This window comes from Siphateles boraxobius, unplaced genomic scaffold (assembly GCF_051911475.1).
Source record: "Siphateles boraxobius isolate OS27281-9 unplaced genomic scaffold, OSU_SipBor_1 29, whole genome shotgun sequence".
NCBI lineage: Eukaryota > Metazoa > Chordata > Actinopteri > Cypriniformes > Leuciscidae > Siphateles > Siphateles boraxobius.
Window position 1 is genome coordinate 7797147 of NW_027508908.1, and position 136754 is coordinate 7933900.

Sequence of the window (136754 nt, forward strand, 5' to 3'; positions counted from 1 at the left end):
ATAAACACTATGTGTATATGTTTATAGTTCATAAACACTTTGCACTAAAATCACAAGTATGATCTCATTTAAAAGCTGACACCTGGCAGTTTGTTGTAAATGTAGAATTAATTATTGTCATAATGAAAAAATAGTTATTAATAGCTACAAAGTTTTGTAAAGTTATTAGAAATTTATTTTTCATGAAACATCTTCAAAGTTTCTGAGAATACAATAGTGGTCAAATACTGGAACTTGAGTGTTATATCTTTTTTAATGATGTATAGTTTGTCAAGGTAATAACATTAAATCTAATAGTAACTTTAAACAAACAAAAAAAAAACGCTTCAGTGCGCCGGCGCACTGGCAACGGTTAACAGGTTTTAAGATGCTAAAGTCGCAGTTACAAAACACGTGACTGTCCCCTACCCTGCTCCTCTTCAGAAAAGTAAATTCGCTGTACCATTGATCGCGGTATTTACATGAGGGTTTTGGTTTTGTGGCAGGAGTGCCTTCCATCTCTGTCGTAGCGTCCATCGTCCCTCTCCGATTTTTTTTTCTCCCCCCCCCCGCGTTGTCACTCATCATCTGACCTCACACACTAACCTCGTGACAACTGCCACCTACAGTACCCACATTACCTGTAGTAGGCTACTGCAGGAGGCAGTTATCGCGTGGCTAGGGACAGAGCTCAGATTGGAAATGTTTTTTTTTTTTTTTTTTTTAATCCGCCCGGGCCATTATTATTTTTTAATAGCGCAGGTTAAAATACGGGAGATTTACGGGAAAATACTAATACGGGAGGACGGCGGGAAAGAAGGTTTAAATACGGGACTTTCCCGGCCAAAACGGGATACTTGACAGGTATGTATCGGGGCTATATCTGCGTGGTTTATCGAGACCTGTCTATGTCTGGCCTATCGTGGCTATATCTGTGCGGTCTATCAAGACCTATCTATGTCTGGCCTATAGTGGCTGTATCTGCGGTCTATCGAGACCTGTCTATGTCTGGCCTATCGTGGCCATATTTGTGTGGTCTATCGAGACCTGTCTATGTCTGGCCTATCGTGGCTATATTTGTGTGGTCTATCGAGACCTGTCTATGTCTGGCTATCGTGGCTGTATCCGTATGGTCTATCGAGACCTGTCTATGCCTGTGGTCTATCGAGACCCGTCTATGTCTGGCTATCATGGCTGTATCTGGTTTATCGAGACCCGTCTATTTCTGGCCTATCGGTGCGTATCTGTGGTCTATCGAGACTTGTGTATGTCTGGCTATCATGGCTGTATCTGCGTGGTCTATCGAGACCTGTCTATGTCTGGCTTATCGTGGTTATATCCGTTTGGTCTATTGAGGCCGGCTATACACAGCTTCGTCCTGTATATGATATAATGTAAATTAAAAAAAATTAAAAACTTTCAAGCATAGGTACATGACTAATGTCATCATGCTAATTATGGTATCTCCCTTTTCTTACTTTCGTAACCTCAGGGTTCACGATCGGTGGGTATACTTTCGTTCATCAATTTTGGGGGAAGGCTGGCTCCGTCCCGATGGATCTACAATCCACCTACTTTTGGGGGTCGGCTGCGCCCCTGCCTTCATCTTCAGGCGGGAGATGCTGATCTGCTACCCTCAGATTTTGATCCTTGGATGGGGCCTACGCCAAAGAACTTTGCAAATAATTGCTTGCTGGGCTGCCAATAACTGAATGCTTTGTTACATAATTTTATTTCCCGAGTCTTTCTGGTAGAAATGAAAGCTTTAGCATAAGTTCTGCCAGGAAGACTTAATTACTGCGTCACTCGTCACCTTCAAGTTTATCCAATCACGTCCTTATTCTTATCGTATAAAAGATCTGTACATATACATGTTTGAGTACGCAGATGCCGACGCGACAACAACCTCCTCCCTCCCCACCACCACCAGGATTGTCCCGTCTATACTTCCCTGGGGGGTCGGCTGCGCCCCTGCCTTCGTCTTCAGGCAGGAGATGCTGATCCGCTACCCTCGGATTTCGATCCTTGGATGGGGCCTACGCCAAAGAACTTTGCAAATAATTGCTTGCTGGGCTGCAAATAAATGAATGCTTCGTTACATAATTTTATCTCCCGAGTCTTTCTGGTAAAACTAGGGCACTTTCAACAGGATTCTCAGTGGGTCATTCACTGGGAGGGGAGAACCTGTTTAATGTTGTAATCGGAGCGGAAGAGCGGTGTTTTGTCCCACGACTACAGCGTCTCACGGTCACCCAGTTTCCCTACTGCACGGGCTCTATAGGCGGAACCGAACAATGTACAGAGTTCACTAAGCTAGTCGCATCCAAAGCAGTTTAAAGCCCTTGCACTCTTCCTATCCTCGATTAATGTTTGGATGCGTGTCTCTAGTTCTGAAATCTTCTCCGTCAGCCTGACTGTCTCCCTGCATTTATCACATGCAAATCCTTCAATGCTGACAGAGAATGCTATACTATACATGTGACACAAAGTGCAAGTGACAATAACAGGAGAAGACATTACTCACCATGTTTGTTGACTGATTCTACTTACCTTAGTTGCTTGTACCCGTAAAAGGCACGAGCGCGCCAGAGAAAAAAAGACGCAAAGCACGGATGGCAGGTTAACAGGCTAGCGAAGATACTAGCGTGTTGTGCTAGTGATAATGATTTAGATAAAACCTAGCGATGTCAGATTAATGTGAGACAATATCTAATATATGTTAACGAATAAGTTAAATTTAGCAAATAAGAACAGCAAGGAATGATAGTAAATAGAGATTCAAGCAGAAAACTATACGGAGCTTACAGACGTAGACCAGCAGCAAGGAGCAATCATTTATTATTAACAATACGCAGATTAAGAATGAAGGGGAATCTGCACACCAAATTGCACTTTTAAAGAAACAATAGGTTTCTTGGGTAACATTATTTGTGTCGTCCTGTCTTTCAGCCACGAGAAATTTAGTCATATGATCCATGACTTATGGTTAAACAGGTCTTTGGAATAAGTGAACAACTTTTGAACACATCACATATTATGCGTCATCTATATTATACCTTAAGTGTATAATTTTTCCTCTTTTTACTTTTTAAAAATATTTAGGTTTAGGTTTGCCATCTGTGACATGACTATTGAGAATGTGCCATTCAGAATGACTATACCATTCAGAATTTCCTTTTCCTCCTTAATTTCTCCACTGTACTTCCTCAATTTATTTCTATTTGTAATTTTTCCACAATATTTAGGCATTTTTTAGAGAACAGACAATCATGTTTATCCCACCCCGTGACACAACATTGTATGAATCAAATTATATTAACAGATCATAGATCCATCATTCAAAAGAGTAATTTTTAATTTGCTTAAGCAGTGACTCATTTTCAGATTGTCAGTCATCAGGTAAAATTGAGTTGCTTTAAGTCTCTTAGTGGGACTGGGATGCAGCCTTGACTTGGCTTATCATTTATGAATGTTTCACTACCTTATTTAACTGAAACCTAAATGTAGGTCTTTCTTAGTCGCATTTATTGTGAGTCCTGTAAAACAGATATGTGATCGCCCTCATTCACTGCAGAGCTGAGGAGCTGGAACTACCCATGGTTGAATTTTTTCCTGGGGGAACACATCATAGTGACCTACTTTCTATATGTAACAGTGTGGTAAGCAAGCATCAAGCAATGCAGAATCAACTAGACCAGTGTTTCTCAACTGGTTTGACCATGGGACCCATTTTCCCTACAAAATTTCACACACACACACACACACACACACACACACACACACACACACACACACACACACACACACACACACACACACACACAAAACGACAATTTGAAATATTTTGATGGTGCAAGTGGTAAGTGGTTACCTCTCAGTTTTGAGAGGTATCTTTGGCTACCTTGTTTGAGGTGTGAGCGCCTAAACTTCAGAACAGTTCCGAAGCTACAAGTCATTGGAGTCTCATGTGCAGTTCACAAATGGATGGGTTCAGGAGCTGCAGATCATAAAGCTAACTAAGCTAGTTGTGATGCTAGGTCTAACGTGACTTTGCTTACAGATTGGCGTGAAATCGTGCTCTCACAACAACCACGCTGTTATCTTAAAAAGGCCAAAATCACGCTAAGGTTGCCTTCAAGTAAGCAAAACGATGCTTTTAAAACATCTGTTTCACTGGAAGGGCAAGGGGGTAGCAACAGGACAACAGTAATGTTACAGAGACTGACAGGTCCGATGGAAGGGCTAACGTTAATGTTATGAGAGTATTAAAATACGGGATGCATTTTACCTTTGTCCGGATTACTGTGTTCCCACTGTTTGCCGGCTTTATGATCTGCAGCTGCAACCCATCCATTTGTGAACTGCACATGAGACTCCAATGACTTGTAGCTTCGGAACTGTTCTGAAGTATAGGCGCCACCACAAACAAGGTAGCCGAAGATGTCTGTTATGCAAAACTGCCGCAGCAAGTCGCGTCGGTGCTCCACTCTTTGTTGGAAATTTCATATGGATCCAAACCGTTAATAGTACCGATTTTGTCCACATACCGGTCCCTGGCTTCCCTATTTAACGTATCCCGGTAAATTCCACATCCTTTTAGGGATTTTCTTTCTCCTAACTCTGCTTCTTCTCATTCAACTTGCTGTATGTTTACATTCGTGAGGCCATCAACATGGCCGCCACGTCCCGGAATGCAACGCGGCACCCAAGCCCTATTATGCTATTTTAAAGTTTTCTAATGTTGTTTTGGAGTCTCCTACAACAGATTTATATGCATCAAAGGTCAAAAAACGGTTTAATTTTCTCATAATATACATTTGCACATCACCTTATTTTCAATGATTCTCAAACGACTCGTCAGATGAATCAATCTCTCTAAATCCCTTCTTTCCGCGAGCTACTCTGCTCTGATTGGGCAGACAACTCAGTCAGTTGTGATTGGGCACCGTGTGCAGCGCGCGTCAAAAACAAAAAGGACAATTGCCATAACAACGTCAGCTCTGCGTGTCTTGGTCCTGAGGCTTCCTACACCGTAAACTCATGATGTGTAAACTAGTAAACACAGTAACGAACAATGACATCGATTTTACCATATACCATATCCGAGCGCAAATCCAAAGAGGAAACATTGGAAGAACTAATGCAACCCGAACCTCCATCGCAAGGACGGCTCGAGCAGGACGTTTCTCGGTGATGCGCTACTCAGTTTGAGTTAGCCTACATTATGCAACTGTAATTCCTTACCATCAACATTAACAAGGGCATGTACATCAATAAACCGATTATTTTACTTGTACATATTTACCGAGTATTTTTTTTAAGTTATTGCAGTGAACATGTGGAAACTGTATCAATAACAGTGCACATTAGCCGAGCTCTAGCGTGAATGACTGATGTAAAAAAAGTTGGTAAAACAAATCGTACTCGGTTACCTAACATAACCTCGGTTCTCTCTAGAAGAGGGGACGAGTATTGCGTAATTATAGCTTATGCTACGGGAGAGATTCATCTTTTCGAGATATTGAAGCCAAAATATTATCCTTAATTTTTGTATCCATTGTCAACGCAGTGCAGCAGCTAGCAGACCTTGAGCAGGCTGTCTAGCGTGCTCATAGGCTGCCCTGCGGGAACTGCAGCAGCCTATCACTTAACCCGACGTGACGTCACGTCCAGTGAAGGCCTTCACAGCGTCAAAGCCCGCCAATATGGGCGTGGCTTAGCGTATATAAGCAGGGTTCGTAGGCTGATTCTCTGGTTTTCATCGACTGAAGCGAAAAACGCTCGTGGCGCAAGCACGGCAGGTTACGCAATACTCGTTCCCTCTTCTAGAGAGAACTGAGCTTACGTTAGGTAACTGAGTATGTTCTCTTATGAGAGGTTCTCTCGTATTGCATAAGTATAGCTTACGCTACGGGAACCCCTTGTCAACGGCGTGCGCGCCAGCATCCACTTATGAGTCCCAGAATTTCGGGGATCCCAGATCAGCGGGAATAAGCGCATGTATATAAGCACTCACACGGAATACAGAGCGGCGACGCCGGTCAATGTATAAGCATATAGCACATAACCTGATACAGTGCAGTTCAACTAGGGATGGCGAAAACTAAAAAATTTCTTGACCGACCACCGAGCCTCATTAGCCGGTTGAAACCGGTTAACCGATTAGTTTAAAATATGCCACGCTATTTGAAATAACAGCCATTTCGAGCCGCGCCTGCAATTTCGCAACTCTGTCGCATCTCTCTCTGCCTCCCGCTCACACACACACACACACACACACACACACACACACACACACACACACACACACACACACACACTGCCCCGGCGCCGCGCTTCCACTCACGTCACTTTTTTAAAATCCCCTACAGCGCGAAACATGAGTCCCGCAAACGCGGGGCCGAGGAGCTTGTATGTAATCGGAGGACAAATGGCTCCTTAGTTTCGAAATGGTTTGGGTACAAGGTGATCACGTTGAAAATAAAGGCGTTGGTCTAGCGTTAGAAGCTCATTTGAAACATTGCAGCGTCTCATTTAAGAAAATGACAGCTCCGAAGAGACTCCGATTAGTTTGAGGTAACGTTAGTGCTAACAATAATAAAGAAAGATGATGATCAACATCACCTTATCTGTTACCACTGAAATGTAGATGTAATGTATTTCTACAGTATTACTACTGTATTTAAGCACTGTATCACACAAGTTGCAACTTACTGTGTCATTTTTTTTGGTGCAATGGTCCCACACACTAACGTTACGTTTCTTTGCACGCTTCATCCTGTCGTCTGCCCTGGCTCTAACCTCCAGTGTTTTAGCCTGTAGCCTTTACTTTTCGCAAACCTTGTGAGCGCGCGAACCCAAACGCTGTGACCTAGCGCCAAATGTTTTTATTGGTTTATTAAGTACAAACAGGTGAGTGTGAGGGATTTGTTCACTTAACACAAAAATATCTTAGAATAAGATGGCTAACTGTAGTAGCGTTTAGTCCACTGTCTATAATAGCCTAATTTAGAGATCACTTTTTTTTTAACCGACTACCGACAACTTTGATCGGTTAACGTTGAGACGGTCAACCATCGGTCAAACGGTCATCGGTTAGCATCCCTAAGTTCAACCAGAAGATCTAGTCATATGAGAGTAGTTTGCGCATGATAGTATCTGGGCAGAACTGACCTCTCACTAAACTGACAGTAGTTTCGCCTGTAGGGGGGGAACTTCCAGATTATAGAATCTGACAAAGGTGGAAGGGGAAGCCCAGCCCGCCGCCACACATATGTCATGAATGGAAATTCCACTGGACCATGCCCACAAAGAGGCCACGTCTCTGGTGGAATGAGTCCTGACGCCCAGGGGGCATTGCAGACCTTTTGCTGTATAGGCAGCTGCAATCGCGTCTATTATCCATCTGGATAGACTCTGTTTCGAGGCGGCGAGACCCTTGGTGCGCCCACCAAACGAAACAAAAGCTACTCAGAACGCCTGAAAGGGGCGGAGCGCGTAATGTAAGCTCTCAGCGCCCTGACCGGGCAGAGGAGATTAACATCACTCTCACTATCGGACGCTGGCAGAGCCGATAGCGAAATGACCTGTGCACTGCACTGAGTGCCAATCACTTTAGCAACATAGCCATGTCTAGGTTTGAGGATGACTTTTGAGTCATTCGGGCCAAACTCAAGACAGGCTAACAGACAGCGCGTCTACACGTTTGACTGACGACAGAGCGATCAGAAAAACGGTTTAAGTGATAAGTACTTTAGATCCGCAAAGTCTAAAGGTTCAAAGGGGTATGCCTTCAGGGCCTCGAGGACCAAAGAAAGATCCCACATGGGAAAGTCATCCTCAAACCTAGACATGGCTATGTTCCTAAAGTGATTGGCACTCCGTTCAGAGCACAGGTCATTTCGCTATCGGCTCTCCCAGCGTCCGATAGTGAGAGTGATGTTAATCTCCTCTGCCCGGTCAGGGCGCTGAGAGCTTACATTACGTGCTCCGCCCCTTTCTGGCGTTCTGTCTGTGACAGCCGCGTCAGCTCCGGGAACCAAGTCTGGTTCTCCAAACGCGGGGCTATGAGGAGCACTGATTGGCGCGTTTCCCTGATTCTCTTGATTACCTGTGGTAACAGAGAGACCGGAGGGAATGCATATAGTGGGCGGCTGGGCAAGGTTTGGGCCAGCGTGTCCTGGTTCTTTGAAAAGAACTTTGGGCAGTGAGCGTTGTCTTGTGACGCAAATAGGTCGACTTCCGCTTTGCCAAAAAGGCGCCATAGCAACTGGACTGTTTGGGGGTGCAGGGACCATTCCCCAGGGGGAACATTGTCCCTGGACAGTCTGTCTGGGCCGTCGTTCAGGCGGCCTGGCACGAGCGCAGATGCTGCTGAGACCAAACGAGGAGGCGTTCTGGCAGATTGCAGAGGTTTCTGGATCTGACATCGCCCTGACGGTTCACATAGGACACTACAGACATGTTGTCGTTGACATGTTGACATGGTTGGTCGATGAAAACTTCCGGTGGAGAGAACGGTGGCATGTTTGGTTGCCGCTTCTTCACTCGGTACTTTTAATTGTTTTTACGTGTTTTATATTATTTTTTTATTATATGTTTTTGTTGGATTCCTTGTTACTTGGTCGTGCTTCTACATTTCTGACTGGGATCGGAAAACACTCTTTGCTGTGCCTGTGAAACCTACGTGTGTGTAACCTATCGGTGTGCCTGGATTTTTCACTCCTTTGTGCTCTCCGTGATTCTGTATAACAGTGCGTCAGAAGTTCTGTTTTACTACAACGCTTTGGATTCTACCATGGACATTTTGGATTGGATCAAACCGTGTCCTGTGTAGCAGTGTCTGATCTTTGGTTCATCACAACATTTTGATCTCAATTGGACTATGTGGATTTGTTTACTATTTACTGTCATTTGTATCTTAACATTGACTGGGCTCCGTCGAGTGTGGATCCTCGAACACCTGGATCCCATAGGGGATCGCAGCGGAATTTTAACATCACAGGGACTGATATTAAGGTCTTATGTTCCCGTCCCACATGTATTGACATTAATCAAAACATCTCTCGTGGTGTTTGCCCTGCGAACTTATGCTATCCACAAGTGTCTACTATATACTGTGACAAAGTACGCCCTGATTTCATCAGGTTCGCGCACCTTAATGTACGCTCATTAAACAAAAAGACTGATTTACTTTATGACATCATCCTTGACAAAAAACTAGATGTCTTCTGTATTTCAGAAACTTGGCATTAACAGAATGACTTTTTAAATCTCAATCTGTGTACTCCACCGGGATTTAGATATCTTGACAAACCCAGAGCAACTGGTAAAGGGGGTGGCCTTGCTCTTGTGTATAGTACCGATGTCTCTGTTACTGAAATTGCTGTTCCTCCTGTCTTATCATTTGAGAGTATTGTTTTTAAAGTTAGTGGTGTTTCTCCTGTTTTGATCTTGTTTATCTATCGGCCACCGAAACCTAACCCTCTGTTCTTTGAAGAACTATCTTAAAAATATTGATCTTAATCAGTTTTCATGTATGATCAATGAGAGTCCTGCAGGTAATACTGTTGATCACTATAATTTAATTTTATCATCAATTCTGGATGTGCTGGCCCCCAGGAAGGAACGTGTGGTTTCATTTTCAAAATCATCACCCTGGTTTACTATTGAGCTCAGGGCTCTTAAAGCAAAGAACAGGCAGTTGGAACGACAATATAAAAAATCAGGGCTCACTGTTCATAAACTTATGTATGATGAGCATTTGGTTCGGTATAGCGATGCCCTCAAAATAGCAAGAACTGAATACTACTCTCAAATCATTAATGACGGTACTGCAAAACCAAACAAGATGTTTAGAGTAATCAACAAACTCCTTAAACCTACCAATCCACTTATTTGTTCCACTGTGCAGCAGTGCAATAAGTTTCTGATTTTCTTTACTGATAAAATTGAGAATATTTATCAGTCTATTACTTCTGTCTCTTTGTGTGCACCTCCTGAGATTCAGCCTGTAAATTGTCCACTTACCCGGTTTACTAGTTTTCAAACGGTCACCATTGATTACATTTCCAAATTAATTATGACGATGAGTTCCTCTACCTGTACTCTGGATCCTATTCCAACTCATGTTCTCAAGGAGTGTCTGTCATCTATCAGTCCTCTCATTTTGAACATTGTTAATGCTTCTCTTACTACTGGACTTGTTCCCCAAGCCCTTAAGGTTGCTTCCATCACACCCGTTCTTAAAAAGCCTGGGTGTGATGTGTCTGATCTGTCTAATTACAGGCCAATATCTAATCTTCCTTTTTTGGCGAAGGTTTTGGAACGTGTTGTTATGTCACAACTACATTCTCACTTGTCCATGAATGAGCTTTTAGAACCTTTTCAATCTGGTTTTCGATCAGGACATAGTACTGAGACTGCCTTGGTCCGAGTTATGAATGATCTCCTCGTCTCTGCTGACTCTGGTGCTCTTACTATCTTGGTGCTGTTAGATTTGAGTGCAGCTTTTGATACGCTGTGTCACTCTATATTGATTGAGAGACTCGAGACTTGGCTTGGTATTTCCGGTACAGTGTTGGAGTGGTTTAAATCTTACCTCACTGATCGTACCCAGTTCGTCACGTTAGAAAATAATAAATCTAACGTTGGACAGGTATGTCATGGTGTCCCTCAGGGGTCTGTCCTTGGCCCAATACTTTTTAATATTTACATGCTTCCTTTGGGGCAGATTATTAGAAAGCATGGTTTGGGGTTCCACTTCTATGCTGATGATACTCAGATTTATATTAGCACAAAAAACTAATATCATAGGTACATCAGCAACGCTTTCTGACTGTCTGCACGAAATTAAATTATGGATGTACCACAATTTTCTTAAATTAAATGGTACTAAGTCAGAGGTTCTTTTAGTTGGTACCCCTGCAGCTACCTGTAATGGTAAAAAATTTAATTTAGACATTGAAAACAATGTACTGTCTCCATTACCTCAAGTTCGCAACCTTGGTGTAATTTTTGATTCTCACTTAACACTTGAAGCACATATCAAGAGCATTTCAAAATCTGCATTCTTCCATTTGAGGAATATTGCCAGGATCAGGCCTTTTCTTTCATTACCTGATGCTGAGAGGCTTGTCCATGCACTTATGACCTCTAGGCTTGATTATTGTAATGCCCTTTATCTTGGCCTACCTGCAAAGTCCATTAAGCGACTGCAACACATACAGAACTCAGCTGCACGTGTTCTTACACATACTCCTTTTCGTCAGCATATCTCTGGTGTGCTTAGGAACCTGCATTGGCTTCCGGTACATGCCCGTATTGATTTTAAAACTCTTATTTTAACATATAAAGCTGTACATGGAACTGCACCATCATATATATGTGATTTGATTACGCCATATATGCCCTCTCGATCTTTGCGCTCCGCCCATTCTTTTCTACTGAAACAGCCTTCTTGCAGACTGAAAACGATGGGTGAAAGAGCTTTCTCTGTGGCAGCCCCCAGGTTGTGGAATGCACTTCCTTTAACGATTAGGAATGCTACAACATTAACGAGTTTTAAGAAACTGTTAAAAACCCATCTTTTTTAAGAAGGTGTTTGTGTCTTAATTGGTGTATGTTAATTTATCTTAATTTTTAATGCATTTACTTTTGTACTGTACTTGTAGCGCTTTGGGTACAAGAAAAGCGCAATATAAATACAATTTATTATTATTATTATTATTGTCCGAGTGGACTAGAACATGGTGGTCCCGTATAAACGGGAGGAAACGCATTCTCGACCGCTATCATTTCCAGACAGTTTATATGGAGGAGTTCTCCCCGGTCTGACCATAGGCCAGAGACTGGTCTGCCTTCGAAGAGCGCGCCCCAACCCGAGTTGGATGCGTCTGTCGAGATGACCTTCCGGTATGAGACAGTCCCCATACTCACTCCCCACTGGTACCAGTCGGCCGCTAACCAGGGCTGCAGAGCTGTAATGCAGCTCTGAGTCACTCTGATCAGGGCGCAGCCTGACTTCCAGGCTCGGTGAGACACACGAGCGGCCAGCCAGCGTTGTAGCGGGCGCATGCGTAGCAAACCCAGCTGAAGTACCGCAGAGGCTGAAGCCATGTAGCCCAGCATCCTCTGGAATGTCTTCAGAATCAGAATCAGAATCAGAATCAGAAAGAGCTTTATTGCCAAGTGTGCTTGCACACACAAGGAATTTGTTTTGGTACTGAGGCTTCCAGTGGACATATACAAATACAACATGAAACATAATACTACAAATTATAAGAATAAAAAATAAAAATATAAATATATGAGAATAAAACTATCACAGTTGGGTTTAGTCAGAATAGACATTTTCAGATTTACAGATTATGAACCTATTTACAGTGTTTTGAATATTATAAATAAATAAATCTACATATAAGTATCACCTGAGTTGTGGGATATTGCACTAAACAGTGGGAGTATTGCACTTACAGGCATATGCCTTGGGAGGAGTGTTAACTGTTCAGGAGGGAAATGGCCTGTGGGAAGAAACTGTTCCTGTGCCGAGATGTTCTTGTGGCCAGTGATCTGAGTCGCCGTCTTGACGGTAACAGTTCAAACAGGAGGTGTCCAGGGTGAGTGGAGTCTGTGATGATTTTACCTGCTCTCTTCCTCACTCTGGAAGAGTACAGGTCCTGGAGGTTTGGCAGGGGGGCACCAATAATCCTCTCCGCAGTCCGGACTGTCCGTTGTAGTCTCCTGATGTCTGATTTGGTAGCTGAACCAAACCAGACAGTGATGGAAGCGCACAAGACAGACTCAATGACGGCTGAGTAGAACTGAATCAGCAGATCCTGTGGCAGGTTGAACTTCCTCAGCTGGCGAAGGAAGTACAGTCTCTGCTGGGCCTTTTTCACAGTGGAGTCAATGTGATTGTCCCACTTCAGGTCCTGAGAGATGATAGTGCCCAGGAACCTGAATGACTCCACTGCTTCCACAGTGCTGTTCATGATGGTGAGTGGGAGGAGTGCTGAGCTGTTCCTCCTGAAGTCCACGATCATCTCCACTGTTTTGAGCGTGTTCAGCTCAAGGTTGTTATAACTGCACCAGGCAGCCAGCTGTTCAACCTCCAGTCTGTAAGCAGACTCGTCACCGTTTCGGATGAGACCGATGACAGTGGTGTCGTCTGCAAATTTCAGGAGCTTGACAGTGGGGTCTTTAGAAGTGCAGTCATTAGTGTACAGGGAGAAGAGCAGTGGGGAGAGAACGCACCCTTGGGGAGCACCAGTGCTGATTGTGAGTGTCTTGGATGTGTGTTTCCCCAGTCTCACTCGCTGCTGCCGGTCCGTCAGGAAGCTGGTGATCCACTGACAGATCGAGGATGGTATGGAGAGCTGGGTCAGTTTGGCTGTGAGAAGACCAGGCATGATGGTATTGAAGGCCGAACTGAAGTCCACAAAGAGGATCCTTGCATAAGTCCCTGGTCTGTCGAGATGTTGCAGGATACAATGCAGTCCCATGTTGACTGCATCATCCACAGACCTGTTTGCTCTGTAAGCAAACTGAAAGGGATCCAGCAGGGGTCCAGTGAGGTCCTTCAGGTGGGCCAGCACCAGTCTTTCAAACGACTTCATGACCACAGACGTGAGAGCGACAGGTCTGTAGTCATTAAGTCCAGTGATTTTGGGTTTTTTGGGGACAGGAATGATAGTGGAGCGTTTGAAGCAGCAGGGAACTTCACACTGCTCCAATGATCTGTTGAAGATCTGCGTGAAGACCGGGGCCAGTTGGTCAGCGCAGGCTTTTAAACAAGCAGATGAGATGCCGTCTGGGCCTGAGGCTTTCCTAGTCTTCTGTTTTTTGAAGACTCGGCTCACGTCCTCCACACAGACCTTAAGCTCAGGTTGGATGGCAGGAGGGGGGAGTGATAATTGGAGAACAGGAGGTGATGCTGAATGTGTGAAGTGCAGATCAGACCGGGTGTGTGGTGTGAATGAGGGCTTTTCAAACCGGCAGTAAAATGAATTTAAATCGTCAGCCAGGTGTTGATTGTCCACAGATCGAGGGGATGGTGACTTGTAGTTGGTAATGTTCCTCAGGCCATTCCAGACTGATGATGGGTCGTTGGATGAAAACTGGTTTTTCAGTTTATCAGAGTAGTTCCTTTTAGCAACTCTGATCTCCTTTGTCAATCTGTTTCTGGCCTGGTTATACAAGATTTTATCCCCACTTCTGTAAGCATCCTCTTTGGCATGACGAAGGTGTTTGAGTTTCCCAGTAAACCATGGTTTATCATTAGTGAATGATAAGAATGTCCTGGTAGGAATGCATGTATCCTCACAGAAACTTATATATGATGTTACAGTATCTGTGAGCTCATCCAGATCATTGGTAGCAGCTTCAAAAACAGTCCAATCAGTGCAATCAAAGCAGGCCTGTAGATTCTGCTCTGCTTCATTAGTCCATCTTTTCACAGTCCTTATTCCAGGTTTAGCTGATTTCAGTTTCTGCCTGTAGGTCGGTATGAGATGAACCAAACAGTGATCAGAGAGCCCCAAAGCTGCCCGTGGGACGGAGTGATATGCATTTCTTATTGTGGTGTAACAGTGGTCCAGTATATTACTGTCTCTGGTGGGACATGTAACGTGCTGTCTGTATTTTGGTAGTTCACGGGAAAGATTTGCTTTGTTAAAATCCCCAAGAATGATTAAAAGAGAGTCTGGGTACCTTTGTTCCGTTTCAGATATTTGTTCAGCCAGCTGTTGTAGCGCCGCGCTCGCGCACGCGTCTGGAGGGATGTAAACATTCACGAGAATGAAAGAGGAAAATTCCCGAGGCGAGTAGAAGGGTTTACAGTTTATGAAATGTGCCTCTAAATTAGGAGAGCACATCTTCTTCAGTGTTGTTACATCTGAACACCAACTTTCGTTAATGTAGAAACACAATCCACCACCTCTCGTTTTCCCCGTTAGCTCCGCGATGCGATCCGCTCGGAACAGCTGGAAGCCCGGCAGATGTATTGCGTTGTCCGGTATGGCTTCACTCAGCCAGGTTTCAGTGAAACACAAAGCAGCAGAGTTTAAAAAATCCTTGTTAGTGTGGGTGAGGAGAAGTAGTTCATCCGTTTTGTTAGGAAGGGATCGGAGATTCGCGAGATGAATGCTGGGGAGTGCAGTGCGCAGGCCGCGCTCGCGGAGTTTAACCAGCGCGCCGGCTCGCTTCCCGCGTTTGCGTCTGAACGCGCGTTTGAACAACAACGCTGCCCCTCCGACGAGAATGTCCAGCAAAACGTCCGAATAATCAAAAACTGTAGAAAAGGTTTCTGGTGTGTGTTTCCTAATGTCCAGTAGTTCGTCTTTGGTGAAACTGATAGGAAAAGAATGACTAAACGCAGAACAAACGAACAAAAACAACACAATAGCTGGAGAGCTCCACACCGAGGCAGCCATCCGCGGCGCCATCTTGGATGTTTCGTGCTGTGCTGTGCGGTGCTGTTCTTCTGGAAAGACGCGGCCAGTCGCTGTGTTGACAAGCGGGCCATCATAGCCACGGAGTCCAGTTCTATTCCTAAAAAGGAAATTGACTGACTGGTCACTAATAAACTCTTGGTCCAGTTGACCGTGAGACCCAGGCTGTCCAGGTGACTGAGGAGCACAGCTCTGTGAGGCAGTATTTCTGTCTCTGATTGTGCTAGAACCAGCCAATCGTCCAGATAGTTCAGAATTCGCATGCCCTGATTTCTCAAGGGGGCGAGTGCCGCGTCCATGCACTTCGTGAATGAACAGGGTGCTAAGGACAGACAGAACGGCAGGACGGTGTATTGATAAACCTGACGTCGAAGGCAAATCTCAAGAATGGCCTGTGACGGGGTATTATCTGAATCTGAAAATAGGCATCATTTAGATCGAGAGATATAAACCAGTCTCCTGGGCGAACGTGTGCGAGGAGTCGTCTGGTTGTAATCATTTTGAACGGTCTTATCATAAGAGCTTTGTTCAAATGTCTCAGATCTAGTATGGGTGTGAGACCCTCGTCCTTCTTGGGCACGAGAAAATAACGGCTGTAAAAGCCTGACTCGCTCAGAGAAGGCGGTACCGGTTCTATGGCCCTTTTGCACAGCAGCTTTGCTATTTCTGAGCGAAGTAGATGTGCTACTTCTGCATTCACTGTCGTCGTGGTCCGTGCACGAAAGCGAGGGGGGCGGCGAGCGAACTGTAACGAACTTAATCACTTTGTGATGCGCGAGCGGCGCCATGGGCAGCGTGTATGTTAGTAAGCGTGGGCGCTCGTGAGCGGGCACGGGACTTACATTCATAACTTGACCGATATGAGGCTGCACTTGTGACGCGCGTTTAACGCCGTGGGCGAAGTGGATGCAGTAAGCGTGAGCGCTTGCAAGCGGGCACGAGACTTACGTTCATATTCTGACTCATATAAGGCTGCACTTCGTGGTGCATGCGCGGCGCTGTTTGCGAAGTGCTTGTTAGTAAGCGTGAGCGCTTGCGAGCGGGGCACGAGACTTACATCCAAAACTTGATTGATATGAGTCTGCACTTTGTGATGCGCGTGACTTGGCCGTGTAATAGAGCGGGCAGATAGTAGATGTGGGCACGGACACTTGGGCACATCTCCTGCAGTTAACACTCGACCGGCATTTGCCAGCTCTATAAGAGTGGGCTCTCTGGATGACACGGGAAGTGCGTAGTTTGTGTGTAGGGGTGAGCACTGTAGCGTGGGCACTTTTTCTACACTTAAAACACCACCGGCGTGAGCCGGATAACCATACATTATGCTCTTCCTGAGATTTCTCTGGTTCGCCATAAAAACGGTGGTTGTGTGCAGGCGAGCGGGTTGTGTTACCGACTCGTTGGCTGCTAAATGACTCACTGCAGTAGCCAGAATTTTAAAGACCGTGTGATAGAGCGCCGGAAATACGGCAGCTCGCTGATGATAGCCGTAGCTGCGAGAGCCGGGATCGAACACGGGTCTCTGGCGCGAAGCTGTGGGTTTCGCCACTGAGCCACAGGGGGGATATGACATCATCTTCAGTTAGCGCGAGCAGATAAAGAGAGCGTCATCACAGTTTCTGTGCGTCGGCGTCTGTTTGCAGGCGTGCGTGTTATACAACAGGCTCATGCTGCAATATTGACATTACCAGCCGCTCGAATTAAGAGAAGCTGAGAAATGTTAGAGAAATGGGGGATAGTCCGGTCTCGGCGGGACTAACACATTCTTTCCTCATTTCGCCGGTGACGCATGTGGGATGGGGTAGCTTTCTTGTAACATAAAGGGCAGCCTCGACAACCTTTATGAAGATGCGAGGAGACAGGGCTAGCCTGAAAGAGAGAACCGCGTACTGATATGCCTGCCCCTCGAAAGCAAACCGTAGGAACGGTCTGTGTCGAGGAAGAATGGAGACATGAAAGTAGGCGTCCTTCAGGTCGATCGCTGCAAACCGATCCTGGGGCCGTACGCATTCGAAAATGCGTTTGGCAGTGAGCATCTTGAACGGCATCCTGTGAAGGGAGCGGTTCAGCACGCGCAAGTCCAGGATTAGCCGTAACCCACCAGTTTTCTTGGGGACAATGAAATAGGGGCTGTAGAAGCCGGACCTCATTTCGGCTGGAGGGACAGTCTCGATTGCACCCTTCGCCAGCAGGGTGGCAATCTCTGCCTTCATGATGGGGGCATTACCACCGACCAAGTGGAGCGGACTCCCCTGAAGCGGGGAGGAGACCGTGCGAACTGATTCGCATAGCCGAGCCTGACTGTCCGCGCGACCCAGCGTGACAGACGGGGAAGCTCTAACCAGGCTCCCAGGAACTGAACCAGCTGGGTCATGCGAACCACAGACGTCCCCCCGGGGGGGCAGCGAATCGGAGTAACTGGCCCAGACGTGGACGGCATAGCGGCCCGGTGTGGGGGCACAGTTAGCAACCGCGCCCTGGCAGAGGGGGCCAGGGAAGGACCAGGCTGGTCGTCCCGCGGTGATCTGCTCTGCCAGGGGTCTGGCGACAGAGGGGGACAAGGGCGAAGCGGTCCGTGGACAGCACGCCGTGTAGAGAGAGGAGAGGGCTGTGGCGCCTTCTTGCGGGTTCCTCCCCAACCGGGCCTGGGTGGAGGCTGCTGCGTGGTCCGGGCAGGAGGGGTGGGAGCCGCAGGAGGGCGCCCTCAGCGGGAAACAGGCTTAGGCATCTGCCTGGCCGAGCGGGTGGAGGCAGTAGCGGGCCGGCAGGGCAGAATGTGTTTGATTGCCTCAGCCGGCCTGGGACAGGGGGGCGTTGAGGAGACGGGTCCGCTCTGTGTCCCGCATGTCAGCCAGGTTCACCCAGAGATGTCTCTCCTGGACCACGGCTGTAGACATCACCAAACCCAGGCAGTGCGCGGTAACCTTCGTCGCCCGGAGAGCAAGGTCGGTCGCGGCGCGCAGCTCATCGAAGAGCCCTGGGTTTGTCCTGCCCTCGTACATGTCTCTGAGCATCTGGGCCTGGTAGACCTGCAGAGTGGCCATAGCATGCAGTGAGGCAGCCGCCTGTCCCGCCGCTCTGTAAGACTTCGCCACAAGGGTGGACGAAAATCTACAGGCCTTGGATGGGTGCTTAGGCTCGCCCAGAGAAGAAGCACTCTGAGGACACAGTTGCATCGCAACAGAGCGTTCAACCGGGGGAAGCCCAGTGTACCCACGGGCAGCTGCCCCATCAAGGGGAGGAAAGGCGGATGAAACCAGCTAGCGGTCCTGAGAAAACAGGGGGGTCTTCCAGGACTTCGAGATCTCCTCATGCACATCCGGGAAGAAAGGTATTGGGGTTTGCCGTGGACGAGTATCGGCCGCCTTACCCAAAAACCAGTCGTCCAGCCGCGACCGCTCGAGACAAGGTGGAGGCCTCCACTCGAGTCCGATGCTCGCGGCTGCCCGGGGTAAGCATGGCCGCCATCTCCGGATCGGACTCGGGCACAGCCGTATGCACACCGGAAGGTGGCAGCTGTGACGAGTCATCACTTCCAGGAGAATCAAACCCACCTAGTGATGCTGCAACAGACATGGCATCATCCTCTGTAGCTTCAGTTGAAACACACGGGCCACCAGAAGGTAGACCCGTGGGAATCAGCTGTTCACTAGCGGGCACCGTCATTGAAGAGGGTACTAACCAGAAGTACACGGGCGAGGCATCTTTAAAAAGAGCGTGTTAGCTCTTTTTGTGAGAGAAAATTCAAGTTTTGAAGCACCCCAGGAGACACGCATTGTCTGACAAACTACTGCAGAGATAAGCAGGAAGCATGCCCTCGCCGGAGATCACCGTCACACCAACACTCGAGGTACTCGTTTGTAAAGCTGACAATTCAGAGGGAGCTTGTGGAGAGAAGAATAAACTTGGCTCCGAAGCGAAAACATATCTGCATGTTGCTGGCGTCCTCCTTTTATACCCACGAGGTGGGGTGGAGTTACGTCATGCAAATTCCGCAGACCCATGGCATTTCCTTGCCATTGGCTCATTTTGTAATACTCGAAGCTGATAGGCTTTCTAAGCGAAACCCCATTCGTCGTCATCCGACGGAACTCGGAGTGACAATGATAGGGAACTGCCTCTACTATAACTCTAAACACTAGTGATTATTAATAGTCTGCTGAGGTCAAGAACATAGCCTGACAGTAGAAAAAAGGTGAATCAAACATATTTTACCAAAGAACACAGCTGAATTTTGTCTATTCACATCAGTTAATCTATTTCACACTGTTAGGCAAAAAAAGGCCACAGAAATGACTCAGCAAGGAAAAAAGGGCAGCGTATAGTAACATTGCAAAGCACTGATGCGATTCTAAAATAACAAAAGTGGCATCAGGTTTGATGTCTAAGTCATTGGAAATTACTTTACACAAACTGTAAAAGTAAAGGGTGGAGCTTTAGTAGACTTCCAACAAAAACGCTTTAAGATCCGGTATCATCAAAACAGCCAGCTGAATAGATGTGGTTTGACAGTCTAATTATTGGCTGTTGCAATGGTTTCATTTAGATTCAATATTCTTTGAGTTTTTATTAAGTCAATGACTGCCATCTTGCACCAATAAATAACATAATTATGGACATCTTAATTTTCAAGGCACATGAAGTTGCTGAGGTTTAATTTATATAATATTATTGTATCTTGCTTTGCTGACATTCAAAATGTGTATCAATTTCACTTATGTTTTAGTTTAGCTTGTATTTACAACATTTCAAAAATTTGTTATGACATGGTAGAGTATCTGTAATGTTCAGGGAATCCACAGAAGACGAAGATCAAGGAAATAAGGTTTATTTTACTAGAATGGCGGAGACGAACCTTCGGGCGTCTGTGGCGGAGACGACCCTTCGGGCGTCCTTGGTGGTGAAGACCCTTCGGGAGGCCGTGGCGGAGAGGATCCCTCGGGCGGCCGTGGCGGAGAGGACCCTTCGGGCGGCCGTGGCGCAGAGGACCCCTCTGCCGGCCGTGGCGGAGAGGATTTTTCAGGTGGCTTGGCGGTCTTGACACGTCAGGGGTGACGTGAAGAAACACAGGCTCGGCGGGACTGACATGAAGAAGCTCAGGCTCTGTGTCAAAGTCTATGAGATTCACTTTCTCTGAACCTTGGAAGAGGAGATGAACAAAGGACTCTGGTGGGATGATCTCGGCGGGACGAGATTCATGCAGGACGGTCTCGGCAGAACGAGACTGAGGCAGGACGCCCTCGGCGGGACGACGAAACTCATGCACACAATGCACTCGTGCACCGGTCTCGGCGGGACGAGACTCAGGACGGTTGGTCTCAGCGGGATAAGACTCAGGGCCTGGGATGAAGACAGGAGGCATGGCGAAGGAGATGGCTGGAGATGGTGGTTGAGTGGTGTTGTCATCAGCCTCACCCACGGTGAAAGGGGAGGCACTCAACCACAGCACATGATCCAGGTACTGAGCAAACGTGCCTGGGATTGCCGCCACTGGAGCTTGCTGGTACAGATGGTCATCCAGTCCATCCCAAAATACCGTTTTTAGGACTTCACCTGTCCAGCTTACCCCATTAGATGCTTCCAGGAATCTGGCAGAATATTCCCCGATCGGGCGGCTTTCCTGGAAGTAGTTGACCAGTAGAGAGATGGGGTTTGTAGGGGTGAGTAGAATGCCCATGCTATATTTTCCAGTCACTTTTATGGTCGGTTATTCTGTAAGTTCAGGGAATCCACAGAAGACAAAGATCAAGGAAATAAGGTTTATTTTACTAGAACAGAAAAAGCCAATAACACGAAACAGTGTGCACAATACACAAACAATAACCTAACTGACGCCGAACATAGAACAGAGAGGAACTTAAATGCACAGACTGATGAACACAGATTAACAGAACCCAGGTGACACAGATGATAAGTGGTTGGAGGTGTCGGTGATGGGGAATGGGGTACAGGTGTGTACTGAGGAGGATGTTGGGAGTTGTAGTGCAGACAGGGATAAATGCTAGACAGTGATGATGGCAGTGATAATGACAAAGACCAAGACAACTAGGTGGTGAATGTGACAGTATCAGGGTTCATGTTTTTTTTTAGGTTTGTGAGAAAATGATCCAAATAAAAAAAATCTGTCATGGTGTGCCTGTGTATTGTTTGGTAGATAAAGATGAAGGTGTGTCTGTGTGTACGTCCATGTTTGTCAGTGCGACAGAGATGTTGTTGTGATAAGAATTTGTGCTTGTTTGTGTGCGTTTTTAAAATTCCACACCCAAGAGGAAAACAATTCAATACAATTGGATTGTGAAAGAGGTTTGTGTGATTGATATACTGCTTATTTGTGTGCATGAGCACAAGTTCTGAAGAGAGAAGAAATAAAAAAAAAAATTAAAGTTGTTTTAATTGTAATAAATAAGATTTATTCTTGAGTTTGCGCTATTATTGTCGAGTATACTCGGACTTAAAAGTCACCCTCATTTATATAGCACTTTTAACGATATAGATTGTTTCAAAGCAGCTTTACAGTGATAAAAGGAAATTAAAGTAACAGAGATTGTTTTGGCTTTACAGCAGCTGTAGAATTAAGTTATTTGCTAGCTAAAGTTAGTTACAATTGATTCACTTCCGTCACAACTATCATTAGTTGTTGACTTAGGGTCCGCTAACACAACACCGTTCTAACAGAATACCCTTAATGCGATCCGGCCGCTCATTTGCACAAAACAGTGCCTGGTGGCTCCAGAACACAAACCATGAAATAGGTTCCAAGGTACAAGCGTTGAAAATTTTATAATACAGAATTTTTTATTGCTTCCGCATAGCCACGTGAACCGGAATTATCCCGACAACATTTTATCTGTACAGAGGTAAAGGGAAGGGAAAGAGGGCTTCACAGTGGAGAGACTAATTGACACTTCAGGAATGCGTTGTCGCCGTGTCCAGGTGCAGGTCCTTCATCAGATCCTGGATCCTGCGATTTGCAGTAAACCTTGGGATAAACAGAGAGACTAATATTAGCATAGACGCCATCCTTCTTATGATGTAACAAGTACATCAGGATTTATGGGAAGTGTTCCCGGTTCCGGCTGACCTAATCTATGGAGCCTAACATTGAATTATAGAAGTCTATAATGTGTTATGAGTATGCTGGTTCAAAGATATGTGTTTTTAGTCTAGATTTGAACTGTCAGACTGTGTCTGCTTCCCGGACCATGTTAGGAAGTTTGTTCCAAAGTTTTGATGCTAGAGAGGAAAAGGATCAACCGCCAGCAATCGATTTTGATATTCTAGGAATTATCAACTGGCCAGAATTTTGAGGTCGCAATAGACGTGAAGGACTATAATGCGTTAAGAGCTCGCTCAAGTACAGGGAAGCTAAACCATTTAGTGCTCTGTAAGTAATCAGCAATATTTTAAAATGTATACAATGTTAAATAGGGAGCCAATGCAGTGTTTACAGAACCGGGCTAATATGTTTATATTTCCTGGTTCTGGTAAGAACTCTAGCGGCTGCATTTTGGACCAGATGTAGTTTATGTATTAAACGTGCAGGGCAACCACCCAGTAGAGCATTACAATAATCTAGCCTTGATGTCATGAACGCATGAACCAATTGTTCTGCATTTTTCATTGAGAGCATATGATGTAATTTAGATATATTTTTAAGATGAAAAAATCCAGTTTTACAGATACTAGACACGTGACTTTCAAATGAAAGATTGGTATCACAGAGCAGCCATCAAGTGTTAGACAGTATTCTAGGTTATTACATGAGGACGTTTTTAGTCCAATAATTAGAATCTCTGTTTTTTTCAAAATTAAGTAGTAGGAAATTACTAGTTATCCAGTTTTTTTATATCAGCTATGCATTCCATTAATTTTGTGGATTGGTAAGTTTCGTCAGGGCATGAAGAAATATAGAGCTGAGGCAACACCGTACCATACAGTTGGGTTTCTGAAAATTGACTTCTTATGACCTATACATTTTCCTACATTTGTAATGCATCATTTTCAGCAGATGTCATTCTCATCTCTTCTTGTTACCATGAAAGGCAGAAACTGCCATATACTAATCTAATAGATGAGAGGAAGCTGAAAAGAGATGTTCATCGGGGATTCTTTACATTTACATTACATTTATGCATTTAGCAGATGCATTTATCCAACAGTTTCTCCTTCAACATGCTCTTCTTGTTGTCAAAAAAATTACTACACATGCTGTACTACACAAGATCTGTAAATTTGATGAAGTTTTCCCAGCTCAGTAAGTCTTGATTTTTGTTAGACTTTTCAAATATGACTCCAACAGCTCCACCTTTGTCTAATGCTCTTTGGGTCTGAAGCCAAACTGCTTGAGGTGTTATCTAAAAGAATGGGTGCTAGGTAAGTTGTTCTGTCACATGCCTTTTAATGAACTTTGGCCGTGCGGTTGTATAGTTTCAGGCCTGTAATTGTGCAGCTCTAATGCATTCCATGCTTTATATATACTGTATATAGGCATTATCATGGCTGTTTGCCTTTTGGAAATCCCTAAATTGATAGATCTATTAATTATATTAATGGTATTCTTTGTGCAATCTCGTCTTTAAAAAGTTTTTGGATTGTTTGCAGTATTTTCTATCCAAAATATCCAAGAAGCGTTAAATTGAACTTCTTTTCATTAATCAACTGCTTGTGAATAGATCCAGCCTCTTTGATTAATCTTTGCCTCAACCAATTGTGACACTTTATACATTATTACATAGTTTAGAGTAATTTGCATCACTAGATAGTCTATTACTGTCAGTCGCTGAACATTTCTACTTAAAACAGTAGTCTACTACAGTGGCGTGCACAGACCTCCTCAGGGGCAGGTGCGGAAGAACCAAAAAGGGCAAAAAAAAAAAGAAAAAGGAAGAGTTCCATTTTTTTCCTTTTCTTTTTATCCTTTATTTCCTTGGCATTCTAAAGATGTTGATACAATTAGAATGCATAACACATAAAACGAAAATAGGGAAATATTATTTACTTTACCAAACAAAACAGTGAGAGTCAAGAAGGTAATTATGAGGAATTCATGTTTAGTTTTGTTGATGTTGTAAATTTTATGTAGGCTATGTATTATAGCCTCCTCTCCGATTTCCCCTCTTCCCCTGTGCTGCCTTCACGTGCTAACGGAAATGTCCTACTTTCCTGCTTCCCCCAAGTCGTGATTACGACATAGCATTCAAATTTTGGGCGTTCAAGTCCTATTTTTTAATTAGGAAATTAGTATTTACGATAATTCAGATAGCACGCGAAGCTATCATTAGCCTACATCTACTTACATCTTTACAAGAACACTCGTTGCGTTGTGACAGTGACAGTAAGACCCGCCTTCTTTGATTTGATTGGCCATCTCGGTCATTTTGACATTAATGAGCGCTGTTAGTATCAGCCTAAAAATGTAACTTCTAAAACTTTTTGGCATTCTAACAACAAACAGCTTGACTCATTCTATAGCCTAGAATAAGTAATAAGATAAGACAAATAAAATGAGAAAAAAATGAACTATAATATGTTTTTTTATTCCCCTTTGTAGTTCACTTCAAATGTTCACAAAATGTAGCCTAACTTAAAATACTGTTCATTCATAGTAGCATTAAATGGTCTTCTTTGCCAGTAAATACAGGCTATCTCAAGTTGTCTGGGTCTCGACTCTCGACGTCATAAAGAAATGTTTTTAATGTAGGCCAATTGCTGCACTTGCTACACCCTTTATTGTGGAATAATATCGAAAATGTGATGCTTTAGTATTGCGCACTGCAGATTCTTCACCTAAATGCACCTGTTACATTGCCACACCTTAGACGTCACAACACACCTTTGAAATACTCTGTCCCAATTTTTTTCTTGTCAGTTTTTAAACTTTGAACTGAAACGCATCGCATAGAACATCGCAAGGACTATCAACAGGAATATCGTTTGCTTTTTTCATGGTTATGACTTTGAAGGACGGAAGACGGTAGGACACTGGACAAATGAAGAATTGATTATTTTTTTAAAGCAGTCATATAAGCATTATATTTTAAAAAAACTGATAAATGAACATCTCAAAAAATGAATTTTATCTGCGTTCAATTAAAAGGTTTTTGCATAACATTTAAACTCATCTCTGTTCGCAGACTGATATGCCACTTTATCGATTATTAGCCTACATTTAATGATATAATAAACATTATATGAAGTAATGCTATAATATACATGTGTGCTCCAGTTTAGTATATTCGTTAGAGATAAAGAAAAAAGAAAACGTTGTCTGTTAACCCATTTGTGCCCAATTTTTTTCTGAATGGTTTTATGCATATAGTTGTCTTAATAGTATTTAATAGTATATAGTTGCACTTAATAGTGCATTTATTTTCCCCAGGTTTTTTTTTTTTTTTTTTTGTGAAAATTGTATTTGTATGTGCGCCAACTATAGTTGTCGGTGGGCAAATATGTTGTATGCACCCCTTCAATGTCAAATTTAAAGAGGAGAACATTTGGCATCTAACGCAAAATAACTGCTTTCAAAAAATCAATATCTATTCATAAACACATTTATTATGTATAACAGACAAAAAAAAACATTTTAATCCTTTATTTGGTTGTTTGCTTGCATGTATAACATCTAAAAAAAGAAACTTAAAAAAAGGATTATGACAACTATAGGCTACACTGCGGGAACTATACAGGTAGTTGGCGGTGGGCTTAAATGGGTTAAAAAAAACTACCAATATGGTAACACTGTACAATAAAGTTACATGGATAATGTAATAATACCTGAATTAATACTTAGCCTACTTCAGCATGAACTCGTGATTAGTGAAGACATGAACAAATCATAAACAACTGAAGAGATATCCTTACGGCTGGAGGATTCATGTAGACTATAATGGCAGCCTTAGCCTACATGCTAATACATTTGGAAAGTTAATGCATTAATTAACATTTAGGGGTAAACTAAACCAAAGTCTCTATAAGTGAAAATATTTTAAATATTGTGGGAACATATTTATTTAAACAATTTATTATTGTCCTAATTTAAACTATTGACATCTGCAGCATAAAGACTGGGTGGCGCAGGATTGTCGTTATTTTCACTGATTCTCCTTATCAAACTAAATTCTAAATCCACTAAAAATTGATCTTAAAAGTCTTAATCTGTTTTGTGATCCCTCAAACCCAACTTACAGTGACTTATTGCTATAGCTAAATAAAAATGAACCTGCAAAGTATAGCCTACATTTGTTGAACGATTGTATTTCAAATAAATGCTGTTGTTTTTAACTTTCTGTTCATCAAAGAATCCTAAAAAAAGGGTACACAACTGTTTTCAACATTGATAATAATGAGAAATGTTTCTTGAGCATCAAATCATCATATTAAAATGATTTCTGAAGGATCATGTGACACTGAAGACTGGGCTAATGATGCTGAAAATTCAGCTTTGATCGAATAAATAAATTACACTTTACTATATATTCACAGAGAAAACAGCAGTTTTACATTGAAATAATATTACTGGGTTTGTTTTGTATTTTTAATCAAATAACTGCAGCCTTGGTGAGCAGAAGAGACTTATTTTAAAAACATTAAAAATCTTAGCGACTCCAAACTTTTGAACGGCAGTATATATATATATATATATATATATATATATATATATATATATATATATATATATATATATATATATATATATATATATATATATATATATAATCATGGTTCTCCCATGATTCTGAAAACAAAACATTAGACAACTAAACAAAATAAAATGTTATTTGCCTGATGTTCTGACAAAATATTCTATTTAATGTTATAAATGAGTCTATTTATATATGTCTAAATCTTAAAGGCCTATATGAATTTATTACAATATATATTGGTATCTATTGCAAATATATATTTGCCCTTTTTACACTGGGGTTATTATAGTTAGTCCATAAAGGCTATGTGTCTTGGGTCTGCACTAATCCCTTTAAAGAAAAAAAAAAGAAGCAAAAAATATATTTATATATTTAATATTCATACTGACTCATGAGCAGTGTTGGGGAAAGTTACTTTGAAAAGAAATGTGTTACGTTACCTTGCGTTATTTTTTCTAACCTGGGGCCCGTTTCTCAAAGATAGACTTTGTGTCAGGACCTGGTCACGAACTCGGGTCTCCGGTGTGAAAAAGAGTCACTTAGCAAACTGAGCGACAAATTAAAGTAATCAAAAGAAATCAGAATAATTAAAACAGTTTAGAATAGAAAAAATTAATAAAATACAGTACAAACAGTCGGACGAACAGTGGCACAGTGCTCAATCAGTAAATGCACAGCTAAACAGATGTGTTTTGAGTCTGGATTTGAATGTGAATACTGTAGGAGCGCATCTGATCTCTTCTGGAAGCTGGTTCCAGCTGCGGCTGGCATAGTAGCTAAAAGCAGACTCGCCTGGTAATTCAAGCTGATGTGATCGTAATGATCTGAGTGATCTGTTGGGTTGATATTCAGTGAGAATATCTGCAATGTATTGAGGCCCTAGGCCATTGAATGATTTATATACCAGTAATAATATTTCAAAATCAATCCTATATGTAACTGGCAGCCAGTGTAAAGACCTGAGGACTGCTGTGATGTGTTCATATTTTCTGGTTCTGCTCAGAATTCTGGCGACAGCGTTCTGTATGAGCTGCAACTGTCTTATAGTCTTTTTGGAAAAGCCAGTCAGGAGTCCATTACAATAAGCCAGCCTGCTGGTGATGAAAGCATGCACAAGTTTGTCTAAGTCTTGACTGGAAACAAAGCATCTAATTCTTGCAATATTTTTCAGGTGATAGTATGCTGATTTAGTTATTGCTTTGACATCACTACTGAAACTAAGGTCTGACTCGCTGTGTTAAGCGATTTGGTTCGTTCTCATTATTTGGCTCATTGGGAGCATGTACAGGTTGAATAGGAGTGGCACAAGAATTGAGCCTTGAGGGACTCTGCATGTCATGGATGTCCACTCAGACTTATGGTCTCCTATACTCACAACATAACCTCTCCCTCCTACCTGAAACATTTTAAGACTATCCCAGAAAGCCCCACCCAGTTTTCCAGCCTGACAAGTATTATGTTGTGATCGACAGTGTCAAATGCAGCACTGAGCTCGAATAGTACCAGTACTGATAATTTGCCTGTATCAGTATTTAAGCGAATAGCGTTTATTATCTTTATGAGCGCTGTCTCAGTGCTTTGATGCGATCGGAAACCAGATTGAAAATTTTCAAAGTATCCATTTGAGCTTAACAATTTGTTCAGCTGATTGAAGACAACTTTTTCAATGATCTTGCCTATGAAAGGAATATTTGAGATCAGTCTATAGTTGTTTAATGTGGTCTTATCCAGATTGCTCTTTTTCAGGAGGGGCTTGACAACTGCAGTTTTCAGGGAGCTTGGAAAACTCCCAGAGAGAAGTGAGGCATTTACCACTTCTAGGAGATCTACTTCTAAGCTGTATCAGTCACTTATCAGTCTCTCTACCGTAGCAAAAAGAGCACATGTGTTGTTTAAGTTGTGGTTTATAATATTTGAGAAGAAAGTCTGTCTAGCTTTGCCTAGTTCCATATTGAAAGCATGGATGCTGTATTTGTAGATGTTATAATGGACTACAAGTTTTGTCTTCCGCCACATGCGCTCTGCTTTTCTGCATTGTTTCTGCAACAGAATCAGCAGATATGCTTGGTGTTAAAGATATAGGACCCAACAGCTTGACAGTGCCAACGACCAGTCAATGTGAGGGGTTATGGCTGTGCAGCCAGGGGTAGCCAAGGACGAGAGGGAACTCGGAGCAGGGGATCAGATAAAAGATTATCACTTCCTGGTGTTGGGAAACTGAAAGTCGCAAGGGAGCAGTGACCCGAGTGACAAGTCCAGATCCCAGAGGGCTTCCATCCAACGTAGTAACCCTCATGGGGTCTGTGAGGGGTTCAGAGGGGACGCCAATCTCCTTTGTCCAGATACCGTCCATGAAGTTTCCTTCGGCTCCAGAGTCTACCAAGACTTGAAGGGGTAGCTTGTGGTTGTCCAAGGAAAGGGTGACTGGGATGAGCAGACGGGAGTTAGAGGGATGGGAGAGGTTATGTTTCCCGTTACAGTCCCCCCAGGCTGCACGGGACAGTGCATTTACCTGGAGCCCGGGACACACGGAGCGGAAATGGCCCGGTTTGCCAGAGCCTGGGAGATGCGTCCGATCTGCATGGGTTCTGGTGGAGGCAGTCGGGATAAAGGTGGGGACTCGGAGCTGGGACCGATGGGAGCTAGGGCGAGAGGTCTTCGGTTGAGTTATCTTTCTCTCAGGCGCTGGTCTATACATGAGGCCAACTTGATCAGGGACTCGAGATTGTCCGGTGGTTCCCGAGTGGCCAGTTCATCTTGGATGGCATCGGAGAGACCCTTCAGAAAGAACACCGTGAGCAACTCGTCGTTCAAGTCACTCACTGCTGCTACCGTTCGGAACTGGATGGCATAGTCCGTCACGCTGCGCCGACCTTGGCGGAGAGTCAGGAGCTGTTTGGCTGAATCAGGACCACTGGTAGGACCTTGGAATACTCGCTTGAATTCCTCAGTAAAGGCAGAGTAGCTGGCACAGCAGGAACTTTGGGCATCCCATAAAGCAGTGGACAGCGTGCCTAAAAGCTCCTGGGGACTGACTGCCTCTGGGTTCATGTTGGCTCTGTGTTTCTATCAGGACCCGGTCACGAACTTGGGTCTCCGGTGTGAGAAACAGTCACTTAGCAAACTGAGCCGCTAGTAGTCGCAGAACCCAGAAGATGAGGCAGACAAAGCAGTACTAGAGACAGTGTTTTGATAATGCAAAAAAAGTAAAGATCTTCAGGCCAAAAATATAAATCCACAACGTCAAAAGTTATTCCAAAAAAAAGGTAATCCACCAAGTCAAAAGGTAAACCCACAAGGGAAGAAGGTACAGCAGAAAAAAGCTTCAAAAGATAATCCAAAAAATAAATGAGTACCAAAACAGAGTACCACAAGAGAATTCAACTGGAGCCACAAACTTTCACAGCTTCACTGAGGCTGGGTGCTAACATTCAAACAAAGAGCAAAGAACTAAGGAAAACTAAGGGTTTAAATACATACAAGGGAAATGAGGCACAGGTGCAAATAATAACTGGATCAGACAAAAGTGGCCAAGTGGCTCTAGTGGCCAAAACCGGAAGAACCCCGGCCGAATGCTGATACTTTGACTATGGCTTAGATATAGTAGATAGTCAGACTTCAGATAGACATCTAAATCAGACCGTTGCACAAAGCACTTAAGACTCTGACTATCTATTAAGATTAGGACTACACTGCAATGCATTCTGGGTAAAATAAGACACTTTTCAAAACAAAAAACATGGCGGATCGAGTAAGTGCATTCAACCGCTCAGTGCAGTTTACCCCAGCAGAAAATATGTTTGTTGGAGGAGTATAACAGTTACAAGGACATTTTACTTGGAAAATTTAGCGGAGAATGTAGTAACAAGAAGAAATTTTTAATTTGGAAAAAGATTGCTATGTCAGTTAATAGCGTTAATCCAACCGTTGAGCGGAGCGTTAAAGACGTGCAGAAAAGAAAAGTCCTCATTATTATATATTTCCAGTAGGTTACTGCGATCCCAAAAAAAACCTTTCCCTTCTAACAGCTCTCTCCATAACGTCGTCAGCAAACCGCAAATTATGAGCCATTTTCCCTTTTCTTTTGGCTGTTTGTAATGTAACTGATTGTTACTGCTGGTTGCCAAGGTAACAGAGTCTAAGACCTAAGTTAGCCTGGGGGTAATGTGTCTAATTTTTTGGTCTAAATTAAGTCAGTCTTTATTTTTGTGAAACAGTCTAACTTGCATTAGACTAATCTATGAGCAAATTTTAGACTTGTCTAACACTATAGACCGGTCTAAAATAGCTTTGTGAAAAGGGCTGGGCTTGTTTGTTGGTTTTTAATAACAAAAAAAAAAAAAAATTGGGAGGCAAATGTAAAAGCCCTTACACAACAAAAGTGAAATAATAATAACGCAAATTCACACGTGTACAGTGGAGGGCGCAGCTCAAACAAACCTTTCAGCTGTGCTGCTATTCTGGATTACAGAGGAAATACACAGGAAAAGAAAGTTCAACACTCTTACTTCAGGAATAAAAACAAAACATCTAAAGTAATTATTTCTTATGGTTTAACTGAATCATCGAAGGTCAGCAGCAAGTAGGCCACATTGGTCAATAAAGTGAGATTAAATGCATACAAATATTTGTTTTATTTAAAGGTTCCATATTATGCAAAATTCACTTTTGCTGTTTGGACATAAATGTGTGTTGGCAGTGTGTTTACACAACCACCCAATAGTGATAAAAATCCACTCACTCCTTCTATATTAATCCCCATAAATCATCAGCAGTGTCTCCCAACGACCTGTTTTCAGAATGCTGTTTTAGTGACGTCATTAAGTACAGGCCCCGCCCTACGAGTGTTGACAGACACTGCCGTTCTAACATAGACCCGCCCTGATCGAGTTCACATCTGCTGCACTGACGAGAATGTCTCCCTGCGTTGTAGGTGTTGTGTGGCTGGTTGTATTAATCCACATAGCTCTCTCTATTTACTCCCGAAATCTGAGGCAGCCGCTGAAGACGAGGTGGAATTATTTTGTTTTTAAAGAAAATGCTCCCTCAACTCTACAGAAATTCGTTTATGTACTTGCGCACTTCTTATATCTTACGGTTTACTCAGCTCTTACGGTGAGTTTCTGAAGTAAAACTGACGCTTCATCTTTTGTGTTATGTACAATAAACTTTATTGAACTCATCATGTTTGATCATCATTCGGACCTGGTCCGAAAGAGCAGACTTGTAGGCTATACATGAATATCAGATGATGTCACCAACGTCTCCTCACTGACGTCACTCAATTCTAAAACTTGTCTTCCACCATCTTGAGTATCTGATTCAGCAAGATCGATACGTCAGTCGCAAAGGAACTAGACCTTATTCTCTGGCCGAGCCCGAACTTGCGGGCCGATATTTCCCGTCACTATCCTCGGGCCGGGCCCTTGATCTAGAGATGTGCACTCCCAATGCAAAAGAGTGCGGCGCGGGACTAGATTTGATGGCCGAGTGCGAGCGGCAATGCACTCTCTGTGTGTGTGCGCGTTGCAGGGAGAATAAAACGATTCGCGGGACTCCCGCAAACTAGAAATATCTATGAATAAAACATATAAAAACTAATACATTTTTGCAGAAAAGCAACAAGAGCTAAAACAAAATAGAAACGATTTACAGGCCAGAGTTTCCTTTTAAAACACGTTTGCAGCGTTAAGCGATGTAGCCAATCACAGACATATGTGTTGATTTCTTCAACGCAAAGGCCAATCAGAAGATTTAAGATAGACTCCCCTCACTGCTCAAAACCTCTATGCTCAAAACGGACTTTTTGTTCTGAGCTCTATGCTGACAAATACTCTAATTGTAACAAACAAAGTGTATGAAAGATTCATTTTGCGTCAGCTTAATTGATATTAACAGAGATGTGAGATCGCGATCAAATGATGTCAGCCTTTTAGGGATTATTAAGGGAGCGCACTTTGCGCGCATTCAGTCAAAATCCTTCAATCATATCATGCCCAACCATGCACGCAGCTGCTTGCTTTTATGTTATAACAGTGGTTTGAGTGTGCAAACTCTCTGTGCAGTGTTCATGTTTTCTGTGGTGAGTGGATGCAAATGATAATGAGCTTACGCTAGTTTAGGGGTGTGCGATATCACGATTTATGATCGTGGATTAAAATATATCCACCATCTGCTTTTGAAGAAATGTCGTAGTATCGTGCATTCTATCAGTTGCAGTTCTGGCGCCTCCGTCTCAGCATAGGCTACAACGCGACGTATATTCACATCAAAAGTTAACGCAAAGGAACGGGACAATGCAGTTCACATAAGTTCATTATTTGCATGTGCTAACAAGTCATTCACGTGTTGATGCGCGGTTCTAACGAGCGCTTTTCTTAGCGCGTACACCCGAAGCGCATGCGCACTAAGCCTGTCTAACAACAGCGACAGGTTACTGAACGAAGTTATCTTTCTAGTCTTATTGCGCGAATACTGTTAAATACACACAGGATTTACATAAACAAAGTTGGTTGTGTATAAAGTGAAACAAACAGAGAAAATCGGCTTCCTAGCTAATGGCGTCAGTATTGTAGACAGTACTCGGTAGGTACTCAAGATGCCAGCAGTCAAATGGAAAAAGAGCAGATGACGTAAGAGGTCATGTGACTGATATTCATGTATTAATAGTGGATACATACAAGCAGATGACAAATATGTTATAACCGTAATTAGACTACTTAACTATACCTGTTCCATCTCTATACAGCACTCTGACTCTGTAGGCATTATTGTCCGACTCCGGGTCGAAATGAACACCGTTAGAGTTTCTGATATTATTATCATCAGTCTGTGAGATGAAATTGTCCTGAGACTGAACGCGACCTCTTGAAGCTCCGTCCCCTGTGCCGTGCTCATTTGCATTTAAAGGGCACACACTAAAACAGCGAATTTTTCTGAGCACCAAAAAATGACAATTTAAACATGCTGTGAAAAATGATCTGTTGGGTATTTTGATCTAAAACTTCACATACACACTCTGGGGAAATCAGAGACTTATTTTACATCTTGTGAAAAGGGGCATAATAGGGGACCTTTAACATATTTAATTATTGGAGGTTTGCATTTTGCAATTTTGCATTTCACAGATTTTATTCATTTTGAGTACTTCAGAATCTTTTTTGTGTGTGTCAGTGAGATTAGTAAATGCATGTTCACATTTAGTTTAGAACTACAACAACCATCATGTTTACGCACAACACTTACTCCAAAATGCTCTCAACAGGGGGACAGGAGAGGAGTAACTTGCGTTACTTATTTAAAAAAGTAACTCTGATATTTTGTTTTACATTTAAAAGTAATGCGTTACTTAACTAGTTAACGTAATAAAGTAAAGCATTACTTTTAAATTTACAACAAAATATGAGTTACCTTCAAGTTACTAAGTTACTTGAAAAAAGTAATCTGATTACGTAACTCAAGTTACTTTGTGTTAGCATTAACCCCCTTAGGTCGGATGACGCGCGGGCGCATCAACTCGATGTTTACTAAATGTTTCTATTAATCTCTCCGCGAATGTGCAGCACACATAAATGGTTCTGATTTTGCCGTGATCTATAGATTCTGAACTTCAACATCCTTATTCTCGCGAGATCATACGTGACTCACACAGAGAGCAAGAGGGAAGACAAGATGGTCGTTCACTTTGCGTGATTGGTGAGCTAGCTTGCCTGTCTGCATTTTGTGTGAAACCAACTAATAGATGCGGTTGAAATCCCTAAGTACCCTCCCATCTCCTCACAGTGAGGAAAATATCAGCTGACATGGGTAGTTGTGGGTTTCTGTGTTATTTCTAATATATAGTTAATCTTTGGTTTTAATTTTTTTTTGTTGAAAAGTTGACATGTAATGTAGACAAGAAAACATGAAAATGTGTACATTTTGTGAATATTGTTAGTAGTGAGTTTTTTCACAAAGTAAACGTTTTGCTTGAAAGAAAGACCTGTTGTAATGCTACTTTTTTCATTTGCACACATCCCATAAAGCTTGATATGTAGTAGGAAGTTATTTTAGTCCTATTTTATCTCAGTCCCTCTAACATTTGGTGAAGGTAGAGTCACAGACAAAACTTGTAGGCCTACTAAAAAACGATTTTTCAAAAATGTCACTTTAGACAATTATTATTCATTATCTACTATTTTATTCATATATTACACTACTTTTATGACCCTAAGACTTTGGGAAACCCATTTCAAGGACCAAAATAATTCGTCCACATGAGTAAATGGTATGTTTCCACAAGATATTTGAAGAATTTCAAAAATCGGACTTATATTTTTCACCTTTTAGAGCCAAATTATCCCTCTCTCTCTCTTTACACAATGCTGTAGGACAAGTGGTGAACGCACCAGTAAGAGAGCTGGGTTTTCTCTGCACATTTTGATATAAAACATATGGGATTATGTTATGTAATTGCCTTTAAAAGGTGAATTTATTAAGATATGTAAAATCGAAGGAAAAAGTGAAAAAATGCCCTAGAGGGTTAACCCCAACACTGCTCATGAGCTAAGAATGTGCGCTAAATGTGTTCAGATTACATAAACTTCACCAGCCAATTGACATAATTTGTGAAACATAACCTACCAAATTGCCTAGTGATTTGACATTGTTACCCTTCACAGGATCCACAGTTTTTACCCGCATTTGGGGGCTGCTAATTTCAAACCCTGTCATTATGAAATTTATGAAGGTAAAATGATGACATAAAGAATCGCATGCGCAGGGTAAGATTTGTGAAAGTCTACATAAGATTGCAAGCGTAAATTAAATTTGAATGTGCAAGAGAAGATTTGTAAAGGTGTAAATTGCCCTTCAAGTGTAAGAAAAAAATATTTGCAGCATTTAACTGTTATTCGTAAGTCTAATTCCTGTATTTTGAAGCTGCAGCTTCATGCTAACGCAAAATAAATAGGATCTGTAGGCTATTCTTCAGACTTTCATTGTTCCGCGCTTATACTTTTGGCATGGTTTTTGCGCACACATGCGGCCAAAAGCACTGCAAGCACTGAACAGCAATTTGCAACCGAAAACAACAGAGGCAGGAACTGCAAAACAGATTAATTGCGTAAAATCAAACTTTCTGTAAAAAAATAAACTGTTGCAAATGTCTACATGACTTGTTGTGTGCATGAGGCAAAATGTTTCCGAAATAACTGTTTAATTATGTTGTGGTTATGACAGTATAATATAGCCTAGGCTTTTAGAGCTCAACTAAAGTTGTATTTGTTGGCAAAATAGTATGTTAGTGTTAATACAAGTTGTTTTTGGAATAAAAAGCTAAAGTTAGATTCGCTGGAATTAACACTAACTAATTAACAGTCCCAAGCTTGACATATCAATACTTATTGCAGTAAAATTAAGGTTATCTTAACGCTACTTTACGAGATAGAAGGCATGCGGGCAGATCTCCCAGAGAGTGCTCTCTTCAGTTGTGTTCACTCTTCTAGCCAGTTGCTTATATAAATTATTTAATTATTCGAATATTTACAATTTTCGAGTCATCAAGATGGCGCCGCGGATGGCTGCCTCGGTGTGGAGCTCTCCAGCTATTGTGCTGTTTTTGTTCGTTTGTTCTGCGTTTTGTCAGTCTTTTCCTATCAGTTTCACCAAAGACGAACTACCGGACATTAGGAAACACACACCAAAAAACTTTTCTACAGCTTTTGATTATTCAGACGTTTTTGCTGGACACTCTCGTCGGAGGGGCAGCGGTGTTGTTCAAACGCGCGGTCAGATGAAAACGCGGGAAGCGAGCCGGCGTGCTGGTTAAACTCCGCAAGTTTTTCATCTTGCGAATCTCCGATCCCTTCTTAACAAAACGGACAAACTTCTTCTCCTCACCCGCACTAACAAGGATTTTTTAAACTCTGCTGCTCTGTGCTTCACTGAAACCTGGCTGAGTGAAGCCATACCAGACAAAGCAATACATCTGCCGGGCTTCCAGCTGTTCCGAACTGATCGCATCGCGGAGCTAACGGGGAAAACGAGAGGTGGTGGATTGTGTTTCTACACCCTTAAGTGTCACCGTCCCACAGGTGGGACGTTTGCCACTATATATTTAAAACAATAATATCTTAGTAAAAACCTAAAGTAATATTGACAAACTATATATCATTTGAAAGCTTAAAATCTCTAGTTTTCATATGTGGTGGCTGTTTTCTAAAATAAATTACAGAGGAGCAGTATTTTATCAATTTGCAACAAGAAGATTTCATATTCATTAGGAGTATTTAGGCCTTTATTTTGAAATAGCAATAAACATGAAAAATTATGAAAGATTGGTATGAAACCTCAGTTTGTTTTCATGCCAAGAGTTCAAAAGATAACACCAATTCCATTTTATGAGAAAAAAAGGTCTGAAAATGTTTTAAATATAAAGAAAAATATTATGGATTCTCGATTTGTGATGCGGCTGCGAGCTGTAACGCACATATGTGGTCTTTTTATGCATTTATTAGAGGTCGAATTCAAATCAAATACTGCCAAACCACCCGTACTACTTCTGAATAGGATGTCTACTTCATAAATTGTATGAAAATTATGGAAATACATGGTTCAGATCACTCAAAACATATATGAAAATGGGGGCGCCCTTATATGGTCAGTAATGGACTCTGGTGTTCACCTAGTGAAAAAGTTGGGTACTGCACCCAAATAAAATCTTACTGAAAACTCATTTTTTGAGATATCAACCTAAAATTTGGAACACGACTTGTTCAGAGTTTTGGCTTTAATTTTCTTGCAGTTTTAGAGTAAAATATATTTTGTAAAATATATATTTTATATAAAATATTAATAATTATATTTTTACATTAAATAATTTCATAAACTTAAACTTATATAACCTTTTTTGTCTTTCATTTTTAATAATTTCTACACTTCTACAATAATCTGGAAAATGTCTGGAAAAAAACAAGACCAACCATAGGTCTATATTCCAAAGCATTCTTGAATTACAACCATTTAAGTTTGGATAATGATTTTTATGTCTATACGAAAAAAGGGGCGGTGACAGTTAAGGGGCTGTAAACGAACCCCTGTGTTCAGACGTAACAACACTGAAGAAGATGTGCTCTCCTAATTTAGAGGCACATTTCATAAAATGTAAACCCTTCTACTCGCCTCGGGAGTTTTCCTCTTTCATTCTCGTGAATGTGTACATCCCTCCAGACGCGTGTGTGAGTGTGGCGCTACAACAGCTGGCTGAACAAATAGCTGAAACGGAACAAAGGTACCCAGACTCTCTTTTAATCATTCTTGGGGATTTTAACAAAGCAAATCTCTCCTGTGAACTGCCAAAATACAGACAGCAGGTTTCATGTCCCACCAGAGACAGTAATATACTGGACCACTGTTACACCACAATAAAGAATGTGTATCACTCCGTCCCATGGGCAGCTTTGTGGCTCTCTGGTCACTGTTTGGTTCATCTCATACCGACCTACAGGCAGAAACTGAAATCAGCTAAACCTGCAATAAGGACTATAAAAAGATGGACTAATGAAGCAGAGCAGAATCTACAGGCCTGCTTCGATTGCACTGATTGGACTGTTCTTGAAGCTGCTACCAACGATCTGGATGAGCTCACAGATACTGCAACATCATATATGTTTCTGTGAGGATACATGCATTCCTACCAGGACATTCTTATCATTTACTAATTATAAACCATGGTTTACTGGGAAACTCAAACAGATTCGTCATGCCAAAGAGGATGCTTACAGAAGTGGGGATAAAATCTTGTATAACCAGGTCAGAAACAGACTGACAAAGGAAATCATAGTTGCAAAAAGAAGCTACTCTGAAAAACTGAAAAAACAGTTTTCAGCCAACGACCCATCATCAGTCTGGACTGGCCTGAGGAACATCACCAACTACAAGTCGCCATCCCTCCGATCTGTGGACAATCAACAACTTGCTGATGATTTAAATTCATTCTACTGCAGGTTTGAAAAGCCCAGTCTCACACCACACACCAACTCTGATCTGCACTTCACACATTCACCATCACCTCCGGCACCCCCATTCCTCCCCCCTCCTGCCATCCAACCTGAGCTTAAGGTCTGTGTGGAGGACATGAGCAGAGTCTACAAAAAACAGAAGACTAGGAAAGCTTCAGGCCCAGATGGCATCTCATCTGCTTGTTTAAAAGCCTGCGCTGACCAACTGGCCCCAGTCTTCACGCAGATCTTCAACAGATCATTGGAGCAGTGTGAAGTTCTCTGCTGCTTCAAACGCCCCACTATCATTCCGGTCCCCAAAAAAAACAAAATCACTGGACTTAATGACTACAGACCTGTCGCTCTCACTTCTGTGGTCATGAAGTCGTTTGAAAGACTGGTGTTGGCCTACCTGAAGGACATCACTGGACCCCTGCTGGATCCCTTTCAGTTTGCTTACAGAGCAAAGCAAACAGGTCTGTGGATGATGCAGTCAACATGGGACTGCATTATATCCTGCAACATCACGACAGACCTGGGACTTATGCAAGGATCTTATTTGTGGACTTCAGTTCGGCCTTCAATACCATCATGCCTGATCTTCTCACAGCCAAACTGACCTAGCTCTCCATGCCATCCTCGATCTGTCAGTGGATCTCCAGCTTCCTGATGGACCGGCAGCAGCGAGTGAGACTGGGTAAACTCACATCCAGGACTCTCACCACCAGTACTGGCGCCCCCCAAGGGTGCGTTCTCTCCCCACTGCTCTTCTCCCTGTACACTAATGACTGCACTTCTAAAGACCCCACTGTCAAGCTCCTGAAATTTGCAGACGACACCACTGTCATCTGTCTCATCCAAAACGGTGACGAGTCTGCTCACAGACTGGAGGTTGAACAGCTGGCTATCTGGTGCAGTTATAGCATTCTTGAGCTGAACACGCTCAAAATAGTGGAGATGATCGTGTACTTCAGGAGAAACATCCCAGCACTCCCCCACTCACCATCATGAACAGCACTGTGGAAGCAGTGGAGTCATTCAGGTTCCTGGGCACTGCCATCACTCAGGACCTGAAGTGGGACAATCACGTTGACTCCATTGTGAAAAAGGCCCAGCAGAGACTGTACTTCCTTCGCCAGCTGAGGAAGTTCAACCTACCACAGGAGCTGCTGATTCAGTTCTACTCAGCCTTCATTGAGTCTGTTTTATGCACATCCATCACTGTCTGGTTTGGTTCAGCTACCAAATCAGACATCAGGAGACTACAACGGACCTTCCGGAACTGCGGAGAGGATTATTGGTGCCCCCCTGCCAACCCTCCAGGACCTGTACTCTTCCAGAGTGAGGAAGAGAGCAGGTAAAATCATCAGAGACTCTACTCACCCTGGACACCACCTGTTTGAACTGTTACCGACAAGACGGAGATTCAGATCACTGGCCACAAGAACATCTAGGCACAGGAACAGTTTCTTCCCACAGGCCATTTCCCTTCTGAACATAACAGTTAACATATCTCCCGAGGAATATGCCTGTAAGTGCAATACTCCCACTGTTTAGTGCAATATCTTAAAAATTCAGGTGATATTTATATTTATATTTATTCATACTATTCAAAATACTGTAAATATGTTCATAATCTGTAAATGTTTATTCTGACTAAACCCAACTGTGACCTTGTATTTTTCTAGTATTTTTCTTTTTTTTATAATTTTATTCTTAGAATTTGTATTAATATGTTTCTTGTTGTATTTGTATATGTGCACTGGAAGTTTCAGTACCAAGGAAAATCCATTGTGTGAGCAAGCACACCTGGGAATAAAGCTCTTTCTGATTCTGATTCTGATGTTTCCATTGTGTACCAGCTAAAACTGATATGGTCAATGTATGCTGTTCAAACCTCCTCCAGTCTATAGTTAGTCATGAGTAGCTATTGTAAAGTGCTCAGACTGAAAAGCAGATATAAATGTACCAAGTTTGTCCAGAGGATGCAATAAGGGTCAGATGGGGCCTAGCGATTTATAATATGCTTTTGTGCCTAATGTGGTTATATTTTAATAGTGGATGGTACCAATTATGTTGTGTACCCTACATTACAACATTAGCACTTTTGATTTCATTAAACACATTTCACAAAAAGGTCACAATTCATGCACATTTTTATTGAGAATTTTAACAAGAGAAAACTATTAAAATCACTGTCCTAGGCTCTATACCTGCTTTAACGGCATCCTCTTTTCTGTCCTGAAAAGGAAGAATACTTATTTGTAGATATTCCAGTCTTTAACTGTAGAGTAAGGTAGTTTTTTGTAGAACAATTAAAATAACAGATTTTTTTTTTCTTTTAGCTTTTTTTTTCTTTCCAAGCAGGATGGCACTAGGAAAATTGTATTCACCCTCTGTAAGTATTAAAATGTTATATCTTTATAATATATGTAATATATGTTCTACAGATTGTTTTGGAATTGTTCGGTTTTTGGCTAGATATACACACAAATTACACACAAAAAAATGATATAGCACTGTTTCATTTTTACAGTGTGCCTGTGGTGTGCAATTCATGGAGCTGAGTAAGTAGAGTTATAATTAATTATTTGTATTCTCAATCATGTATCACACACACACATGTACACACACATCTTTTATTCTTAATTACCTCCAGTAAATGCTGCCTGTAAGTGTTAAGAAGCTTCAACCCTCTCCTGCATTCTTGGCCCATTCCTCGCTTGAACAATCTTTAAGATCACTGATAATATTTGGTTTTCAAGTTACCACTGCTTTCGTCAAATTCCACCAAATATTTTCAATAAGATTTAAATCTATAGACTCTACTCAGGAAGATTCTACTACTGATCCTGAACCAAGCTTAAGTAGATTTGGATGTACTGTATACTTTATGATGGCTGTCCTGCAGGAAAATCTCTTGATCATCATGTGTCAGTCTTTGCATCGAAGGCATCACCATCTTTGCCAGAATGTCATCATACTTCAAAGAATTCATGATGTCCTTCATACTGTCAAGATTTTCACTTCCTGCAACAGCAAAGTACCCCCATAACAAGACTGGACCACCTCCATGTTTTACCTACTCATAAGCTTTGCCGTTTTTGCACCAGACATACCTCTGATGCATGGGTCCAAAAATTTTCAGTTTGGTCACATCACTCCTTAAATTTTTTTTCCAGAAATCCACAGATCTATCCAAATGAATTTTAGCATATTCAAGTCGGCCTTTTATGTTCTTCTTGGTCAAGAGGGGCATTCAGCAAGATGTCCCAACATGAAGGCCATACTTGTCTATGTCTAGTGTTCTTCTTATACTCTGCATTGAAATGTTTTTCCTACTTTTTCTGCAATCTTGCGTGTCTTTGCCAGTAAATTGAGGGTTTTTCTTAGTTGCTCTGATCAAATATTTTATTCCCGTTCATGATAATGAGCTTTGTCTTCAACCCCCTCAAAGGTTTTCGGTACAACAAATATTAAACCAATGAATAAGGCTGCCAGCAGTGTCTATATGATCTTTTAGTGTTTTGTAAATGTTCTTGTATCCAATAGCCATAGGGTTTCTAATGTAATACAACAATTTGTTCCCTTTCGAGGGAACTTGAACTGCGTCTATAACGACACTTTGGGGAACGCCCTTACGTTCGCATCTAAACCCATCTGAAGTATGAATAAAACTAATCCTATCCTGATTGGTGCTATGTCATGACGTAACATGTGACGGCATACACAGAAGCTACAAAGGGACGCTGGCACACAACCATAGACAGTAAAAGAAATGGACACAGCGACCCCCTTGATTTCAATGGAGAAAACTGAAGCCCGATAAGAGCACTTACTTCCTGATGGCTGAGCGAACTGTGCAGGCTCAAACTGAGCTTGACGACAGTCTGACAGTTGCAAATATTCTAGTAGCTGTGACAAGACAAAACTGAATCACCTAATTCCTCAAAAACTTTGTTGAAATATTTTGTCCTGTTGCTTTTATGGACTCTCTATCTATGGGCTTTCCCTTGATTGTATGCCTCTATGTCCTCCAGATTGCCTCATAGACAGTAAAAGATTGCCTGCGAGCTTCTCCTCCTGTCTATACGGTAATTTCTCTATTGTGCGACAGAAAGTCGCATGGTTATGAAGCAATCATTAGCCTATTTTTACAAAAACGGCTTCTATGGGGCCATGATTACGGGTCTACTCTGCAATAAAGATTCTGTGGCTGTGATCTCCCGCTTGCTGAGGCAGCACGTAGATTAAAGGTCGGCATTGCAATACAGAATCTAGTGGCTCGGATCTCGCGTTTGCAGGGGCAGCAAAATGTATATTACGGGTCTACTCTGCAATAAAGATTCAATAAAGATTTCTTCTCGAGAGATGAAAGCCAAATATATTGTGAACAACTCGAATCTCGCGTTTGCCGAGGCAGCGTGTAGATTACGGGTCTGCAATAAGGAACTCACACGATCTGTGAAATTATACTGTTTGGGTACGAGGCATTCACAGTCAGCTCCTGAGGGTGCTGACAGTGTTCATTGAGAAATATCTCAACGCATACATCCTTGCGTTGTCGGATGTTTCAGCCTCGCACCTGTTGACTTTCTTCGATAGGGATGAAAGCCAGATATATTGTAACGGCTCGAATCTCACGTTTGCCGAGGCAGCGTGTAGATTACGAGACTGTATAAATATTAAAACAGTATTCTCTAGTGATAATGGCTGCATTTAGTTAATAAATAGATATTTTAATTCAGCCTACCATTCAGTGTTTTACTTATCCAATGATGAGCAGCGAACGCACGCTGCTCTGTCAGCCCCACAGGCTTGCGGCCAGGCAGTGTTCCATCCGCTCATCGATAATCCCTGCCGGTCCTCAGCTTTAAACTCGAGACTAAAATCCCTGTGGAGGGACGAGCGAGATGGTGCTGGCTGGAGATTTTAGAGCTAAGGCATTTGAATCTGTCTCTGAGGAGATTCAGGTTCAAGATGCTCACTATTCCCATCATCGTGACTCAGAATAAATCTGATGATTGGTTTGTCATGATAGATCTAAGGGACGCATACTTCCACATATGCGTCCTTCCTCCTCACAGGAAGTTCCTGAGGTTCACTTTCGGTGGTGAAGCGTTCCAATATTGGGTTCTTCAGTTCGACCTAGATCTCTCCCCTCGCACGTTTACCAAATGCATAGATGCAGCTCGCTGGCGCTTCAGGTTATTAGGGTGCTAAATTATATCGAAGACTGTCTTATCATGGCCCAGTCACAAGAGCTGGCAGTTCAGCATTGAGATGTCGTCCTTGCCCACATCCAGAGCCTGGGGTTGAGACTCCACACGAAAAACAGCGTGTTGGCACCAGCCCAGAGAACCACGTTCCTGGGGATGGTACTCATTCACGATGCGGGCACAATTGTCTCCTGCACGGATCGAGTCCATCCTGGCCACGGTGACCAGGATAAAAGCTAGGCCAAGCCATCACTTTAAAATACTTTCAAAGAGTGTTAGGGCTGATGGCATCAGCGTCCAACATCATTCCATTCGGCCTGCTGCCTTGGGGTTGATGATGGGGTTTTCCCCGAGGGGGAACCCGTTCCGCATGATCAGGGTTAGACGCAGATGCCTTCGTTCCCTATCTATGTGGGAAAAGCTTTGTTTCTGTCCCAAGGCCCCGTGCTGGGAGCGTCATGTCGCTGGAAAGCCGGCCGAGGCTACGCCTGGACGCTTTTCCCCCGATCGCTCTGCTCAGGGGAGTTCTGAAGAGGGTCCGTCGAGACGGGATCAGCCTACTTCTAGTAGCCCCGTACTGGCCGGACCGGACTGGCCTGTCGGCTGGATTGGTTGAGACCATACTCCGTTCCAGAGCTCCTTCCATGAGGAGATTGTACGGCCTAAAGTGGAATGTGTTTCCACTTGGTGTAGAGAGTGTGAGGTGGACCAAGTTAACTGCCCGGTTGGCTTCAGTGCTTGAGCTTCTCCAAGATCGCTTCTCGGCTGGTCTTACCCCGTCCACACTCAAGGTGTCTGTGGCTGCCATTGCGGCTTTCCGCGCTCCTCTGAGGGATGGGCCTCTGAGGAGACATCAGCTGGTCGTAGGTTTCCTCCGTGGGGCTCAGAGGATTAGATCTGCGGCTCGTATCAGAGTTCCCACATGGGACCTGGCAGTGGTTCCCGAAGGGCTGGTCGAGGCCCCCTTCGAACCTTTTGAGTCAGCTGTGGCCAAGAACCTTTTCCTCATGTTTTATTAGCCATTACTTCTCTGAGGAGAGTAGGAGACCTTTAGGCACTCTCTATATCTCATGGGTGCCTGGAGTTTGCTCCAGGCGAAATTAAGGCTATCTTACATACCAGGCCGGGCTATGTGCCTAAAGTGCCATCTAATGTGGCATGGCCTGCGGATCTGTAGGCTTTTCATCCTCCACCTCGAGTGACGGCTGATAAAGAAAGACTTAATTTGCTCTGCCCTGTCAGAGCTCTCAAAATATATGTCCAGTGATCTTCTTCATGGTGGAAGTCAGACCAGTTGCTGGTGCGCTTCGGGTCGTCCAAGAAGGGGCTTCCCGCATGCAAACAGAGCATCAGTCAATGGATCGTTTAGGCTATCTCTATGGCCTTTCAGGTGCGCAGCTTGCCTTCATGTTTGGCCATGAGGGCTCATTCAACCAGAGGCATAGCGTCCTCTACAGCCCTCCTTTCAGGGAACCCGATCCAAGTGTGCGATGCATCAGGATGGGTCACCCCTCATACTTCTATCAGATGCTATAGCCTGGACATTCCTTCTACGCAAGGCACTCTAGTGCTCTCGTCCTAAGTGTGCCTGTGTGCAGCTTCACACTAGCACAGGCAGGGCTCGTTGTGGCATAGTGGGTACTCGTTCCCCAAAGTGTCGTCAAGTCAAGTCAAGTCAAGTCATCCTCATTTATATAGCGCTTTTAACAATGTAGATTGTTTCAAAGGAGCTTTACAGAGATAAACATATAATTTAAGGTAACAGAGATTGGTTTAGTTTTATAGTGGTTTTTGAAAAAGTTTTTCCAGCTAAAGTTAGTTTTGATTGATTCACTTCCGTCTAAATGATCATTTGTTATTAAATTAGGGGCCGCTAAGTGAACACCGTTCTCTCTAAACAGACTTTAAACGTGAACCTGTGATAGACGCTGATGGCGTTCACATGCGCATTAAGAATTGATTCTATAGTTATGTGCGTTTCAATATATGTGCGCAGGTTTGTAATTCTTACAAACCATGCCTAAACAAACTACTTGTCTTGTCTATAAATTTTGATGCAGAATTTTATTTTATCTTATCACTTCGGGTCGTCATCGTAGCAGTTCGTGTTCCCTTGAAAGGGAACGTCTCGGATTATGACTGTAACCCCTGTTCCCCGAGACTGCGTCCCTTCGCCATGCCTTCCCCTCCCTGGGAGCGACTTGCTTAATCGCAAAAGCTAACTATGTTGTGTGCCAGCGTCCCTTTGTTGATTCCGTGTATTTCTTCACATGTTACGTCATGACGCAGCACCAATCAGGATTGGATTAGTTTTCATTCATACTTCTGATAAGTTACGCTGAGGGCGTTCCCCAAACTGTCGTCATCAACAAATCCATTATCACTCAAGCCACCGGCCTCACGCCGTTCTCTCACGTCCCTCGGCCTCGTCCTGCTCGCCACAACAATATTATATAAAATAATATAATTTTGTTTTAAATCAGGGCTTCAACAACTGCAGAAACCACTACTCCAACATCACCTACAACTTCATTTGACTCTGCAACAACTGCAACTGAAACAACATATACAGCATCAACATCCCTAACTGAACCTTCCACTACTACATTAGCTCCAACGTCCTCTGAAGCACAAGGTACAACAACAGCTCCGACCGCAACGCCATTCTTAACCACAACTACCGAAGCTGTCACAACAACAAATGTTAGTCCAGAAACGTCAACTCTTGTTTCAACCATAATTTCAACAACTTCAGAAACAACTACTCCAACATCACCTACAACTTCATTTGACTCTGCAACAACTGCAACTGAAACAACAAATACAGCATCAACAACCCTAACTGAACCTTCCACTACTACATTAGCTCCGACGTCCTCTGAAGCACAAATTACAACAACAACTCCGACCACAAAGCCACTCTTAACCACAACTACCGAAGCTGTCACAACAACTCAAGATCCGACAACCACAGCGGTGACTACAGAAACAACACATGTTACTTCAACAGTGATATCTACAACTTCAGAAAGTACGACTTCAGAAACAACAACTGCAATTGAAACAACAAATAAAGCATCAACAACCCAAACTGAACCTTCCACTACTACATTAGCTCCAACGTCCTCTGAAGCACAAAGTACAACAACAGCTCCGACCACAACGCCTATCTTAACCACAACTACCGAAGCTGTCACAACAAATGTTAGTCCAGAAACATCAACTGTTGTTTCAACCACAATTTCTACAACTTCAGAAACTTCAACTGCACCTCCTACCACCACAACTACAGCTGAACCCACAACATCACTTGGCCTCACAACAACTCAAGATCCCACAACCACAGCGGTGACTACAGAAACAACAGATCTTACTTCAACAGTGGTGCCTACAACTTCAGAAAGTACAACTTCAGAAACAACAACTGCAACTGAAACAACAAATACAGCATCAACAACCCTAACTGAACCTTCCAGTACTACATTAGCTCCAACGTCCTCTGAAGCACAAATTACAACAACAGTTCCAACCACAACGCCACTCTTAACCACAACTACCGAAGCTGTCACAACAACAAATATTAGTCCAGAAACATCAATTGTTGTTTCAACCACAATTTCTACAACTTCAGAAACTTCAACTGCACCTCCTACCACCACAACTACAGCTGAACCCACAACATCACTTGGCCTCACAACAATTCAAGATCCCACAACCACAGCGGTGACTACAGAAACAACACATCTTACTTCAACAGTGATGTCTACAACTTCAGAAAGTACAACTTCAGAAACAACAACTGCAATTGAAACAACAAATACAGCATCAACAACCCTAACTGAACCTTCCACTACTACATTAGCTCCAACGTCCTCTGAAGCACAAAGTACAACAACAGCTCCGACCACAACGCCACTCTTAACCACAACTACCGAAGCTGTCACAACAAATGTTAGTCCAGAAACATCAACTGTTGTTTCAACCACAATTTCTACAACTTCAGAAACTTCAACTGCACCTCCTACCACCACAACTACAGCTGAACCCACAACATCACTTGGCCTCACAACAACTCAAGATCCCACAACCACAGCGGTGACTACAGAAACAACAGATCTTACTTCAACAGTGGTGCCTACAACTTCAGAAAGTACAACTTCAGAAACAACAACTGCAACTGAAACAACAAATACAGCATCAACAACCCTAACTGAACCTTCCAGTACTACATTAGCTCCAACGTCCTCTGAAGCACAAAGTACAACAACAGCTCCGACCACAACGCCACTCTTAACCACAACTACCAAAGCTGTCACAACAACAAATGTTAGTCCAGAAACATCAACTGTTGTTTCAACCACAATTTCTACAACTTCAGAAACTTCAACTGCACCTCCTACCACCACAACTACAGCTGAACCCACAACATCACTTGGCCTCACAACAATTCAAGATCCCACAACCACAGCGGTGACTACAGAAACAACACATCTTACTTCAACAGTGATGTCTACAACTTCAGAAAGTACAACTTCAGAAACAACAACTGCAATTGAAACAACAAATACAGCATCAACAACCCTAACTGAACCTTCCACTACTACATTAGCTCCAACGTCCTCTGAAGCACAAAGTACAACAACAGCTCCGACCACAACGCCACTCTTAACCACAACTACCGAAGCTGTCACAACAAATGTTAGTCCAGAAACATCAACTGTTGTTTCAACCACAATTTCTACAACTTCAGAAACTTCAACTGCACCTCCTACCACCACAACTACAGCTGAACCCACAACATCACTTGGCCTCACAACAACTCAAGATCCCACAACCACAGCGGTGACTACAGAAACAACAGATCTTACTTCAACAGTGGTGCCTACAACTTCAGAAAGTACAACTTCAGAAACAACAACTGCAACTGAAACAACAAATACAGCATCAACAACCCTAACTGAACCTTCCAGTACTACATTAGCTCCAACGTCCTCTGAAGCACAAATTACAACAACAGTTCCAACCACAACGCCACTCTTAACCACAACTACCGAAGCTGTCACAACAACAAATATTAGTCCAGAAACATCAATTGTTGTTTCAACCACAATTTCTACAACTTCAGAAACTTCAACTGCACCTCCTACCACCACAACTACAGCTGAACCCACAACATCACTTGGCCTCACAACAATTCAAGATCCCACAACCACAGCGGTGACTACAGAAACAACACATCTTACTTCAACAGTGATGTCTACAACTTCAGAAAGTACAACTTCAGAAACAACAACTGCAATTGAAACAACAAATACAGCATCAACAACCCTAACTGAACCTTCCACTACTACATTAGCTCCAACGTCCTCTGAAGCACAAAGTACAACAACAGCTCCGACCACAACGCCACTCTTAACCACAACTACCGAAGCTGTCACAACAGCAACTGTTAGTCCAGGAACATCAACTGTTGTTTCAACTATAATTTCTACAACTTCAGAAACTTCAACTGCACCTCCTACCACCACAACTACAGATGAACCCACAACATCACTTGGCCTCACAACAACTCAAGATCCCACAACCACAGCGGTGACTACAGAAACAACAGATCTTACTTCAACAGTGATGCCTACAACTTCAGAAAGTACAACTTCAGAAACAACAACTGCAATTGAAACAACAAATACAGCATCATCAACCCAAACTGAACCTTCCACAACTACATTAGCTCCAACGTCCTCTGAAGCACAAAGTACAACAACAGCTTCGACCACAACGCCACTCTTAACCACAACTACCGAAGCTGTCACAACAGCAACTGTTAGTCCAGAAACATCAACTGTTGTTTCAACTATAATTTCTACAACTTCAGAAACTTCAACTGCACCTCCTACCACCACAACTACAGATGAACCCACAACATCACTTGGCCTCACAACAACTCAAGATCCCAAAACCACAGCGGTGACTACAGAAACAACACATCTTGCTTCAACAGTGATGCCTACAACTTCAGAAAGTACAACTTCAGAAACAACAACTGCAATTGAAACAACAAATACAGCATCATCAACCCAAACTGAACCTTCCACAACTACATTAGCTCCAACGTCCTCTGAAGCACAAAGTACAACAACAGCTCCGACCACAACGCCCCTCTTAACCACAACTAACGAAGCTGTCACAACAACAAATGTTAGTCCAGAAACGTCAACTGTTGTTTCAACCACAATTTCTACAACTTCAGAAACTTCAACTGCACCTCCTACCACCACAACTACAGCTGAACCCACAACATCACTTGGCCTCACAACAATTCAAGATCCCACAACCACAGCGGTGACTACAGAAACAACAGATCTTACTTCAACAGTGATGCCTACAACTTCAGAAAGTACAACTTCAGAAACAACAACTGCAACTGAAACAACAAATACAGCATCAACAACCCTAACTGAACCTTCCAGTACTACATTAGCTCCAACGTCCTCTGAAGCACAAATTACAACAACAGTTCCAACCACAACGCCACTCTTAACCACAACTACCGAAGCTGTCACAACAACAAATATTAGTCCAGAAACATCAATTGTTGTTTCAACCACAATTTCTACAACTTCAGAAACTTCAACTGCACCTCCTACCACCACAACTACAGCTGAACCCACAACATCACTTGGCCTCACAACAATTCAAGATCCCACAACCACAGCGGTGACTACAGAAACAACACATCTTACTTCAACAGTGATGTCTACAACTTCAGAAACAACAACTGCAATTGAAACAACAAATACAGCATCAACAACCCTAACTGAACCTTCCACTACTACATTAGCTCCAACGTCCTCTGAAGCACAAAGTACAACAACAGCTCCGACCACAACGCCACTCTTAACCACAACTACCGAAGCTGTCACAACAGCAACTGTTAGTCCAGAAACATCAACTGTTGTTTCAACTATAATTTCTACAACTTCAGAAACTTCAACTGCACCTCCTACCACCACAACTACAGATGAACCCACAACATCACTTGGCCTCACAACAACTCAAGATCCCAAAACCACAGCGGTGACTACAGAAACAACAGATCTTACTTCAACAGTGATGCCTACAACTTCAGAAAGTACAACTTCAGAAACAACAACTGCAATTGAAACAACAAATACAGCATCATCAACCCAAACTGAACCTTCCACAACTACATTAGCTCCAACGTCCTCTGAAGCACAAAGTACAACAACAGCTTCGACCACAACGCCACTCTTAACCACAACTACCGAAGCTGTCACAACAGCAACTGTTAGTCCAGAAACATCAACTGTTGTTTCAACTATAATTTCTACAACTTCAGAAACTTCAACTGCACCTCCTACCACCACAACTACAGATGAACCCACAACATCACTTGGCCTCACAACAACTCAAGATCCCAAAACCACAGCGGTGACAACAGAAACAACACATCTTGCTTCAACAGTGATGCATACAACTTCAGAAAGTACAACTTCAGAAACAACAACTGCAATTGAAACAACAAATACAGCATCATCAACCCAAACTGAACCTTCCACAACTACATTAGCTCCAACGTCCTCTGAAGCACAAAGTACAACAACAGCTCCGACCACAACGCCACTCTTAATCACAACTAATGAAGCTGTCACAACAACAAATGTTAGTCCAGAAACGTCAACTGTTGTTTCAACCACAATTTCTACAACTTCAGAAACTTCAACTGCACCTCCTACCACCACAACTACAGATGAACCCACAACATCACTTGGCCTCACAACAACTCAAGATCCCACAACCACAGCGGTGACTACAGAAACAACAGATCTTACTTCAGCAGTGATGCCTACAACTTCAGAAAGTACAACTTCAGAAACAACAACTGCAATTGAAACAACAAGTACAGCATCAACAACCCAAACTGAACCTTCCACTACTACATTAGCTCCAACGTCCTCTGAAGCACAAAGTACAACAACAGCTCCGACCACAACGCCACTCTTAACCACAACTAACGAAGCTGTCACAACAACAAATGTTAGTCCAGAAACGTCAACTGTTGTTTCAACCACAATTTCTACAACTTCAGAAACTTCAACTGCACCTCCTACCACCACAACTACAGCTGAACCCACAACATCACTTGGCCTCACAACAACTCAAGATCCCACAACCACAGCAGTGACTACAGAAACAACAGATCTTACTTCAACAGTGATGCCTACAACTTCAGAAAGTACAACTTCAGAAACAACAACTGCAATTGAAACAACAAATACAGCATCATCAACCCAAACTGAACCTTCCACAACTACATTAGCTCCAACGTCCTCTGAAGCACAAAGTACAACAACAGCTCCGACCACAACGCCACTCTTAACCACAACTAACGAAGCTGTCACAACAACAAATGTTAGTCCAGAAACGTCAACTGTTGTTTCAACCACAATTTCTACAACTTCAGAAACTTCAACTGCACCTCCTACCACCACAACTACAGCTGAACCCACAACATCACTTGGCCTCACAACAATTCAAGATCCCACAACCACAGCGGTGAATACAGAAACAACAGATCTTACTTCAACAGTGATGCCTACAACTTCAGAAAGTACAACTTCAGAAACAACAACTGCAATTGAAACAACAAATACAGCATCAACAACCCAAACTGAACCTTCCACTACTACATTAGCTCCAACGTCCTCTGAAGCACAAAGTACAACAACAGCTCCAACCACAACGCCACTCTTAACCACAACTACCGAAGCTGTCAAAACAACAAATGTTAGTCCAGAAACATCAACTGTTGTTTCAACCACAAGTTCTACAACTTCAGAAACTTCAACTGCACCTCCTACCACCACAACTACAGCTGAACCCACAACATCACTTGGCCTCACAACAACTCAAGATCCCACAACCACAGCGGTGACTACAGAAACAACAGCTCTTAATTCAACAGTGGTGCCTACATCTTCAGAAAGTACAACTTCAGAAACAACAACTGCAACTGAAACAACAAATACAGCATCAACAACCCTAACTGAACCATCCACTACTACATTAGTTCCAACATCCTCTGAAGCACAAAGTACAACAACAGCTCCAACCACAATGCCACTCTTAACCACAACTACAGAAGCTGTCACAACAACAAATATTAGTCCAGAAACGTCAACTGTTGTTTCAACCACAATTTCAACAACTGCAGAAACCACTACTCCAACATCACCTACAACTGCATTTGACTCTGCAACAACTGCAACTGAAACAATATATACAGCATCAACAACCCTAACTGAACCTTCCACTACTACATTAGCTCCAACGTCCTCTGAAGCACAAAGTCCAACAACAGCTCCGACCACAACGCCACTCTTAACCACAACTACCAAAGCTGTCACAACAACAGCTGTTAGTCCAGAAACGTCAACTGTTGTTTCAACCACAATTTCTACAACTTCAGAAACTTCAACTGCACCTCCTACCACCACAACTACAGCTGAACCCACAACATCACTTGGCCTCACAACAACTCAAGATCCCACAACCCCAGCGGTGACTACAGAAACAACACATCTTACTTCAACAGTGATGCCTACAACTTCAGAAAGTACAACTTCAGAAACAACAACTGCAATTGAAACAACAAATACAGCATCAACAACCCAAACTGAACCTTCCTCTACTACATTAGCTCCAACATCCTCTGAAGCACAAAGTACAACAATAGCTCCGACCACAACGCCATTCTTAACCACAACTACCGAAGCTGTCATAACAACAAATGTTAGTCCAGAAACATCAACTGTTGTTTCAACCACAATTTCTACAACTTCAGAAACTTCAACTGCACCTCCTACCACCACAACTACAGCTGAACCCACAACATCACTTGGCCTCACAACAACTCAAGATCCCACAACCACAGCGGTGACTACAGAAACAACAGATCTTACTTCAACAGTGGTGCCTACAACTTCAGAAAGTACAACTTCAGAAATAACAACTGCAACTGAAACAACAAATACAGCATCAACAACCCTAACTGAACCTTCCACTACTACATTAGCTCCAACGTCCTCTGAAGCACAAAGTACAACAACAGCTCCAACCACAACGCCACTCTTAACCACAACTACCGAAGCTGTCACAACAACAAATGTTAGTCCAGAAACATCAACTGTTGTTTCAAACCCAAGTTCTACAACTTCAGAAACTTCAACTGCACCTCCTACCACCATAACTACAGCTCAACCCAAAACATCACTTGGCCTCACAACAACTCAAGATCCCACAACCACAGCGGTGACTACAGAAACAACAGCTCTTACTTCAACAGTGGTGCCTACAACTTCAGAAAGTACAACTTCAGAAACAACAACTGCAACTGAAACAACAAATACAGCATCAACAACCCTAACTGAACCATCCACTACTAAATTAGTTCCAACGTCCTCTGAAGCACAAAGTACAACAACAGCTCCGACCACAACGCCACTCTTAACCACAACTACCGAAGCTGTCACAACAAAAAATGTCAGTCCAGAAACGTCAACTGTTGTTTCAACCACAATGTCTACAACTTCAGGAACTTCAACTGCACCTCCTACCACCACAACTACAGCTGAACCCACAACATCACTTGGCCTCACAAAAACTCAAGATCCCACAACCACAGTGGTGACTACAGAAACAACACATCTTACTTCAACAGTGATGCCTACAACTTCAGAAAGTACAACTTCAGAAACAACAACTGCAATTGAAACAACGAATACAGCATCAACAAACCAAACTAAACCTTCCACTACTACATTAGCTCCAACATCCTCTGAAGCACAAAGTACAACAATAGCTCCGACCACAACGCCACTCTTAACCACAACTACCGAAGATGTCATAACAACAAATGTTAGTCCAGAAACATCAACTGTTGTTTCAACCACAATTTCTACAACTTCAGAAACTTCAACTGCACCTCCTACCACCACAACTACAGCTGAACCCACAACATCACTTGGCCTCACAACAACTCAAGATCCCACAACCACAGCGGTGACTACAGAAACAACCGATCTTACTTCAACAGTGGTGCCTACAACTTCAGAAAGTACAACTTCAGAAACAACAACTGCAACTGAAACAACAAATACAGCATCAACAACCCTAACTGAACCTTCCAGTACTACATTAGCTCCAACGTCCTCTGAAGCACAAATTACAGCAACAGTTCCAACCACAACGCCACTCTTAACCACAACTACCGAAGCTGTCACAACAACAAATATTAGTCCAGAAACGTCAACTGTTGTTTCAACCACAATTTCAACAACTGCAGAAACCACTACTCCAACATCACCTACAATTTCATTTGACTCTGCAACAACTGCAACTGAAACAACATATACAGCATCAACAACCCTTACTGAACCTTCCACTACTACATTAGCTCTGATGTCCTCTGAAGCACAAAGTACAACAACAGCTCCGACCACAACGCCACTCTTAACCACAACTACCGAAGCTGTCACAACAACAACAGCTGTTAGTTCAGAAACGTCAACTGTTGTTTCATCTACAATTTCTACAACTTCAGAAACTTCAACTGCACCTCCTACCACCACAACTACAGCTGAACCCACAACATCACTTGGCCTCACAACAACTCATGATCCCACAACCAAAGCATTGACTACAGAAACAACACATCTTACTTCAACAGTGGTGTCTACAACTTCAGAAAGTACAACTTCAGAAACAACAACTGCAACTCAAACAACAAATACAGCATCAACAACCCTACCTGAACCTTCCACTACTACATTAGCTCCAACGTCCTCTGAAGCACAAAGTACAACAACAGCTCCAACCACAACGCCACTCTTATCCACAACTACCGAAGCTGTCACAACAACAAATATTAGTCCAGAAATGTCAACTGTTGTTTCAACCACAATTTCAACAACTGCAGAAACCACTACTCCAACATCACCTACAACTTCATTTGACTCTGCAACAACTGCAACTGAAACAACATATACAGCATCAACAACCCTAACTGAACCTTCCTCTACTACATTAGCTCCAACGTCCTCTGAAGCACAAAGTCCAACAACAGCTCCGACCACAACGCCACTCTTAACCACAACTACCGAAGCTGTCACAACAACAAATGTTAGTCCAGAAATGTCAACTGTTGTTTCAACCACAATTTCTATAACTTCAGAAACTTCAACTGCACCTCCTACCACCGCAACTACAGCTGAACCCACAACGTCACTTGGCCTCACAACAACTCAAGATTCCACAACCACAGCCGTGACTACAGAAACAACACATCTTACTTCAACAGTGATGCCTACAACTTCAGGAAGTACAACTTCAGAAACAACAACTGCAACTGAAACAACAAATATAGCATCAACAACCCTATCTGAACCTTCCACTACTACATTAACTCCAACGTCCTCTGAAGCACAAAGTACAACAACAGTTCCGACCACAACGCCACTCTTAACCACAACTACCAAAGCTGTCACAACAACAAATGTTAGTCCAGAAACATCAACTGTTGTTTCAACCACACTTTCTACAACTTCAGAAACTTCAACTGCACCTCCTACCACCACAACTACAGCTGAACCCACAACATCACTTGGCCTCACAACAACTCAAGATCCCACAACCACAGCGGTGACAACAGAAACAACAGATCTTACTTCAACAGTGGTGCCTACAACTTCAGAAAGTACAACTTCAGAAACAACAACTGCAACTGAAACAACAAATACAGCATCAACAATCCTAACTGAACCTTCCACTACTACATTAGCTCCAACGTCCTCTGAAGCACAAAGTACAACAACAGCTCCGACCACAACGCCACTCTTAAACACAACTACCGAAGCTGTCATAACAATTTCAACAACTGCAGAAACCACTACTCCAACATCACCTACAATTTCATTTGACTCTGCAACAACTGCAACTGAAACAACATATACAGCATCAACAACCCTAACTGAACCTTCCACTACTACATTAGCTCCGACGTCCTCTGAAGCACAAAGTACAACAACAGCTCCGACCACAACGCCACTCTTAACCACAACTACCGAAGCTGTCACAACAACAAATATTAGTCCAGAAACATCAACTGTTGTTTCAACCACAATTTCAACAACTGCAGAAACCACTACTCCAACATCACCTACAACTTCATTTGACTCTGCAACAACTGCAACTGAAACAACATATACAGCATCAACAACCCTAACTGAACCTTCCACTACTACATTAGCTCCAACGTCCTCTGAAGCACAAAGTACCACAACAGCTCCGACCACAACGCCACTCTTAACCACAACTACCGAAGCTGTCACAACAACAAATATTAGTCCAGAAATGTCAGGTGTTGTTTCAACCACAATTTCAACAACTGCAGAAACCACTACTCCAACATCACCTACAACTTCATTTGACTCTGCAACAACTGCAACTCAAACAACAAATACAGCATCAACAACCCTAACTGAACCTTCCACTACTACATTAGCTCCGACATCCTATGAAGCACAAAGTACAACAACAGCTCCGACCACAACGCCACTCTTAACCACAACTACCGAAGCTGTCACAACAACCAATGTTAGTCCAGAAACATCAACTGTTGTTTCAAGCACAATTTCTACAACTTCAGAAACTTCAACTGCACCTCCTACCACCACAACTACAGCTGAACCCACAACATCACTTGGCCTCACAACAACTCAAGATTCCACAACCACAGCATTGACTACAGAATCAACACATCTTACTTCAACAGTGATGCCTACAACTTCAGGAAGTACAACTTCAGAAACAACAACTGCAACTGAAACAACAAATACTGCATCAACAACCCTAACTGAATCTTCCACTACTACATTAGCTCCAACGTCCTCTGAAACACAAAGTACAACAACAGCTCCGACCACAACGCCACTCTTAACCACAACTACCGAAGACGTCACAACAACAAATGTTAGTCCAGAAACGTCACCCGTTGTTTCAACTACAATTTCTACAACTTCAGAAACTTCAACTGCACCTCCTACCACCACAACTACAGCTGAACCCACAACATCACTTGGCCTCACAACAACTCAAGCTCCCACAACCACAGTAGTGACTACAGGAACAACACCGCTTACTTCAACAGTGGTGCATACAACTTTAAAAAATAGAACAGCAGAAACCATAGCTACAGCTTCAACAACCACAACTACATTGCCCACTACTACGCCATCAGCTACAACTTCATTTGAATCTCCAAATGCAACAACAGTTATAACTTTTGAAACTACAACCCTTGCTTCGACAACAATGCCTACATCTTCAGAAACTGCAACTAAAACAACAATTGCTGCCTCCACAACCCCAACTGAACCTTCCACTACTACATTAGCTTCAACGTTCTCTGAAGCTCAAAGAACAACACCTCAGACACCTACAGCAGCAACAACAACTGCATTCCAAATAACAACTGCACCTCTATCAAGCACAACTATTGCTTTTACTAATACAGCTCCAGCTCCAAGCCAAACTGCACTTACCACAACAACTTCACCTCCAGAAATCACAACTGTGTCTCCAGAAAACATAACTATTGCTGTAACAATTATGCCTATCTCTACAATGCATGTAACTATATCCCCAACTTCAACTCCAACAAAAACAACTGAACCTCCAAGAACCCCAACTGCATCCATGACAACCATGACTGTTCTTCCCACCATTTCAATTGCAGCTGATGTCTCAGCTACAGTTCCAACCACAACAGCCACCTTTCCAAGCACAACAGCAACGCAAACAACAATCGTATTTCAAGCAACTACAGGAGGTCTGTTAAGCACAACTGTAGCATTTACCAGCACATCTCCTGCTTCAGCCACAGTGGAACTTTCAACTTCAGGTCCAACAACCAAAACTGTGTCTTGGGCAAACTTAAATTCAGAAACTACAACTGCATCAACAACTACAAATGGAATTATTACAAATACAGTAGAATTTCCAATAGTGGTTCCATTAACAGTACCAGGTCTAGAAATCCAGAATACAGCATCTACAATTCCAGGTCAAACATCAATCAAAACAACACCATCTGCATCTGCAACATTTGAAAGTTCTTCAAGTTTGCAACCAGAAACTTCAAACATTCCCCAAACAAATCCATCGTCAACTAATGTGACCGGTATTGCACTAGTCACAACCAAACTGGTATTCTCATCCTTGTCATCCGTGCCCACTGAGGCTCTGGTCCTTAGTGCTATCAATACTCTCCTGAAATCCAGGCAGTCACAAATCAATGAATCAGTGAAGGTGGTTAATGTCATATATCAGAGTAAGTTTCATCATCTTGAATTGAATAGTATTTCAGCTACAAATGTTCAACTAGTGATTTAATGTCAAGCTTTGACTGAATAAAAATGTGTGGTTGTTTACCAACAGAAATCTCAGAAACCTTCTATGCAGTCATCATTACATTTAATCTGAGTAATATCAGCAGGTATGAAGTCCCTGAGCTCAGAAACAAAACCTACATGCAAGTGCAGGATGTTGTCAACAATGCGGTAAAGATTTATCATTAAGTAATACAAAAGTCTGAATCTGATATACTAAAGCTACTTCAGAGTTTAATGAATTATTTGATTCTCTTCTGCAGCTGAACACTCTCCTGAATGAACCTAACAGTCCGACATTGAAGCCCAATTCATCCAACTTCATGTAAGATGCAAACTGACTTTGCAATCTTCACTTAGTCTCCGCACATATTAGCTTATTAAAGCAATCCAGAATTAAAAATACTTTTTCTAGGTAATTAGAATATAGATTGCAATATAGATTGAGGTCCTTGAACAATATTTTCTGTTTGTCCCACAGGAGCTCTTCAAACCAGATTGATGGCAAGATAGAATACAGCTTCCAGGATGGAGATGTCATTCAACCAGTCAGCTTCCTCAATGAGCTTCAATCACAATTGGGTATGTTAATAATGATGATCTATCGCTATACAAAATTCTAAAAGGTAAACAATTACTTTTGCTGGAATTCACAAACGAGTCGACTAATTGTTTGTTTTTTTACATTTAATTGTAGAAGTGATCACTACAACAGTGTTTCCAGGATCAACAACCGGTTCCTCTGTGGCTCCTCCAAAGCTATTGTTAGTGTTGACTTTCTATTTTGAGCAATGAAGACATTTTATTGCAGAAATATGAGGTGTATTAAACAAAAGTTGTTGTTTTTACAGATCTGGTTCAGCAGTGGTCAAAAGCAAGCTGCTGTTCAACTCCTCGTCTCCAATCCCCAGTGAAGCTCTGGTCCTCAGTGCTATCAACACTCTCCTGAAATCCAGACAGTCACAGCTCAATGAATCAGTGAAGGTGGTGAATGTCACATATCAGAGTAAGTTTCATATTCTTGAATTGAAAAACTTTTTAGACGAGAATAAATCAAACAGTCAAGACTGGCAGGGTCTGGACAAATAAAAACGTACCTTTATTTCAAAACAGAAATCTCAGAAACTTCCTATGTCATTGTCATTACGTTTAATCTGAGTAACATCAGCATGTCTGAAGTCCCTGAGCTCAGAAACAACACCTACACGCAAGTGCAGGATGTCGTCAATAATGCGGTAAGAAATCAGAATTAAGGGAATAAATGTTTTTGAGTCCAATATAAAGCTTCTCCAGTTTAATGAAATATGTGATCTTCACACCACAGCTGAACACTCTTCTGAATGAACCTAGTAGTCCAACATTGAAAGCCATTTCATCCAACTTTGTGTAAGATGCAAACTGACAATCCAATTTTTATTTTATCTGTTGTCACATTTTAATTTCATAAAGCAATAAAAAATAAAAAAATTGAATCTAAATTGAACAGAAATCTTGTGTTTTTCATGCAGAAGCTCTTCAAACCAGATTGATGGCAGGATGGAATATACCTTCCAGGATGGAGATCTCATTCAACCAGTCAGCTTCCTAAATGAGCTTCGTCCACAATTGGGTTTGTTAAAATTTATGATCTGCAGTTATATGGATTCACAAAGAATAAAAAAAAAAAAACTCTACATTATTAACATTTTACCTTTATTTGTGTCTCTTTAGAAGTGACCACTACAACAGTTTTTCCAGAATCAACAACCAGTTCCTCTATGGTTCCTTCAAACCTAATGTTAGTGTTGACTTACCATTTTTAGAGCTCACTATCATTCATGGAGTAATTTCATTGTAAAAATATGAAATATATTAAACAAAAGATGTTATCTTTACAGATCTGGTTCAGCGGTGGTCACGAGCAAGCTGCTGTTCAACTCCTCATCTCCAGTCCCCAGTGAAGCTCTGGTCCTCAGTGCTATCAACACTCTCCTGAAATCCAGACAGTCACAGCTCAATGAATCAGTGAAGGTGGTGAATGTCACCTATCAGAGTAAGTTTCATCTTCTTGAATTGAAAAACTTTTGAAATGAGAATAAGTAAAACAGTCAAGATTGGCATGGTCTGGACAAATAGAAATGTACCTTTGTTTCCAAACAGAAATCTCAGAAACTTCCTATTCCATCGTCATTACGTTTAATCTGAGTAACATCAGCATGTCTGAAGTCCCTGAGCTCAGAAACAACACCTACACGCAAGTGCAGGATGACGTCAATAATGCCGTAAGAAATCAGAATTAAGGGAAAAAATGTTTTTGAGTCCAATATAAAGCTTCTCCAGTTTAATGAAATATGTGATCTTCACCCACAGCTGAACACTCTTCTGAATGAACCTAGTAGTCCAACATTGAAAGCCATTTCATCCAACTTTGTGTAAGATGCAAACTGACAATCCAATTTTTATTTTATCTGTTGTCACATTTTAATTTCATAAAGCAATAAAAAAAAAAAAAATTGAATCTAAATTGAACAGAAATCTTCTGTTTTTCATGCAGAAGCTCTTCAAACCAGATTGATGGCAGGATGGAATACACCTTCCAGGATGGAGATGTCATTCAACCAGTCAGCTTCCTAAATGAGCTTCGTCCACAATTGGGTTTGTTAAAATTTATGATCTGCAGTTATATGGATTCACAAAGAATAATAATAAAAAAAAAACACACTACATTATTAACATTTTACCTTTATTTGTGTCTCTTTAGAAGTGACCACTACAACAGTTTTTCCAGAATCAACAACCAGTTCCTCTGTGGTTCCTTCAAACCTAATGTTAGTGTTGACTTACCATTTTTAGAGCTCACTATCATTCATGGAGTAATTTCATTGTAAAAATATGAAATATATTAAACAAAAGAGGTTATCTTTACAGATCTGGTTCAGCGGTGGTCACGAGCAAGCTGCTGTTCAACTCCTCATCTCCAGTCCCCAGTGAAGCTCTGGTCCTCAGTGCTATCAACACTCTCCTGAAATCCAGACAGTCACAGCTCAATGAATCAGTGAAGGTGGTGAATGTCACCTATCAGAGTAAGTTTCATCTTCTCGAATTGAAAAACTTTTGAAATGAGAATAAGTCAAACAGTCAAGTCTGACAAGGTCTGGACAAATAGAAATGTACCTTTATTTCCAAACAGAAATCTCAGAAACTTCCTATGCCATCGTCATTACGTTTAATCTGAGTAACATCAGTATGTCTGAAGTCCCTGAGCTCAGAAACAGCACTTACGTGCAAGTGCAAGATGTCGTCAATAATGCGGTAAGAAATCAGAATTAAAGGAATAAATGTTTTTGAGCCCAAAATAAACCTTCTCCAGTTAAATGACAGATGTGGTCTTCACCCACAGCTGAACACTCTTCTGAATGAACCTAGTAGTCCAACATTGAAAGCCAGTTCATCCAACTTTGCGTAAGATGCAAACTGACATCCCAATCTTCATTTTATATGTTCTCACATTTTAATTTCATAAAGCAATAAAAAAAAAAAATGAATCTAAATTGAACAGAAATCTTCTGTTTTTCATGCAACAAGCTCTTCAAACCAGATTGATGGGAGGATGGAATACACCTTCCAGGATGGAGATGTCATACAACCAGTCAGCTTCCTAAATGAGCTTCGTCCACAATTGGGTATGTCATTAATGATGATTTATAGCTATACAAAACTCTAAAAGGTAAAGAATTACTTTTTACTGTAATTGTTTGTTTTACCATTTAATTGTAGAAGTGATCACTACAACAGTGTTTCCAGAATCAACAACCAGTTCCTCTGTGGCTCCTTCAAACCTAATGTTAGTGTTGACTTACCATTTTTAGAGCTCACTATCATTCATGGAGTAATTTCATTGTAAAAATATGAAATATATTAAACAAAACAGGTTATCTTTACAGATCTGGTTCAGCGGTGATCACGAGCAAGTTGCTGTTCAACTCCTCATCTCCAGTCCCCAGTGAAGCTCTGGTCCTCAGTGCTATCAACACTCTCCTGAAATCCAGACAGTCACAGCTCAATGAATCAGTGAAGGTGGTGAATGTCACCTATCAGAGTAAGTTTCATCTTCTTGAATTGAAAAACTTTTGAAATGAGAATAAGTAAAACAGTCAAGATTGGCATGGTCTGGACAAATAGAAATGTACCTTTATTTCCAAACAGAAATCTCAGAAACTTCCTATGCCATCGTCATTACGTTTAATCTGAGTAACATCAGCATGTCTGAAGTCCCTGAGCTCAGAAACAACACATACACGCAAGTGCAGGATGTCGTCAATAATGCGGTAAGAAATCAGAATTAAGGGAATAATTGTTTCTGAGTCCAATATATAGCTTCTCCAGTTTAATGAAATATGTGATCTTCACCCACAGCTGAACACTCTTCTGAATGAACCTAGTAGTCCAACATTGAAAGCCATTTCATCCAACTTTGTGTAAGATGCAAACTGACAATCCAATTTTTATTTTATCTGTTGTCACATTTTAATTTCATAAAGCAATACAAAATAAAAAAAATTGAATCTATATTGAACAGAAATCTTCTGTTTTTCATGCAGAAGCTCTTCAAACCAGATTGATGGCAGGATGGAATACACCTTCCAGGATGGAGATGTCATTCAACCAGTCAGCTTCCTAAATGAGCTTCGTCCACAATTGGGTTTGTTAAAATTTATGATCTGCAGTCATATGGATTCACAAAGAATAATAATAAAAAAAAAAACACTACATTATTAACATTTTACCTTTATTTGTGTCTCTTTAGATGTGACCACTACAACAGTTTTTCCAGAATCAACAACCAGTTCCTCTATGGTTCCTTCAAACCTAATGTTAGTGTTGACTTACCATTTTTAGAGCTCACTATCATTCATGGAGTAATTTCATTGTAAAAATATGAAATATATTAAACAAAAGAGGTTATCTTTACAGATCTGGTTCAGCGGTGGTCACGAGCAAGCTGCTGTTCAAGTCCTCATCTCCAGTCCCCAGTGAAGCTCTGGTCCTCAGTGCTATCAACACTCTCCTGGAATCCAGACAGTCACAGCTCAATGAATCAGTGAAGGTGGTGAATGTCACCTATCAGAGTAAGTTTCATCTTCTCGAATTGAAAAACTTTTGAAATGAGAATAAGTCAAACAGTCAAGTCTGACAAGGTCTGGACAAATAGAAATGTACCTTTATTTCCAAACAGAAATCTCAGAAACTTCCTATGCCATCGTCATTACGTTTAATCTGAGTAACATCAGTATGTCTGAAGTCCCTGAGCTCAGAAACAGCACTTACGTGCAAGTGCAAGATGTCGTCAATAATGCGGTAAGAAATCAGAATTAAAGGAATAAATGTTTTTGAGCCCAAAATAAACCTTCTCCAGTTAAATGACAGATGTGGTCTTCACCCACAGCTGAACACTCTTCTGAATGAACCTAGTAGTCCAACATTGAAAGCCAGTTCATCCAACTTTGCGTAAGATGCAAACTGACATCCCAATCTTTATTTTATATGTTCTCACATTTTAATTTCATAAAGCAATAAAAAAAAAAATGAATCTAAATTGAACAGAAATCTTCTGTTTTTCATGCAACAAGCTCTTCAAACCAGATTGATGGGAGGATGGAATACACCTTCCAGGATGGAGATGTCATACAACCAGTCAGCTTCCTAAATGAGCTTCGTCCACAATTGGGTATGTCATTAATGATGATTTATAGCTATACAAAACTCTAAAAGGTAAAGAATTACTTTTTACTGTAATTGTTTGTTTTACCATTTAATTGTAGAAGTGATCACTACAACAGTATTTCCAGAATCAACAACCAGTTCCTCTGTGGCTCCTTCAAACCTAATGTTAGTGTTGACTTACCATTTTTAGAGCTCACTATCATTCATGGAGTAATTTCATTGTAAAAATATGAAATATATTAAACAAAACAGGTTATCTTTACAGATCTGGTTCAGCGGTGATCACGAGCAAGTTGCTGTTCAACTCCTCATCTCCAGTCCCCAGTGAAGCTCTGGTCCTCAGTGCTATCAACACTCTCCTGAAATCCAGACAGTCACAGCTCAATGAATCAGTGAAGGTGGTGAATGTCACCTATCAGAGTAAGTTTCATCTTCTTGAATTGAAAAACTTTTGAAATGAGAATAAGTAAAACAGTCAAGATTGGCATGGTCTGGACAAATAGAAATGTACCTTTATTTCCAAACAGAAATCTCAGAAACTTCCTATGCCATCGTCATTACGTTTAATCTGAGTAACATCAGCATGTCTGAAGTCCCTGAGCTCAGAAACAACACATACACACAAGTGCAGGATGTCGTCAATAATGCGGTAAGAAATCAGAATTAAGGGAATAATTGTTTTTGAGTCCAATATATAGCTTCTCCAGTTTAATGAAATATGTGATCTTCACCCACAGCTGAACACTCTTCTGAATGAACCTAGTAGTCCAACATTGAAAGCCATTTCATCCAACTTTGTGTAAGATGCAAACTGACAATCCAATTTTTATTTTATCTGTTGTCACATTTTAATTTCATAAAGCAATAAAAAATAAAAAAAATTGAATCTATATTGAACAGAAATCTTCTGTTTTTCATGCAGAAGCTCTTCAAACCAGATTGATGGCAGGATGGAATACACCTTCCAGGATGGAGATGTCATTCAACCAGTCAGCTTCCTAAATGAGCTTCGTCCACAATTGGGTTTGTTAAAATTTATGATCTGCAGTTATATGGATTCACAAAGAATTAAAAAAAAAAAACTCTACATTATTAACATTTTACCTTTATTTGTGTCTCTTTAGAAGTGACCACTACAACAGTTTTTCCAGAATCAACAACCAGTTCCTCTATGGTTCCTTCAAACCTAATGTTAGTGTTGACTTACCATTTTTAGAGCTCACTATCATTCATGGAGTAATTTCATTGTAAAAATATGAAATATATTAAACAAAAGAGGTTATCTTTACAGATCTGGTTCAGCGGTGGTCACGAGCAAGCTGCTGTTCAACTCCTCATCTCCAGTCCCCAGTGAAGCTCTGGTCCTCAGTGCTATCAACACTCTCCTGAAATCCAGACAGTCACAGCTCAATGAATCAGTGAAGGTGGTGAATGTCACCTATCAGAGTAAGTTTCATCTTCTTGAATTGAAAAACTTTTGAAATGAGAATAAGTAAAACATTCAAGATTGGCATGGTCTGGACAAATAGAAATGTACCTTTATTTCCAAACAGAAATCTCAGAAACGTCCTATGCCATCGTCATTACGTTTAATCTGAGTAACATCAGTATGTCTGAAGTCCCTGAGCTCAGAAACAGCACTTACGTGCAAGTGCAAGATGTCGTCAATAATGCGGTAAGAAATCAGAATTAAAGGAATAAATGTTTTTGAGCCCAAAATAAACCTTCTCCAGTTTAATGACAGATGTGGTCTTCACCCACAGCTGAACACTCTTCTGAATGAACCTAGTAGTCCAACATTGAAAGCCAGTTCATCCAACTTTGCGTAAGATGCAAACTGACATCCCAATCTTCATTTTATATGTTCTCACATTTTAATTTCATAAAGCAATAAAAAAAAAAAAAAGAATCTAAATTGAACAGAAATCTTCTGTTTTTCATGCAACAAGCTCTTCAAACCAGATTGATGGCAGGATGGAATACACCTTCCAGGATGGAGATTTGATACAACCAGTCAGCTTCCTAAATGAGCTTCGTCCACAATTGGGTATGTCATTAATGATGATCTATAGCTATACAAAACTCTAAAAGGTAAAGAATTATTTTTTACTGTAATTGTTTGTTTTACCATTTAATTGTAGAAGTGATCACTACAACAGTGTTTCCAGAATCAACAACCAGTTCCTCTGTGGCTCCTTCAAACCTAATGTTAGTGTTGACTTACCATTTTTAGAGCTCACTATCATTCATGGAGTAATTTCTTTGTAAAAATATGAAATATATTAAACAAAAGAGGTTATCTTTACAGATCTGGTTCAGCGGTGGTCACGAGCAAGCTGCTGTTCAACTCCTCATCTCCAGTCCCCAGTGAAGCTCTGGTCCTCAGTGCTATCAACACTCTCCTGAAATCCAGACAGTCACAGCTCAATGAATCAGTGAAGGTGGTGAATGTCACCTATCAGAGTAAGTTTCATCTTCTTGAATTGAAAAACTTTTGAAATGAGAATAAGTAAAACTGTCAAGATTGGCATGGTCTGGACAAATAGAAATGTACCTTTATTTCCAAACAGAAATCTCAGAAACTTCCTATGCCATCGTCATTACGTTTAATCTGAGTAACATCAGCATGTCTGAAGTCCCTGAGCTCAGAAACAACACATACACGCAAGTGCAGGATGTCGTCAATAATGCGGTAAGAAATCAGAATTAAGGGAATAATTGTTTCTGAGTCCAATATATAGCTTCTCCAGTTTAATGAAATATGTGATCTTCACCCACAGCTGAACACTCTTCTGAATGAACCTAGTAGTCCAACATTGAAAGCCATTTCATCCAACTTTGTGTAAGATGCAAACTGACAATCCAATTTTTATTTTATCTGTTGTCACATTTTAATTTCATAAAGCAATAAAAAAAAATTTGAATCTAAATTGAACAGAAATCTTCTGTTTTTGATGCAGAAGCTCTTCAAACCAGATTGATGGCAGGATGGAATACACCTTCCAGGATGGAGATGTCATTCAACCAGTCAGCTTCCTAAATGAGCTTCATCCACAATTGGGTTTGTTAAAATTTATGATCTGCAGTCATATGGATTCACAAAGAATTAAAAAAAAACCTCCACATTATTAACATTTTACCTTTATTTGTGTCTCTTTAGAAGTGACCACTACAACAGTTTTTCCAGAATCAACAACCAGTTCCTCTATGGTTCCTTCAAACCTAATGTTAGTGTTGACTTACCATTTTTAGAGCTCACTATCATTCATGGAGTAATTTCATTGTAAAAATATGAAATATATTAAACAAAAGAGGTTATCTTTACAGATCTGGTTCAGCGGTGGTCACGAGCAAGCTGCTGTTCAACTCCTCATCTCCAGTCCCCAGTGAAGCTCTGGTCCTCAGTGCTATCAACACTCTCCTGAAATCCAGACAGTCACAGCTCAATGAATCAGTGAAGGTGGTGAATGTCACCTATCAGAGTAAGTTTCATCTTCTCGAATTGAAAAACTTTTGAAATGAGAATAAGTCAAACAGTCAAGTCTGACAAGGTCTGGACAAATAGAAATGTACCTTTATTTCCAAACAGAAATCTCAGAAACTTCCTATGCCATCGTCATTACGTTTAATCTGAGTAACATCAGTATGTCTGAAGTCCCTGAGCTCAGAAACAGCACTTACGTGCAAGTGCAAGATGTCGTCAATAATGCGGTAAGAAATCAGAATTAAAGGAATAAATGTTTTTGAGCCCAAAATAAACCTTCTCCAGTTTAATGACAGATGTGGTCTTCACCCACAGCTGAACACTCTTCTGAATGAACCTAGTAGTCCAACATTGAAAGCCAGCTCATCCAACTTTGCGTAAGATGCAAACTGACATCCCAATCTTTATTTTATATGTTCTCACATTTTAATTTCATAAAGCAATAAAAAAAAAGAAATCTATATTGAACAGAAATCTTCTGTTTTTCATGCAACAAGCTCTTCAAACCAGATTGATGGCAGGATGGAATACACCTTCCAGGATGGAGATGTCATACAACCAGTCAGCTTCCTAAATGAGCTTCGTCCACAATTGGGTATGTCATTAATGATGATCTATAGCTATACAAAACTCTAAAAGGTAAAGAATTACTTTTTACTGTAATTGTTTGTTTTACCATTTAATTGTAGAAGTGATCACTACAACAGTGTTTCCAGAATCAACAACCAGTTCCTCTGTGGCTCCTTCAAACCTAATGTTGGTGTTGACTTACCATTTTTAGAGCTCACTATCATTCATGGAGTAAATTCATTGTAAAAATATGAAATATATTAAACAAAAGAGGTTATCTTTACAGATCTGGTTCAGCGGTGATCACGAGCAAGCTGCTGTTCAACTCCTCATCTCCAGTCCCCAGTGAAGCTCTGGTCCTCAGTGCTATCAACACTCTCCTGAAATCCAGACAGTCACAGCTCAATGAATCAGTGAAGGTGGTGAATGTCACCTATCAGAGTAAGTTTCATCATCTTGAATTGAAAAACTTTTTAAATGAGAAAAAGTCAAACAGTCAAGACTGGCAGGGTCTGGACAAATAGAAATGTACCTTTATTTCCAAACAGAAATCTCAGAAACTTCCTATGCCATCATCATTACGTTTAATCTGAGTAACATCAGCATGTCTGAACTCCCTGAGCTCAGAAACAGCACTTACGTGCAAGTGCAAGATGTCATCAATAATGCGGTAAGAAATCAGAATTAAAGGAATAAATGTTTTTGAGCCCAATATAAACCTTCTCCAGTTTAATTAAAGATTTGGTCTTCACCCACAGCTGAACACTCTTCTGAATGAACCTAGTAGTCCAACATTGAAAGCCAGTTCATCCAACTTTGTGTAAGATGCAGACTGACAATCCAATTTTTATTTTATATGTTGACAGATTTTGATTTCATAAAGCAATAAAAAAAAAAAATTTGATTCTAAATTGAACAGAAATCTTCTGTTTTTCATGCAGAAGCTCTTCCAACCAGATTGATGGCAGGATGGAATACACCTTCCAGGATGGAGATGTCATACAACCAGTCAGCTTTCTAAATGAGCTTCGTTCCCAATTGGGTTTGTTAAAATTTATGATCTGCAGTTATACGGATTCACAAAGATTGAAAAAAAAAAAACCCTCTACATTATTAACATTTTACCTTTATTTGTGTCACTTTAGAAGTGATCACTACAACAGTTTTTCCAGAATCAACAACCGGTTCCTCTGTGCCTCCTCAAAACCTAATGTTAGTGTTGATTTTCTATTTTGAGAGCTCATAATCAGTCATGGGGTAATTTTATTGTAAAAATGTGAAATATATTAAATAAAACCTGTAATTTCACAGATCTGGTTCAGCGGTGGTCACGAGCAAGCTGCTGTTCAACTCCTCGTCTCCAGTCCCCAGTGAAGCTCTGGTCCTCAGTGCTATCAACACTCTCCTGAAATCCAGACAGTCACAGCTCAATGAATCAGTGAAGGTGCTGAATGTCACATATCAGAGTAAGTTTCATCATCTTGAATTTAAAAACTTTTTAAATGAGAAAAAGTCAAACAGTCAAGACTGGCAGGGTCTGGACAAATAAAAATTTACCTTTATTTACAAACAGAAATCTCAGAAACTTCCTATGCCATCATCATTACGTTTAATCTGAGTAACATCAGCATGTCTGAAGTCCCTGAGCTCAGAAACAACACCTACACGCAAGTGCAGTATGTCGTCAATAATGCGGTAAGAAATCAGAATTAAAGGAATAAATGTTTTTGAGCCCAATATAAACCTTCTCCAGTTTAATGAAAGATTTGGTCTTCACCCACAGCTGAACACTCTTCTGAATGAACCTAGTAGTCCAACATTGAAAGCCAGTTCATCCAACTTTGTGTAAGATGCAAACTGACATCCCAATCTTTATTTTATATGTTGACACATTTTAATTTCATAAAGCAATAAAAAAAAAATTGAATATAAATTGAACAGAAATCTTCTGTTTTTCATGCAGAAGCTCTTCAAACCAGATTGATGGCAGGATGGAATACACCTTCCAGGATGGAGATTTCATACAACCAGTCAGCTTCCTAAATGAGCTTCGTTCACAATTGGGTATGTCATTAATGATGATCTATAGCTATACAAAACTCTAAAAGGTAAAGAATTACTTTTTTACTGTAATTGTTTGTTTTACCATTTAATTGTAGAAGTGATCACTACAACAGTGTTTCCAGAATCAACAACCAGTTCCTCTGTGGCTCCTTCAAACCTAATGTTAGTGTTGACTTACCATTTTTAGAGCTCACTATCATGCATGGAGTAATTTCATTGTAAAAATATGAAATCTATTAAACAAAAGAGGTTATCTTTACAGATCTGGTTCAGCGGTGGTCACGAGCAAGCTGCTGTTCAACTCCTCATCTCCAGTCCCCAGTGAAGCTCTGGTCCTCAGTGCTATCAACACTCTCCTGAAATCCAGACAGTCACAGCTCAATGAATCAGTGAAGGTGGTGAATGTCACCTATCAGAGTAAGTTTCATCTTCTTGAATTGAAAAACTTTTGAAATGAGAATAAGTAAAACAGTCAAGACTGGCATGGTCTGGACAAATAGAAATGTACCTTTATTTCCAAACAGAAATCTCAGAAACTTCCTATGCCATCATCATTACGTTTAATCTGAGTAACATCAGCATGTCTGAAGTCCCTGAGCTCAGAAACAACACATACACGCAAGTGCAGGATGTCGTCAATAATGTGGTAAGAAATCAGAATTAAAGGAATAAATGTTTTTGAGCCCAATATAAACCTTCTCCAGTTTAATGAAAGATTTGGTCTTCACCCACAGCTGAACACTCTTCTGAATGAACCTAGTAGTCCAACATTGAAAGCCAATTCATCCAACTTTGTGTAAGATGCAAACTGACATCCCAATCTTCATTTAATCTGTTGTCACATTTTAATTTCATAAAGCAATGGAAAAATAAAAACACACAAAAAAGTCAAAACCTTTTGAATCTGAATTGAACACATACATATTGTTTGTCGCACAGGAGCTCTTCAAACCAGATTGATGGCAGGATGGAATACACCTTCCAGGATGGAGATGTCATTCAACCAGTCAGCTTCCTATATGAGCTTCGTTCACAATTGGGTTTGTTAAAATTTATGATCTGCAGTTATACGGATTCACAAAGAATAAAATAAAACCCCTCTACATTATTAACATTTTACCTTAATTTGTGTCTCTTTAGAAGTGATCACTACAACAGTTTTTCCAGAATCAACAACCGGTTCCTCTGTGGCTCCTCCAAACCTAATGTTAGTGTTGATTTTCTATTTTGAGAGCTCATAATCAGTCATGGGGTAATTTTATTGTAAAAATGTGACATATATAAATAAAACCTGTAATTTTACAGATCTGGTTCAGCGGTGGTCACGAGCAAGCTGCTGTTCAACTCCTCATCTCCAGTCCCCAGTGAAGCTCTGGTCCTCAGTGCTATCAACACTCTCCTGAAATCCAGACAGTCACAGCTCAATGAATCAGTGAAGGTGGTGAATGTCACCTATCAGAGTAAGTTTCATCATCTTGAATTGAAAAACTTTTGAAATGAGAATAAGTCAAACAGTCAAAACGGGCAAGGTCTGGACAAATAGTAAATGTACCTTTACTTCCAAACAGAAATCTCAGAAACTTCCTATGCCATCATCATTACGTTTAATCTGAGTAACATCAGCATGTCTGAACTCCCTGAGCTCAGAAACAACACCTACACGCAAGTGCAGTATGTCGTCAATAATGCGGTAAGAAATCAGAATTAAAGGAATAAATGTTTTTGAGCCCAATATAAACCTTCTCCAGTTTAATGAAAGATTTGGTCTTCACCCACAGCTGAACACTCTTCTGAATGAACCTAGTAGTCCAACATTGAAAGCCAGTTCATCCAACTTTGTGTAAGATGCAAACTGACATCCCAATCTTTATTTTATCTGTTGTCACATTTTAATTTATTAAAGCAATGGAAAATTAAAAACACACAAAAAAGTCAAAACCTTTTGAATCTGAATTGAACACATATATATTGTTTGTCCCACAGGAGCTCTTCAAACCAGATTGATGGCAGGATGGAATACACCTTCCAGGATGGAGATGTCATACAACCAGTCAGCTTCCTAAATGAGCTTCGTTCACAGACAGGTTTGTCAAAACTGACAATGAATTGCTCCACTGACTCCAAATACCGCAAGCATCCTCCACTAATCATTGCTTTATTTTACATCCTTAACAACAGCCAGCACCCCTACAACAAGCACAACTTCTCCACCGACTGTGTAAGAGCAATGATTCCAGTCTTATCTTTAACATTTTCATTTTCATTTTCTATCTTAATGTGTATTATTTATCATCTTTGTAGGCTTGGCACAGTGATTATATATATTCGCCTGGTGTTCGTCACTCTTGGCCCCCTACCAAATGAAAATGATATCATTCAGGTGGCCAACACACTGCTGTCCTCGCGTCTCGCAACTAAACTAGACACCAGAACACAAGCCCTGAGTGATCCTGTGAGCTTTGTGAATGTCACATATACGAGTTAGTTTTTCTTTCCTCCTTTCGGTTCTTTTTGTTGTGAATTATGTAATTTTTTAATGCTAATGGTGCACATGATGTAGATCTGTAGTAAGCTAATATAGCTGATTTTGAAGGAAAATAGTCAATTTGGTCATTTGATAACCTTAAAGAATGCATAAGTGAACTTTTATACTATCCACATATACTACCACACTACTAATTATTTTCCTTATGTATTTTTAAGAAATTAATGAGACCGCCTATGCTCTCAACTTCGGATTTGAAATCAGCAATGTAACCATGTCTGAGAAACTTGAATTCAGGAATCTCACCTACCTGTCAGTACAAGACTCTGTAAATTCATTGGTGAGTTGGACACATTTCAATACAGTGGTCTTTTACAAAAAGTCATTATTTTAACCACATTAATCTCAAACTAATGAATAATTTTTTTTTGCTGCACTTTACAGCTGAACAAGATCCTAACTAATGCCTCAGCTCCTGTAATTAATTTCCAACCAGGCGATTTCACACAATTCTTGTAAGTTCTGAATTTTGAGCAAATATGTTCTGATTTAAAAAAAAAAAAATCTTCTTTGGTGTTAGTTGAGTAGTTTTTGTACAAGAGTAGGTGTCTAAACATATTTTTTCAGTTATTGATTTTCATTTCTAATTTTAACATTTTAATTTCCCAACAGGGGTAATTCCACCACGATTCAGGCCAATGTTACTTATTTTTTCTCAAACCGTAACATCTCGCAACCTAGCCCCTTTATCCAGCATCTTCTCCAGGTTAACGAAGGTATTGCCATATACACCCTACAGTCTGAAACAATCATTTAAAGGGCACCTATTATGCAAAATTCACTTTTACATGACGTTTAATGTGTGTTGGCAGTGTGTGCACACAACCACCTTATAATGATAAAAATCCACCCAGTGCTTTTTTTAAAATCCCCGTAAATTATAAGCACTGTCTCAGAACAAGCCGTTCTCAGATTCAGGGCACTGTGACGTACTTTTGCACAAGCCCCTCCCACGACTGTTGACGAACACTGCAGTTTTAGCGTAGACCCGTCCTGAGTGAGCCGTACACATAAAAAACATAAAACATAACATTAACTTTCTTAATCTTTCACGTAGTAATGACTACGGCAAATCAGCTGTTCTCCCATAGTAGACGGTTTCAGTAGAATGTCGCAAAGCAGCAGTTAAAGTCGCGCATGCGCAATAGAACGCCAGAATGCCGTTGCCGTTCCACCAGAGGCTGTTGCTTAAAGTCCCTAATTGGGTTTTTATTGGGATATTGTTTTGACGCCGGAGCAGCTGTAGACAAGAATATCTTCTAAGCGATTGAGGTGTTTTGTTGTTCTATGTAAGAATGAACATAGCAGTCTTCATTTACTCAAGGCTGGATCTGTCATGTTCTTGATTTTCCTAGTCTTGTGGCAGGATCATGACAGAACCATGTTCTGTGTACTAGCGCATGGCCTGTTGTTTGGGCAATGTGCTTGTGTTGTCTCGTTAGATACCCCGCCCCCTTGTTATCCTATTCTTGTCATCACCTAGTCTGTGTCACCTGTTCCCCTCAATAGTTTCTCCCTTTTTAATCCCCTTGTGTTTGCTGTCCAGTATCGGTACATTGTCAAGCAATGCGTGTTACTCTTTGTGAGAGTCTTTGTGAGTACTTTGTCTGAATCTCGTGATAAGTATTGTGAGTTTGTGTAGCTGTTTGTTTCTTTTGTTCTAGTCTTCAAGTCAGTGTCTAGCCCTAGTTTATTATCTTGTCTTAGTCTTGGTGTACTGCCCTTCAGTTCTGTTTTGCCCCCTCGTGGGTTATTGGTTTACTGTTTGTGCCTCAATAAATCCCTGTTGCTGCATATCGTCTGTGTTTGGGTTCTCTCCTTCACCCTCATGACAGGATCTGTACCAACTGTTCGTGATCCAGCTTACAGTCTCCGGAGCGATAGGTCTAATGTTAAAGGATTAATTCACCTCAATATGAAAATTTCCTGATATTTCCTCACCCCAATGCCATCCAAGATGTTCATGTCTTTCTTTCTTCAGTGGAAAAGAAATTAGCTTTTTTGAGGAAAACTCGTGACATCAGTAGCTTTATTAATATCAGTGATATTGGCCTTCATAAAAAGATGCCATTAAACAATTATTTAAAATGTACTGTCTTTATGTTGTTTCTACATTACAGTAGAAGTCTCACATTATTTAAATTTTATTTACACACGAAACATTACTAGCTAACATTTTTTACTTTATAAATGATTCTCTGAAGTCTTGGCGATAAGCCCCTATTAAACAAAGAAAGTAATACATCTTTTTCTTATACATAGCCTATTCTTTTTGTCAGAATTTATCATTATAATCAAATTATTTCCTGGATTTTGTATCACCATTGTCTCTAAATGTATGTAAATGCAGGAATTGGGATTCAAATCGAAAATATTTTCCCCCGTTTTGTGCCCCCCCCCCCCCCCCATTTCTCACACCATTGGGCAAAGCGCTATTTTTTATGCAAAGTAATGTAGGCTAATTAATAATATCGTTAGTCATCAACTTATAATTATTATTTGTAAAGCATTCAACGCTATATGAATATAAAATGTCTTTTGTTTGTGCATTTGTTGGACATTGGGATGTTTTAACAGATCAGATGCAGACACAAGATCGTTTTTCTTCTTTTTCTTCTTGTCATCTTCATTTATTAAATCTCTGATTGTATAAAAATATGTCCCACATATTTTAGTATAACTCTTATAATATGTCATGTAGGCTATAGCACAGTAAATGAGTGGGAGAAAAATAATATATTTGATTCATTCATGAACGAATAAATGCTACATTACAGAAATATGAAACAAATAACAGAAGAATACAAGACAGACTATGAGTGGAAAAATAAAGACAATAGTTATAGATATTTTCAGTCTATTTGTATTCATAAAGGACCAAGTTAAACAAAAAAAAAACAAAAAAATAATACATAGGCTATAGGCTATTCAAAACACTATGCCCTCGTTGCTTAAATAACATTTAAATAGCTAGTATAGCCAGTAGTGAAACAACCATTTGTATATATTTATTCTATCTTTAACTCGGCATTACAGTTTAAATTACATTAAATAAGAGATTAATACATGCGTGTTAAAAACCATTCCTATTCCGCGCATGTGCGTCGAACATCAACTACGTATTTAATTAATCAAGTACGTCATCATCGCGCTACAGGCTGCAGCGAGTACAGTCTCTGTATTTCTGAGCCCCAAAAGGGACAATTTAAACATGCTTTAAAAATTATCTGTTGGGTATTTTAAGCTAAAACTTCACACTCTGAGGACATCAGAGACTTATTTTACATCTTGTGAAAAGAGGCATAATAGCTGCCCTTTAAATGGCCAAGCTTACAGTGAGATGTTGCATTAACATTTTTTTTTAAAGATGTCATGTTTTATGTCTTGCACCAAAAACACCAAATACTGTAATTGAAAGTCTGATCTCCTCCTTCACTTGTTATTTTCTTTTACAGCGAGCGCTTTGACAACAGCGAGCGCTTTGACAACAGCGAACATTTTGACAAGCACAACTACTCCAAAACTGTAAGTCCAACGAGTCCAATCATTAATTTTATGAAATCCAGTTGTTTTCATTTTCTATGTTTACATTTTCAATTATTTATCATCTTTTTTTCTTTTCTTTTTTTTTTAGTATTAGTGGTGTGATTATTAAGATTCGCCTTGTGTTTGTCACACTGGGCCCAAAACCAAGTGAGAGAAACGTTCTACAGATAGTTCGTTCTCTGCTGGCCTCAAATCTCACAACTAAACGAATCACTAAAGCAGCAGTAATCCCAAATGACCCTGTGATCAGGACAGAGGTCACGTATTCGAGTGAGTTTTTCTCTCTTCTTTATGTGCTATTTGTGTGTGTGTGTGTGTGTGTGTGTGTGTGTGTGTGTGTGTGTGTGTGTGTGTGTGTGTGTGTGTGTGTGTGTGTGTGTGTGTGTATACATTTGAATGCAAATAGTGCACTTCTGACAGACCTGTAGTAAGCTTTTATGGCTTATTTAGAAGGAAAATAATCAATAATGGATATTATGAATGAGAATAGATAATGAATTTTTTTCCACCCACACATACAACTAATTATTTTTGTTATATGTCTTTAAGGTATTAATTTGACTGCCTATGCTCTCAACTTTGAATTTGAAGTCAGCGGTTTATCTGTGAATGATACACAGAAGAATCAAATCTATGATGAAATACAAAGCAAGATAAATAATTTGGTGAGTTGGAGAGGCTAGGATATTGCGGTCCTTAAAAAAAAAAACTGAAATTAAAATTGCCTTATTTTAATCACATTAACTGTTATTCTCTAAATGTATTGCTGTATTCTGCAGGTGAAGCAGATCCTACAGAATCCCACAGCTCTTACATTTATTATAGCCAATTTCACGTGAGTTTGAATCCACTATTTAATTTTTTGAGCAGAAATGTCTAAATGATTTTGAGAAATCTGCTTTTGCCAGTGTGATGATTTTGATGAACGGGTGAATGGCAAAATAATGTTTAGTTATTTCCTTTTTGTTTCTCATTGTACGTTTTAATCTCCCCACAGTGAATCAGAGAGTCCCTCTGTGCTTGTGGCCAATGTTGCCTATGTTTTCTCGGAACGCGACGGTGGATTTGCTGCTTTTGGTCCCTTGGTCTCACAACTTTTCTTGACCTTTGCCACACCTGCTCCTACCACTATAAACACTATAAACACTACAACTTCAAACAACGGCACAAACTTAGCATGGATTGCTGCGATCATTGTCCCTGTGGCTATTGTCCTCGGGCTTATACCTTGCTGGATCCTCCTTTGCGTAAGTTTTATGATGACTGAATGGCTAAAATGGTCATTGGTAGTGAAGTGATTCATGATAACAGGGATTTGTTCTCCTTTTAAATGTGGTTTTATAATTGTATTGCTGAATAATTTTTTTTTTTAAGTGTAAAGTGTTCTCTTTCAGGATGTTAACTCTCATTTTGTCTGTTTATGTCTTTAGTGTTTACTCTGTGGATGCTGTGCAGCATTCAGAAGACGTTGGCACAGAAGACAGTCGTACAACGTACAGTACTCCACTCGAAACAGCCTCTTCTAGAGATATTTACAGAGCAAATACAGGACTAAACACCAATGAAAACAGAAATATAATCAATTTAAGCCTTGCATTTTAGATATTCAATACTGCCTCCTTTGGAGTAATGAATGCACTATATTAATGATTCTTTTGTTTTATAAATTATTTATTTTATTATGCCTGTATTGCTAGACAAACAGGACCTAAAATGTTGATAAATGTGATTTCTTTTCTTCATACTTCCTTTGTAGTATATAATGAAAATGTATTGATTTTATTTATTTGTATTTATTTATAATATTCCGTTAACAGTTAATTAATAATCGTGTGAAAATTGTCTACCTGATATTAAACATTTAATTTAAAGGGACAAAGGTTGGATTACAGTTTATACTCCATGCACTTTATAAATTCAAAGCAAATGTTTATTCTGCAAGTCATTGGCATGTACATTTTAAACTGCAAAAACTAATAAAAATACTAGATGTATCAATACAAAAGTTTTTCCTCTTTGTATCGTAAATATAAAGATTGCTTATTATTGGCCTCAGTCTTGAACATCAAAGTAGTTTATACTGTAGCCAATATTATCCAAACTTATCAGTGTTTTTCAGTTGTTCCATTGCGTGTGTAAGACTGGAAAAACTGGAAGAACTGGAATATAGCGCAACGCCATTTGAATTCCTCTGTGCACCATTTGAGACGCAAGTCTCACCTAAGCAATCCTAATCTACATCTTTTTCCCTTGACCCCCCATTCCCCCGTTCCCTCTTCCTATCATGCTGAGATCACCTGAAATTCACCCAAGAATCTATGTAGTTTAATGTGAATAATTCAGTATCACATATGTTTGATATTATTTGAAATGTCTCAGTGCGACTGGTACAAAGGTCTCATTCTCAAAGAAGTAAACCAAAAGGTATAAGGTATTTAAGAGTTTCGAAATAATTCACACACATAGGAGGGTGGGTTTTCCAGGCAAATGGTCCCATGCTCTCAGAAGGTGTAAACTCAAACCATATTCCCATTGTTAGCCAATGGTTCCATGTATATCAATTTCTGCCCCCAGTAAGTCTGAGACGGTGATTAATGTGAATTCCCACTGTGAACTCATGTTTACATTTGAAATGAGGTCTGTATATATAATGAAATGCAACTAGAGCTCGTGCGTTTTCTGTAACCAGATTAGCCCTAGATGTAACTAGATGTAGTTTTCATAATGTCAAGGAATTGCATCTTCTCTCTTTATTCTAGAGCATTTGATGTTAGTATATATTAACTTTGAACTGATTATGCAACTGGCATGATACATTTACCTGACATAATAAATTATAAACATTTGATTTTATTCTGATCGACTCTTATAGAGTTAAAAAAGAATAATCAAACATTCGCTCACTTTTAATGATACCCAGATATCATTAAAACCTTTTTAATTTATGGAGTCAGATGAAATAACGAGTTGATGCATATGAGAAAATGTACTCATTTAATCCAATTACTTTGCCACGCGGAAAGACGGTAACGCGCAGAGACCTTAACCCGCATAATCAGAAAACCTTCTTTGGGCCGATCAAGCCGGGCCTAACAGGTGGAAATAAATGTATCTTTACAACTTATTAAAGCTCTATTTAACTAAAAAGCTCTAAATTAATGAATATCTTCCAAGCAACAGTTGCTTTAAGGTTTGTTTAGGTTAACATCTTCATTGCTCAAATCATGTTTTATGCCAGATGGGCAAAAACATAGCAGTCAGTAGGCCGCTGTGGTCTGTTTAGTAATAGGCTAAGTGGCAATAAGTGGTAAGCACTCCGGAAAAATAGGAAGATTAAAAACTGTCAAGCAACCTCTATTGGACCACTTGAGATAGACTGACACTACATAAATTAAGGCTGTAAAATAAGTCTGTATGAAACACTACTTTTTTCATGCATTGACCGTCAACAATTTGCAATGATTTTTTAACATCCACATATAATTTTTCTTGTTGCATTTATAATCTATGTTTTTATGAAGTGGATAATATGTTTTTCTTTTTGTATTACAAGCTTTCTGAAATGTTATGTTTACATATGCAAATAGTGCATTATATATGCAAATAAAGCATTATCCATCTTAACTATCGAATTAGCAAGCGTTCAGAACAGAAATCTGAACATTGAATAAAGAAAGGTTCAAAATTCTTGTTTCATCTTGTTATCATTAGAGTTTTTACAGAGGGGATTTAGGATATCTTTTTTAGTCACTCCATAAATCGAAAAAAAGTCAACCACCAGATAAAAAAAAAAAAAAATATATATATATATATATATATATATATATATATATATATATATATATAAAAAATCAGACAAATGACCAAACAACCCCCTCTGCAAAACAAAAAATTAATAAGTGCATTTGATAAAAAAAAAAAAAAAAAAAAAAAATATATATATATATATATATATATATATAAATATATATATATATATATATATATATATATATATATATATATATATATATGTATGTATATATATATATATATATATTGATAATACAGTCTTTAAAGTGCAATAAAAGAAACACTTATATTGACTAGTGCATAAAAACTATAATTTTTTTGCCTTAAAGGGATAGGTCAATGTGGTTTAATCTTCAAAAAAATTTAGTTTAATATTCCGTCCATATAAATATCTGACGTAAATTATCCGGACATGAACATTTTTCAGTAGGATATGAGCTTTTATTTTAAAAATCCCAAGCGGATGTTGTCGACTCATGGCCAGCTTCGCGCTTTGAGGAAGACCAGTACACACAATATAGTACACACACACTCGTTTGAATTGGCTCACTAATGTTAGTTTCGTCAAAATAGATGTCAACACAATGGCAAATATAATAACGTTTCAAACGCAAATAGCTTCAGTTATGGAAGTTCTTGCAAACGCCGCTGTGGCAGAAATCTGCAAACTTGTTGAAGACAGCTATGCCGAATTACATCTTGAAATATCACAAACAAAAAAGGAGAATAACCTCCTTAAAAAGAAATTGAAAACGATAGAAATCCGGGATTCATTTTATCGAAGAGCGCATAAACTGATGAACGAATCAACTGCCATGACCAGAACTAGTGTTCATGAAAAAGTGTCAGGTAAGGGTGATTGGAATGGGAATCATTCAGATATAACAGTGTTGACAGCGGTTTTGGATAACTCCATTATATTGAACGCCACTATTGTGACTTTATTGTTCACAGTGAAGGTACTATGCTTATTTCCAGGGAGAATCAGCGTGAAAGTCGCTTCGGTGTGTAACGTTAATGATGTTGGTTGTGAAGAGGGATCAGTTCACAGCGGTAACGTTAACTCACTACTTCAGCCCGAAAGACTTGACCAGGTCTGCATAAACAATGACTGGAGTGTGTATCTCATTGCCTTAATCTTATCAAGAAACATTGTATTATTTATGTTTTGTCCTCGTACTCTGTCTGATAATCGGCAGTTAAAGGGTTAACTTAGTTCACCCATAAAATTAACCCAAATTTACTATTCGCCCTCAAGCCACCTTCACACTAACGTTATCTGAGTTATATAAAAAATAAATCCTGGCTCTCCCAAGTTTTATAATGGGAGTCATCCATTTTTCTAAGCTTTATAATGGGAGTGAATCATACCTTGCTTTTTGAAGCCCAAGTAGAGCTTAGGTGAGAGTGGAGTCAGTGTTCAGCATTTGATTTGGCCTATGAATCATTTTTTCAGACGCGTTTATTTACTGAAAGCTACTAAAGCTAGGTAATTAAGTTTATTAAATGTGTTCACAATATGTAGGCTACACCTTCATTATTGATCTTATGCCTAATACAGGGCCGTAGACAGGGATTTATAATCAAAGAGGTCCTAAATTTGAGGTTGGTAGGGGGTTCAAATTTTTTATTTCTCTGATAGCCTATGTGTATTTCAAGACATTTTTAAGACCAAAAACAAAAAAGGATAAGAAATGGCTTTAAAACCATGTCAGTGGGCAGTAGATTATTTGTCAATACCTGCTCTCTCCTCATCTCCATCACTCTTTCTTTTTTTCTTAGTATCTTCATCCCTTTCTCTTCCCCTCCTAAAGCTGAGCTTTTTTAATTTACTAAAGGCTACAATTTGTAGTCTATTATATTCTCAATATGTACACATTCATTATTAATCTTGTGCCTAACATGATGAAAACGGCTTTGTTAATGTTTCTTGCCCCCTCACAATGACAGTAAACTAATTATTACATTACATAAGTCACGTACATAGGCCTATTTTCAGTTCAAAATGGCGAAACTAGACAAAACTATATTAGTTTGCCTGATTATTTTTTGTCATTGGTTTAACATTTATGACCTAAAATGTCACATATGAAATGTTAAGTTTAACAACTTACATCTTATAATCTCGCACTTGACCATACGCGGCGAGTCGCACTGTTAAAATTCGCGCTCAGCAGCGTCTGTGAACATAAAGCCCGCCCACTTTGATTTGATTGGTCATCTCAAATATTCTGACATTGACGAGCAGTGACAGACCAATGAGGCTCAGATGAACACACACACACACACACACACACACACACACACACACACACATCCTGTCCTCTGTTTCTGACGTCCTCTCTGCTCGGCGCCGCTGCGGATTGAAGATGAAGAACGCGCTGAATCTGATTATAACAAGACTGAAGCGAACACGAATTTGTGTAGCCTACATTAATCACACATTTTTGGGGGGCTAGGCAGAAGTTTAGGGGGGCTGAAGCCCCCCTAAAAAGGGCCTAGCGATGCCCCTGACACTAACGTTATCTGAGTTATATAAAAAATATATCCTGGCTCTTCCAAGTTTTATAATGGGAGTCACCTATTTTTCTAAGCTTTATAATGGGAGTTAATGGTACCTTGCTTTTTGAAGCCCAAGTAGAGCTTAGGTGAGAGTAGAGGCGTCTACTCTCACCTTGCTTACACCAAAGCCCGTCTACGGAGAGCCTGGTCACTCCCTATTCGTTCGGTTCACATGACGTCACTGTAGCTTTGCGCCGCCATCTTAACGACCGACGGTCTCAGTAAAGCCTGCAATATGTTGTGCAGTTGACTGCAACAGCCAAAAGAGGAACCCCGAACTGGTATTTTATTTTATTCTATACCAAAAGAAAAGGATAGAAGAAATGTCTCATATTGTATGAATGTCTAATATTGTATCATGTCTCATCTTTCTGTGCACACACACCCGACCCGAAGCGTGCAGCCATAGACCCCTATACAGCGCGCGAGTAATGAATTGAGCTCTGTTTCGTGTTTGAATGGACAGATACACACAACATTATGTTTAAATGTCCGTTTTGGAGAGTATTCACGTAAAATATGTCGGTTATGTCTTAAACAGAGTTGTCATCCAGTCTCTTTGGTAGAGAGAGAGAGAAACGAGGAAAACAAGCATGCAAATGGAAATTATCGCGGCCAGAAAAACTATCGGGCTCTTTTTTTTTTCGTGCGATTAATTGATTTATTGACTATCGTGACAGGCCCAATCCAAATTAATGACAGCTAGCCGTGAGCCATGGCTAACAGCTGGCAAGCTACCAGCTGAGCCACTTAGCTAGCTAACAACTCGCTACCTAGTCAGAGCAAACTACCACCAAAATGATACATTTAAATTTCTTTTATAATACCAACATATCCCATGATTAAATATAAATTCTTGGTGGCCAGGTGCCGCTCTTTTACGTCTTTTACCCGTCCAGCCACAGCATATTGATACGTGTCTGTAATCTTGAAAGCCTTCAAGCGATCCACCCTGTATGGGGAGGGGTTATGCACAATATAAATATCATGGAAGGCAAATTGGGGCAAGTCTGGGGCAGATAATAAAGGACAAAAGAAAACTGGGAGTAACAAATAAGGATCGGAGCCTAAAATTAAAATTTTCTCCCGGTATCTCTGTCTTTCTCTCTCATTCAAATGGGCAGTTTGGGCGGCCATACCGGTCGAGATCGGTCGTCAATATGACGGGGTTCTATTTGTAGTGACGTAGGTGGCATCTATGAATTAAGCCCTATTGTCACGAATTTTGGTTGTAGTTCCACCAGAGTTCCACTGGGAGGCATTCGCCCTGAGTGCAAAATGAATGGGAGTCTATGGAGCTAGACGGCTAAATTTGTCTCTTTCACCCGATTGCCGTTGAGAAATCTCAGATTTGATTGTAGGTTTTGCAAGTTCAACATGGGTTATAGGTCGAAAGTTGTATGAACGAGTACTTATGTCCTTTCGATTTCTTACAGGTTGAGTTATTGTTGCCCATAACACGCTAGCACTCTGTTAATGAACGCTGATTGGTCAGTGAAGGACTGATTATGACCAGAGATACCGCTTGATGGTATCGTGGCATCCGAAGCAGGACCAGAATGTGTGTGTGTGTATTTTCGGCGTGGTGTTTAAAAACAACAAAACAAAAACTCTTCTAGCTCGTGTATTTACCTGTGTCAGCTGTGTTGTCGATGCCTCGAGAGAAAAGAAAGTGCAGAGCACGAACGCACCAAAGTGACTGAAAGATTGCCGTAAAGCAGTATCTCTGGGGGTACGATGTGTATGACGTCATTGACATTTTAAAATACTTTTTAAAGCAAATAAGTGACTGTTAGAAATGGAAATGAAATGGTCCAAACGAAAAGTGCCCCAAACCTTGGTCTTTTATTATGAATAGATAATACAATGCACCGGCGCCGGCTGGAGTAGAAGCTCGACCCAATATCCTTTGTCTATGGTATATATTGTAAGTCTAAAGGGGAGTAATACCAAATCTATCCAATAGACCCCTTTTCAGTTAGTAAACATGGTGATGTTTTTCTGTGGGCGGAGCTTAGGTGGTTGCAGAACGATCCCTCTGGCCGCTTCCCTAACGTTAGTTTGCAAGTTTTGTTAGCTTGTTTTTTAACAATGACTGGAGAAAATCCGATTTTATCTTAATGTGCAAGGTCACTCACTGTCCAGGACCGCGATTGTTATTTGCAAAAGTTAATTTTAACAGACGGAACCAGATTGGCTGACCCGTACACGCTCAGGCAATGGATGGACGATCTGACAGGATTAACGTTAACGCTAGGCTCAGTCCTACACCTATCCGATAGAGAAACCGAGCGTAAAGACATACTGGGGTCATATAAATCTTTAGATGCCTATAACTATGTGATGAATGGTCATGTACAAGACTTGTGTGGTACGATCCGCAGTTCTGCCTAGCCAGCGCCAAGAAGACGACAATGTAAAGAGTTGACATTACGGTGCAATTTTAATGATGTGAATATTTTCTAGAAATAAAAATTCCAGATACAGCATATTCATTTTTCATTGATTCTTGCATCCAACAACACAACAAGATCACATTTAATAATAATAATAGTAATTTAAGCTCCTTATTATGTAGCCGAATCTGTGCTGGTTTGTATTGGCCGCCTGCAGTTTTCCCTTTGTTTTGCCTCCAGCTAGCGCCGTGATGTAACTGTGACGTCGGCTCGAAATTGGTCTATAAAACTACACATTACATCATAGATATCATATAGACATTATATAACAGCTTTCTTTATATGGGCAGTATCCTGTTAGATTTCCAACAGATCCCGGGGATCCTAGAAGCTTTTCAAACACACAATGTATAGAAAGAACCAACATTCAGACGGTTATAACAAATGTATGGTAACGTAAATATACTTACATTTAAAAGCATATTGCCTCCTTATTGCTCTGACTCCGCTAACGTCCGACATTTTTTATTTTTTGAACAAGATAGCAAAGCTGGCGCATAGGGGTGATTTGAAAGGGCGAAGGCTACACATGAATCCTTTCCTGTGTATGGGATATTTTTCGAACGAAGGGCTCAGTCCTTGGTTGAAATTCTGAGGATCCTCGACATTGGAACAGTCCTTCGACGGATGTCGATGACGTAGCATCCTCGAAATAACGGCTTCCGAGGATCCTTCCTTGACATTGAGAAACACCACTACTTTTGCATCCTGACCCGACAATCTCATATGTCGGGTCAGAGGTAACACTTCCGCCAGAACTTAGACACGCTTACGGCCATTACCGGAAGTCACTAATTATAGTTTCTAAAGTTATAAATATGGCTGAATATAATATAATGAATGCCTTTATTAACACCCTGGAGAATTACTTTTATGATGGATGGATGGATGGATGCGCTTTTTGGGGTTCAAAATATAAGCTACCATTCAATCCCATTATAAAGCATTGAAGATGTTTTTTTTTATATACCTCAGATTGTGTGTTTGGCCCGAAAGAAGAAAGTCATATAGGATGGCTTGAGAGTGAGTAAATTATGGGAACATTTTTTGGGTGAACAAACCCTTTAACTGCAAACCTCTTCACTGTTCATTCAATCAGTTGCACTGATTCTTTCTCTGTGTTTATCTTTATCTCAAAGCACTCAAACAGTTTTCCAAACAGTTCTTATATTTTTCCCATTTATCACAGATTCCATCTTTTGTGTTATGCTAGCCTCTCAACAATTCTCTGAAATGACCTATAAAAATAATAGTAAAAAACAACAACTTTGAAATAACCTACACTTGATCCCTTTAGGATAATTAACAGTTTTTAGAGTGATGTGGCATACATATGTTGTAAGTTTGCATTACCTTTCAGCAGTTTTGTTTGTATGTTGCTTGCTATAATTGAATTGTGTTTGTTTATATAAAAAATATATTCTGTTCAAAAGTTTGGAGTCAGAAAGGGTTTTTAATGTTTTTGAAATGAGTCTCTTATTTTATTTGACCAAAAATGCAGTAAAACGGTAATATTGTGAAGTATTATTACAATTCAAAATAATGTTTTCTACTTTAATATAATTTAAAATGTAATTGTTTCCTATAATGGAAGTCACATGATTCCTCAGAAATCATTCTAATATGTGGATTTGCTGCCCAAGAAAATGTCGTCGTCTTATCAGTTGAAAACAGTAAAATATTTTTGTTTAATAATCAGAGATACACTTTCCCCCATTCATTTTAAGAATAGAAATATTTTGTAATATTATAAATCTCATTCCTGTCACTTTTGGTCAGTGTAATGCATCCTTGCTCTATTAAAAAAAAGTATTAATTTGAATTTTAGCGACCCCAAACTTTTGAACACTAATAAGCCCTTGGCCACCCATATCTCTAAATATCAAGATAGTGTATTTAGCTAATATCAGTTGATAGTATCACCACTAATTCTGTTCAGATTCCCTATTCCATACACATTTCCTCTCAGTATTCATTGCAACATTTGTATCAGTCTGTAGGGAGTGATGAGCCAGATGTTTTCATTATTAAAAAGGAGAAACCTGAAAACATGAGGTGTGAACAGTCAGAAAGAGAAACAGAGACTACTGAAAATCGTGAGTACAGGGCCTTTCATGTATTTGTGTAATTGTTTTGTCCTTTGTAACTTATTGTAGGGGTTAAGTGTACAGCTTGGATCTGAGATCAGTTTACATGTCATTCAAGTCAACAAGAAGACAAAATATGGTTTGCAAGGATTGTAAGAATAAATTATCAAGTCAAATAATAATGTTTTAAAATTCACCAATATATGAAAAAGCTTGCATTACTGTTACATCCACCTTGCAGTTGAAGATGACGCCCTGTGCCAGAGTGCAGAAGTCTTTGTAACAGTCCACAAAGAAAACATCATTGACCAAAACACAATCCAGCACTGCCATCAAGAGGTAGGAAACTGCATGTCTCCATCAGTGAGCTCAGGTGATCACTAATAATGTATGAGGATTCATGGTGGCATTGTGCATTTTATCAGTCTGTAGGGGATGATGAGCCAGATGTTCTTATTATTAAAGAGGAGAGACCTGACAATATCAGGTGTGAACAATCGTTGGGAGAAACAAAGACGGACGGAAATTGTGAGTATGGTGGGGTTTTGTTATTTGTAACTTATTTAAGGAATAATGTGTATAATCCGATGAGTTATTATTACACACATCTGTTTGGTGGAATAGATTTATAAAATATCAATTATGCAAAGAAATGTTGCTATTAATAATAGTGTTATTTTATCTGTTGTTTATTGTGTTTTTTATATTTATTTTCAAGAAAAAAACTACTAAAATGCAACAAACTTTTGAATGGAAATTGAGTTTTAAAATGGAAATTAATCTTTGTGTACCCTGAATTATTTCTACTTTTTTTTTTCTTTTCTGGTTAGATGACAGTCAGTACCGGAGTGCAGAAAACTTTGTAGCAGGTCATAGAGAAAACTTCATGGACCAGGACACAGTCCAACACTGCCATCAAGAGGTTAGTTAGCATGAGAGATGGTCAACTTTTGAATATACCTGTCTTTGCTTACAGATCAGGCTCATGACACAAAAACTGCTTTTCTACAGTTGTGACAATTTCCATACTTCTGCCCTTTTTTTTTGTTTTCATAATTTTTGCTCTCGCTCGTTAAGTCGTGACACATGGAATACTGTTTCCAGGTCCAAGCCTCCAGTCCGTTTCAACTGAGAATCTCAACAGCTATTTATAAGCCCACTATTTAATTATAGGATACATTGAAGCTACACTACAGAGTCGATAAAGGAGATGTAGGTTAGGATCATGATTTTTTTGGAAAAATTAGCACAGCTTTTTTGTTTGATATGGGGATCTGAAAGCGCGTTTGCTCCCGGGAACAGTGGATTCAAATTTTTACCTTCATAGTAAGCTTTTTTTTTATGCTTTAGTATAGTAGTATATTCAGATTAAAAGACAAATTGGTAACACTTTACAATAAATTTCATTTATTGACATAAGATAACTATGTCAGTTAACGAACTAACAATGAAAAATACTTAATTTCAACATTTACTATTAACTTGCTAAAATTAAACGTATCTGTTAATATTACTTAATGGACCTGAGCAAACATGAACTAACAATGAACAGTTGTATTTCAATAACTACCGTTAACAAAGATTAGAAAATGCTGTAACAAGTGTATTGCTCTTAGTTAGTTAGTTGTAGTGTTTTAACTAACGTTAACGAATGGGACCTTATTGCTAAGTGTTACCAACACATCAAATTTCAGATTTCAAAGTATAGCGACAGTATGTCAAAAAAACAAAACAAAAAAAATTCTGATAAATTTGACTAAATTCAGTGTCAATGATTTGTTCCTCTGGCAGCCCAATGGAATGCAACCTGATCTTCTTGAGGACGAAAACCCTGAAATGTATGACAGAGGTGAAGGTGCACATTTACTCAATGGTAATTAGAAATTTGTTTTATTTATTCAATTGCTTATTTTATAGATCACCTGATGTGAAGTGTCTGTTTTACAAATGAATCAATCACATTCTTGTTGTGAGCCTGTATTTAATTAGTAATTTCCATTTAAGCATGTTGTATTTCACAATAGGTGAAACCAGAATGGAGAGAGGTTGTGATGGAGAAGCAGAGACTAACCCACAGCCTATCCCTTCCTATACCTCATGGGTTTCCAGGAGATTAGACGTAACCACAAACCATCCATCCTACGGTGAATCTGAATGCAACGGAGGACCTTCTGTGAATCAGTTCTTGATGTACAGAGGGAGCGCAGATCCTATGTGTTCCTATGCAACTCCAATAGACTCTAATGGCTTATCTATGCCTGATATTGAAGGCCATTTAACACAACGCAATGGTGGTAACAACATTTCTCAATCCGAGCAGCCCCCTTTCACATCGTGCTTTTCTTTCAAACAGTCACATTCTCCTCAGATGCAAAGGAAAGACAAGTTTATGTGTAAACATTGTGGAAAAGCATTCTCTCAACCCAGCACCCTCCTATTGCATCAAAAACTTCATACTAGGGAGAGGCTCCACAACTGTACACTCTGCGGTAAAAGATTCAGTCAGGCGTCTAGTCTCAAAAGACACCACAGCATCCATAGAGGAGAAAAACCATTCAGATGCCTGCATTGTGGCAAGCAGTTCTCAGATCAAAGCAACCTCAAAAAGCATGTGACTGTTCACACAGGGGAAAAGCCTTATGGTTGTAACCTCTGTGGAAAAATGTTCAACCAGTCGTCGAACCTCAAAACGCATATGAAGATCCACACACGTGAGAAGCCTTTCGGTTGCGATCGATGTGGGCGGATGTTTGCACACAAGTACATTCTGGTGAAACACCAACAGAGAATCTGTGTGACTACTGGACAAATGTAGACTTCACAACAAGTCTTCCACCTTATTTTTCAATGCGGAAGTAAGCTATTTTCTTTATGAGACATCCGACTCATTGGCCTCTAATCTATACGGAAATACGAGAAGATTAACAAAAATACGGGAAAAACAATTTGCACTACAGACCAGTGTATCTATCATTATGATAATAAATTAAAAAAGTAAAGTAAGAAATACCAGTTTGCATTGTCAAGGAGCATAACAAACTGTTTTGTACAGCTAAAATACCTGGAGGCGGGTTGACACCGAAATCCAGATGCATTCAATTTACATATGGCTGCGCTGCTGAAAAATAAGGTGGATAGAATATGGTATCTCTCTCACAATATGATGATTTATTAACAAAGTTCGGGAGGAGCACGTTCAGATAATTAAACCTATTTAAACACGAGTGGAGCACACTCTGCTAATCAACTCAATCAACAAGTCAGGTGTATATATACACAGCAAACTTACCTCCGTTCATTGACAGTTTAACTGCATCCTCCACCACCCCATCTCCTCACTTCCGGACAGCACGCCAAATACACATTAAACCTTATACACTCTAATTGTGTGTAAGTTTGAACTTGTGAAAGATACGTTTTTGCTGGCTGCATCCGAAATCGCTTATTTCACTTCTAAATAGTAGGCGAAAAACAGTTTGTGACAATGAAATATGTCTGAATTCACATGTAAGCAAAATGTATCTGAATGATCTACTACTCCCTCTGAGATTCTGAAATGTGCATATAATGGACACTTTACACTATCCCATGAGGCCATGGTAGAGGATTTGTGAAATGCAGTGAAGCGACGCAACTGACGCTGGTAGATGGCAAATACATTCAGATTACATTCATACTATATAGAACATGTTTTTTTGGCGGTCATTGGCTAATTATTTATTCAAAATAATTACTCGAGAGTATGCAATTTTGGACGGTTTCTGAAACCATTTCCTTTTTGCTAGTTAACATCACAAATCCCTTTCAACCGCTTCCCACTAGCCACCTGGTTACATTCTGAAACTGCCACTTTTGATTCTCCAAACAATTCCCTTTGGATTAAAATCAAGTACCTACATTTTGTTTTCTCATTGAATATCCTGTTTCACTGAGAAATACATCAGATTTCTGAAGTAAACTATCAGTTTCATGTTGACTTCATGTTTGTATGCCGTGTGCAGTAGATTTCCCTTTCAAAATGTTTGAAATATCTCCATTAATTGGAAGAAATGTGAAAGAGTGTTGTATATATTTTACCTTAAAAAGACTGTTAATAGCTGTTATGTAACGTCAGCAACTTTATTACTAATAAATTCATGCACCTTCAGGCAAAGGATTACCTGGTTCTCAAAAAATAATTATTGTATAGGTTACTTGGTCTGTATTAAAACTGCTGTGTAATGTAAAGTTGTCCATTTATAGTAAATAATGGTCTTTGAATTCCAAAATATTACAGGAGCTATGATTGGTTAAGACTGGTTATAGTATAAGTTCTAGTAAATATTCAACCCAAATGTCAGCGTGAGAAATTAATGATAATGATTTAATGAGAAAGGTTACAGAGCACTTTCTGTAAAGCTGCTTTGAGACAATGTGTATTGTGAAAAGCGCTATACAAATAAATTTGAATTGAATTGAATTGAATTGAAAGGTTATCTCAATTAGTAATATTTTTATTTAACAGTAGTAACATTGAGATGTTTATTTTCACCAAACCAAAAATGCACATTAGATATGGTATATTTAATATGATTGTCATACATGGTAAAAATAGATGCATATATAAATCATCCAAAATTGCCCATTTTGATAAAAACCAGTCATGTTGATTTGTATAGGTGGTTATAAAACAAACATTTTTTCAAATAATCTTACAAGTTTGTATCACACCTTAATCCAGACTTGTTTTTATGATCTTATAGTTTGTAAGTCTAATATGCAATACATTACCATTTGTACAAAAAAAACTATAATTACAATTATCTTGGCTATATGTTAAATCATACAAGTATTTATAAAATTTCATTTATCAATGCATGAATCATCTGCAATAGGCAAAGTAAAACCACATAATTAGTGTTTGTAGTGATGAATGAGAAGACATCATAAACCAATGCAAAAGGGTTTGCGGGAATGTTAGTATAAAGCCAACAAGTACAAAAAGGTTACACATGAAATAGCAAAATGGCTCCCACGCTAACCTAAATATTGATAGGTGGATTAAGGGTGCCGATAACTGTTGTTTGTGGCATTAATAGAGGGAGAGGAAGCTGCTGTTGTTGCTGCTCTAAGCACAATTTATAGTATAAATTGGTAATAGTATTCAGCTTGTTTAATTGGCAAAATGTCTGTCTTGTGTTGACAGAACCAGAATATAAAAATAAACTTTTAATACTTACTACAGACTTTGTGCTTTCAATCAATGAATGCCAAAACAGTACGTTTTAACTCTTTGTCCTTTGTATCAGCATCCGTGAAAACAAATATCTTAGTCTGGGCGGTGAGCCAGTCAGAGCCAGCTGGAAAAAAGAAATATCTGTTGTGTAGGAACTAGGAATAAAAAAGAATCCAGCAGATGTTGATCGGTTTATATTATGTTTTGTGTAAATGTGCACAAATATACCATAAAAGATTGTTCAAATGCATAGTGTAATGCTTCTGAAATAGCATTTTAGTACATTCAAATTGGTGCTTCCATACCGGAGTCCCAACAGAGCTCTGTGTCCCCTCCATCATGCGGTTGAAGGGCATTAATTCACTTGAATTCATCAGGATCTGTTGTTCTAATTAGTGGTCCAAAGTCTTTGGGAATGTGAAAAGGGTCAGTTATCAGATCATAAGTTCATGTTTCCAGACGCACAAAGTTGTAGGGGTCGGGGAGAGTGGGGCACAACCTGACACTTTTTGACTTTCTCGGTTTGTGTAAACTCTCTTGGGGTTCATTATTTATTTATTTTTTATATGAAAAAGTTACCTTACCAGTGCTGGAAAATTCTGCACATGATATACTGATTTACGACCTGGGGAGTATTGAGACTCACTTGGTGGTGGTTGAGATTCCCCCTACTATGTAAAGCGATTTGAGTGCCAAGAAAAGCGCTGTAAATGTAATGAATTATTATTATTACTTAATATTTTGAATGTCACTGAGGTCCAAACAACATTGGTCTCCCTTGACTTTATATGTATGGACAAAAACATCGAGACATTTTTCAGAATATTTTGTGCTCTAAAAATAAAGAAAGCCACATGTGATTTGAAGAAATGATGGTGACGACTAACGCGTGATGATTAACCCTCTACTGCACGCATTATTATGCAATCATGGAAAAAAATGTTACAGTGTTTTTTTATATATAAAATAGACTCAAATTAACATTTCTTTTTTTTTTTTTGGGGGGGGGGGGGTACTTTTGGGTGCGTCGCAACATTGTGCGACAATGGAACAGCCTGATGCGTTTTCTCCCAAAATGACATGAAATTCATTGATGATTACAGACCTGTCTTTTAGAAATGAAATTGTTTTTATTATTTAAAATGTTTTCAAGAGCTTTGTGTAAAAAATATGAAACTCATTTTCAAAGTATTAATTCAACAACATTTACAAAACATCTGACGCAAACTCATAAGAACTGTTCAAGTGAAACTACTCGATGTGAAACGCCTTAAAGCAGTTGTTCTCTCCGTTAAAGGTGGGGTATGTGATTTTCTTTTTTGACCATTTTTTCAAAATCACTTGAAATCCTATTCCTAACCCACTTACAGCCACTGAGTTAGAAGCACTGACATGAAAATTAACAAATTTAATCATCTGTGGAACGGGCAGGACTCGAAAAACTCCAGCCAATCATTTCCAAGACCACCTAGAATCATTGGACAGTAAGTGCGTCAATCAAACGGTCGTACCACTCCCCCATGCCCCTCTTCGAGTGGGTGGAGTCAGGGCCAGCGTTGGAGGAAAGAAGGTAGGACCTTTTGAGTTGTGTATTTTCAAAATCTGCCGGCCGTTTTGCGATTAACATACCCCACCTTTAAGCAGAGGTGCACCTTGCACTTAGAGCAAACCCCTCTGACGATGCCCTTGCAGCCAGGATTCTTGCACCTTCCTTTTGGTGCACCCATCTCTGGCCAGTGATCAAAGCGGTCAAGACGGATATATATTTTACTTTTATACTTTACTTTTACTTTACTTTATAAATATATACAAATATATATAAATATATGAGTAGAATACAACCATCCAACTATATCAGTGCATCCATTCATTGTCATTCATACAAAGCTACTCTGCATTAGCATGGGCAAAATATTGTTCCATTACCGCACAATGTTGCCATATGGCAACATACCTATTTTATTAAATAAAAAGGTAATATAAGTATCAAAACAATGTGACAATGATTGAAATAAGATTAGAACTTACCCCAGATGCTTGATGTATTTTTTTATTCCGAAGAAATATGAAAAAAATGAGGAAAATCTTCACATATACACAAGCACTTTTTCAGCAGCTGGAGTCATCAAAAGTGTGTGAAAAGAATGACGTTGCAAGGGTGTGTGTAGTGTCGTGATGTCATCAAAGCATATCATTGGTTACCACCAGGTTCTACCATGAATTTAAGATTAATCAGAGCATATATTTATTTTCAAATTTCAAGAAATCTCCAAAGAAAGGATATGTTGCCATATGGCAACACCGTGCAGTAGAGGGTTAAACTACTACATAATTTTCAGTTTTGTCTTTAGCCAGTAATAGTAAATCACTGGAGGACTTTTATTTTGAACATGCATCTGTTTGTTGTCAGCTTCGTAAAGAAAGGCGGAAGTGACTGTGCTGTTGATTACAATGTTCAGTACAGTACTGACACGTACGTAAGGTAACGTCATTATTATTATAATTTGTGTTTGCCTTGCTATAGTAATTTTTTTCAATGCTTCGTCCACCTTTAGTGCAGAGAGAATGATCATTGCAGACACGTTAAATAGACACTGACGAGCTAAATCTCATTCATTCATTCATTCGTTCATTCATTTCCTCATTCCTTTTTTTCAGGTAGCCAATTCGATTGGCAGAATCTTGTCTTAGACAGGTCTAACATTATAACCATATTTTAGGGGCATGTCTTCCCGTAAATGCATTACTTTAAGACTGATATAGTTTATGAGCTTATGTTGCAATCACTGTGTCAACAGTCTAAACCTGTAGTCAAAACCTCTTGACTTTTGGTGAATTCCAGGTGCATTTGAATGATTGTCATCCTCGGACCGGCTTGGCCAGGTAAAAAGAAAGATGGGTCGGCGGAGGAAGAGGGTTGCAAGTGGTGATGGTGTGTTACCTACCCCAAGAAAGGAGGATAAAACACCTGCTCCGCCACGCAAGGAGAAAAAAAAGAAAACGGACATTGGGAAGGTGTTTATCAATATATCCATCGGTTTGTGTATCTTCAGTCTCATCTGGTTCTTCTATGCCCTTTATATGCGCTCATCCTTGGCCAGGAGGGTCATGACTTTGCACCCTTCTCCACGGGTCCTGGATGCTAATAGTTCAAGTCCTGCTGTGTCTCCCGAAAGATATTGGGGCTCCTACCGCCCCCAGGTGTACTTCGGGATGAAAACAAGAAGTCCTAGATCTGTTGTGACAGGTGGGGTGCTTTAAATTCACACTTTGTCTTTATGCACCATTTACTTTGTCTATATTTTTTTTTCTTTGTGATGTTGTGAGATTATTACAACCCTGCCTTTTCTATTGATTTATTTATTTTCTATAGGCTTAATGTGGATGCGTCAGTTCACTGATATGGATGGAAATCTTAGGCACACTTGTGAGCAAGGCGACCATTTGCAGGGCTACGGATGGATAATGCATGATGGAGTATCTTTTGGAGTCCAGGAGATCCATGACCGTGATTTTACACTGACGACAGAGTTTGTGAAGCGTATGGGTGGAGATCATGGTGGAGACTGGACTTGGAGGATTACTGCAAAACAACATGTACGTAAAGACTAATGCTCTTACAGTTTATGTGTTTGAAAGCTAGCATTATCTGATTTATTATTATAAAACTGTTAAACATAAGTATATTTTAGTGTAATATAATTGGAGTAATGTACAATAAAAATATGAATTGTTTCAGTGCTCATAGTCTGGGGAGTTTTGATCATTAAAATTAACTTTTTTCCACACTTTGTGGGAAAATGCGCTTCTCGGTTTCATGAAGAACAATTTTATTTTGTATAATCATAATAATATTGCTTTATTTCAAATACATCTTTGTTAAATTATTAATAAATTAAATCAATATACATTAAACGGTTAGTTCAACCAAAAATTTAAATTACCCCATGACTTACTCACCCTAAAGTCATCCTAGGTATATATGACATTCTTCTTTCAGACGAATACAATCGGAGTTATAATAAAAAATGTCCTGGCTCTTCCAAGCTTTATAGTGGCAGTGAATGGCAGTTTATGTTTTGAAGTCCATCAAAGTGCATTATATTCATCATAAAAGCAACCCACACAGCTTAATAAAGGCCTTCTGAAGTGAATCAATGTGTTCGTTTAAGAAAAAGATCCATATTTTAAGCTTTATCGACTAAAATAACTAGCTTCCGGCACAACGTAATGACGGACGCGGAAGCGCAGAGGATAGAGCAAAACAAAACACCAGACACGAATTTGAAGCCTAAAACGACAATTTTTAATAAGAAATGTCGGAGGACCTTGAGTTTGTTGCCCAGCCCTCTTTGTTTGAACCGCGAGAGGCGTCTAAACTTATGACACTCCTACATCCTATTTCATACATGCATCACTGGTTAAGCCCAGTTTATACTTCTGCGTCAAACTCATACTGTAGCTACGCCGTAGGCTGTGTGTAGCGCGCGTACCCTTCGGCGTACCCTGACGTGCACCTCTCCAAAAATGTAACAGTGCGTCAATTGTATGCGGACGCAACCGCTGTGATTGGTCTGCTAGAACCCCTCCCTCAGGTTTCACATGCTACCTCTGCATGTCTAATTGCGCGTCAACGCGGACAACGACGCAGAGGTATAAAGGCCTCATTATGCTTCTGCATCAACTCCACGACGTAGCTACGCTGTCACTCCTACGGCGTCGTGGCCGTTTAATGGTTCTGCGTCAGGTTGCATTGCATCGCGGTGCATTTGACCAATCACAGCCCTTGCGGTCTGCATCGCCTCAACGCGTAGTTACAATTTTTTGGAGGTGCACGTCGAGCTACGGCGGAGGGGTCGGAGAGGGGTTTGCGGCGACGCAGAGGGGTCTGCAAGGATACGCCGTCGATTCGACGCAGAAGCATAAAATAGGCTTAAATGAAAACCAATACGTTGTCTATAGAGCAGGGGTCGGGAGCCATATATGGCTCTTTTCAGGATTTTATATGGCTCTCCAATTTTCAAATGTTGACTGAAAATACACCCTCGAACATGATGATAAAATTATTTTTAAACTATCAGCATATTTGATTATGAATGTGTAAAATTAAATTAAATATGTTCAAAATATTTAGGTAAGAGACTTGCAGCTTAATATGATTGACAGCGGCTTTTGGCCTGTAGCTAGCCGACCTTTCAGAGAGCTGAATATTAATTGGCCGACGTGTTTAGGCCTGCGTCAAGTCAAGATCAAGTTACATAACTACCTAGCTGGCTAAATTAAAAATCATCGTCAATGAGAGGAAAATGGCGAAAAAAACAAAAAAACGACGATTACCGTTCATTTCAGCCCGAATGGACGGATCAATTTGCATTTGTGGAGAAGTTGGGGTCGGCAGTGTGTCTCATTTGCAATGAACATATTGCGTCGCTCAAAAAGTAAAATATTAAGAGACATTTTGAGACGCACCATGCAGCATTCGCCACAAAATATCCCAATGGGGAATGCAGGAGAAAAGCTTGCGCTGAGCTTCAGCGGAGAATGGAAACCGGACAGCAGCAGCTGCTAGGATGGAATAATAAAGCAGGGAATCTGAAATCTGCAAGCTTTGTTGGCGCTCTGGAGATTGTGCTGGGTGGGAAACCATTTACAGATGGAGACTACATTAAGGGTTGCATGCAGTGTGGCAAAATAACTGTTTAACGACCTCCCAAACAAGGATAAAATTATCCAAAAAATTGAAGACAAGCCTTTCTCTGCAAGAACTGTTCATGATCGTACAAATCAACGACATCAGTTCAGGTAGTTACTTTTCGCTTTCCTTGGATGAGTCTACCGATGTGAGCAATATAGCACAGATAAGCATAATCGGGCGGTATGTGACGGGTAATAAAGTGCGTGAAGAGAGAAACCATCACTATGTCAGTGAACAAAATATAGTATGAAGTAGCCTTAGCTTGGGTGTCAATGAGTCAAAAAACAACAGCGTTATTGCCACCTTACTGGTGTTGTATATAACTACCAGAATTACTACCAGTGCGAGTCTTATATTACTGCTGTTGTTATTAAATAAAAATTGGCAAATATTTCTAATACACGAGTGTAAACTGCTGTGGCTCTTTTGAAAAATATCTCTAATTTTTTTTGTTTGTTTGGCTCTTCTTGGAAAAAAGGTTCCACGACCCCTGGCGTAGAGGCTCTGGCGTAGGTCTGACGCAGAAGTATAAATCAGCCTTTACTCTTGTGGCTTCAAGCCCAATTTATACTTCTGCGTCGAACTCACGCCATAGCTACGTGGTAGGCTGTGTGTAGCGCGTGTACCCTGACGTGCACCTCTCCAAAAATGTAACAAGGCGTCAATTCTACGCGGACACAAGCGCTGTGATTGGTCTGCTAGAAACCCTCCCTTGGGTGACCCTTGGCAGGGAGTTTGATTGACAGGCGATCTGACCAATCACAATCTGGCATCTGCCATTTTTGTCTGACAAATCAGTCAGGAGAGTTACTAGATTAACATGGGAGGATTTGAACTTGAAAAACGTATTGCACTGTTTTTCCGCGGTTAAAACAATATTCCTTCTTATGTTCATTCATGTTTATTTGATGCTATAAATTAACTATAAGGACGAGATGATTGGTTCACGAGCGGCTTTAAGAGGCTCTACGATCTGTCACGACACATTAAAGAGCCTCAAAACAGTATTTATTGTTTTTAAATATTGTTTAAATGAACAAATTTGAAGGTTGAGACTTTGTTTAGTATCAAAAGTAACCTGGTCTGTCAGCGAGTTGTCAATGTTTTCTTTGCTCCGCGATGTATTTTTCACTGTGTGATAACATGGTGTGGCTTGTCGGACATAGCAACAGTTACTAAAGGGGGCAGATCTTTGCGAACGGTCAATTGCGTGTCAACACCGACAACGACGCAGAAGTATAAATGAAAACCAACGCGTAGTCTATAGTAGAGGCTCCGGCGTAGGTCCGACGCAGAAGTATAAATCAGCCAGTCAACTTGTATGCGTACGGCCGTCTGCCGGAAGCTAGTTATTTTAGTCGAAGTTTTAAATATGGATCTTTTTCTTACACGAACACATCGGTTTCACTTCAGAAGGCCTCTATTAACCCCCGAGGATCCGTGTGGATTACTTTTATGATGGATGGATGCACTTTGATGGACTTAAAAACATGAACTGCCATTATAAAGCGTTGGAAGAGCCTGGACATTTTTTAATATAACTCAGATTGTATTCGTCAGAAAGAAGAATGTCATATATACCTAGAAGGATTTGAGGGTGAGTAAATCATGGGGTAATTTTCATTTTTGGGTGAACTAACCCTTTAAGGTCACAATTCTCACAGTCATGGAAAACCTGGTAATATCAAGGTAAATATTAAATTGTGGCTTTCAAAGGAAGTCAAAATTAAAATTGTCTTAATTATTCACAAAAAAAGTTAATGGAACTTACTAAATGTTTAACCTCTGAAATATTTTATTGGCAAGAAATTGCTCCTTATAAGGGTAGTCTCCAGTAATTAGAAATTATTGTAAATTTCTGAAAATGTATTAAATAAAACGTTGTGGGGACTTGATACTTGTACAGGTTTAGGTATTTAAAACAGTCACCAATTGAAGGCCTAACTATCTTTTTCCTACCAATATAAAATTATTTGGATGAAATTTGGGTGGAAATATACAATCTGCGTGATTTTCAGAATGTCGGATACTGTAGAGTATGCTAGACAGTGTGTCAACTCCGCATAACATCAGCTTTCTTTTAATATGTGGTTAATATATATATATATATATATATATATTTTTATAATTTTTATAATTATATTACACTATCGAAATTCATAACATCAAATCTGTCTTTGTTTCTGATTGGCAGAGCATTGCTTCCTCAGCTCCTGTGATCTCGCTTATGTTCTACGCTGCCACGGATATTCAAGGTACATTGCAGGCTCATGTAGAGGAGAAAAATCGCTTGAGCTCTGTGACAGGAAGTTCTGAGGAGCTTGGCAACTTCAAGATCACTTTTGGCAAACCAACTGCAGGGGAAGGTGCTGGTGGCAAATATGCCAGGTATTTTACGTTTATTATAAACTAGAAGCTTATGTAATAAGTAATAATTGTGAACAATAGAAATGGGGTTGAATGTAGGTTTTCAGCAATCATTATTCAGAATAAAAAACTAATTAAATATTAAATTAAAACAATATGTAGTAAGTTAATAATATGTACTATTTACTGATAATTTACAGCTTTTTTTTTTTTACAAAGCTATAGAAAGCTGTAGAAAACATTTTTAGTTTTGAAATTTAATGCACTTCAACAAATAGGAAATCCAATTGCTTCTCAAACACAAAATATATTATTAGTAGCATATGATGCTCAGATAAACAGAGTGGAGGGGTGTGAAGAAAATTAAAGACATTTTAGGTTTGCTGATGTTATTTCAACAAGTTACTGTATTGTTTTACTCTTTTCTTTTCAGATATAATTTCCTGCAAACTAGGAGCCCTGGCCTTGATAAGCTGACAGATATAGTGAGAAACAGCCTAAATAACAAATTTGTTTTCAGTCCCCCCAAAGGTGAAAAAGTATCTTATTTTGCTTTGGATTCTTACAAAGTCACTAACCACCAGAATCACCAGAAAGATCCCAAGAGGGAGAGTGATTTTGTGGTGCATCAGGTGACCGTTCAAACCCCTTTCCAGATTGAAGTTTTGTTTGAATCTGGAAGCTTCCGTGAACGACCGAATCAACTTGTGGGCTCGGTGCTTACGGACGAGCTGGAGAAGCGTAAGATGGCTTTTGATGAGAAGTTTGAGGGTACATTTGGCCTCCAAGCAAAAGGATTCACATCGTCGCAGATCGAATTTGCCAAGGCAGCTTTAAGCAACATGCTTGGGGGCTTGGGATATTTCTTTGGACAGTCTGTTGTACAGTCAGTTTATAATGAGCACCCTGTGCTTTACCCTGAGGGGCCGCTGTTTACGGCGGTACCATCGCGATCTTTCTTTCCAAGGGGCTTTCTTTGGGACGAAGGATTTCATCAACTTCTCCTCAACAAATGGGACAGTCAGTTAACTCAGGGGGTTATTGCACACTGGCTCGATCTCATCAACGTAGAGGGCTGGATACCACGTGAACAAATCTTGGATGATGAAGCACGCAGCAAAGTACCGTCTGAGTTTATAGTGCAGCACAACGAAAACGCAAACCCTCCCACGCTCTTCCTGGCCCTACAGGAGTTGCTGGAGAAGTGGGATGCTCAACCAGAGTCGTTGTCCTCTCAGACCATGCTTCCTTTCTTGAGAAGGTTGTACCCAAGACTGCAGATTTGGTTTGAGTGGTTTAACACCACACAAGCTGGACCCATTGCCAACTCCTACCGTTGGCGAGGCAGGGACAAAGACACCAACCTTTTCTTAAATCCCAAGACCCTGACATCTGGCTTGGACGACTACCCACGAGCTTCCCACCCATCTGCTGATGAGAGGCATGTAGACTTGTATTGCTGGATGACCCTTGCCTCTGGCATCATGGCAAATGTGGCACGAATACTCGGGGAACCCCACCAGGTGTATGAAAACACCCATCGTACCCTCAACAATAACGATCTGTTAAACAAACTGCACTGGTCCGAGAATCTGCACACCTTCAGTGACTACGGCAATCACACCCAGGCGGTATCACTTCAGCAGGAGAAAGTGTTTGTGCCCCCCGGACAACCACGGCACCAGTTCCCAGTCTCACGGTTGGTTCGCTCCGTTCGCAGAGCCCCTAAGCTGCAGTACGTGAATGCATTAGGCTACGTTAGCCTTTTTCCGTTCTTGCTTCATATTTTGACACCACACTCGCCAAAAATGGAGCATATTCTGAGAGACATTCGAGACCCTGAACGCCTTTGGACGCCCTATGGCCTGCGCTCACTCTCACGCGCAGATCCCCTCTACATGAAGAGGAACACGGAACATGACGCCCCCTACTGGCGAGGACCGATCTGGATCAACATCAACTACCTGGCTGTTAGAGCACTGCATCACTATGGCAGCATAGAAGGGCCATACAAAGAGAAGGCAGCTACCCTCTACCAAGAGCTCAGGACTAACATTATCAATAATGTTTACAAGCAGTATCTGGAAACAGGATACATCTGGGAGCAGTACAGTGATAGCACTGGAAGAGGGCAGGGCAGTCACCCCTTTACTGGCTGGTCGGCTCTGACTGTACTGATAATGGCTGAAGAGTATTGAAAATCAGTAGCAAGCCAGAATCAGAATTAAAAATCATGATGCTCAATTGGTGCCATATGTTTGCTACTACAAAGTGTATTTAATTTTTACGTAATTTAGATAATAGGTGTTTTTTTTTTTTGGCTCATTTAATATAATTAAGAAAAAAAAACGTTTTTTAAATTTTACGTCTGGTTTAATGTGATTATATCCTCAGGTTTAAGGAGCAGTAAGACAGTGCACTTTTTTTTTTTTTGGTCCATTGCTGTTTGGCTTTGTTTGAAAGAATAAATTGAAATCTTCTCATAAAATCTTTCTTCAGTTTAATTGAATCTCATACTTAAATATTCAAATCATATCTTTTTATGGATGGTGTTTCTTTAAAAGCATTGTGATTTTTACTGATTATAGCCAGGATTTGCTTCTTTGTACTGTATGTTATTAATGTGTTGGAATATAAATTGAACTGGCCATGCCTCACAGGAAGTTGAATTGCAATAACAGCAATACTGAATTGCAATCTGTATATCAGATTTCTGTTCGTTAGATCTACAGACATTTAAATTTCAAGGCTTTTGTTTCTTCAGAACTTTAAAACGAAGCTGTCAAGCCAACTTTCAAAGTGTGTCTTGACAATTACAATTAATTTAATTAAATTTACAATTTTAGTCTGTTCATTTGCCAATTAGTCTGTGTCTCTACATGTGTTTTTATTGTGTTTCAGGTAGACCGTCTCAGTTTTCATTGAATCATAGAGATTAGGGAACATAAGGTAAGTGTGTGAGTGCATAAATCCAGTCAGAATTTCATGCCAAATGAAGACGAGTGTTTACACCTTTACATAAAGAGTGAGGTTCACTGAATTGCTTCATGTACTCTGAAGCTAAAAGTCAATACAATCTGTTTTTACAGAGTACTTAATGGTGCCATATTAAAAGGGGCCTAATAAGGATGGGCTGATGAGCCGGTTTCAGTGTGAGAGCATTTTAAAGCCAGTTGATAGATCACTTGTTTTTCTTTCTGGACAGTTTTGTTGCCACTGAAAATTTCGCATTCATTGATTTTTTACTTTAATTTTTTTAAGGTTTATGGTGTATACGCCCTGTACTTTACATTTCTTTTACAAATTCTGAAGATTTGTCTCTAACGTAATGTCATAAGGAAGTGTAATATACATCAGGTTCTTATTGATGACCACTGTTTTATTGTCTTGAGTACAGAGGAAGTTTAAACGCACAAAACTGACTCATATTAATTATGTAGCATGATTTAAAACAGGCTTCCTGCTTTCATTCAACTGAGCTGCAGTACCTGTTGGTATCAACATAATTTATACATGTATAACATAATTGAACAGCAATTGAATATACAAATATATATATATATATATATTAGTATAGTCAATTGCTGTTACTTATTTGAGGAGTCTACCTTATAATATATTATTGTCATTCATTATGTAGGTTTACAATGGAGCAATATTGTTTCAGGGCCTCCTGGATCGTTGTTTAACTATATTGTTAATGATAAAAGTATTGACATCCCTCTGTTTACACAGTCTCGGTTGCGTCAACAGTGTTTGGTAGGTATTTGTTGTTGTTATTTTTAAAACGTTTTTACAACTTTTCAGAACTATGTGGCAACGTCAGCAATCTGACGAATGATCAGATAGAAAATAAACACAATCTTCCTCAATATTCGCATTCCCCTTGGGCATTATAGGATGTGTGTCCTCATAGATATTGCCATTTGAAATGCTTCTCCTAGCTTTTGGTTGTTCAGTGTGACTAAAACATCCAATGCGCAATCCCCCTCCCTCTCTTCAGGCCCACGGTACAATGGGATAATAGCCAAAACAGCATTAGCGAGATCTAACGCACAGGCATAAATAGATGAGTCAGAGTTCCTCCATTTGCGCATTGATGAGATCCTGAGATGAGCCTCTATTTGCATCCATTGGTTAGAGTAGTTGGGGCATATTTACCTGAGTCACACTTTTGCCCCGTAATGGGACAATTATTGCATTAAATTCTCAAAGCTTCCTGTTTTATGAAGCGTGAAGGTTTCATTTGCTGATTATATCAACTGACGGATAAGAACGGAGCTGTTCATTCACACCTCGTTCAGTCTAGCTCAAAAGAATCAATATTACAGTGTTGAGAGTGTAGTAATGGCACATGACTGCTAGGGGGAGCCATTTAGTCACTCTCTGTGCGTCAAAATAATTTATTTTGTGATGTCAGGTCTGAAAGTTCTGCCTTTAAACAAGCTATTCACTATAGAAGACTTGTCAGTTAAACCTCTTTAGATTTATAGTGTCTTTCAATCCTTCCACTACCATTAGCCTAACAGATTGTAACATTGTCTTCTCAGGCCTTCAGCTGAGTGTGGCTCACAGTGCCAGTGGGTAAAGTCTTGTGTTTGTTATCCCTGACAGCGTTCTTTCCATCTGTCATAAGCACTTGTTACCTCAGTGAGTCGGGTTGGTGATGTAATCGCTGATATAGTGACGTTCAGTGGCGAACATCTCCCACCACCACAGGCTGATATGCATCCCATGGGAGCTTGAGTTGCTGATCAACAAGCGCACGTAAAGCGTTCACCCTTTAGCAATGCAACCACCAAATCCAATCCACCATCGTCTTTTTCCCCTCTCTGTACAGATTATTTCTTTCCAACTTCCTCCCCCTCCTGTAGCCTTTGGAGCTTGCTCATAATCGACAGTGTAACCTCCAGACACCACTCTTGCGCACTCAATTCTAGGGTCGGGGCCCGGTGCCACTCACCCCAAAACCCCTTCCCCTCAGCCAGCTCTGGTCTGTGTGGAGATTATGTAAGCCTGCCTCTATAAATAGTGGCACCCAGGATCTTTTGTCTTTACCTGCTCACTCTTAGCCCAACAGTTTTATTTCTGGAGAGCTTGTGGAAGCAGTGCCATGTAGTGCGCCTGTTACCATAGTTACTTATGTTAGCGAGGAAAGGGAGAGAGAGAGATGCCACATTCTTATTTTGTTTCCTCATAGCAGCAGCAGTGCAATCTGTTTGAATAGACTCATCCCTTTTCAGTCTGTAGTTGTCCCTCAGAAAAGGTGATGAATTCTTTTATAGGCTTTTATTGAATCACCTTGATGGGGGTCAGTCGTTGCGAAGCCTGCCTGTTGAAGAAATACGCCTTGCTAACTGCTCGAATTACACAGTAGAGAGAGAACTGATGCGAGTGCATGAGGAGTTTGTTGATTTCTCCAAATGGTTTAGGTTGCAGCTTGGGAGTTGAGGAAAAAGTAATGGGCCTCATCCCCAAAACAAGCAAGAGTGCTAAAACATTGAGCACCCTGCTGCATAACATGAAGTGAGCCCTGTCGCTGTGGTGCTACGCTAATTTATCCTCATTTATTGTGATTAGATAACTCTAGGTAGCTGGAGGAGAGCCAGATTGGCCTGCTGGTGTGCTTCTGGAGCTGCGGCTCAGAGTAGAGAAGAGGTTGCTGGGAATGTGGGGGAGTCAGTCAGAGCGGGCGGGGAACTGCTGGAACCCTCCGCAGTCACGATCAGGAAGAAAGCCGAAGCTCCGGCCCCTCCCTGCCTGAAAGGCGAGGATGGATGTCCGGGGACAAGGGTGGGCGAGCACAAGGGTGTATTTCTGGAACTGCAAGGGAAACCTGCAGCTCACTGAGTGGGGTTTTGGTTGTGCAATCGGGCTTCCCTAACCCCACTCCCACACTCCGGTCGACGGAGGAGAGCGATAAGTTGCTGGTTGAAAAGAGCCATGCTTTCTGAAAGGGGTTCAAGCGCTAAAGTGTAGTCATGCATGGGATTGCGAGTGAAAAGGAAAAAAAAAAAAATGATTTGGCAGAGTGATGCAAGCTTGCATTGAGTCGTGTTTCCGGTCGTGGAATCTCTGATGTTAGCGCTCCCAATCCCTTTTTTCGGTTTCTCATTGTTGCTATGGTTTGAGGAAGATGAGCCTTCATCCGGTGCCGCTGGGGGTTTGTAATATGGGACATATACTGCAGAAATGTGATGTGGAGGGCGTATGATTCCTCTGCCTCTTGAAACCCTACCAGACGTTCTTGAAAGTACTCCAAAGCCTCTTATTTCAATACGTACTTCATGCATGGCAAGCCCATAAGCTAGATCTTTTTGCAATTGGCAAATCAGTTATCTTATCATAATATTTTAGATGAATCCTTCTTGTTTCTTTTTATAGATGCAATAAACTTTCTTTTTGCAGTGCTGCTTCTTCCCTCAGCTCAATCATTGCCTCGGGAATTTGTGAAATTATGTGTGGATACGATTATACCATTTGTTAATGGTGTTGTTGAGCGTTCTACAAAAATGCTGCTATGAACAGATGGATCACAAGCAGAAAAGAAAATGAGTGAAGACTTAGTAGAGATGCAGCATTCATTTTATTTTCACATGCTTTGCACTGTCAGGAGCTTGTTTTGACCAACCAATATGATCTATAGACATCTTATATTTTGCAATTCGATTGTTTAAAGCTCTCAAATCAATGACTGAATGGACTCTTGATATGTAGATATTGCAGTGCCAGCTCAGATCATCCGATCTGAAAATACTGACACATCGATGGTCTCATTACACTTTTACCTTCATTGCATTTCTTTGGTGTAATAATCTTGGTAAGTGCATGAATTACATAAATCCATTACTGAGCTCCGTGGCATTTTGCAGAGGCGAGAGGTGAGCGCTACTCGGCAGTTATCACAACAGCGTCTCAGTGTTATGAACTCTTTAAGAGAAGAGCTTTTTAATAGGTTTAGGTCAACTGGGAGAGACCACTGGAGAGGGGGATATTAGGGCCTCAAAAAGGGGAAAGTAGCTTGATGCGAACAGTTACCGCCAGAAAATGTCAAACTCGTTGTTAAGTACGATTTTGTGTCATCATAATAAGAGGGATATTTCGTGCACCGCCAAACCCAGTTCCATCATCCATGCGGACGCTTCTTTGTCATTGTGCAAATGTATTTATGGAAACCTATTGTACTCCTAAATGGGTTTCATCTACATGGCCAATATATTTACTCAGGCCTGTTCCAAAATAAATGAAAAATACTGCAACTGCCAATACTTAATGCACATGCTGATAAATACAACAACAAAAAAATAACCCATACAAAATTTCATAAATAGATTTGGTTGAGCTGAGGATACTTGAGTAGGCTTGTGCTAAATGAGTGCCTCGCTTTTTGCAGCCCACTGCTCAATATATTCTTCCTCATATCTTTTTTTTTTTTTTTTTTTTTCATTGGTGCTACAGTGGCCTGTGCAAAGTAATAGTGTATAAGAGTGGCAATCACAGCTGGATAGGGCACACTAGAGTTCTCTGGTGATTTTGAAGGCACCTGAACCTCGCACAAAGTTTCCGCCTACCTGCTACAGGACAAGTGGACATCACCGTACCCCTTCTGTGGTTCCTTCACAGGGGTTTTGCAAACCATGTCTTAAAATACTGCTTGCACTGATAGCTGTGTTTTGGAAAATGATAGCTGGTCATTAGTGGCTTCAAGCTGGTAGACCATCTTGAACCAGCAGTGCAAGCTCTTTTTTGAACATAGTGGCTGGTCAACCAGCTTCCACATTCAATAACACAGCTTCTAAGTTAGACTGGATTTTTTCAACAGGGAGTTGTAGAGGGTAAAGCCACCATTGTAAGAGTTCCCTGCATGTGCAACTGTAATCCAGGTAAAAAAAGAAATTGGCTTAGAAGCTTCAAAACATAAATTTGATTTTGATTTTATTATTCTACAATCTAGGCTACATTTTAGTTTAAATGCCTTCTTAGAAAAACTATATTTTTCATTAACTTTCAATATTGCTTTAATTTCTTGCATAAAGAGACAAAATTCTAGAAATTAGCCTGATTCAACACTTCTGGATATGACCGCAGTACATGGGTTGATGATAAATTAGGATTTCCAAAGTGGAAAAGATGACAATTAAAAAGTCCACATTAATATTCTTCTTCTTAAAAAAACGTTTTAATAACTCTAAGATTACAAGCAGAGAACACTTTCCTTGTACCGTATAAATTTACAGTTTAAAATAATGCTTTTCTATTTTCATATAGTTTAAAATGTAATTTATTTCTGTGATGCAAAATTGAATTTTCATCAATCATTACTCCAGTCTTCACTGCTTGCTCCTTCAGAAAATCATTCTAATATGCTGATTTATTATCATTATTGGAAAAATGGAAACAGTTGTGCTGCTTAATTTTTTTTTATAACCTGTGAGTCTTTGAATAAAAACAAAAGTTTAATAAAGAACAGCATTTATTTTAAATATAAATATTTTGTAACAATATCCATATACTTTATATAAATGCTTTTGAATATACCCATTCAAAATTTTGGTGTCAGTAATTTTTTTCTTTCTTTTTTTGAAAAAACAAGGATGTGTTAAATTGATTAAAAAAAATAAAGATTTATATCGTTTTATATTGATTCATAACTTTTTATTCATCAATGAATCCTGAAAAAGTATCACAGGTTACATATATATATATATATATATATGGTTATAAAAAAATATTAATCAGCACAACTGTTTCCAACACTGATAATAAATCAGCATATTAGAATGATTTCTGAAGGATCATGTGTCACTGAAGACTGGAGTAATGATGCTGAAAATTTAGCTTTGCATCACAGAAATAAATTACATTTTAAAGTATATTAAAATAAAAAAATATTTTAAATTGTAATAATATTTCATAATATTGCTTTTTTGTGTATTTTTTATCAAATAAATGCAGCCATTGAGACTTCTTTCAGAGACTTCTTTCAAAAACATTTTAAAAATCTTACCAAACCCAAACTTTTGCTCAGAAGTGTATAGTCATAACATATTTAGTATGTACTAATACTTTGGTATTGTTGCTGCCCTTGTTGTTCCAGGTGCCACTGCAGACCATAAAGTTGAAGTGGAATCTGGTGCTGCAGTTCTCAATGTTCTTTCAGCACTTGTACCTACTGCAATTGTAGTTTTTAAGCTTTAGATTTCCAGATGAAATGGCAGGTCCTGTCACTAATGGAGCATTTAAGCCATCCATTACAGTTGTTGTGTACTTTTTGTACAGTAGTACCCACTGATGTTGCAGTTTCCTCTGGTGTCCATTTTAACGGTGTTCCCACTATATTTCTTATGTTTACGTGTTTAACGTGTTTATGTTGTTTATTAGCTGTATTGAGGTAGTTGCTGGTGTGGTTGATCGAGTGATTGTTTCTGGAAATACATATACATATACTTTACAAAAGTCTTAGGCACGTCAGTATTTCACCCCAAAAAATGGTTTAAGCCAGTTATATCTGTCTTTTGCTGTAGTGTGTCAGTAGGAAATATCAGTTTACATTTCCGAAAATTCCAGGAGAACTGCGGCAACATCTCCAAAATGCTTGAAGAAACCTGCCTGCAAAGCTACCTGAAAATCTAGCCTATGTGCAAGAATACCTAGGATAAAAGCTGTTTAATTTGCACCAAATGTTGGGAAGGCAAGGGAAAAAAGAAACAGTTTTCTGTTCAACTGTTATATTAAACCCAGCAATAATGTCACCACTATGGCTTCATACACAGACTGCAGGCCATGAACTATAATTGTGGAATGTAGTAGCCTGCTATTTCAAGTGGCGCTCTCCATGGTGCTGGACAACAGTGCACTTTTCTTACTGCCAGCTCTGCGCGACGGATGCCAGAGGGTCTCCACAACCTATACTTGTTTGGGGTAAATATTCAAGCGGATATACAACGCCTGCTCGAGTTCTGGAAAACAGGAATTTTAGAACTGCGGTGCTGACAGCTTGGTCAAAGGAATGACAAAGCATTAGCAAGAAAATAAGGTGATAGGCCAACTATTCTGCTTATAAAAGCGGTGATATGAATGAGTTCTTTCCACGCTTTATGCTACATTGTATCACCTATCACCGCAAATGCCTTTTTACCTCATAATTAATTTGCATGACAAACTGAATTGTGTGTGTGTGTGTATATATATATATATATATATATATATATATATATATATATATATATATATATATATCTGTAGATGCGCGTTAACAGTCAGTTAATTGCTAAAGTAAATTTTTCGTTATGCTTGAAAGTTTGTGAAATATCTAGTAAATTAGTTGTACAAGACGTTATAAAACGAAATCAAAGGAAACGGACTGAAGTTCGATCAATTTTTGAGCTTTGTTTGACAGACTGAAAATGACTTTTGCATATGCATTCTGTGACTTCATAAAACACTTTGCGTTTATTTTCGTCATGAACGCGTGCAGATGTTGGCTATTTAAAAATGTAATCTAATGCATAGGGCTTAATTTTGAATTAGCAAAGAAACATGCATAGCTGAAGCTATGGCTCTCCCTCGTTCCCTTACACTTAACGAAAGACTTGTTGTAGCGTCACAACCGTAACTCTCCTTTTTTGGGGAAGCCCGTCATATCCTCTGTCCATATATGGTCACGAAGATGACACGCAGCGGGGAATCCTCTCACTGGAGACAATGAATGGGGAGGAGGGCTGATCGGTGAGACGGAGTGTATAAAAGCCGAGCGAAGGGAAGCCGTTGGTGTGAGAATCAACAGATCTACACATCTACAGATATCTGGAGAGCTATATTACCTTGACGCAGATCTCAAAAAGGGGGAATTCCAAAGTATTTAGCCTACATTTCATTTTTGGACGAACGCTTTCACGGACTTAACTATCGGATCCGTTTTTTGCTCTTTCTTGTGTTTGCAAATAATCCCTTATCAATAACCTGTTCGGACTGACATCCATTGGAAAGCCATTTACGGAAAGATGCTTAACAACATGGATTTGAACTCTCAAGATTCTTTCTACACGCAATTTGAGAACTGTAACAGTTCTGCGACAGGGATGGAAACTCACGGCTCCAAAGACAGCCAGGATGTTTTCATGGATTCTGGAAGGACAGGACCTTCCCAGTTTGCACACGGTGAGTTCCTGGCAGATTTAAAAAAAAAATCTAGCTCTGTTAATTATAGACCAGATTTCATTACTGCTGCATTAAATATACTATATAGTGCAAGTTAATTCAAGGCACTCACGAAACTGTATAGGTATATAACTGATTGCACATTTCACTGAAGGCACTGACGCATGCCTGCTTTTTTTTTTTCTTCCAATTTCAGGTGCGCCTATTACCCCCAAAACGGAGCCCACGAGTACAGATCAGTATAACTCTTGTCAGGGGCCGAAAGAAAGCTACGCAACCTCTTTAGCTTACTCAGGCAGCTTCTATGTGGAAACATCTCAAGGAACACCTTGCAGCACGGAAACACTGCTTAACATGATCACAGAAATTGTTGGCATCTCAACAACCCCTGTGTCGGATGCGCAACAGTGTGCTGACGGTACGATGAACGCAAGCCGTAGCAGTTTTGGCGACGAGGGGGTCCAAACGCAGGCCTCCACGTGCACCACCCCGCCGCTGTATTCCCCGGGACAGACAAGCCACAGTTACCCGGACACCCAGACCGCCACGCAGGTCCAAGACTCCGCTGCATCGCATTTAAACTTTCGCTCCTCTGCGCAAGACTCAGAGCCGCTGTCCGAGAGCGCGACGTTCCCGGTGGTCATTAAAAATGAATTCGAGAGCAGTTGTTATGAGTGGGGGACCTTCAATAAGTCGTACTTGGATGCTGGCTTCCAGTCAGAGGCATTCTCCATCTCGAATAGTTTTCAAGCTGATCAACAGGTGGACGTGAAAGAACTTTTAGACTCTTATTCTCCCATTTGCTCAAACCCAGAGACTGAATTCAAAGTGGAGAGCACTTTAAAACAGGAACAGTGCTTTGTAGATTCTTGCACACAGGGCTTCAACGCTCCCATGTTTAATTACTCCACCCCAGTTATGGATATCCCACCCACCAGTCTATTAAAACCGTCCATTTATCCAAATATTGAACTCCAGTCGAGTTGCGACACAACATACTCGACTTCCACAATAGACTCGGTTCTGTATTCATCTTTATTGCCCGAGTCTTTCAGTCAAACTTACACACGGGCTCAGAAACCTAATCGCGTAAGAAAGAGCCCTGCCTCTTCTACAGGGCCGGCCAAGGAGAAACCCTTCACGTGTCCGATGGAGACCTGCGACCGGCGCTTCTCTCGGTCGGATGAGCTCAACAGGCACATCCGCATCCACACGGGACACAAACCTTTCCAGTGCCGCATCTGTTTACGGAGCTTCAGCAGAAGCGACCATCTCACCACACACACCCGCACTCACACCGGTGAGAAACCCTTTTCTTGTGATGTGTGCGGCAAACGCTTTGCCAGGAGCGACGAAAGGAAACGGCACGGCCGGGTGCATCTTAAACAGAAAGAAAAGATGGAGCTGAAGCCACAAGTAGTTACCGCGTGGCCGTTTACTTTGCCCGAGGCTATTTAAGCGACAATTGTGATAATGAGCGCTCGTTGTGCGTGATGTCAAATCTTACCGTCTTGGACGATTCAAGCTTACTAAAACAGTTGCTTAGGCTACAACAGAATACAACTCCAAAGCTCTAGTGAACGTCGTGGCAACTGAATCAAGCGACCCGCATGAGTGTAAAGGTTCACTGAGGTGACGGATCCCCTTTTCGGGAAATAGGGGATAGAATTTTAATACTGGACCTCCCACAATGAACCTTGCGTGCAGCTTGAGGTGTGTGCAGCAAGTGCATAAACCTAAATCAAGTTTTTTTATTTATTTATTTATATTACTCCTCGACCATTATATTTCTTATTCGAGGAGCGTGTTTTGCAGAACACATGAACTGCAGTTCAGCACTTTTACTATGGAACAGCTCCAACCTCGACCTTGCATTGTAATGCGGCAGTAAAACGCACAGCTGGAATGTATTGCACTTATCTCCACTTTCGAACTTAAAATTGTTTTAATTCGTGCTTTTTGGTCTTTTCTATTTTAACGCTGTCACCTATTTAAGAATTCTTTAAAAAATGCATGTATATGTTTACGTGATATTAATAATCACCGATAGATGCTTCACAGCACAAGTCAGATTTACCTCGTTTTACAACATGGTGGCATTATTGATTCATTCGTGCCAAGGTTTTTACAGCGTACTTTCCCCTTTATATATATATATATATATATATATATATATATATATATATATATATATATATATATAATGTTTCATTTTGTTGCTATGCTAGCGAATAGTAATTGTGTTGTACAATTAAAGAATCCAGTTCTAATGTTGTCAAATTCACACAGCGAATGGGAAGAAATAAATACATTTATATGCCAATGATCATTTGTATTTTTCTAACAAGTGCTACTTTTTACATTTTATTTTGAACTGAAATACTATTTATATCCTTATTTTTGATGTGTCCCTTGTGTAATGGAAAGCACAAGCTCCACAAAACATGTCTTGAATTTCTTCAGTCCATAATTATAATAGAATATTTTAATGTATTAAGCCAGTTTTAATACCATTGTCTATCCTAGATATCTGCAATTCAATAACAGCTTTTTTTGTAACCAGATACTTGTGTTATTGTGTGACCTTGTGATCCAAATTCATGAATTATGAATTATCCAGTTCACATGGCTCCTATATTTTGTGATGTGATGAGAAAAAAAAAATAGAATAGCACAGGTTTCCACAGTGCTGTTGAGTGATTAGAAAAGCATACGTTGCTACGGTTTTCAGTAGTTCTTTCACATGATACTAGAACAGCTTCGACATGCCTTTCAGTCTGAAAGCTTTTTGTATTGTACTAGCTGAATTAATTAATAGAGGTAATGGGGAAAATGTAGAATATGTGAACTTGCCTTAAGTTATAATAATCATACTGGAGAAATGATTTTGTACATATCAAGAACGTTTATACGCAATACTTTGGATGAACGTTGATGTTTGTTATTTTTATGACAAATATTTATGAATAAAACAATTTCTTGAGGTGTTTAAGGAGCAAGCTTTTCACTGAGAATGGTCATTCCAATGATACGGGTATAAGCAACATTTGCTATAAATGTTATTTTGCATACTCTCCTCCCATCTGTCCAGTCCGTCTCATGCAGACATCTACATTGGCATCTTGCAATCTGTCGCCAAAGTGCTAAGAAGCAGTGATAGGGACTCCTCAGCATGTAGGCTGCCCTGTACACATGACGCGTCCCGCTGGCAGTACATCACTGGCTCCCACTCCAATGCGTAAGAGCCAGTGCTGCTTCCCTGACACTCATCTACTGTCAGTGATCAGCATGTGATGGACTGCACAGCGGTACATTACGCCATAATGTATTTGATCAAACTGTGGCACATATCTCAATGAAAGCAGCGTTTGATGTCATCACTGTCCTCTTTGGAACTAGGTGTGTCTTAGATGATGAGTGTTTAAGTGCTGCTTTTGTACTGTACTGGCAATAGTTATAGTGCAGCACTGCATCTATGAATGACAGTCCCATTTTCAACAAGGAGGAGAAATGATGGAAGCCTGTATTTAAACCAGAAACCACACATACACTCTTAAACGTAGGTTCCAAAATAAGGGGTTTCAATGCCATAGAAAAAAAACATTTTTTGTTCCCCCCAAAAAAACCTTCAGTGAGTATTAAAAATCGTAAGAACCCTATTCTTCTATAAAGAACCTGTTGTGGAATAGAAACATTCATGTTAAAGGTTCTTCATGGTTACCAATAAAGAACCTTGTTTAAGAGTGTCATATTTTATAAATAGAACCAAGTCTCACTGTAGTGTCAATTTTCCACATCTGATAAAAGGAGTTAAGCTAAAAATCAAAATGAAACCCTCGTTCCATTAGCTCAACTCATTGTACTCCCCCCACTAAGTAGAAAAAAGAAAACTATTAAAACTCAAACTTTGCTGAAACTTTTTCTTTGGGTTGATGTGGCTCCATGTTACTAAAAAAGCAACAGCCGCCATATGTCTTATACAGATATCAACAGCCATGTAATTGGTGTCTCAGAATAATTCAGAGTCTTCATTGTAATAGAGTGCTGCAGGGATAACGTATTTTTGTAGGCCAAAAACTAGAAATGTGTTAAAATTTCAGCAGTTCTGGTTCCATCGTCCTGACTGGGTTTTTGGTTAAATTCTTGAAATAATGTCTGTGATCAACATGAGCTCAAGGTATTTTCACATTTTATTCTGTGACATTCCCCTTCTGATTTTTTTGGTTATACTTTATTTTAAGGTGACATCAAATCAGCAATGAGTAATATTAACTGTACTATAGAGTTACGCCTAGGGTTTGGTTTAGGGTTAGTTACTTGTAATTATGCATAATTAACTGTTTCAGTCGCATACGTTCGATGTAACGTCGATGCATCGTTTCCCGTTCCCTCCTTCAGGGAGTAACCGAGACGTTGTCACTATTAAGTACATATATTAACATGTAACTACGTCACTTTAAAATGAAGTGTTACAATTTACTTTAATGCATTTACTTGCCTTGAAAAAGGCAGTTGCTAAGAAGTGTCTTAATGTGACTAAAGAGGTTGTCAGGGACAGTAAATGTCATCACACCAAGCAGGAAAACTCATCTACTCAATAGTCCACTTTCACAGCCGCATTGTGTTTTTATAACTACATGATAACACTTTCTATGAAGCTTGTATTTATAATGCATTATAATACATGCATGCATAATGCCTTACAAGCAACCTTATAATGTGTACCATCTGCTAAATTATCATAACAACAGTTACAATACACTATAATTCTTACCTATTTGTGGTTATAACTTTTAAGAGTACAATGCATTATAACACCAGATAAAGCATACATTTATAATACATCACAAGGGTATTCTTAGTACATTATAATACATGCATAATGTCTTGTAAATAAACTTATAATGTGTTGTATCATCTCATGAAAAATCGTAACAACACCTACCTATTTGTGGTTATACTATTAAGAGTATAGGCTAGATGATTTATAAAACACAATGAACATAATTTTATCCACTTAAGTTATAATGGATTATATATATATTCCATAGTTTCATATATTTTACTTTTCCAAGTCTGATATCTTGAAATTGTTTACTTAAGATCTGCATAGTATCATACTACATCTTATGAGTGGTCTTTGTCTGCTTTAAGTTAGGTAGCAGAAGTCCTTTTGAACAGCCATATGATATCATGAAGTGGTTATAAGACATTTCCCTAAAGGTAAAATCAAAGTTGTGTGGAAAAGTACATAGGAACAATACGTTCACAATGCAAATCATGTTTTATTCATAAAAACTGTAAAATTATAAGGCTTTACCAAAACTAATATGTAGGTAAGTATTATTATGTTGTTATGATTATTCATAAGATAAAACAACACATTATACAGTTGTTTATAAGGCATTATACATGCATTAAAATGCATTAAGAGTACCATTGTGATGCATTATAAATGCAGGCTTTATCTGGTGTTATAATGCATTGTACTCTTAAAAATTATAACCACAAATAGCTAAGTATTAAAATTTATTGTAACTATTGTTATGATTATTTATCAGATGATATACATTATATTTATAAGGCATTGAGCATGTATTATAATGCATTAAGAATACCATTACCATAAATAAAAGCTTCATACGTTTTTTAAATAAATACTGAACATTTTTTGGAAGCTTAGTGATGTCGACATTACAGTGACAATTTATACGTGTAGCTTTTTACTTCTGGCGTTTGTATTTAGGCTTCAAAATTCATACAAGTTCTGATCATTTGTGAAGATTATCATTGTGAACAAAATATAATTGCAAAAGTTTGTTGGTCACAGAGCTTATTTTCTGCAATAATCCAAAAACCAATGGAAAAAAAAAACTATTGGTTTTTGTCAAGGGAACCAGTCTGATGAAATAAATCATATGCATATGTAGCCTATACCTACATTGCTAGCTGGTTGTAAGTTAGAAGTAATGTGGGCCATTACATTGTAGGAGCAGAATTACTTGTTATTTTTTTACCATGTAGGCTACATTTTCCTTTATTTACAGCTAAACAAAATGTCAGTGAAGTGGTCTCTTGTACTTAAATTCAGTCCATGAATGGTTAATTAACAGGCAGTTCTAGCCTACATGTATTCTGTTCCAAGTCCATCGAACTCCTCCAGTGCACTGCCAGTGAAATCCTCCATGTCCGTCAAATTAAGTGTTTGTTTTATGACGTGTAAAGGCCCGACTTTTAAAAGCCCGAGGTCTCGTTGAGTGTTACTAGCTATATAGGTCTCAAGTACACCTTATTAATCATAGTTGCACTTCAGACTAAGCTAAAAGACGATGCGGCCGCTAGATTGATCAGTCCCAGTGCAATCATTGCGTGATTTTATATCCACCTTGACGAAGTGTAGCCGGCATAGCATGGTCCTCGGGTGGGCTTCGTAATCAGGGTGCATAATCATAAGCTACTGATGGCAATCAGCCTTAGCGGATTAATTCGTCGGATGGCTCCCCGGCCCGACGGTCCTGTCTCTGATCCTGAAGAAGGGTGTGGGTGTTTTGGAGAGTGTGAATGATTAAGATGGAGAAGTGGCGAGGTAAAAGAGCTCGTTATGCAAACATTTAAGTGTTTGATTCTCACCATTGTTCCGAAAGCAAATTTCTTCATTAGTATTACTGGTCAGGGTAGACACTAGTGGATGGATTTCAAGAACTTGCCGAGGTGTTTTTATCCCGCACTAAATGGCAAGTTAATCCAAGAGGTCAAGGAGTCTTGTCCGGGCTACCGCTGTTATCCACGGTGAAACATCACTATGGCAACAAGGGTTAAGCGTTACGGTGCGCCAAAACGGAATGGAGAGGTGAACATTTTGAGTGAGATGAATTGCCTGAAAGCAATTCAATCACCTGGTAGAACAGTCCAGAGCTGTCCTTGATGGTGCGCTGGAGGCAAAGAGCCTTTAGACCCCAGATCAGTTCATTTAAAACTGTTTGGAGTTAATGCAATGCTGTCAGTATAATAATGTGAGCTTTAAAGCAGGAGAATGGTGCTTACAAACAAATAAACATGTAGAGCACCAAGAAACAGGACTTTGTTGATTTTTGATGCTCTGAAAGGCCACAGCATGGATTCTTGGATTACTTTATAAATGACGACTATTATAAAGACTCCATCTTTTATATAACTGGAATGTGTAACAGTAAAGATAGGGCAATATTAGCCATGCTCGCCGGTTCAAAAATACCTTGTGCACAACCACGTTTATTTACGTTATACATGGCGTCAAGTGGAAAGAACTGTTTGGTGCAGAAGACTGAAAAAAAAACCTAAGACATATTTTTCAAGCATAATTTTAGATGTCAACAAAGTAAAAAGCTAAGTGCGTACTGACGCTCTGCACATGCACAAACGTTTTGCTTGAATGAGTAATGTGTATGTAAGCCACCATGTTTACAGCCAGCAATTACAATCTTTAGGGAAAATATAAAAAGTACTTTTGAAATCTGCAATCCGCAATCCACCTACTGAATTTGAGGTAGGACTTTGCTTTCTTTATCTATTAACGATAGCTTTCTAATAGTGAACTAAACTGAATTTTAGCCTTAATTTTGGACCTACAGTACATCTGATGTGAGGACAAATGGCTTCCATTGTTCAATTCAATTCAATTCAATTCACATTTATTTGTACAGCGCATTTCAAAATACACATCGTTTAAAAACAACTTTACAGAAAATGCACCGTGTCTACATTGCAATTTAGAATGATCTGTTATCAGAGGTGATTGTGTCAGAGTAATGGATTTCAGAATGTACATATACAAATTACGCAGTTAGCTAACATCAACAATGAGCTCATTTTATGTAATTATTACAATAAATAGAAAATGTAGCATTGGTGCATGTAGATTCAGAGTTTACGTCATCTGAAGTCCTTGCAGGAGTTGGAGAGTCATCTCCTCACATTGTTACATTAGGGGCTTTCACAATGGGTATTAGTTATACTGTAGGAACTCATTTATAGGAACTAGCCACCAGGATGGTTCCCTAAGAACTAAATGTTCCCCTATAGGGCAATTTTCCTGGTTGCAGGAACTCTGAAGTGATGTAAGCCGGCCAACAGCGATGTCATTTAAGTGCGGCATTCAACAACACCAACAACTCTGTAGTATAAAGTTTGAGAAGTGCCTGGATTTCAGCGTGGGTCCATCTATGTTTGTGGAGTTTGTTTGTGGAGTAAGTATTTGTAAAATGTATATTTACACTGCTTTTTAAAAATGGCGGTTGCCTGCAGCGCCGCCGCTCCCACCACGCGCATCACGCGCTGTGCGTAGGGCACCAAGTGCTGAGGGGGGCACCAAAAATAGCCTAATGAAAAATCAATCATCATATCATAGTCATAATAATTATAGTGCCGATATTATTTCATTATAGAAATATTATTAGGCACTTTTTAGGGATGTATATAACAAGACAGCCGGAACAAGAGTATTTAATTGCTCTAGAAAGTAACGATGGTGCCGCCGCCGCCTCAGTGTTCCGTTGGATTGCGCGTTAAAAAGTTAAAGTTAAACCGGCAAAAATAAACGTTTTTTTTTCCCGGGGGCGGGGGGCACCATAAAGGAATTATGCTTAGGGCACCAAAATGTCTAGCAGCGGTACTGGTTGCCTGTGTTGTGTATGGCATGCGTTCGGCCAATCAACGTACACTTGCATCACTGGTAGTTCCTATTGTGCTGGGTTAGACCTTACTCTGAAGTAGGAGTTAATTTAGTTCCCCCAAAAGACGTTCCTATAACTAAAATCACTTCCAGTTCCTGAGGTGGGAACAAATCAAAAAGCAGTTACTTCCGCCAATAGTTATAGTAACCTCCTGATGACAGACATGTGATCCATATTTATTCTAAATTTAATTTAAAAAGAAGTTCAGATTAAACATAAATGTGTGAGAGGGAAACCTCTTCAATCAACATCTTTAAATGAACCTTTTAGTCCAAATCCAAATAGGCTGCATCAATTTACTGACATTTGCTCCAGTTTGTTGTAAATATGCAATAAACCCAATATTAAGATCATCATCCAGGTTACTCAACACATTAAGCCAAAATGCAGAAATAATAAATCCATTCATTGCACAAATTCTGTAGTCAAAAAAAAGCCTTGAGTAGAGGCCGTTACCCTGTCCTCAGCGGGACAGTGATTGTGGTGTGGCTGACATTTGTGCCGCGGTAATGAGGCTTGGCCAGCAACGGCAATGTCACTTTAGGCCACCCATGTCAGCGTGTGTCAGAAAGAGAGAAAGAGGTAAAGAAAGAGAAAGAGAGGATGAAATTGCCTAAGATAAAAAGAAAGAAACAGCATGACATGTATTTGGGATATGGAGAGATATTGAGATTGTTAAGCGTGAGAGAGAAAACAATATGGTCAGTCACATTCACACCGCTGCCAATGGTTTCACATGCCATGTCAGACGATTGAGTGCCACAGTGAGGCAACAGTTACCTCAAATGAAGTTTACCACTTCTGGAATACTATCAGAACCAGACTCTAGAGTTGCGCCGTTATAATCATTTCCAACATATTTGGAATTTTTTTAACCTATTATTTCAGCCTCTGTGTTTTGAGTTAATAGAATATATATTTTTTTGCTTAATATTGTTTGTAGATTAGATTTCTATATGGCAATAGATTCCTGCATGTTTATCCATTTTTTATACCACCCCCCAACCCCCACCACCCCCACACTATCAGGATGTAATAGTTGAAATCCTGTTCCAAAAGGGCATTAGCAAATGAGTGGGTTGGCTGTGCTTAACTCACACTGTCAGGTCTCAGCAGGAGTAGTCTATACGTACACTTGCTGTACTATACCTCACCACTGCCTGTGAATCATGGTGCCATTATATGTGCATGAGCTGTATATGCACATATATATATATATATATATATATATCATTTGTGTCTGAACAGACATGCTTTTTATGCTGACATTTTCACACAGGTATTTGCCTGAGAATTGACACGTATGTGGTAAAAACACTGCAAAGTGTCTTGCACATAAAATACCATGTACAAAGATAAAAGAATGTAGGACAGTGTTCTCTTAACAGGTTATTTAAGGGTTATGTTATGGTCAGGTAGAACCTTCCCGAGAGTGTTGGTGACAGTAAAGTGCAGTAAATGTTTAATGTTACAAAAGATTTATATTTCAAATAAGAAAATATGAAAAATAAATACACAGCTGTTTTCAACACTGAATGATTTCTGAAGGATCATGTGACACTGAAGACTGGAGTAATGATGATGAAAAATCCTTTATTCCTTTGTAGGAATGAATTTAATTTTAAATATTTTATATTAATTAAAATATATTAAAATAGAAAACGGTTATTTTAAATGGTGAACATAAAATACATAAAAAATCTTATCAACCCCAAACTTTTGAACGGTAGTTCATATGGATGCAATCTCTAAAACAGTTTGGGCTATCTAAAAAAAAAACTGATAGTTTTAGTTTTACTGCTGTTAGTCATTGGTGTGTTTGTGCTTGGAAAAAAAAATTGTGTTGATAGTCTGTTTACCTGACAATGTCTACTGTGTAAAACAAGAAGCTGTAATACCATTCTCTGAAAAGTCACATTATAAAAATGACACCTGTCTGCTGTTCAGTCCACAGCTTTGCTCTTAATAGCGTCAATTTTCTTCTCCTTGTTCAGTTTGATTTAGATGACTCTCATTTACTTCTTGATTTACTTTCTAATTATTGTAAAAATATATATAGAAAAAAAGGAGGTTAATTAGTTTTCAATTAACCTCATTCATTCATTCATAAGCCACATTAACTCTTCTAATTGTTTTTGCATAGTTACTACAAACAAATCATCATTAGCCATATACAAGCCAAACATGTGAAAAAGTAAAACACTACTGTTTTGTATCTTTTGCTTGTTTGGTATGCAGTGGAGTGCCAAGGAGTTTGACATAGCACACACACATATGCAGAATTGATGAACTTTAGTTATTGAACTGAACTAAATCAACACTGAACTGACTTGAGCTCTAATGACACTATTGGCGTGCCATAGAATAATTTGAATGTGTTACTATTGTGAAGCTGCTTTAAATCAGTTTTTAATTGCATAAAGCACAGTAGAATAAAGGTTACTTGACTTTTATGCAATATTTGTACAAAATAAACAGGGTGAAAATTGCATTTAATTCTCAAAACATTGAGAAACATTTCTAAGTGAGCAAATCAGGATATTTACACTTTAAACAGAAATGCAAGGGGGTAAATATTTTGATTTCTAAGTGAACAAATTAAGGGTTTTCACACATGATCATTCAAATTGTGGCATTTGAATGGCAGTGTTTTCCGAATGAAACACAAGAGCTGTTCGTTTTGAATGAAACACAAGAGCTGTTCGATTTGAATGTCTGATTAAATGCATAAAATGACTACTGGTCAAAATAACACAAATATGCCATGTTTTCAGACCTTGAATAATGCAAACCAATAAAATAAAGTTTATATTAATTTTTAAACAATATACTAATGTTTTAACATAGGAAGAGTTCAGAAATCAATATTTGGTGGAATAACCCTGATTTCCAATCGGCTTTCATGCGTCTTGACATGCTCTCTTTCAGTCGGTCGCATTACTTTTGGGTGACTTTATGCCACTCCTGACACACAAATTCAAGCAGCTTGGCTTTGTTTGACAGCTTGTGACCTTGTGTCCTTACTCTTGATCAGATTTCAGAGGTTTTCAATGGTGTTCAGGTCAGGAGTTTGGGCTGGCCAAGTGGCCATGACAAGGTCTTGATCTTGGGCTTCTCCATCCATACTTTTATTGGTCTGGCTGTGTAGCATGGAACATTGTCCTGTGGAAAAAAGCAAGTTTTCTTTCTTGGATAACCTTGTACGGCTTGAGTCATGCATCCTTCACAAAGATGAATCTGCCTGATTCTGATCTTCTCTGATGAGTCCAGTACACCTGGTCCAGACCTGGAGAGACCCTCGCACCGACTATGAAATTTGGTGAAGGATTGATGATGATCTGGGGGTGATGAGGCTGGAATACGGCAGATCCGTCTTTGTGAAGGTAATCTGTAAGTGAGTGTGGCATTTAAATGGCAGCGTTTTCCAAATGAAACACAAGAGCTGCTAGTTTTGAATGATGTGTCTAATGCAGAGAAGTGTGTTTAGTGTTTTGCAAACTGAATGTAAAGCAGATAATGCAGATAAGCAGATAATTAGGTATATGAGTGCATGGTTTCACTGATTCGGCCTCAAGTACCACTTTTAGTGTGTAAGCAATTAAAAAAAACTGTCAAATCTTTCAAAAGTAATATTATCTGTGTTACACATTATATGGGAGATTTTTAAGCATTATAACCTCATTAACCGTCTCTGGTGCACACTGATGACCTAGAATATTAAATTCTTTGTTTAATCTGTTTCATTTTCGGCTTGTTTTCAAGCTGTGTTTTTTGTTATTGGTCTTTGGGGAATATATGCAGAGCATTGTGAAACAAACTAAGATTTTTTTTTCTTCTTCTGTTTGAGCAGAAACTGTAAAAGCCTTGTCATCTCCCCACCCCCTCTCCTTCACATTGTGGTACACTCCCTCCCACTGTGGCTTTTTACTGAAAATGAATTGTCACTGAGAGTGAAATGGGACCATGAAATGTGGGAGTTGGTCTGTCTTTTTGGGGACCTTGCTGTGAAAACACAGTAGCTCTTTAAGGATTTTACTTGATCATTAGGCAAGACCATGGATGAAGATGAAACTGACCTCCACTAGTATCCTACAGTGCTTGAGCACTTAGAAAAACCCTTCAATTATACCCTTAATTACCAGGCCATTAGAAATTGAGTAATTATTTGACTTCATCAAAAGCATGTTGATTACTGAGATGAGATGGGTTGGATGTTTGGTGTATGTGCAAATTAAATAGGACATTACCTTTTTAAATCAGAGCAGGAAACAATAGTTGCTCTGCTTTTTTTTATTTTAAAAACCTAGTTTTCTGATCCTCATGAGTCCACATAAGGTGAGATGCCTGTGAACCACTGGGAAGACACATGTAGTCTTTTCTCTACAGTAATTATCAGCATTTACTACTGAGAGGAAGTCTTTCCGATTGAGATTTAGCTTTTTCATTCTCTGTATAAAATTACATTAGGATATATATATACCCAGCTAAGACAATGTCACTCCCTGGACACAACACAATCTTCACCTAGGTAAATGTGATATTTTCTCACAGTAAGGACACTCAAGGTATTTTTTCACGACTTTGATTTGAATCTAGCTCGTTTTGCTGACAAATCAAAGAGTTCTTGACATTATTTCTATTCTTAAAATATTCCAAGGGTGCCATACATCAACCAGCAGGAGCACCTTTGATCTCTTGATATTCACCGTTTGTTTAAAGACCGTTTAAATCCTCTGAGAGTTAGCTGGCCATTCAAATCTCTTAGAAGTCAATGGGAGACAGGTCTCAATCCTGTTTCTCTCGTCCTTCTCTAAGTGAGCACTGACACTGGATTAGATTGATGGCTCAATGCATTCATGAAGTGTCAGCCTATACTGTCATTGGCGATCACTTGAGTGAGGGAAACAGTCTTAAGAGGGAACCCCATTCCTTCACTGGGCTGATCTATTCTGTTTGCTCCTTTGTGCCTAACAGGCTGGTGGCAGGATGTACAGGTTAAATATTAACCAAATACAGTGTTTTAGGATGTTTTAGATTTGGGCATCCTGTTGGCTCGGTCTAACAATTGACTGCATCAAAGATCTCCTTAGGCATGATGCCTGTCGTCCATCTTTATTTCTACAGTGATAGATGTCTGCATTTCAGCCTGTGATGGATCTACATACTCCTACATGATACTATATTGTCCGAACTTTGATATATATAATTCTAGAAACACTGTAAAAATATCCCATTAAACTTACAGCTATGGTTGCCAGAAATTTGCCATAAACAAATATAGTGACAATGTTTCCAGTATTACAGGATGGCATATTGGTGCCTGTACACTGTAAAAATTACATGATCAATAAGTTATGACAACATATGTTTTTTTCATTGCTTTAACTCATCAAATTGTCTTCTTTTGCGATTCCAACTATTCATTTAACATTCCATTCATGTATAAGGAAGTGTTAAATGAATACTGAGATATGCAATCCACCTTATGAAAAGATCAAATGTGTTTTTTAACCTGCTGTTGCTTTTCCACTAAATGCAATACAACATATGTAACTACATCCGTTCGTTTATACAAATCAGATCTCCATTAAAATGGACACAAATCTTCTGTTCAGGTCACCAGGGCTCCTGCAGCGTTCCAGCATAGGCCAGATGTACTTTTATGTGTTCAGAGCAGCACACCTCATTATGTACTCTCGCATCAAACACCCTCATTATATTTGACAATGGGATGTGCGCCAGGCGATTCCCTGAGCTGAGCGGGGGCTATAAAGTGTAACAGGTTCAAACAATTTAGTCTTTATGGACATGCAAGGGCCACCCATCTTGTTTTATGCAGAGATTGTTGAATTAAGGGGTAAGAAGGGAAAATTCGTGAACGTTGTACAGCTCACAGCATATTGCATGAGACGCCATGGATTGTAACAGTTTCACCTGTCAATCATCCCTGCCTGGGATTGTCAGTTCCCTCAGGATGCAAACAGGCACTTTATTTTAATCATTAAGAAACCGGATGTGTATGAGGTGTAAAAAATTGGTAAAGTACTGGCTCAGTGTACAGTTAATACCACTTGCAACTATATCCACCCTAATGTTGAAATTGTCATTGATTCGCTCCCATCTGAAGCAACTATTTTTAGTTTACAAGTAGGCTACCTTATACCATTTACATAAAAGCCCATATTGATCCTAATTCAGACTATATAACTTCAATGGATGCGGACCCTTGCTAGAGGTTAAACAAACACACCATAGCTGTTAAATCTATTAACATGCAAATCGGTGTAACAACTCAACAGCCTGTTGTCATACCTACACTGAAAGCCCAAATAAGTTCCAGAAACACACACACACACACACACACACACACACACACACACACACACACACACACACACACACACATACACTCACACACACACACACACACACACACACACACACACACACACACACACACACACACACACACACACACACACACACACACACACACACACACACACACACACACACTCACACAAGAGCCATACTTGATAAGATATACTCTGTTACTATGGCAACATCTGTGGCTCAAGCTAAGAATGCAGAGGTCTGTACTATTGTCATTGCTGAACGTGATTTTCACACATTTATCTGCACAGTGTCATTAACAGATAAAGATTATTATACTTTTTTTGTGCACAAGCTTGCCTGTGAAATTCTGCTTGTGAAATTGCAAATTCTTCAGTAAGCCAGCAATCTTCGAAATCTGGTTTTGTGCATTTAGTGCCTAATCTAGGTTGATATGCATATTGTATGCCGGTTAAAATCATGCCCTTCTCTTAAGTCTTGCTTGTTCATTTTATCCTCTCATTATGCTGAATAGCCACTTGAGTTGTATTATTAGCACACTTGCCTTTTCATTGTTTGGATCACAATTTTTTCACAGAGAAAACAAACTTTAAGTGTTTGCTGTGTTTTCAATGCAGCTTCTTAAGTGAATTTAGAATCTCTCTCTCTCTCTCTCTCTCTCTCTCTCTCTCTCTCTCTCTCTCTCTCTCTCTCTCTCTCTCTCTCTCTCTCTCTCTCTCTCTCTCTAGGCTATATATATATATATATATATATACAGTATATATATATATATATATATATATATATATATATACACATATAGTAGAATGAGAGCATAATAATAGGATTATATGTGTGTGTATATGAGAATCTAACAGTCAAAGAATGATTAGTGTCAAATCCATTAATCTAACATAACATTTAGCACACACACACACACACACACACACACACACACACACACACACACACACACACACACACACACACACACACACACACACACACACACACACACACACACACACACACACACACACACGTAACACACTTTTATTAGATGCAATTAATCTTGATTAATTGATTTTACAGCACTAATTTTATTTTTTTATGTTTTATTTTATTTTATGTGTCAGTCTGAGTGTATGACAAATATTGATGTGAATCTTGCAGTTATCATCTTTCTAAAAATGCCTGTTCTTTTCAGTCATATTTTAAGAATAAAATAGACAATATATTTACACTTTGCATTTATATTTAATTTTATTTACTGGGTATTAAAAAAAGTGATTTCCTGCAATAAATATAATGGTAATGACAATTAATACTACAATTATGCTGATTATATAAACTAGCACACAATATCGAGGTAGTTTTACTGTGTGTAGATTAATATTTCTTTTTGCCATGATCTCATTACCTTAACATGCAACAGCTGTTTTGTGGTTGTGGAATATGCAGTTGTTTGCCCCCCTTTGAGAAGCTCTATCTTTTGCTGTCCCCTGTTGATAGTTCTCTTGTAATACAGGATGTGAGAAATGCATATTGTTTGCAGCAGGTGCATTGATTTCCAATTGGCTTTTAAAGCAATGCACATTTTATAATCATGCAGAACATACCATTTTATACACAGTCATGTTCATTTTATGCTAGATTTCATTCTAATTTCTTGCCTTGCTCCAAACTTGCATGTCTCTAATGTCTCAGTGTTTAAATTACAGCGAAAAAAACGACACATTTCAGACACATGCTATCGTTGCTAAGCAAACAGTAGCTAATAATATCCTCAGTAAGCATTTATTGCTAAAAAGCTAAAGGAAAAGCACAGCACATCATAAATGGAATCCATCAAAATACAAAAGTAGATGACAGGCTAGTAATTAGCCCATAGTGTGGTTGTCACTTTTTGAAATGTCTGAATTAAAAAGACTGTAGAGAGAATGTTTGTGTGTGTGTGTGTGTGTGTGTGTGTGTGTGTGTGTGTGTGTGTGTGTGTGTGTGTGTGTGTGTGTGTGTGTGTGTGTGTGTCTGTAAGGTTAGGGGGAGAACACTTCCTTTAATTGAGCAGTGCTGAAGATGACAGTGTTTCATCTGCAGCAGGTGTTTAGGAATTACTGGTCTCATTAAAAAGGCTTTTCAAGGACACCGGAACGCACACAATCATGTAATATTCCAATGTAGATAACAAGATATAACATTGTTATCTGCAAGGAATGGATAAGGTTAAAGGAACTGATGAAGGTCTGATGAAATGTTACTGTAGGTTGTGTCTACATACAGTGCTCATGGGACCAAACTGTAGTGGCTTTGGTTGAAGTAGCCCACCAGTGCAGACAGACAGACAGACAGACAGACAGACAGACAGACAGACAGACAGACAGATAGATAGATAGATAGATAGATAGATAGATAGATAGATAGATAGATAGATAGATAGATAGATAGATAGATAGATAGATAGATAGATAGATAGATAGTGGGTGCCTCGTGTGTAATTATAATGCAACCACAAGATGGCGCTAATGTCTTACTGTAGTGATGTCCTCCATGTCTCTGCTCTTGTCTCAGGGTTCTGAGTGTAAGGTTGCTACTCAGTCTCAGTCTGAGCTTGTTACATATTGGATCAGCTGTTTATCATTGTCACACAACAAACCTCTGGACTCTGTAAGGGAGACAACAGGCAAAAGATTAGAACACCAAAGATTAGTCATGTTTGAAACACGATTTTAAATACAACTGGACAAAAAAACAGTTGTTAAAGGGTTAGTTTACCCCAAAAGACTTTCGTTCATCTTCGGAACACAAATGAAGATAATTTAATGAAGTCTGAGAGATGTCTGTCCCTCCATTGACAGTCTACGCAACTACCACTTTGACGCTTCAAAAGTTCATAAAGGGATCATAAAAATAATCCATATGAATTGAGTGGTTTAGTCCACATTTTCTGAAGAGACACAATCACTTTATACTCTGAACAGATTGAATATAGGCTTTTAATCACATTCTTTACATTGATCAGTGAACATAAACAGAAGCTCAACCGAACCTGCTTGATAAGTGAGAACAAACCTCATTGGTTCTTGTGGAAGCTCAAAAGTGCTTCGTAACATGAGAATGACCCTCATTGGTTCTCACACGTCAAACGAACATGCTTAAGCGTCTGTTTACCACGACTGATCACTTTTTTTGTGAAGAACAAGTAGATACTTTTGAGTGTGTAGCAAAAAGTAGACAACCTTTGGGACATAGGCTACTAACACGTCATTGAATTGTGTCTTTAACGGTTGCACTCTGTCGCATCCTGTCACGGTAAACTGGCATGTCAATCATCTTGTCACAGTTAAAATCCTCCTCATTTCATTTAATTTAATTCCCTACCATATCGGAGAGAAATGCAGTAGCACGTTTATCTGCAGTCACGGATCTTTCATGCGGAGATTCTCCTCATATTAAAGGTATAGCGGATGATCTATCCGAATTTTAGAGAAGACCCGTCCTCTCCAATTTTTTTAAAAATGCACATGCGCAACACTCTATTTGCTCCCAAGAGGGAACGCCTATTAAACGTGTGCAGGACAGAACATGCACGAGCCTAGTTCAACTCGATACCATTTACCATTTGGTCATAAGGCTATTTTAGACAAATAGAGATGTTTACCGTGTTTAAGCGGTGCATGACTTGTGCCAGGGCTAGCATCGCTAATCATAGCTTACATTAACTTTTACTAGAAGTGATTTTAAATGGATTTCTCCAAATAGCATGACAAACTTTACCAGTCTAATAGAATCTTCACGACTGCGGCATCAGTGCTTTTCGCGCACGCCAGAGTGTGAAATATTCACCCAAAGTCACTCTGGTACACTTCGTATACATTTTTCCTCTTTCGACCCTCAGCCATTTTCAAAGGAATGGCTGAAACCGTAACTCATCACACATAATACACCTGAAAGTGTGCATGTACAGAAAGCGAAAACTACATAGGGACGAGCACGTACGACGGCCTTACGTAAACATATCACCAGAATGATTGACACTTAGGTGGACCAATAGTATAGGCTACCCACCCGGAAAAAGAAAATCCTCCGCTATACCTTTAATGCATGCATTTAAAAGTTAATGGCCAAACGAATCTTTATAAAAGTCCACATTGTTATTGCAGATGAAATATCACGGATTAAATAAATATTTTTTTTAGCATGTTAAACTTTGATTAGTCGCTCAAACATTTATCTAAACCTCTCGCTGTCGGTCGCAATAATCGGCCATGTTTTGTAGTTTTTTAACACTTTTTACTCTTGTGTGTAGTTCCTCCTCCAAAGTGCAATGGGTTGTGGGCAACCGTTCCGGTCGTCATGCTGTTCACTTCCATGATTTACTTCCATCCGTCTCGTTCATTCGGATGTAGGCCTACGAGGCCTATTGCTTGCGTTGCATGAGTGCCCACTACTGGCGGAACCTTTGCGCTGAATTGGAACTAGGCCCTTAGAATCCACTATGGGGTTGATTTATTATAATTTTTTTTACCTTACGAAATTGTTTAATGCAGCATTCTATATCATGTGTTTGAGTTGTTTATTTAATTTTTTAAAATAATTAATATATCATAAAGTTGTTTGTGGTGGGATAAATTAAACGCAATATGCGTTGTTGCATTGTGGTATATTGAGCTGCCTGAAGTGTACATATGAAGGGTCTGTCCATATAAACTTCCCTCATCCACTTCACGAAGTGGAACTCAGTTCAAAATGGCGGCAGGGATTTCCCTGATGGGAAGTGCTTAGGGAAGTTCGCAAGTGCGTGTCTAAAAGTGGACTGGAACGCAGCCAGGTTGTGCACGGATCCAAACTTCGAATGTCCACCGGAAATAGTATACCATCCGGGGACTTCTGGCATACTCTTTTCAATGCTGTTCCTGCGCTTTGCGTTCGAGGATCGAGCATATCAGTACAAGGTCTCACCCTTCGGGCTGTCCCTGTTCCCCCCCGTGTCTTCACGAAAGTCACGCAGGGGGCCCTTATTACCATGTGAGAACAGGGGGTTCGCATCCTCAACCATCTCGATGACTGGCTCTTAATAGCACACTCTCAAGATCAACTTTGCGAACACAGGGACCTCGTGCTCAGGCACCTCAGCCAGCTGGGTCTTCAGGTCATCTGGGAAAAGAGCAAACGCTCCCCTCTGCAGAGGATCTCTTTTCTCGGTATGGAGTTGAATTCGGTCGCACAGACAGCGTGCCTCACAGAGCAGCTGGGCATCACGGCACCCACCAGGTGGCAATCACACCGACGTGCCGCCAGACCTTCAGCCCGTGGTCAGACCCCTCGTTCCTGCGGGCAGGAGTCCCCTTGGAACAGGTGTCCAGGCGTGCTGTGGTATTCACAGACGACCTCTGCCACCGGCTGGGGTGCCACGTACAACGGGCATGCAGTGTCAGGGGTGTGGAAGGACGCTCAACTGCATTGGCACATCAACTGCCTCGAGTTGATAGCAGTACATCTCGCCCTGACCCGCTAAAAAAGACGGCTACGGACAACACTGCGACCGTTGCGTACATCAACCGACAAGGTGGTCTATGCTCCCGTCACATGTCGCAACTCGCCCGCCATCTCCTCCTCTGGAGTCAGAAGCATCTGAGGTCGCTTTGGCCCATGTATGTCCCCAGCGTGCTCAACAGTATGGCCGATGAGGTATCACGAGCTGTGCTTCCGGGAGAATGGAGACTCCACCCCTAGGCGGTTCAGCTGTTTTACTCCCTGACCAAGGGAACACTCTGCACAGATGCACTGGCACACAGTTGGCCCCAGGGCCTCCGCAAATATGCGTTTCCTCCAGTGAGCCTACTTGCGCACACACTGCTGCAAAGTCAGGGAGGACGAGGAGCAGGTCCTTCTGGTGGCGCCCTACTGGCCCACCTGGACGTGGTTCCAGAACTCGTGCTCCTTCTGACAGTCCCTACCTGGCCCGTTCCTCTGAGGAAGGATCTTCTGACTCAGAGACGGGGTACCCTTGGCACCCTTGTCCAGACCTCTGGAAAATCCATGTCTGATCCCTTAATGGGACGCGGAGGTTCTAGGTGACTTACCCTCTGAGGTACTTAACACCATCACTTCAGCACGGGCGCCGTCCACGAGAAGTGTTTACGCCCTGAAGTGGAACCTGTTCGTCGAATGGTGTTCTTCTTGCCGAGAAGACCCCCGAAAATGTTCGATAGGGTCCGTGCTTTCCTTCTTGCAGCATGGGTTGGACCAAAGGCTTCTCCCTCCACCCTCAAAGTTCATGCTGCAGCTATTTCAGCTTATCACGACCACATAGATGGCAAAACAGTTGGAAAGCACGACCTGGTCGTCAGGTTTCTTAGGGGGGCGAGACGTTTAAATCCTCCCCCCCCTTTGTCTGTTACGGGGGCCAGCAGAAGGGAAAGGCTGTCAAAAATGAGAGGATGGCCCACTGGATAGTGGATGCCATCGCCTTGGCTTACCAAGCTCAAGGCGTGCCCTCCCCGCTCATGTTGCATGTACACTCCATGAGAGGCGTTGCATCGTCCTGGGCGCTGGCTCGTGGCACCTCGCTAACAGATATCTGTAGAGCTGCGGGCTGGGCGTCACCTAACACGTTCGCTAGATTTTATAGCCTACGTGTAGAAGCGGTCTCCTCCCATATTCTCAGCCTAAACGGGTAGAAGCACCGAGAGACTCGGCTCTGTCAGCTTGCTGCACGTTACCGTGCACCCTTATTGCTCCAGAGTGAAAAACCTGTTGAGTCCTCCAAAACCCCTCGACCCGGACATGGCGGAGTGTCCAGTGCCAGGCCTTTTTCCGCTGAGTCCTTAGGAGCCGGATCTGGGCTGGGTTTCATATGTGTGACCCTACCGGGATCCCATATGTGTATATTTTCCACGGATGCTCCTATCGGAAGCCCGTGTCTTTCCCTTGGGCTAAGTCACGCTTTATTTCGTATGCAGTACAACCTCGGGTTAGTCCATACGTATTTTCCACATAACTCTTTGAAGAAATGGCTTCCGCAGCGTTCTCCTTCCTAAACGGAGAGGGCACGCTTTCCTAGTGTTATCCAATGTCTCACTGTATGGGTTATCACGGAACAACAGTGTCGGGTACACTCTGTGTAAGCCTCCTCCTTCCAGGCAAGAAGGAGTAGAAGGCTTGCTCAGGGCGCTGGATGGGGTTCAGCAGCTGTGGCGCTTTGGTAGGGATTCCTATTGGTCGGTCACGACCAACGTTGTAGTGATCGACTGATAGGGAACGTCTCGGTTACATATGGTAACCCTCGTTCCCTGAAGGAGGGAACGGAGACGTAGGTCCCGTCACCCCATCTGCTGTCCCCTGCCGGGACGGCCAGCTTATCAGGTTGGCTCCTCAGCGAAAACTGAAGTGCAATCCACCAGCTGCTCATTTATACCCGCGCTAACGAGGGCGCGCAGCTGATGCAAATGATTGCACGCCAATGTGTATTGGCTTGTTTTAGTTTCACTTGAAGTAGATTGCCTCTCTAACGAGATTCCTATTGGTCGGTCACGACCTATGTCTCCGTTCCCTCCTTCAGGGAACGAGGGTTACCATATGTAACCAGGACGTTTTTATGTGTGTACAACTGTTCAGAACTGTGAGGTTACCATGTGCGGGTTATCATCTTTGAACTAGGCTCAAAAGTATCTTTAAATTGTCACTACTGAAACAGTCACTACCAAAACATGTGGTGAAGTTTCGGTTGTGACATGTTTTTTTGAGTGTTATTTGATAAAATTTAGTTTTTGTGTGTGTACAACTGTTCAGAACTGTGATAGTTAACCATGTGCTGATTCACATTTTTTAAGCTAGGCTCAAAAGTAGCTAAGTAAAATTGTCACTACCGAAACAGTCATGACCGGAACATCATTGTTTTGGTAGTGACAAAAGGGAGCACATCATTTATTTGGGGGAAATAAACAAAACTTTAGTACAGTTATGCAAATCATTAGTATCTTGTTTTAGTAGTGTTTTAGTATGCGAGTTAAAATTCTGTAATGTGATGTGGTCGCTATACTGTCACTACCGAAAATGTGCAGTCACGACCGAAACATGGACTTTGAAATCAGTATGATTTTTAACTTTATGCCTTTTACAAAGAAAGATTGGATTCCAAATACAACAAATCTTATAATTGACACTTGAAATATTGAAAAATATTCCAAAACTTTGTGAAAATACAATATGATAATTAACTCCACAATTATTAGAAATGTGTACCTTGGATATTATAAAATTTGCATACGTATAAAATTTGTGGAAAAATATTTTTTTTTCAAGACTTTCCCATTCTGAACCAATTCTGTAGAATGGCCCATGCTTTGGGACACACTTATTCTAATCTCACATACTGTTTAGGATGGATAGTATGGACAGTGAGACGCAGTGCATGTCAATGTGAAGTAAAAGGACACAAGCTCTTAAAGCTTCGCCCTCTGTGCCGGGAGCAGCAGCTCATTTGCATTTAAAGGGACACACAAAACCGGTGAGTTTTTGCTCAGCCTCAAAAAGTGACAATTTATTATAGTATTATAGTAACCCTTTAACTATAAGTATTGCTTTACATTAGATCTCTCCTCTCCTTTTGACCTATATTTCAGGATAATCTTTCTGTTATCCTTTTCCTTATGTCTAGGGCGAGAAAGAAAGCTTGAAATTTACCGCAATTTCTTCTTGTCTACTACACATATGGTTACATTTGGCGAA

General features: G+C 40.1%; 4 protein-coding genes across 6 annotated transcripts; all 4 read left to right on the forward strand.

The window, feature by feature from the left end:
- Nucleotides 1–25294: 25294 nt before the first annotated feature.
- Nucleotides 25295–79651, forward strand: LOC143753704 (uncharacterized). Its single transcript, XM_077246359.1, has 83 exons — nucleotides 25295–25401; nucleotides 41394–41446; nucleotides 41585–41615; nucleotides 46751–59676; nucleotides 59784–59905; nucleotides 59998–60059; nucleotides 60216–60316; nucleotides 60432–60498; nucleotides 60586–60740; nucleotides 60848–60969; nucleotides 61059–61120; nucleotides 61243–61343; nucleotides 61445–61511; nucleotides 61612–61766; nucleotides 61874–61995; nucleotides 62084–62145; nucleotides 62268–62368; nucleotides 62475–62541; nucleotides 62642–62796; nucleotides 62904–63025; nucleotides 63114–63175; nucleotides 63299–63396; nucleotides 63491–63557; nucleotides 63658–63812; nucleotides 63920–64041; nucleotides 64130–64191; nucleotides 64315–64415; nucleotides 64521–64587; nucleotides 64688–64842; nucleotides 64950–65071; nucleotides 65160–65221; nucleotides 65344–65441; nucleotides 65536–65602; nucleotides 65703–65857; nucleotides 65965–66086; nucleotides 66175–66236; nucleotides 66360–66460; nucleotides 66562–66628; nucleotides 66729–66883; nucleotides 66991–67112; nucleotides 67201–67262; nucleotides 67387–67484; nucleotides 67579–67645; nucleotides 67746–67900; nucleotides 68008–68129; nucleotides 68218–68279; nucleotides 68398–68498; nucleotides 68598–68664; nucleotides 68765–68919; nucleotides 69027–69148; nucleotides 69237–69298; nucleotides 69419–69516; nucleotides 69611–69677; nucleotides 69778–69932; nucleotides 70040–70161; nucleotides 70250–70311; nucleotides 70433–70533; nucleotides 70637–70703; nucleotides 70803–70957; nucleotides 71065–71186; nucleotides 71275–71336; nucleotides 71455–71555; nucleotides 71651–71717; nucleotides 71818–71972; nucleotides 72080–72201; nucleotides 72290–72351; nucleotides 72495–72595; nucleotides 72696–72762; nucleotides 72861–73015; nucleotides 73124–73245; nucleotides 73334–73395; nucleotides 73539–73639; nucleotides 73734–73773; nucleotides 73857–74035; nucleotides 74259–74380; nucleotides 74485–74555; nucleotides 74713–74816; nucleotides 77556–77625; nucleotides 77735–77916; nucleotides 78196–78311; nucleotides 78426–78481; nucleotides 78644–78893; nucleotides 79077–79651. The coding sequence occupies exons 1-83, from the start codon at nucleotides 25373–25375 to the stop codon at nucleotides 79170–79172; spliced, it is 21189 nt and encodes a 7062-aa protein (XP_077102474.1). The 5' UTR covers nucleotides 25295–25372; the 3' UTR covers nucleotides 79173–79651.
- A 2244-nt stretch (nucleotides 79652–81895) lies between these two features.
- Nucleotides 81896–93007, forward strand: LOC143753733 (uncharacterized). Of its 2 annotated transcripts, none has more exons than XM_077246407.1 (8): nucleotides 81896–82287; nucleotides 82417–82532; nucleotides 88450–88552; nucleotides 88785–88882; nucleotides 88969–89071; nucleotides 89374–89465; nucleotides 90335–90416; nucleotides 90568–93007. In XM_077246407.1, the coding sequence occupies exons 1-8, from the start codon at nucleotides 82023–82025 to the stop codon at nucleotides 91356–91358; spliced, it is 1650 nt and encodes a 549-aa protein (XP_077102522.1). In that variant the 5' UTR covers nucleotides 81896–82022; the 3' UTR covers nucleotides 91359–93007. The 2 variants fall into 2 exon arrangements, with proteins under 2 accessions (XP_077102522.1, XP_077102521.1); XM_077246406.1 differs by having other exon boundaries at nucleotides 81934–82287; nucleotides 82393–82532.
- A 2975-nt stretch (nucleotides 93008–95982) lies between these two features.
- Nucleotides 95983–104308, forward strand: mogs (mannosyl-oligosaccharide glucosidase). Of its 2 annotated transcripts, none has more exons than XM_077246404.1 (5): nucleotides 95983–96240; nucleotides 96601–97005; nucleotides 97132–97355; nucleotides 101648–101841; nucleotides 102254–104308. In XM_077246404.1, the coding sequence occupies exons 2-5, from the start codon at nucleotides 96654–96656 to the stop codon at nucleotides 104016–104018; spliced, it is 2535 nt and encodes an 844-aa protein (XP_077102519.1). In that variant the 5' UTR covers nucleotides 95983–96240; nucleotides 96601–96653; the 3' UTR covers nucleotides 104019–104308. The 2 variants fall into 2 exon arrangements, with proteins under 2 accessions (XP_077102519.1, XP_077102520.1); XM_077246405.1 differs by having other exon boundaries at nucleotides 96164–96231.
- An 8515-nt stretch (nucleotides 104309–112823) lies between these two features.
- On the forward strand, nucleotides 112824–114438 carry LOC143753735 (uncharacterized). The gene is made up of 2 exons (XM_077246408.1): nucleotides 112824–112980; nucleotides 113177–114438. Exons 1-2 carry the CDS (start codon nucleotides 112824–112826, stop codon nucleotides 114436–114438), a joined length of 1419 nt encoding a protein of 472 aa, XP_077102523.1.
- The last annotated feature ends 22316 nt before the right edge of the window (nucleotides 114439–136754 follow it).

Coding starts and splice junctions, on each gene's coding strand:
- LOC143753704 (XM_077246359.1), top strand. CDS start 25,373: ATGGTTATGACTTTGAAGGACGGAAGACG. Junction 64,042..64,129: donor AGGATGTCGTCAATAATGCG/GTAAGAAATCAG, acceptor CTTCACCCACAG/CTGAACACTCTTCTGAATGA. Junction 78,894..79,076: donor CTTGCTGGATCCTCCTTTGC/GTAAGTTTTATG, acceptor TTATGTCTTTAG/TGTTTACTCTGTGGATGCTG.
- LOC143753733 (XM_077246406.1), top strand. CDS start 82,023: ATGGCAAATATAATAACGTTTCAAACGCAAATAGCTTCAGTTATGGAA. Junction 89,072..89,373: donor AACAAAGACGGACGGAAATT/GTGAGTATGGTG, acceptor TTTTCTGGTTAG/ATGACAGTCAGTACCGGAGT. Junction 90,417..90,567: donor AGGTGCACATTTACTCAATG/GTAATTAGAAAT, acceptor ATTTCACAATAG/GTGAAACCAGAATGGAGAGA.
- mogs (XM_077246404.1), top strand. CDS start 96,654: ATGGGTCGGCGGAGGAAGAGGGTTGCAAGTGGTGATGGTGTGTTACCT. Junction 97,006..97,131: donor TCCTAGATCTGTTGTGACAG/GTGGGGTGCTTT, acceptor TATTTTCTATAG/GCTTAATGTGGATGCGTCAG. Junction 101,842..102,253: donor GCTGGTGGCAAATATGCCAG/GTATTTTACGTT, acceptor TTTTCTTTTCAG/ATATAATTTCCTGCAAACTA.
- LOC143753735 (XM_077246408.1), top strand. CDS start 112,824: ATGCTTAACAACATGGATTTGAACTCTCAAGATTCTTTCTACACGCAA. Junction 112,981..113,176: donor ACCTTCCCAGTTTGCACACG/GTGAGTTCCTGG, acceptor TTCCAATTTCAG/GTGCGCCTATTACCCCCAAA.